Source organism: Ornithorhynchus anatinus, chromosome 6 (assembly GCF_004115215.2).
Source record: "Ornithorhynchus anatinus isolate Pmale09 chromosome 6, mOrnAna1.pri.v4, whole genome shotgun sequence".
Classification (NCBI taxonomy): domain Eukaryota; kingdom Metazoa; phylum Chordata; class Mammalia; order Monotremata; family Ornithorhynchidae; genus Ornithorhynchus; species Ornithorhynchus anatinus.
The window spans coordinates 15,628,230-15,772,408 of NC_041733.1; the positions used below are offsets into that span (position 1 = coordinate 15,628,230).

The 144,179-nt window shown below is 48.5% G+C and overlaps 1 protein-coding gene, 1 long non-coding RNA gene and 1 other non-coding gene across 3 annotated transcripts; 1 reads left to right on the forward strand and 2 right to left on the reverse strand.

Annotated features, from left to right (window-relative positions):
- Positions 1 to 5,179: 5,179 nt before the first annotated feature.
- On the forward strand, positions 5,180 to 5,317 carry LOC114813096. Its single transcript, XR_003760707.1, has one exon. It is a non-coding gene; the product is annotated as a small nucleolar RNA SNORA7 (small nucleolar RNA).
- Positions 5,318 to 15,860: 10,543 nt separating this feature from the next.
- On the reverse strand, positions 15,861 to 80,882 carry KLF8 (Kruppel like factor 8). Its single transcript, XM_029067671.2, has 5 exons — positions 80,267 to 80,882; positions 37,390 to 37,960; positions 32,138 to 32,240; positions 30,896 to 31,032; positions 15,861 to 17,212 (listed from the first exon to the last, which is right to left on the reverse strand). Exons 1-5 carry the CDS (start codon positions 80,333 to 80,335, stop codon positions 17,031 to 17,033), a joined length of 1,062 nt encoding a protein of 353 aa, XP_028923504.1. The 5' UTR covers positions 80,336 to 80,882; the 3' UTR covers positions 15,861 to 17,030.
- A 21,420-nt stretch (positions 80,883 to 102,302) lies between these two features.
- LOC114812891 lies at positions 102,303 to 103,696 on the reverse strand. Its single transcript, XR_003760513.2, has 2 exons — positions 103,609 to 103,696; positions 102,303 to 102,394 (listed from the first exon to the last, which is right to left on the reverse strand). It is a non-coding gene; the product is annotated as an uncharacterized LOC114812891 (long non-coding RNA).
- Between the last annotated feature and the right edge of the window lie 40,483 nt (positions 103,697 to 144,179).

The following is a 144,179-nucleotide window of genomic DNA, read 5'->3' on the forward strand; positions in this document are numbered from 1 at the left end:
AGTTACAGAGCCGGGTTTAGAACCCAGATCCTTCTGACTCCCAGGCCCACTTTAGGGATACCTGGTCAACTTGGCAAAGGCTGCAGTGATCTGGCCCTCAGAGGCCCTTCTGGTCATGACCCCAAGTGCATCCTTGCCTGCAACAGATTTTGAGAGGAACTTTTCCAGTGGGGCAGAATCCGGTCCGAGACTTCACCCTTGTGTGCTTGCCAAAATGTAATTTACCTCTCATTATGATGACAGCATCATGTTTATGAAACAATGAAACATGATATATTGCCCTCCACTCATGGCCAGCACCTGCTAAAAATAACCCTGCTCCAAACTGAAAGCGGATCTTAATTCCACCTGCTTGACATTGGGGGCTGGAAGGCGGTGACCCCCATTAGTGGGAAAGGCTACCTGGGCCTGGGAAACGACATAAATTTTGTGCCCTCGACTCGGTAGGACTTAGGGGCTCCATCTGTAATCTCCTTCTAGTCTATGGCACCAGTAAGGAAGCTATTGAGACAGAGATGATTCTCAGTCCCCACATTATTACTATATTTATTAGGTGCTTACTATAGGACAAGCACTATTCTAAGGGTAGGGGTAGATACAAGATTACCAGGATGGACTGAGTTCTCCTCCTAGTCTATAGCACCAGTAAAGAAGCTATTCTGAGGCTGTTTTCTATGCCTCAGTTAGCTCATCTGTAAAATGGAGATTGAGAGCCTCATGTGGGACAGGGACCGTGTCTAACCCGATTTGCTTGAATCCACCCCAGCCCTTAGTACAGTGCCTGACCCATAGTAAGCACTTAACAAATACCACTAGCATTACTGTTATTAAAATAGAGAACTCTCAATCTGACATTATTATTATTATTGTTCTATCTCCTGCCTCTTCAAAGCCTTATTCAAGGCACCTCTCTTCCAAAAGGCCTTCCGTAAGTTTTCTTTTCCTCTTCTCCCACTCTCTTCGGCATTGCCCTGACTCGCTCCCTTTATTCATTCCCCCTCCCAGCCCCACACCACTTATGTTCTTATCTGAATGCATTTATATTGATGCCTGACTCCCCTCTAGACTCAAAGTTCATTGTGGGCAGGGAATAAACCTGTCTATTGTTACGTTGTACTCTCCCAAGTAGTAATTAACAATAATAATGATGGTATTTGTTAAGTGCTTACTATGTTGCTTGAGAAGAACAAGGAATCCAAGTACAGTCAAGTGAGAGGGCTGAGTTTTTGAGAGAGCCAAGTTCCAAATTTTCCTTCTGGCTTTCTCTAATTTGGTTGGCACTCTCCGATAGGGCTAGGATAATCACACTAAAGCTTTTCCCAGCCATGGTTACTTCTGACAAGGCATAATGTGAGGGTCCTAATGAGCTGCAATCATATTTATTCAACTAGATTTATTGAGTGCTTAGGCTGTGCAGAGCACTGTACTAAGCATTTGGGAGAGTACAATATAGCAAGATAACAGAGTTGGTAGACACGTTACCTGCCCACATTACATAGCAGGTAAAATCAGGGCAGCCCGACTACCACACGCTGTCTTCTCACGATCCAAAAGTGACAAACGGCCCGCACGGGTTTCCCCGGATCATAATGAGAAATCTTTTCTTGTAAGGGCAGGACGGCGAGAGAAGATAAGGTGAGTCTTGACTCTAACTCTTTTCCCGCTAGTCTTTCTCACAGGTTCACCTGCTGCGTTTTGGAACGGCCAAAAACAGGTCACCTGAACTCAAGAGGATTGAGTCAGTAGTGGGAACAGAGGAGAGATTGCTTCAGTCCCCCTCCCTCTCCAGAAGGGAACGTATCCACTGACTCTGTTATATTCTACTCTCCCAAGAGCTTAGTACAGTGCTCTGCACACAGTAAGTGTTTAATAAATATGATTGATCGATTGAAGTGGTGGAGTCAAGATTAGAACCCAGGTCCTCTGATCCTTTTCTGCTTCTCTCTGACTCGCTCCCTTTGTTCATCCCCCCCCACCCACCCTTAATCCCACAGCACTTACGTATATATCTGTCATTTATTTATTTAGATTAATGTCTGTCTCCCCCTCTAGACTGTAAGCTCACTGTGGGCAGGGAATGTGTCTTTATATTGTCATATTGTACTTTCCCAACTACCTAGTTCAGTGTCCTGCACACAGTAAGCACTCAATAAATACAACTGAGTGACCGAATGGCTCCCAGGTCTGAGCTCTTTCCACTAGGCCATGCTGCTTGTTTGCTTCTTGAAGGCTGGGATCATGCTTACTGACTCTATTGTACTCTCCAAGTACTTGAGACAGTGCTCTGGACAAAGTAGGTGCTCAATAAATGCTAGTGATTTATCCATCTCCCTTCCTGTCAGATGAATCCAGGTCTGTCATTTATTTATTTAGATTAATGTCTGTCTCCCCCTCTAAACTGTAAGCTCATTGTGGGCAGGGAATGTATCTGTCATATTTTTTATATTGTACTCTCCCAAGCGCTTAGTACAATGATCTGCATACAGTAAGCGCTCAATAAATTCAATCGACTGACTCATGGGAAGGATAATATTGCAGCAGGATTATCACTGAAGCATTTCTTGTCTTAGATCATAAATTTTCCTTGTCTTCCAAAGTGTGTGTATTCTTAGTCAGTCAACAAGTATTTAATAAGTTTCCACAGGGTTCTTATGCCCGAGTTAAAGAATAGACTCAAACATACCATCAACATAAATATGTTCAAATGCAGTAATTATAAAAATGAGGTGAATATCTGAAGGAACGGATTAGAATGGATTTACCCATTCTTGCCTTTTCCATATACCTAGTCAGTAGCGTAATAATAGCAGTATAATTTAACACTCTCTATATGCCAAGCACTGAGGTAAATGCAAGTTAATTTAGAAGCAGTGTGGATAGTGGATAGAGCACGGGCCTGGGAGTCAGAAGGACCTGGGTTCAAATTCTGGCTCTGCCACTCGTCTGTGACCTTGGGCAAGGCACTTCACTTCTCTGCACCTCAGTTACCTCAGAATGCAATGAAGACTGTGAGCCCCGTGTGGGACAGACTGTGTCCAACCTGATTAATTTGTATCTGCCCCAGTGCCTAGCACATAGTAAATGCTTAACAAATGCAGTAAAAAACTAACAAAATAAATAATAGTTTGATCAGTCACGGTTCCTTCCTCATACCTTCTAGGTCTCCCAGTGAGACATAACCTCTCATCTATCCAGCTGCTTTCTTGAGTTTTAATAAATAATAATAATGATGATGTTATTTGTTAAGTGCTCACTATGTGCCAAACGCTGTTCTAAGATCTGGGAAAGATACAAGGTAATCAAGTTGTCCCACGTGGGGCTTAGACAGTCTTAAGGTCCATTTTACAGATGAGGTAACTGAGGCACAGAGGAAGTGAAGTGACTTGCCCAAGCTCACACATCAGACAAGTGGCAGATCTGGGATTAGAACCCATGACCTCTGACTCCCAGGTTCGTGCTCTTGCCGCTATGCCATGCTGCCTCTTCAGTCTCTTTTGTTTTGTTTCTACCTACCAATCTTCAAGTCACTAGTCAGTAAACTCCTCCACTAAACTGTAAACTCCTTGAAGGCAAGGATCATGTCTCCAACTCTACTGCATTATACTCTCCCGGATGCTTAGTACAGGCCTTCCCTGATTAAGCCCTCTTTTCCCCAATTCCTTAATAATAATAATAATGTTGGTATTTGTTAAGCGCTTACTATGTGCAGAGCACTGTTCTAAGCGCTGGGGGAGATACAGGGTAATCAGGTGGTCCCACGTGAGGCTCACAGTTAATCCCCATTTTACAGATGAGGTAATTGAGGCACAGAGGAGTGAGATGACTTGCCCTAAGCCACACAGAAGACAAGTGAAGGAGCCAGGATCAGAACTCAGGAACTTCTGACTCCCAGGCCATGCTGCTTCTCTCTCCTAGTTGTCTCTTTGTCTCTCTCTTTGATTGTCTCTCTATGTGATTGTCCCTCAATCCAGCTCTCTCTCCCTCCCTCCTCAACTCTGACAGGACAAGGTTGCCAGATGGCAAACATTCTTCCAGCCTAGTTGGAGGGAGTCTACATCATCCATCCTGCTCCCCCGCCTTTCTATCCTCCCTCAGCTATGGGCTTTGAAAGGGGTCAGGAAATAGATGTGGCTAGAGGGGTGGGGACGGAAGGATAGGGTGCGATGGGCAGAAGATGTGCACTAGAAGGGAGGTGGTGTGGCCAAGTGGAAAGAACAGACATCTGAGCTTTAGGAGAAACAGGTTCTAAACCCAGCTCTGCCACTGGCCTGCTGTGTGATCTTGGGCAAATCATTTTGCTTCTCTGCGCTTCCGTTTCCTCCTATGTAAAATGGGGACAAAGATAGATTGGGAGCCTCTAAATTCATAATTCCATTGGATTATACTCTCCCAAGTCCTTATAAAAGTGCTCCGCACATAGTAAGTGCCCAATAAATGCCATTCATTGATTGATAGGGTAGGAATTGTGTCCAATCTGATATCCTTGGGTCAACCCCTGCCTCTAGCATGTAGCAAGCTCTTCAAAATGCCATTATTATAGAAGCGATAATTCCACCAGGACAGAATCACCCAGGCAAGACTCTGGTGGAACTATTTTAAGAATTCCATGACCATTTTTCCCTTTGTCTCCTCCGAAGTTATCTCCTTTCACCTCCTCCCTTCCAATTTTTCCAAATTATTTCCAAGAGGAGGAGAGCATCAGCCTGACTTCAGCTGGCCCTGCCACAGCTCTCTGACATCATGATTTTCCAAAGACCTTGAGGAGTTCTCTCTGGCTCCCAAACTGTTTATCAGTTGCCAAGACAACGGCAGATACACACACTAACACTCACACACACATACACAGTCACACACCCAGACCCACCCAGGAGTTTCGCCTGTTCAAGAAGAGAAAAGAAAACAAGGCAAAGATAAAGACAAGGAGGTTTCAAAATAGAGAGGAGTAGGTGGAATGGTATAGCGCATCATGCCAACCTGGAAGAGGGGAAAGAGGAAGGACACAGAGTTGAAAAGGAGGGATGGGATTATCTGCCTTCAGAGCAGGTCACCAAACACTGCTCAAAGCCAGAGGCCCTTTCGATATCCTCAGAATGAGCTTTCTCAATACTTGAGCCTGAATAGATGGAAAGCAGAAATATTTTCATTCACTTGCATTTATTGAGCACTTACGGCGTGCAGTCCCCTCTCAGGGTCGCACCTGGAGAGTTTCCAGGACTCTACCAGGCTCGACTACGGGAGGGAGAGTCAAACAGAGGTCTACCCATTCCATTCCTAGCTAGGGCAGTGGCTAGCAAGTGGAAGGCCATCTGCTACAGGTGTAAACTATCCTGTGCTGGGCAGCAGAGGCACGGGAGGGAGTCGAGGGTGGAGACTCAAGTTGACTGAGTGGAAGGAGACAATGGTAAACCACTTCCAGATTTTTACCAAAATAATTCTATGGATCCACTCCAAAACGATTGCAGATAGAGGAGAGGCATTCTGAGAGAGATGTGTCCATGGCGTCGCTATGGGCCAGAGATGACTTGACGACATGAAACAAGACAAGACTGCGTGCAGAGCACTGTACTAAGCACTTGAGAGAAGAAAATACAGCAGTGAACAGACCCATTCTCTACCCACAGTGATTCTTCTGGCAAGGAAGAAGATGCCCCAGAGGTGCCCCCAATTTATTCCAATCTGCTGATGGTCACATCTGACCCAAAGCCACTTCTTGGCTACGGGGCATCTCCCACCCCCTGCCATCCAGCCTCCTTTGCCAGAAGAAGGAAATGTGATCAGTAGGCAGGAATGAGGCCATGTGGTCTAGTGGCTAGAGTACGGGCCTGGGAGTCAGAAGGAGCTGCATTCTAATCCCGGCTCCGCTACTCGTCTGCTGTGTGGCCTCGGGCAAGTCACTTTGCTCTTCTGTGCCTCAGTTCCCTCATTTGTAAAATGGAGATTAAGACCGTGAGCCCCACGTGGGACACAAACTATGTCCAATACGATTACTTTGTATCTACCCCAGTGCTTAGAACGGAGCCTAGCACATAGTAAGTGCTTTAAAAATACCAGAAAAAAGTCAAACCTCTATCTGTGCTTTTCCCATCAAGTCGAGTTTGGAGGAACAGTTTTTGTTGAGGAAAGCAGGCTTGGAAATGACTCTTAAATACCTAGGGAAATGACCAGGGAAGCAGTGTGGTTAGAGCATGGGCCTGAGAGTCAGGACCTGGCTTCTAGTCCTGGGACCTTGTGTTTGCTGTGTGACCTTGCTGCTGCTGGAGAAGCAGCGTGGCTCAGTGGAAAGAGCCCGGGCTTTGGAGTCAGAGGTCATGGGTTCGAATCCCAGCTCTGCCACTTGTCAGCTGTGTGACTCTGGGCAAGTCACTTAACTTCTCTGTGCCTCAGTTACCTCATCTGTAAAACGGGGATTAAGACTGTGAGCCCCACGTGGGACAACCTGATTCCCCTGTGTCTACCCCAGCGCTTAGAACAGTGCTCTGCACATAGTAAGCGCTTAACAAATACCAAAAAAAAAAAAAAAAACCTTGGGCAAGTCACTTTCACTTCTCTGTGCTTCACTTACCTCATTCGTAAAATGGGAAGCACAACCGTGTGCCCCATGGGGGACAGGAACTGCCCAACCCAATTAGCTTGTACCTTTCCCTGCACTTAGAACAGTGCTTGACACATAGTAAGCACTTAAATATCATTATTATTATTACGAGGGAACACTATTCTCCTCTCTTCTCACCCCACACTGTGGCATTTACTGGAGTCAGATCATCCCTTCCTCGTGGCCCCCGTAAAACTGGTGAAGAGAATCCAGGACTTTCTGTCCATCAGCCAAGGCAAAGGCTTTTATCGGCCTAGTTCAGTCAGAGCCTCCTCACTGAAAGAACACACTCATAATCTGCAAAGTTGAACCTCGGTCCTCAGGTTCGAGGATAGAGGTTTAGAACGAGCGGGGATCGAGTGGTGTTGGCAAGGGGGTACAATGATGGCAGGAGCTGAGCGTGCCCAGGGTCCAACGTTAACTCCTTCCCAGGCACTCCTGCCATCTGCCGCGGGGAGCTGCTCCCCAGCCTTTTACAGGGACTGCTGACTTTTATGACTCTGTTTTGCCTGACTGCCCTTTATTTTTGTATTTAATTACCACCATTCAAGTGATTGAGTGCCTAGTGGTAGCAGGCCACTTGTCTGGCAATCCCAATTACCAGCACTAATAAGTGGGAAACCTGGCCGTGCCTTGGAATGAAAGCTGGGGCTCACAAATTGGGAAGAGGCCTGGATTCCAGAATCCCCCACCTCCAAGCTCATCCAGCAATTGTCAGGCTACGCTCAGAGGGGACCCCGGAATGGGGAAAGAGACAAAATGAAAGTCTTCGTTAGGAAGCGAGAAGCAGTGTGGCCTAGTGGATAGAGGACGGGTCCGGGAATCATGCCGAACCAGGCATCGTGGGAATTATAGCAAAATAGCAAGGCACAGCCCTGCCCTTAAGGCGTTTGTAATTGAATTAAATTACTTAACAAATGGTGACGAATGAACTGAGATCGGATTGCAGGTTATATGGACAGGACTTTCCATTCCTGCATCCTCAGCTTTCAAAGAACAGCAACACCACCACCAGTACTACTACTAATAATAATAGCAGTGATGATGATGATGTATTTACTATGTGCCAAGCACTGGGGTAGATAAAAGACAATCAGGTCAGACACGGACCCTGTCTCACTTGGGGCTCCTAGTCCAAAGGGAAGGGAGAACAGTATTTCATTCCCATTTTTACAGGTGAGATAAATGAGACAAGGAGAATATAGGTGACTTGACTAAGGTCACACAGGAGACAAGGCACAGAGGCAGGATTTGAATCCAGGTCTCCCACACCTGTGCTCTTCCCAGTAGGCCACGCTGCTTCTGAAGTAGCAAAGGTCTGATAACACAAGTCCACCCAAGAACATGGATCTATTCAAGAAGATGTGTCTTCCCAAGAGTTATCAGCTGGAAATTATTATTATTGCTGATGATAATAATATTAATAACTGTGGCATTTGTTAAGTGCTCTCTATCTACTGGGGTAGATACAAGATCATCAGGTCCCACACTGGGGCTCACAGTTCAATGGGGGAGGGAGACCAGGCATTGAATCCCCATTTTGCAGATGAGGGAACTGAGGCCTAGAGAAGTTAAGGGACTTGCCCAAGGTCACCCAGCAGACAAGTAGTGAAACCAGGCTTAGAACCCAGGTCCCTTGACTCCCAGGCCCACCCTCTTTCCGCTAGGCCACGCCGTTTCTCTAGCCTGATTCTAAAGACTTTCCCGGTCACCACAATTCTGTCATACAAGAAAAGGGATTGTGTTGGAGTATGTTTGACACTGACTTATGGGCTGCTCCCACTGTCATTATTATTATTATTATCATTACTGTCTTTGTTAAGTGCTTCTTTGTGTCCAGCACTGTTCTAAGAACTGGGATAGATACAAGCTAATCAGGTTGGAAACAGTCCTGACCCACATGGGGCTCACTCAGTCTAAACAGGAGGAGAACAGGCAATGAATCCCCATTTTACCATTGAGGAGACAGGCACAGAGAAGTTAAGTGACTCACCCAAGGCCACACAGCCGGCAAGTGGTGGAGCTGGAGTTAGAACCCAGTTCCTCGACTCCCAAGCCAGTGCTCTTTCCACTAGGCCATCGCTTAGAATAGTACCTGGCACATAGTAAGCGCTTAAATACGATTTAAAAAAAAAAAAAAAAACGCTTTGGCTATGTCTGGGTTGGGTTCAGATAAGAATGGGTTGAGGAAAGAGGTCAGATGTTGCCAATGCTACCCGACTCCTTAACCCTCTGTGGAGAGGTGGTTTTATTAATCACATTTTTGGCACGATAGGGTTGAGAATCATTAGGCTGAAACGGTACTCACTGGGCATCTTTCTGGGAAATGGTGTCCTTGTTTACAGCTCCTCCTTGCCCTCATTGTCAGCTGTGGATTGAGAGTGCTGGCAGTCTTGTCCAACTCCTTTTCTTTCTTCCCTTCCCTCCAATAACCCCTAAAAGCCACCCAGGGACTCCGTGTAAAGCCGCCCAGGGAGCGAAGAATGATAATAATATTAATAATAATGATGATGGTCCAAGAGGCCTTCCCAGACTAAGCCCCCCCTTTTCCTCAACTCTCCCTCCCCGTCGCCCCAACTCACTCCCTTTGCTCTACCCCCTCCCCCGCAGCACTTATGTATATATCTGTAATTCTATATATTTATATTGATCCCTGTTTACTTGAGAAGCGGCATGGCTCAGTGGAAAGAGCCCGGACTTGGGAGTCAGAGGTCCTGGGTTCTAATTCCAGCTCCACTACTTGCCTGCTGTGTGATCTTGGGCAAGCCACTTAACTTCTCTGTGCCTCACTTACCTCATCTGTAAAATGGGGATTAGGACTGTGAGCCCCATGTGGACAACCTGAACACCTTGTATCTACCCCAGTGCTTAGAAGAGTGCTCGGCACATAGTAAGCGCTTAAATACCAACATTATTATTTCATTATTTGTTAAGCATTTACTACGTGTCAAGCACTGTTCTAAACTTTGGGGCAGATACAAGGTAATCAGGTTGGACACAGTCCCTGTCCCACATGGGGCTCACACTTTTAATTCCCATTTTACAGATAGGGGAACTGGGGCACAGAGAAGTTAAATGACTTGCCCAGTATCACCCAGAAGACAAGTGGAGAAGGTGGGATTAGAAGCCAGGTCCTAACTCCCAGAACCATGCTCTATCCACTAGGCCTTGCTGCTTCTCTAGAGAAACAGCGTGCCTGACTGGAAAGAGCCCAGGCTTGGAAGTCAGAGGTCATAGGTCATAGGAGCACAATTCAGGAAGTTGAACCTTCTATGTTAAATTCACAGGCCATGCAGGTGCTGTACCTGAGCTCAAATAACCCAGGAGAGTGTTAGAACAGTGCTTTGCACACAGTAAGATTAGACTGTAAGCCCGTCAATGGGCAGGGATTGTCTCTATCTGTTGCCAAACTGTACATTCCAAGCACTTAGTACAGTGCTCTGCCCATAGTAAGTGCTCAATAAATACTATTGAATTGAATGAATGAAATGCCATCCTCATTATTATTAAGGAAGATGGTGCATATTATTCATTACCCTATTTATTTTGTTAATGATGTGTATGTCTCTATGATTCTATTTATCTCAATGATGTTGTTTTGTTTCGTTTCACTCTGCTGTCTGTCTCCCCCGCCTAGACTGTGAGCCTAACAGGCAGGGAATGTCTCTATCTGTTGCCAAATTGTACACTCCAAGCGCTTAGTACAGTGCTCTGCACATAGTAAGCACTCAATAAATACTATTGAATGAATGAATGAATTTTGGGAAGAAGACTTCATCCCGCCAACTACGGAAGATCAAACCCCTCCCTGGTCAGAGGAGAAATAGTGTGGTCTAGAAGAGTCGCAGGTCCTGGAGTCAGGGAATGTGTCCATATATTGACGTACTGTATTCTTCCAAGCACTTAATAAAGTGTTTGGCACAAAGTAAGTGCAAAATAAATACGATGGAATACGAATGGGTTCTGGGTTCTAAACCCCATTCTGGTATTCACCTGCTGAGTGTTTGGGAAGCAGCATGGCACAGTGGATAGAGCAGGAGTCTGGGAGTCAAAAGGTCATGGATTCTAATCCCAACTCTGCCACTTGTCTGCTGTGTGACCTTGGACAGGTCACTTCACTTCTCGGGGCCTCAGTAGCCTCATCTGTAAGGTGGGAATTAGGAATGTGAGGCCCTGTCCCTTATGGGCCTGATATCCAACCTGTCCAACTGTCCAACCTACCCAACTGTGTCCAACCTGATTTGCTTATTTCTACCCCGACACTAAAGTACAGTGCCTGGCACACAGTAAGCGCCTAACAAATACTGTAATTATTACTATTATTATTATTTCTTAAGCACGTCACTTCCCTTCTCTGTGCCTGTCTCTCTGTAAAACTTTGGAACTTTATATTGTCTTTCATATTGTCTGTCTCTCCCTAGTCAGACATTCAATGGTTAAACTTTGGAACTCTAATGTCTTTCATATTGTCTGTCTCTCTCTAGTCATACATTCAATGGTATTTATTGAGCACTTACTGTGGGCAAAGCACTGTCCTAAGCACTTGAGAGAGTACAACAGAGTTGGCAGATGCATTCCTTGCTCACAGTGAGCTTAGTTAGGCACATCTACCAACTGTTACATTGTACTCTCCCAACCGCTTAGCATAGTGCTTTACACACAGTAAGCCTCAATAAACACCACTGATAGATGCATAAAATGGGGTTGAAATACCTGTTCCCCCTCCCATGCGGGACAGGGACTGTGTCCAACTTGATTATTTTATAGCTACCCCAGCGCTTAATTCCTTGCTCGGCCCAGAGAGAGCACTTAACAAATACCACCATTACGGTATAGGATATGAGACACCTTTGGTTTTGCGGGAAAGGTAGAGAAATGGAATCCATGGGTTCCGAAGTTTAAAATAACGTTTTATTATTAAAAAAAAAAACAGTACAACAATCAAACTGAATAAGATCGCTTAGTACACAGGCTCACCACAAAGCCCCAACACAACTAGAGGACTCTTATCCAGGCTCTTGTGGAGCAATGCCCAACCTCCACTGGCCATGAGGAGCAGAGCGACTGAGAAGCGTCTGTAAGGATCAGGTTTTGTGGGAGAAATTGCTCACAGCCCTAAACCCATTAGACATTTTGCTTTTCAAATCCGTCCCTCTGGGGTGAGAAAGTGTGAAAGAGAAAGGGAGAGAGAGAGAAAGGGAGAGAGACAGACAGAGAAAGAAAGAGGAGCCCGCATATAAACCTCTCCTGTGTTTATAGACTTGCAGCGTGGGAGTTAATACGAACACATCACTAAAATAATGAACCAAGTAAATAGGGATTAGAAAAGGACTAAAGCCATAAAGCTATATATCATTTCACTGTTTTTCCTTTAAAAAAGAAGCCCGCAACTAACTGCAGGTCTCATTCCCTAACAAAAAGAAAATAGAATTCAGTCCTCTGGTACTGCCCACCCTCTTCCCTCCCCCACCCACCAACCCCCAACTCACAGTTTCCAACAATGTCAACGCCTCACGTGTGTCATTAACTTTGTTCTTCGATACAATAATACAAATCATAACTGCATCGCACGCCGCACGGAAACAAACAGAATGAAGTCCAACACACTCACTTGTATTGGCCCCGGAGACTATCTACTGGTAGGGTTGGGGGGGGGGGGCTGTGGAAAAGACATCTCTGACTTGGACAAAAAGAAACTGTAATGGAACCGGAATCGTCTGAGAACTGAAGCAAGGTTTGGCCCCTCTTTCGCCCTTCCGCTCTACTCGCCGAACGGGTGCTGCGCCCTCCTCGCCGGTGTGAACCAGAGCAGAAACAGAAAACGGGGAGAAAAATTCCATCCGGGAGGGCCTTGTGCTTTGAGCCCGAGAACGTCTCACGTGGTCGGGAATGAGGAGAGAGGACGAGGAGGTTCCTCGAGGAAAAGATTTGCCTGCCTGTTTCCGCCACATCTCAGCTGGGAAAATGAGTTTAGATCCTACAGCCAATAGAAGGGAGAAGATAGGGGATTTAGAAGAACGGTACTGTTTCCGGGAATCGCGACGAAACCGTTCTTCCCTGATGGACCGAGACCCGGCTGGAGGCTCTTCCCAATTCTTAGGGAAAAATCGAACCACAACGCCCATATGGAGACAATGGACTTTCATCCAAAGACCTACAATCACTGTCATAGACATTCATGAACGACCACGCCTCACAACAGCCCTGGTACTGATTTCCACTTTATGGATGAGCCACTTGAGGCAGAGAGAGCTGAACTGACGCTGCTCAGGTCACCCAGTCCCGAGAATAAGGGACGGGGGTTGGGGGAGATATCCAGAGCTTTCCCACCTCCCCCATAGTATCGCAAAGTGGAAGGGAAGGACGAGGCAAGAGGAACATATCCCATTCGCTAGAGGAGATACTTCTTGCCCCATTCTAAGATTCATTCATTCATTCATTCAATCACTCAATTGAATTTCCTTCCTAACACGCTTATTAGCACTCCACTTCTATTGGGGGACAGGAATACACGTTGAGAAACCCTGACCGTCTTCTTCCCCTTCACCAAGTTGGTTCTCAGGTAGTCCATAAGATAGCCTGTCTCGCTCCAATTTCTTTCCCCCAGTATGCAGAGATGGAAGGTGGTGATGGCTGAAAAACCCATTTCTGACTTGGTCATGAAGACATGGGTCGAAGGAGACCTGGCCATGTTTGGGGTTGGAAAGTACAGGAAAAAGATTTCTATTTGCGCCAAAATATCTGAGTCCCCACCACTCCCGATACCTAGCCCTCAAGTTTCCACTCTCCTATTTCAACCCTGGGATGTATTGCTCTCTTCAGAAGATATGTCTCCTCTCCAGATGCATCCCGTTTCCCGACCCCGGGAGTAGACGAGGAGAGTCATTACACTGAGGAAATGCTGAGCGGGGACATCTCATCTGCTAGAAAAGTCAAGACGGAATGGGGTACAGGCCACACAACAGTGCGCGAGGAAAAGTGGAATGGAGCCCAAGCTGAGTGGGTCCTAATGAGCCATCCTGGGCTAATCAATAGCCAACCATTGCCAACCAATCCAGAGAGACTTGCTACAAGCAGCATGTCACAAAATGAGGGAAGGAGGCAAGAGGCAGCACTAGCTAGGAAAAAAAAAAGGCAACAGGGAGAGAAGAAAACGGAATGGTATCCGGCCTGAATGAACCTAATTTCAGCAGCTAAATAAGCTTGAGCCTGGCCCTTACTCCTACTTGGATGAGAAATTCCCTAGGAATTGTGGGTTTGTCATTCTGCCTGGAGGCAGGGGGCTGGATTGGGTGAACTTTCAAGATCCTTCCAGATCTCTAACACTAGGACTAACAAGCCCTCCTGAAACGATAACCTCGGTGACAGAGAATAATTAAATCCCTCAATTCAGGCTATAAAAAGCTCTCCCAAAATAACATGGGGAATAGAATGGCGTGTCCAATCAATCTCATTGAAAAAAACCAATAGCTCAAATTCAGGCTGCTGGGGAAACAGGGGCAGAGAGGAAAGTTAAAGAGGAGGTGAAATGTGGGACAGCAGGTCTTCTGAATCACGGCAATCATGAGAAACAGTGTGGCCTAATGGAAAGAGCACAAGCCTGCCAGTCAAAGGACCTGGGTTCTAATCCCAGCTCCGTCAGTTGCCTGCTGAACGAACTTGGACCAGTCACGTAACACTTTTGGGTCTCCGTTTCCTCATCTGTAAAACGGGGCTCAATACCTGTTCTCCTTTCTTCTTAGACTTTGAGCCCCATGTGGGACAGAGACTGTTTCCGATCTGCATATGCTGTATCTACCCCAGCACCTAGCATAGTGCTTGCAAGTGGTAAGTGCTTAACAAATACCACAATTATTATCATAATCATTGTGGCAACAAGACTAAAAACAGGCTCAACAGCCTCTGATTTAAAAAGCATCTAAGTGAACAAAATTTTCACCTGTGTTAAAAACCAATTAAATGTCTTTTATTTTTTTTCTGGGGAAAAGCCTTAAAAGGTGCTAGTGCCATTTATCAGGAGATTTTTTTTTTGCCACACACACACACACACAAACACACACACGCTTTGCTTCAGTCAGATTCTCACACGAGGCCTTGGTCAGCCAGAGTCAGAGATGGTGCCCTCTAACAGAAAGCAGGTCTCTTTACCTAGTCTCCTGCAGATAAGGAGCCCCTCTTCATTCAATAGTTTAAATTGATTTTTGAATGGAGCTTTCAGAAAGCTTTTTTTTTTCTTTCTTTAACATGCCGTGTGGGGTTAGGGAAGCTACAGATGCCCAAATTAGCCAGACCAAAAGGCATCCCAAGTGGCCCGGACTCCCAGCTCCTGGGAGGGAAGGGAGGAGAGGCTCAGATGTTCAGGGCTTCTCACAGCAGGTTTCAGTGCGCCAGGCACAAAGTCTTCAACCTTCAGAAATCTTCCACCCCTTTCCAGAGAGACCTCACACTAACTACCCCAAATTCCACCACTCTACTGTCAAAGTCTTGTGTTATTTCAGATAACGAGGGAGGGGGGCGGGAGGGAAGAGGCGCAACTAGGGAAATGGGGGTGAAATGGAGGAAAGAGGGAGTTTAACGGGCTGACGTGACCATTCTTTCCAGGCCAGAAAATCCCATGAAAATCCCAACACACTATTCTGAGCCAGTTCCTCTGAGGCTCCCTTATCTCAGTCTCAGGCCAGGCACTATGTCTCCTGGGAACGTTCCCAGCTCAGGGTCCAAACTCAGGGCCTCTCAGCTCACCTTTCCTAGGCTCGGGCTGGGTGGCCATCATTTGGACGACGCCACTTCTACACCCTCACCCTTCTCACGTACTTCTCATGGTCTCGGGTGTTTCTCTGGATGAGGCGAACCAATTCAGTCCAGCCCAGGTGGTCTCCCCGTGTCCCCCGCATGCGTGCAGCTTCCAAATCCAGCCCCTCACACTTGCCCACAAGCACCAAAAGTGATAGAAACACTACATTCAAGCCCTAGAGCCAGAGAGGAAAACACAACTTTTTTTTTCCAACTGTTGACAGTGGTTGGGAGAAAATTTGTCTTCAAGATATCATCTCCAAACCTAGAGCTCCCTTCCCCCAGGCCACAGAAGCTGGGATCACCCCCTCCCCACCAAAACCCAGCGAGATCGTTCCCTCCCCACCCCCCAAAAATCCAACCCCAGTCCTCTGGAGGATAGGCAGGCCGCCCAGGGGCCTCCTGAAGGTCAACTCAACTGGAAGGAAAAGGTGAGAGCCAGAGGGAGGAAAAAATGCATTTGAATAGTCCAGGCTGCCACAGTTGAATTAGAAAATATTTTACTGTCATATTCCTTTGTGCTCTAAAAAAGGTGGCACATTTCTCCCCCCTCTCCTCAAAACCCCAATGTCCCCGTTGTGTCCTCCACAAGATTTCTCCTTCCTGTCTCCGGGGCCGTCGGCCCAGGGGCACCGTCCACAACGTTGCCCACCTACGTCGGGGAGCACAGCCTCCGGACGTCCTCCACGTCTCCCAGGGAGTGCTCGATGGCCTGTTCCCGCCTCGGGCTGCAGTCGCTAACAATCCATTCTCCCAGGCTTGTCAGTTCAAAGGAAACCTGCGGTCCAGCCGGGGTTAGGCCCGAGGGCTAGTCTCACTGGAACCCGGCTCGGAGCGTGGATGGGCTGGAGACGAGGAGGAGGTGCAGGTTACACTGGGGCGCCTCTGCTTTTCCTGGGACCCAGTTCCTTTCAGCCAACAGAAATCATCGACCCTCTTGTGGGCTTCCGCCAAGAGTTTCCGGCGCTGGAGGGGGTGCTGTCCTTGACCAAGTTTCCACTTACTGCTCCTGCTCTGGCTGACCCAAAGCAGGAAATCTCTGGGTGGGCAGTGGATTTCCAGGTATGTGTGTGTGTGTGTGTGTGTCTGTGTGTGTTTGTGGGGAGGGGGGATGATGGTAGGCTTTCTCTCCTGAAGCATAAATGATCCAGGGGAGCAGAGTGAGCGCTAGGCGGGGATTCTGGGGCCGTGTTACCTGCCGAGTTACCACCCAGTTCCAAGCACGGATCCAAGGAGGTTGGGGGAAAGGGCTGGGGCGAAAGGAAGAAGGGGAAGAACAGGAAGCGAAAAAGAAAGAAAGAAAAGAAGAGAGAAAAAAATGGAATATCTTCACAGTCTTTAGTTCTATTCCTCCATTTGTGTGTTAAAATGTCTTCTCTCTCAGAGCACAGAGGCAGCCACAGGTGCCACACTGAAATTCAACTCATCCGGGGGGGATGAATCAAAATGGTGGGGGTGGGGTGGGCAGGACGGCGGGAAAGGTTGGGATTCAAATGAGTCCGGTGGGAAACCACCCCATCTCGCCTTCTCTCTCTCTCTCACTCTCTCTCTCTCTGCTCAGTCCCCTCCACCAGCAGCACTGAGGAAGGAGAGGAGTCGGGAAGGGCGGCGATGAAGACGGAGGGTGGGGGAGAGGCGGCCCCGATCACATCATGATGTGTCTCCGGCGATGCAGGGCTAGGTGGTCAGAGCGTGAGAAGCTGCGGTCACAGTCCGAGCAGCGGAAGGGCTTGATGCCCGTGTGCTTGCGGAAATGCCGGGTGAGTTCGTCCGAACGGGCAAATTTCCAGGTGCAGCCTTCCCAGGTGCATTTGTATGGCTTCTCTCCTGCAAGAAGACACAATCGGAGAAGGGTCAATATGGGCGGGGACACACACACACACACAACACATTGGGGGACAACACGACCCCCTGCTTTTAGTTTTCTCTCGCCATTAGCTTCAACTGGTGAGACCTCTCAGGGACTTGACCGAAGGGAAACTGAGGGCCAGCTGAATAATAATAATAATTAGTAATAAGAATTGTGGTACTTGTTGCGCGCTTCCTAGGTTCCAAGCTCTGTTCTAAGCACTGGGGGAGATACAAGGTAACCAGGTTGTCCCATGTGGGGCTCACAGTCTCAATCCCCATTTTACAGATAATAATAATATGGTATTTGTTAAGTGCTTACTATGTGCCAAGCATTGTTCTAAGTGCTGGGGTAATAATAATAATACTAATAATAATGAGGTATTTGTTAAGCGTTTACTATGTGCCAAGCACTGTTCTAAGTACTGGAATAGATACAAGGCTATCAGTTTGTCCCACGTAGGGCTCACAGTCTTAATTCCCATTTTACAGATGAGGTAACTGAGGCACAGTGAAGTGACTTGCCCAAATCACACAGCTGACAAATGACAGAGCTGGGATTAGAACCCATGACCTCTGACTCCCAAGCCCGTGCTCTTTCTACTAAGCCACGCTGCTTCTCTCAGTTGAGGTAACTGAGGCACAAAAGTTAAGTGACTCCTGTGACTTCTTTCAACTTTCTGCCATAAAACGGGGGAACTCTGGAACTTTTCTCTGGCCGTGCCTTTCCAGTGATCTCATGGGACACTGTCAGCAAAAATTTTCTATTTGGCATCTGAACTTGGAGGTGTGATTAAGACACCAGGGCTGTGAACCGCTTGGATGCTGCAGGGAAGGGCGTGGGCAGAGACGACTTGCTATAATAGGCCTGTGAGTGGTTAGGAGTGCTAACCACCTACAGATAAGGGGGATCCGTCCTCCTCACCATCTCCTCACTGTCCCCCGTTCACGCCTATCCCGCTGTCTATCTCTGGCCCACATCCTCTCGCTGTCCTGGAATGCCCTCCCTCCTCACCTCCGCCAAAACTCTCTTCCCCTCTTCAAAGCCCTACTGAGAGCTCACCTCCTCCAGGAGGCCTTCCCAACTGAGTCCCCCCTTTTCCCTCTGCTCCCTCCCCCTTCCCCTCAGCTAAGCCCCCTTTCCCTCTGCTCTTCCCCCCTCTCTTCCCCTCCCCTCAGCACTGTGCTCATCTGTATATATTTTCATTACCCTATTTATTTTGTTAATAAGGTGTCCATCCCCTTGATTTTATTTATTGTGATTACGTTGTCTTATTTTTGTCCGTCTGTCTCCCCCGATAAGATTGTAAGCTCGTCATGGGGCAGGGATTGTCTCTATCTGTTGCCAAATTGTACATTCCAAGCACTTAGTACAGTGCTCTGCACACAGTAAGCGCTCGATAAATACTACTGAACGAATGAATGGGGGCAAACGCACCCTCAAAAAAGGAACCCTGAAAACCCCTAAGGTGCTAGAGTCAAATCCTGTCTGATTTCCCATCGGTGTTTTTTTAATGGTTGTTGGCAGAGAATGCGTCTGTTTATTGTTACACTGTACTCTCCCAAGTGTTTAGTACAGTGCTTTGCACACAGTAAGTGCTCCATAATTACGACTTAATGAATGAATTATGGTATTTGTTAAGCACTTAGTACGTGTCCCACATTGTACTAAGCTTTGGGGTAGATAGAAGCTAATCAGGTTGGCCCCAGTTCATGTCCCACATGGGGCTCACCATCTTAATCCCCATTTTACAGATGAGGTAACTGAGGCAGAGAGGAGTGAAGTCACTTGCCCAAGGTCACACAGCAGACCTGTGGTGGAGCCAGGATTAGAACCCATGACTGTCTGACTCCTAGACCCGTGCTCTATCCACTGTGCTGTGCTGCTTCTCTCCCGAGTATTTACTAAGGTGTTTGATATAAAATAAGTGCAATAGATGTATTGATTGAGCAATTTAATTCATCTGGTCCAAACCCACTGCAATATTACAAAAGAATACAAACCAGATGCTTTTTTAAAAATTAATCGTATATCATAATTATTATTATTACTATGGAATTTGTTACACCCTTACTATGTGCCAAGCACTGTTCTAAGCCGTGGGGTAGATACAAGGTAATTGGGCTGTCCCACATGGGGCTCCCAGTCTTAATCTCCATTTTACAGGTGAGGTAACTGAGGCACAGAGAAGTTATGTGACTTGTCCAAAGTCACACAGCAGACAAGTGGCAGAGCCAGGATTAGAACCCAAAACCTCTGACTCCTAAGCCTGTGCTCTTTCCACTAAGGCACACTGCTTCTCATATGTAAGAGCTTACTATGGACCAGGTGCTGTACTAAGCGCTGGGGTAGATATAAAATCAGGTTGGACACAGTCCATATTCCACATGGGGCTCACAGTCGTAATCCCCATTTTACAGATGAGGAAAAAGATATGAGCCCCATATGGGACAGGGACTGTGTTTAACCTGTTTATCTGGTATCTATCCTAGACCTTTCCCACAGTGTTTGGCACACAGTAAGACCTTAATATCATTATTATTACTATTATCACTGCTTCTCTGACTCCAGTGAATTGGGGAAGCAGCGTGGCTTAGTGGAAGGAGCACGGGCTTGAGTCAGAGGTCATGGATTCTAATCCCGGCTCCGCCACTTGTCCGCTGTGTGACTTTGGGCAAGTCATTTCACTTCTCTGTGCCTCAGTTACCTCACCTGTAAAAGGGGGATTAAGACTGTGAGCCCCACATGGACAACCTGATAACCTTATATCTACCCCAGCGCTTGGAACAGTGCTTGGCACATAGTAAGCACTTAACAAATGCCATCATTATTATTATTATTATTATTTGAGAAGTTTCCTTGAGCCAACTTGGATCATTATCATAAACAGCGTGGCTCAGTGGAAAGAGCCCGGGCTTGGGAGTTCAAGGTCATGGGTTCGAATCCAGACTCTGCCACTTGTCAGCTGAGTGACTGTAGGCAAGTCACTTCACTTCGTTGTGCCTCAGTTACCTCATCTGTAAAATGAGGATTAAGACTGTGAGCCTCACGTGGGACAACCTGATGACCCTGTATCTACCCCAGTGCTTAGAATAGTGCTCTGCACATTGTAAGAACTTAACAAATACCAACATTATTATCAACAGGGCGATTAATCTGACAGAACCCCCTGGAGGTCGTGGGGCGGAGGGGGAAAGGGTAGAGTAGGGTTGTGTGTTGGGGAGCAGAGAGGGGAATCACCTAGCCTAGAGCCAGGGAGTTCTGAACAGCAGGAAACAGAAGGCTCTTAGATGAGAATAATCCCATCCCCTTCACCTTGTACTCCCTCTTTTCCAATTCCCTCCTTCCTGGACTTAAAGATCTGCCACGCTGCCTGTGTGAAAGCCAGGGTGAAACGCCTGCTGAATTATTTTCTTGCTACTAATTAGAGGGTCACAGAAGGAGTTTGAAAAGTGCTGATTTAGGACAATGCTTTAGATCAGCAGAGGCAAAGATTCCAAGTCTGAATGAAAACAGGCCAAGGGAAGTATGAATTTAAATAAAGCTTGGAAGCTTCTAGCTTCATCATCCTCAATGGCATTTGAGTGTGTACAGTGTGCAGAGCACTCCGCTAAGCGCTCGTTTCCATTGACGGTACCAGGGATGCTGCTTCCTATAGAAAGAGCTGACTACACTATGGCTGCTTCAAACAGACGTACGGCAAAGATGACTTGTGAGAACTCCACAAACACCTGAGACTTTAAATCGGGAGTCTGGGAAAGGGGGAAAAGTGGGACAAACTGGCTTCTCAGAAATGTCTTCGGTTAAAAGAAATAAAGGTAAAAACGTCAGTATTTTAAAAGGGGGTGTGGGGGTGGGGAGTCCTGGATATAAAGAGTCCTTGGAATGTACGAGTTAGCCCTGAATTCGCCTGAGAGTGATTTAATTTTCAGAGACAGCTCCACCTTCTTTTCTAGGCCTTGCTTAGAATATCTCCCAGCCCCACAACGGGAAGTTCCTCTATGGTCCTATCTGATCCAGTCAGTCCCGGTGGAACTCAGCTCCTGGAATTTTTTTCTTAATCTCAATCGTTTGGGATTTTTCTGAGGTAACAGCGTCACCCGGTGGTCACTAAATTTCATCCCTAGATTGAATCCACTCCAAGAACTATTCCCAGCTCAGAGATAACCACAGCAGGCCTAACCCTATCTCTCTTTTAAAGTCCTTTAATAATAATAATAATAATAATAATAATGGTATTTTTTAGCGCTTACTATGGGCCAGGCACTTGAAAGAGCCCGGGCTTTGGAGTCAGAGGTCATGGATTCGAATTCTGGCTCTGCCACTTGTCAGCTGTGTGACTGTAGGCAAGTCATTTAACTTCTCTGTGCCTCAGTTACCTCATCTGTAAAATGGGGATTAACCGTGAGCCTCACATGGGACAACCTGATTACCCTGTATCTACCCCAGCCCTAGAACAATGCTCTGCACATAGTAAGCGCTTAACAAATACCAACATTATTATTACTAAGCTCTGACGTGGATACGAGCAAATCGAGTTGGACCCCAATCCATGTCCCACGTGGTGCTCACTGTCTCAATCCCCATTTTACAGATGGAGTAGCACAACAGACAACTGGCAGAGCTGAGTTTAGAACCCATGACCTTCTGACTCCCAGGCCCGTGCCCTACCCGCTACGCCATACTGCTTCCCATACTCCAATTACCATTAATTGTACATCGCCTTGATTCTATTTAGTTGCCATTGTTTTTACGAGATGTTCTTCCCCTCGACGCTGTTTAGTGCCATTGTTCTTGTCTGTCCGTCTCCCCCGATTAGACTGTAAGCCCGTCAAACGGCAGGGACTGTCTCTATCTGTTGCCGACTTGTTCATCCCAAGCGCTTAGTACAGTGCTCTGCACATAGTAAGCGCTCAATAAATACTATTGAATGAATGAATGAATGAATTTACAGGAATACATCTGTTGTTAAATTGTACTCTCCCAAGTGCTTGGTACAGTGCTTTGCACATGGTGAGCACTCAAATACAATTGAATGAATTAATGGGGAAATAAGGATTCCATTTACGGGGGGGGGGGGGGGGGCGGGGAGGGAAAGGCATTAGGACCTTTCCTCATTCATTCAATTCATTCATTCAATCGTATTCGTTGAGCCCTTACTGTGTGCAGAGCACTGTATTGAGCACTTGGGAAGTACAATTCAGCCCCACCCCGGCTTCTGCTCCACTCTACCCTAGATAAGTTCGCTGTGGTCAGGGAATGTGTCTGTTATATTGTTTTAGTGTACACTCCCAAGCGCTCTGCACACAGTAAGCGCTCAGTAAGTACGAATAATTGGTAGTCCTACTAAAATACCAGGCCCAGTTCTGGTCACCATAATTGAAACTCTTAACTCGGGAAATCCAGGGGGAATCTGATGGGACTGCAACTCCCCCAAGCCCGACTTGCTCCTTTTGCTCTTTCCCCCTTCCCCACCCCCAAGCACTTACATCCATATCTGCCATTTTATTTACTTGTACTGCTGCCTGTCTCTCCCACTCTAGACAGTGAGCTTGCTGTGGGCAGGCAATATCACTGTTTATTGTTGCATTGTACTTTCCCAAGCGCTTTAGTACAGTGCTCTGCACACAGTAAGCGCTCAATAAATACGACTGAATGAATAAATGAATGAATGGTGCCACCAAGTGGAGAAATTCAAGAGCAGCATTAGTGGCTTGGAAAATAGGAAGAAAGAAAGGTGAAAGAAAAACGGGGGTTTTCCGATTGGAAAAGAAAATAGGTTTGAAGAATTCTTTTTTTTTTTTTTAAATACAGGACAGGTGCAACTGTGTTTATTTTCCCCTCGACCATAGAGGACAGATGAGGATTTAGACAAAAAATAGAGCAGGAAGGATTTGGGTCGGACATAAGGAAAAGCTGTAGAGATTCTGTCCTTAGAAGAATGGAAAGTACAAACAACCATCTTCCCTCAATGTCTTCATCTCCCCTTCAAGCTGTCTCTTTTGTAGGGCCTACTACCCTTTCAGCACTTAATATTCACCCCACTCTCAGTCCCACAACGCTTAACACACATTACCCTAATTTATTTTATGGTTTGCCTCCTACTGTGGAACTTAAACTCCTTGTGGGCAGGGAACACTCTCTCTGGCCAATCCTGTTCATATTGTACGCTCCCAAGCACTTAGTACAGTGTTCTGCATATTTAAGGGCTCAATAAATACCATTGATTGATTTCCTGAAATGGTTATCCTCCACCCAACTGAGAAGGGTGTTGGAGTTTGGCAGGGGATGGCCTTGCCTGGGGCAACGAAGACCTAGAGGGTGAGTCCCTGCAGGCAGTGTGTGGGATTGTGATTCTAATGGCTATTTTTATTTTTATTTTTATAGAAGTGTTGTTTGTGGGTTGAATTTAACTCTTATTCTTTCCCTGCCCAACTGTTTCTGCTCTCTAGACTGTGAGCTCACTCTGGGCAGGAATGTGTCTGTTATATTGTACTCTCCCAAGAGCTTGGTACAGTGCTTTGCACACCATAAGCGCTCAATAAATACAACTGAATGAATTAATTCATTCAATAGTATTTATTGAGCGCTTACTATGTGCAGAGCACTGTACTAAGCACTTGGAATGTACAATTCGGCAACAGATAGAGACAATCCCTGCCCAGTGAAGGGCTTACAGTCTAATCGGGGGAGACAGCCAAAAACAATAGTAATAAATACAATCAAGGGGATGTACACCTAATTAACAAAATAAATAGGGTAATAAAAATATATACAAAAGAGCACAGTGCGGAGGGGAAGGGAGAGGGAGAGGAGCAGAGGAAAAGGGAGCTTAGCTGAGGGGAGGTGAAGGGGGGCAGAGAGGCAGCAGAGGGAAAAGGGGAAGCTCAGTCTGGGAAGGCCTCTTGGAGGAGGGGAGCTCTCAGTAGGGCTTTGAAGAGGGGAAGAGAGTTAGTTGGGCGGAGGTGAGGAGGGAGGACAAGGGCCAGGGGTCGACGGTGGGATAGGCGAGAACAGGGGACAGTGAGGAGGTGAGCGGCAGAGGAGCGGAGCCTATGGGGTGGGCAGTGGAAAGAGAAGGGAGAAGATGTAGGAGGGGGCAAGGTGATGGAAAGCCTCGAAGCCTAGAGTGAGAAGTTTTTGTTTCATGCTGATGTTGATGGGCAACCACTGAAGGTTTTTAAGAAGGGGAGTGACACGCCCAGAGCTTTTCTGCAGAAAGGTGATCCGGGCAGTGGAATGAACAATAGACTGGAGCAGGGAGAGACAGGAGGAAGGGAGATCAGAGAGAAGGCTGACACAATAATTTAGCCGGGATATTACGAGAGCCTGTAACAGTAAGATAGCCGTTTGGGTGGAGAGGAAAGGGCGGATCTTGGCGATATTATAAAGGTGAGATCGGCAGGTTTGGATGATAGATTGGATGTGTGGGGTGAATGAGAGAGCCGAGTCAAGGAGGACACCAAGGTTGTGGGCTTGAGAGTTGGGAAGGATGGTCGTACCATCCACAGTGACAGGGAAGTCAGGAAGAGGACAGGGCTTGGGAGGGAAGATAAGAAGCTCAGTTTTGGATATATTGAGTTTTAGGTGGCGGGCAGACATCCAGGTGGAGACGGTCCGGGAGGCAGGAGGAGATATGAGCCTGAAGGGAGGGGGAGAGGATGGGGTGGAGATGTAGATTTGTGTGTCATCTGCATAGAGATGATAGTTGAAGCTGTAATTGAATGAATTGTGAGCCCCATGTCAGAGTGTGTGTTTGACCTAGGGTCTACCCTATTGCTTAGCTAAATGCTTGGCTCATAATAAGCACTTGAGTAGTTCAACTCATTGACAACAGCTCTGCATTTCTCCATAGCATTTAGTACTTTACATATCGTAATCACCTCATAAAGATCATATCTCTAGCTTCTAATTGTCCCTAGGCAGGAAGCTGGACCAAGTGACCTTGCAACTCCAATAATAATAATAGTGGTATTTGTTAAGTGTTTATTATGTGGCAGGCACTCTACTAAGCGCTGAGGTGGATACAAGCAAATCTGGGTTGGACACAGTCCCTGCCCAAGTGGGGCTCACAGTCTCAACCCCCATTTTACAGATGAAGTAACTGAGGCCCAGAGAAGTGAACTGACTTGCCCAAGGTCACAGAACAGACAAGTGGCAGAGCTGGGATTAAAAGCCTCGACCTTTTGATTCCCAGGCCCGGACTCTATCCACTGCGCGATTCCATGATGACCCATTTACTGTAAAATACAAATACATCAGAGAGTGCTTCTGTTCAACTCAGTACTATACAGAGGATGTTATTGTATTGGGCAGCATTGTGGCCTAGGGGAAAGTCTGGGAGTTGGAGGACCTGGGTTCTAATGCTGACTCCACCACTGGCCTGCTGTGTAACCTTGGGCAAGACTTTTACCTTCTCTCTGCCTCAGTTTCCTCAACTCTAAAGAGGGGATTCAATAATTATGCTCTCTCCTACTTAAACTGTGAATCCCATGTGGGACAGGGACAGTGTCCAACCCAATTCATTTGTACCTACCCTAGTGCTTAGAACAGACCTTTTATTCATTCATTCATTCAACCGCATTTATTGAGTGCTTACTGGGTGCAGAGCACTGTATTAAGCGCTTGGAAAGTTCAATTCATCAACAAATAAAGACAATCCCTGCCCTCAATGGGCTCACAGTCTAGAAGCGGGGAGGTAGGCATCAAAACAAGTAAACAGGCATCAATAGCATCAATATAAATAAATAGAATTATAGATATATACACATTAATATAAATAAATCAAATTATAAATATGTACGCATATACACAAGTGCTGGGTGGGGGTCGGGTAGAGCAAAGGGAGCGAGTTGGGTCAATTGGGAGGGGAGCCCGACAAGCAATAAACTTGTTGTGGGGAGAACACATGCCTACCAACTCTGTACTCTCCAAAGTGCGTGGTACAGGGCTCCGCACACTGTAAGCATTCAATAAATACCATCGATGAAAGTAACCCCTTAACAAATACCACGAAAAACCGGACACAGGCTTAAGTTTCCAGCACCAAAAAGGCAAAGTTATCAAGGTTCTCTGGTCATTCCAACTGGCTAATGGTGGGAGGGGGGAACAACTAGGCAAGAGTTTGAAGGGAATGGGGGGTGGAGGGAAAGCGGGGAGAGGAGGAGGGAGGAGAAGCAATGGGGGGGCTTTTCGCAGAGGACTCTAGGAGCACTCTGATACCCGGTAAACTCCTCCTAAAAAGGTCATTGGTGCCACCAATTGGACATCTTGAAGATCTCCCTCATTATATCCCCTGCCCCTGTCATCTCCCCCTCCCTTCAGGCTCCCATCTCCTCCTGCCTCCAGGATGTCTCCACCTGGATGTCGGCCCGCCACCTAAAACTCAACATGAGCAAGACTGAGCTCCTCATCTTCCCTCCCAAGCCCGGTCCTCTCCCAGACTTCCCTATCACCGTGGATGGCACGACCATCCTTCCCGTCTCTTGGGCCCACGATCTCGGTGTCATCTTTGACTCGTACCTCTCGTTCCCCTCACACATCCTATCCGTTACCGAGACCTGCCGGTTTCACCTTTACAATATCGCCAAGATCCGCCCTTTCCTCTCCACCCAAACGGCTACCTTACTATTACGGGCTCTCGTTATATCCCGGCTAGACTACTGTGTCAGCCTTCTCTCTGACCTCCCTTCCTCCTCTCTCGCCCCGCTCCGGTCTATTCTTCACTCCGCTGCCCGGCTCATCTTCCCGCAGAAACGATCTGGGCATGTCACTCCCCTTCTTAAACAACTCCAGTGGTTGCCTATCGACCTACGCTCCAAACAAAAACTCCTCACTCTAGGCTTCGAGGCTCTCCATCACCTTGCCCCTTCCTACCTCTCCTCCCTTCTCTCTTTCTACCGCCCACCCCGCACGCTCCGCTCCTCCGCCGCCCACCTCCTCACCGTCCCTCGGTCTCGCCTATCCCGCCGTCGACCCCTGGGTCACGTCCTCCCGCGGTCCCGGAACGCCCTCCCTCCTCACCTCCGCCAAACTGATTCTCTTTCCCTCTTCAAAACCTTACTTAAAAATCACCTCCTCCAAGAGGCCTTCCCAGACTGAGCTCCTCTTCCCCCTCTACTCCCTCTGCCATCCCCCCTTTACCTCTCCGCAGCTAAAGCCTCATTTTCCCCTTTTCCCTCTGCTCCTCCACCTCTCCCTTCCCATCCCCACAGCACTGTACCCGTCCGCTCTACTGTATATATTTTCGTTACCCTATTTATTTTGTTAATGAATTGTACATCGCCTTGATTCTATTTAGTTGCCATTGTTTTTACGAGATGTTCTTCCCCTCGACGCTGTTTAGTGCCATTGTTCTTGTCTGTCCGTCTCCCCCGATTAGACTGTAAGCCCGTCAAACGGCAGGGACTGTCTCTATCTGTTGCCGACCTGTTCATCCCAAGCGCTTAGTACAGTGCTCTGCACATAGTAAGCGCTCAATAAATACTATTGAATGAATGAATGAATACCTTACTGCCACGGGCTCTTGTTATATCCCGGCTACACTACCGTGTCAGCCTTCTCTCTGATCTCCCTTCCTCCTCTCTCACCCAGCTCCAGTCTATTCTTCACTCCGCTGCCCGGCTCATCTTCCTGCAGAAACGATCTGGGCATGTCACTCCCCTTCTTAAACACCTCCAGTGGTTGCCTATCAACTTCCGCTCCAAACAAAAACTCCTCACTATAGGCTTCGAGACTCTCCATCACCTTGCCCCTTCCTACCTCTCTTCCCTTCTCTTTCCACCGCCCACCCCGCACGCTCTGCTCCTCTGCCGCTCACACCTCCTCACTGTCCCTCGGTCTCGCCTATCCCGCCGTCGACCCCCAGGCCACGTCCTCCCGCGGTCCTGGAACGCCCTCCCTCCTCACCTCGGACAATCTAATTCTCTTCCCCTCTTCAAATCCCTACTTAAAACCCACATCCTCCAAGAGGCCTTCCCAGACTGAGCTCCCCCGTTTTTTCCCTCTGCTCCCCCTTCACTTCTCTGCAGCCAAACCCTCTTCTCCCCCCTTCCCTCTCCTCCTCCCCCTCTCCCATCCCACCCCCTCAGCACCGTACTCGTCCGCTTAACTGTATATATCTTTACCACCCTATTTATTTTGTTTAATGAGATGTACATCACCCTGATTCTATTTAGTCATTGTTTCATGAGATGTTCTTCCCCTTGACTCTATTTATTGCCACTGTTCTTGTCTGCCCGTCTCCCCAGATTAAACCGTAAGCCCGTCAAATGGCAGGGACTGTCTCTGTCTGTTGCTGACTTGTTCATTCCAAGCGCTTAGTACAGTGCTCTGCACATAGTAAGCGCTCAATAAATACTATTGAATGAATGAATGAATCCCGACTGGATTACCATGTCAGCCTCCTCTCTGATCACCCTTTCCCCTGTCTCTCCCCACTCCAGTCTATTCCTCATTCCGCTGCCCGGATCATCTTCCTACAGAAACACTCTGGGCCTGTCACTCCCCTCCTCAAAAACCTCCAGTGGTTGCCTATCGACTTCCGCATGAAACAAAAACTCCTTACTATTGGCTTGAAAGCTCTTCATCACCTTGCCCCCTCCTGCCTCACCTCCCTTCTCTCTTTCTACTGTCCACCCCGCATGCTCCGCTCCTCTGCCACTCACCTCCTCACAGTCCCCCGTTCACACTTATCCCGCCGTCGACCCCCGGGCCACATCCTCCCGCTGTCCTGGAATGCCCTCCCTCCTCACCTCCGCCAAACTAACTCTCTTTCCCTCTTCAAAGCCCTACTGAGAGCTCACCTCCTCCAGGAGGCCTTCCCAGACTGAGCCCCCCACTTTCACTCTGCTCCTCTCCTCCCCCTCAATATGTGCTCTCCCCCCCTCCCCTCAGCACTGTACTCATTTGTATTATTTATTACCCTATTTATTTTGTTAATGAGGTGTATATCTCCTTGATTCTATTTATCTTGACGATGTCTTGTTTTGCTTTGTTCGGTTTTGCTCTATCTCCCCCGTTTAGACTGTGAGCCCGTCATTGGACAGGGATGGTCTCTATCTGTTGCCGAACTGTACATTCCAAGCGCTTAGTACAGTGCTCTGCATATAGTAAGCGCTCAATAAATACTACTGAATGTATCTCCTGGCTCTGTGACTTGTCTGCTCTGAAACCTTGGGCAAATCTATTATTAATAATAATGGTATTTGTTAAGTGCTCACAACATGCCAAGCACTGTTGTAAGCGCTGGGGTAGACGTAAGGTAATCAGGTTGTCCCACGTGGGGCTCACAGTCTTAATCCCCATTTAAAAAATGAGGTAACTGAAGCCCAGAGAAGTGAAGTGATTTGCCCAAGGTCACCCAGCAGACCAGTGGCAGAGCCAGGATTAGAACCCACGTCCCTCTGACTCCCAGGCCCGTGCTCTTGCCACAAGGCCATGCTGCTTCTCAATTAAATCCTCTGGGCCTGAGTTACCTCATCTGAGGTAAAATGGGGATTATGACTCCGAGCCCCATGTAGGACAGGGACTGTATCCAACCCACTTTGCTTGTATCCACCCCAGCATTTAGTACAGTGTCTGGCACAGAGTAAGCGCTTAACAAATACCACAATTATTATTGTTATTGAGAGCTTAATTTCAAATCGACCCTATTTATTGAGCGCATACTATGTGCAGAGCACTGTACTAAACGCTAGGGAGAGAACAATACAACAGAATTAGCCAACAAGTTCCCTGCCCATAACAAGCTTACAGTCTAGAGGGGGAGACAGACTTTAATATGAATAATTTATATGAACAGGAGTAAATAATAACAGCAACTGTGGTACGTTAAGTGTTTACCCTGAGCCAAGCACTGTAATAATAATAATAATAATGTTGGTATTTGTTAAGCGCTTACTATGTGCAGAGCACTGTTCTAAGCGCTGGGGTAGATACAGGGTCATCAGGTTGTCCCACACGAGGCTCACAGTCTTAATCCCCATTTTACAGATAAGGGAACTGAGGCACAGAGAAGTTAAGTGACTTGCCCACAGTCACACAGCTGGCAAGTGGCGGATCCGGGATTCGAACCCATGACCTATGACTCCCAAGCCCAGGCTCTTTCCACTGAGCCTGGGGTGGATACAAGTAAATAGGGTTGAACACAGTCCCTGTCTCACGTGGGGTTCAGTCTCAATCCCCATTTTACGGATAAGGTAACGGAAGCATAGAAGTGAAGTGACCTTGGGGTCACACGGCAGGCAGGTGGCGTTGCCGGGATTAGAACCCGTGACCTTCTGACTCTCAGGTTCGTGCTCTATCCACCACGGTAGCAGGTTTCATTTGATCCCTGAAGGAGAGTGTTACCCATCTGTCCCAAAGACACGTTTTAGGAAGGTTTCAAACTGATTTACTCTACACCTGGACTGTACAAGCCCCCCGAGGCCCAGAGAAGTTATATGACATAGGCGAGGTCACACAGGGTAAATCCACGGCAGAGCCGGGATTAGAACCCAAGTCCTCTGTCGGGCCCATGCTCTTTCCACTAGGTCACGCTGCTCCCCCACCCACGGAGAGCACTGGCTTTCCAGCGAGGGAACCCCAAAAATGCCGTGGCGGCTGAGGGGACCAGACTCCCCTCCCCGAAGCGCTGGCTCTGTCTCCTGGAGACCCTTTACCTGTGTGTATCCTTCTGTGTGCTTTCAGATGGGAGCTCTTCGTGTACACCTTGTTGCAGCCTGCGAAGTCGCACTGGTGAATCCGCCTCTTCTTCAGGTCAGGGGACTCCACCCGCTGCATTCGGGCCACGACGGACCTGTGTGGGAGGGGAGGGAGAGGGATGGCGGCAGGGGTGGGAGTGGGGAGGGAGATACCGACATCAGCGAGGAAGAGCCAAGATCCTCCTCCTCAACTCCCACTCCAGGCCCGTGCAATGACAACCGTCCCTTTCTGGGTCCGTTATTTTATTCTTCTTTAGAAGGACCCTTGGGTGGCTCCATTAATTGTTTCCAGCAGCTACGGTAGCCACCAGCCTGATGCCGCCCGGGGGGGGGGGGGGGAGAGGGTGGCACCACTCTGATATGGGGGGGGTGGGTGTATGTGCGAGAGAGACAGAGAGAGAAATAGACAGTGTGTGTAAACTCCTTGTGGGCAGGAAATATGTCTACCAACTGTTCTACCATTCCCTCTCATGTTCTTGGCAATAATTATAATAATATTGGTACCTGTTAAGTGCTTACTATGTGCCAGGCACTGCACTAAGCGCTGGGATGGATACAAGTTAATACGGTTGAACACAGACCCTATCCCACGTGGGGCTCACAGTCTCAATCTCTATTTTACAGAAGAGGTACCTGGGGCAGAGAGGAGCAAGGTGACTTGCCCAGGTCACCTAGCAGACAAGTGGCAGAGGCACGATTAGAACCCATGACTTCTGACTCCCAAGCCTATGCTCCATCCACTATGCCATGCTGCTTCCTGTACAATGCTCAGCACACCGGAAGTACTCGATAATTATCACTGATTGAATGTAAACTCATTGTGGGCAGGGAATGTGTCTGTTTACTGTTATTTTGTACTCTTCCAAGTGCTTAGTACAGTGATCTGCACACAGGCAGTGCTAAATAAGTACGATTGAATGAATGAATGAATAGGGATGGGGGAAATGGGAGAGCTGAGAGAAGCTGATGGGCAGGAATCTTCCACGAGGCAGTTTACCGTCAACATTACCGATCCCATGCCCCAATCCTTAGACATATCCCCTCTTCCCCGGCTCCGGCACCTCCAACCCTTCCCCCCCGGCCCAATTTCCCCTCCCCTCAGGGCGAACCAAGGCCCATGAGTGACAGCGGGGAGGGGACTCAAACAACGACAACCACCACCACCACCAACCACCACCGGCTGCGTCCTCCGCTACTCACTCTCTCTGCAGCTCCTGGAAGGATGCCGACGTACTTTCCGCTACACTGTCCTCGCTGTCACTGTGGATCTCCATTGGAGACATGGAGTTGGGGTCGATTTTTACTGCAGCAGGAGCAGTGGGGACGGGAAGAGAGATGAGATACAGTTAATTAACTGTGGCATTTGTTTAGCGCCTATGTGCCAGGCACCTAAGCGCTGGGGCGGATACAATCAAATCAGGTCGGACATGATCCCTATCCCATGTGGGGCTCACAATTTCAATCCCCCTTTTCCAGATGAGGTAACTGAGGCCCAGAGAAGTGACTTGCCCAAGGTCACACAGCAGGCACGTGGCAGAACGGAGATTAGAACCCATGACCTTCTGACTCCCAAACCCATGCTCTATCCACACCACCATGCTGCTTCTCATCAACCAAGCCTCCCCACTCTCCCCCAAAGTACAGCCCCGTTCCCCCAAGCCCGGCCCCTGCCAGGGTGGGCAACGGCCAAGTAGCCACGGTAGCCCTGCAGGGCCACAATCCGGGCCACGTTGGGTCCGGTTGACAAACGGCCTTCCGCCCGCCACCGCTGCCATGAGCCCAATCCCGGGAGACAGCGGAGATTTGGGCGAAAGGGTCTGGAAGTCCTCCGCTCACAGGACAGATGGGAGAAAGGCCGGAAGCCCAAGTGAGCGTGTGAGTCAGGGGCTAGTCAGGAGCACTCCCGTTGGCCCTGGGAGTGATTCCATCCACTCTGGGGTGGTCTCTGGTTCCTTTTCTGAGCCCCTAGGAGCGGCTCGGAAGGGGAAGACCGATTATAATAGTCACTGTGATGTTTGTTTAGCGCTTGTTTATGTGCTGAGCACAGGGGCAGAAACAATACAATCAGATTGGACATCTTCCTTGTCCCACACTCATTCATTCATTCAGTCATATTTACTGAGCCCTTACTGTGCGCAGAGCACTGTATTAAGAGCTAGGGAGCTGTGAGCCCGTTGTTGGTCAGGGATTGTCTCTATTGCCGAATTGTACATTCCAAGCGTTTAGTACAGTGCGCTGCACATAGTAAGCGCTCAATAAATACTACTGAATAAATGAAAGTAAGCGCTCAAATACTGTTGAATGAATGAAAGTAAGTGCTTAACAAATACGATTGAATGAATGAGCATTCGACATAAAGAGACATTTCCTGCTTATAATGCGCTTACAGTCTAGATGGGGGGAGGCCAGGCATTTAAATCTCCCTTTCACAGGTGAGGTAACCGAGGCCCGGAAAAGTTAAGTGACTTGCCCACGGGCACGCGGCAAGCACACGGCAGAGCCGCGATTAGAACCCTGATCCCCAGACTTGTGCTCTTTCCGCTTAATGCATGAATGAATGAATGGATCAGTGTTCCAGAGCAGAAAAGGGGGATTCATTCATTTGCTCAATAGTATTTACTGAGCACTTACTATGTGCACAGCACTATACTAAGTGCTTGGAATGTACAATTCGGCAACAGATAGAGACAATCCCTGCCCAATAATGGGCTCACAGTCTAAACGGGGGATGTATTCAACTCTCTGTCACTCGGGAGGGGAAGCGGCGGCACGGAAAAAGGTTTAAAAGGGTTAAAACTGAAATGCAGGGGGTGGGGGGAGAGTGAACAGAGGAAAAAGTCTGACCTCTAAAACCTCCCTTTCACCAGGCTCCCCTCCCGCCCTTCCTCCTCTTCCTCCTTGAGACCCCACCCACCCCCACCCCACTCAGCATCAGCCTGCTGCCCCACGTCCCCCTCTGGCTCCATGCAACTGGGGGATTGCTCCCTTGCAACCCCTCTGACTCCACAGAATGGGGGGTTGAGCCTCCTCCCGCCCCCCAAACCCCCACTGCCCCTTGGCTACTTCCCTTCCCCCATCCCTCATGTGCATAATCAGACAGGAATGGCCAGCCACCACACCCATCTGTGGGACAACAGGCCCCGAGCAGCCCAGCCCAGGCGGTTACCATGGGGGGAAACCACAGGAATGTCCCTCCCTCCTCCTCCCACCCCCCCCACAGAGAACAGGCCGACCTCCCCCCAAGACTGCTGCTGCCGCTCACACACAGCTGGCTGCACCCCAACTTCCAGAGGGGGCCGGGAGGCCGGGGGGTGGGGTGGTGAAGGGAGTATGTGAGCGTACCCGGAACAGCTGGGCCCTGACCTCTGCGTGACCAGATGGCTGAACCGAATCCAGAGCCCGGAGCTCCCGCTAGCAGACATCCGTGGAGCAGTGTTCGGGGGGTCCGGGGGCGGGGGGCTAAAGAGGGGCGGGAGTCGAGGTGATGGCGGGTGGACGGGAGCCCCAGGGTTCAACCATGTGGCCCGGGCCAACTATGGAAGGTCAACGGGGCCTCTGGGGGACAGAGGAAGAGGGAAGGTGGGGAGGGGGGCCTCGTCATGATAAGGCAAAGAAAAATTGGTGATCCCACCCCCAAAGTGCACACACTCAAAAGGAAAGGGGGTGGAGAGAAGGGCGTTTAGAATCCTGAAATATACCACAAGAAATTCCAAAAGGCTTTGAAGGCAGCAAATGGGAACCACATGGACTCCAAGAGCCCTGCCCAACTCTGCCCTGCCCAACCCAGCCCAGCCCAACCCAGCCCCCTCACCTCATGGGAAATGGGGGAGGGGACGGGGGGGGGGACAAACCCAGCCTTTTCAGCCCTGGAAATTCCTCTCTCCTCCTAAACCCAGGGGAGTGATCCAGCCGTTAGTACGCAGGGGGAGGGGGATGCTGTCTGAGTTTGGGGGTTCCACGTCCTACGATCTGCACGTTGGCCGGGGAGAAGGTGTGGGAGGGGGTCAGGGCCCTCAGAAGATTGATGACTGTGTACCCCTCTAAGCCACAAAATGCAAGCACAGCATAAACACACAGCCAGAGCAGAGAGCTTCGCAATGAACTACCTTTTTTTAAAAAAAAAAAAAAATTGGCATTTACTAGGGGCCAGACACAGTGCTAAGCGCTGGGGTAGATATAAGATCAATGAGTTGGACATACACCCTGCCTACACAAAACTCGTCTTAAATCTCCATTTTATAGACGAAGTAAGTGAGGCACAGAAGTTAAGTGACTTGGGCGCTCAAAAAATACGACTGGATTGTTTGATTGCCCAAGATCAGCAGACAAGTGATGAAGCTGGGATTAGAACCTAGGTCTTTCTGACTCCCAGGCCCTTGTGCTATCCACTAGGCCACATTGCTTCTTTACTTAGCCTGTGAGCCCCATGTGACTGACCTGATGATCTGGTATCTACTCCAGCGCTTAGCACAATAATGGGCACATTGTAATTGCTTAAATACCCTAATAATTATTATTATCCTTCCCTACTGTCCTCCCCCCCCCCCCAGATCAGCAAGCTGCCACGGCATATCTTCACCTTCCTTCCTCTCTACCCGGGGATCTCCAAGCCCTCTAAAAGCAAAGATCCTTCCCTGGGACACGGGGCATTCCGAGGTCATTTAGCGAGCAGGGAAAGAGTTGGGAGTCAAAATTCGGGCATTGCCAGTTGAGCACAGTTCAGGGCAGAGGAGCAGTCTCAGTCTTCAAAGAATTGCAGTGCAGAGACCAGGTTCTCACCGTGACTCCACTGACAGCAAAAAAGGGGAGACCACCACCACCACAATAGTAACAACGGTGGCCTGCGTTAACTGCTATGTGCCAATCACTGGGGCAAACACGTCGAGTTCAGCCACTGTCCCTGTCCCACCAGTGGCTCTCAGTTTGAGGGGGAGAATATTCACTCCCCTTTAACAGATGAGGAAAGTGAGGCATACATCCGTGTCTCGGTGAACGGGTGACACCTCATTTCCCAGGCCTACCGTTAAAGTTCCTTCTTTGGGTTTGGAGGCTCCCCTATTTTACCCCCCCCCAAAAGAAAATAATAATCTATAATCTGGGAATTCTTAACTCTTCTCTGAACTCCAGTTCCTCCCAGAAAAAGACCAGAAACCAGAGTAAGACTGATGTTAGGTGAGCCGGCCTCTAGGTGGCTCTGCCGTGTAGGAGACCTCCTGCCTCAATTCCCACAGCCGGACATTTGGCTGCCAACAGAGGGCCAGCTTTGGGGCCTTGCCATTTGCATTTAGTTTAGTTGGTCGGTCTCCCTCTCCTTCCCCCATCAACCTACCTTCCCCCCACCCCCCTTTCTTCCACCTCTCTCCCCCAACCCCCATCTCTCTCCTCCCAGCCCGTCCTTCTCTCTTCCTTCCCCCCACAATACCTCTCCCCCACTCCCCATCTCTCTCTCCACTCCCAACACGCCTCCCTCTCTTTCTCCCATCTCTCCCCACCCCCATCTCTCCGGATCTCTCTCCTCCCAGCCCTCATCCCTCTTCCCCCCACTCTCTCTTCTCCCCTCTCTCTCCCCCCAAACCCACCTCTCCCCAACCCCATCTCTCCCCATCTCTCTCCTCCCTAACCCGCTCCCTCTCTTCCCCCCTCTCCCCGCAAACCTACCTCTCCCCCAACCCCATCTCTCTCTCTCCAACCCCTCCTTCCCCCAACACTTTCTCCCATCTCTCACCCCCTCCACCCACCTCCCCGACCCCCATCTATCCCTCCTCTCAACCCCTCCATCCCTCTTCCCCCACCTCTCTTCTCCCATCTCTCTCCCCACATAACCTACCTCTCCCCTACCTCCATCTTCCCCAACCCACCCAACCCTCATCTCTCTCTCTCTCCTCCCAACCTCCCATTTCCTCCCACATCTCTCTCTTCTCCCATCTTTCTCTTCCTCTCTCTCTATCTCTCTGCTGGACAAAAGAGTACATTGAAAGGACACTGTTCCGGTCCACAAGTTAAATCGGGGCATTAATGAGATTTGCCACCAGGGGCCGGGAGACGATCCTGGCACAGTGCTGTCCGGCAGGCTCTTGGCTTCTGGCAGGGGAGGGGGGTTGACCTGCAATGGTTCCGGCCCCAGTCACCGCCCTTCCGGTCAAATAGCTGAGACTGGTTTCCGATGAGCTCGGACCAGCCGGGCCCGGGTACGGACAAGAGGAAAGAGAAGAACGGGGCTGGGCGGGACTCCCTCGGCCACCTCCGCCCACATCCTCCCTTCCTGGATTGGTTCACGATGGGACACGTGACCTCAGGTTCACTGGAGATGACTGCTGTGCTCGCTCACGCGCGCGCACACACTCTCACACACACAGGGCAAGAAATGCTTAACAAGGAGGAGGAGGCGGAGGAGGCAATGTGGTGGCAGGGGAGGGGAAGAGAGCAGGGGAGGAAAAGGAGTAGCTCCTTACCAGAGCCGGCGTTCTTGCCGTCTCCCCCGATGAGCGGGACCGTGATGGCGGCGGTGACCCCGTCCGAGGGCATGGTGGTGTACACCACGGGTAACGACTGGACCACCACCGGAATGGTCTGCAGGTTGCCCATCTTGCTGGGCAGGTTGACCGAGGGGATGGTGTGGATGACGTGCAGGATCTGCTGGCCGCCGCTGCCCTGCGTGGAGGCCAGGATGGAGCCCGGGGAGAGCACGGCGGGGATGGCCGACGTCGAGCCCAGCCCGGAGGGCGAGACGGAAACCACGGGGGACGGGATGGGGGGCGTCACCAGCATGGGGGAGGAGCGGATGGAGGCGGGCAGCAGGGCGGACGACTGCAGGGACAATTTGGGCTTGTGCAGGGAGAGGTCCACGGGTTCCGCCTGGGGCAGGTTACAGTCGCTGGCCAGGAGCTCTTCGGGGGGTTCGGTCTTGATGTCGCTGAGGAGCACCGGCGTCTCCATGGAGCCTTCGTCCAGGAGCGACGCGGACGTCATCTTCAGCTTCCCCGCCGGCCCCGACGGCCCTTTAGTCTGGACCGGACCAGAGGCCTGAAAGAGAAGGCAGAGGGAGGGTCAGGATCGGGTCTGCCGATCCACATCCCCGACCTCCGGAAGGGCAGGGAGATTGGCAGACCCCAGGGTCCGAGTCGGGTCGAGGATTCCCGTACCCGCACCTTCGCCCGGAGACGATGCAGAACGATGCAGAACTGTGCGGCTGGAGGCCGAGTGGGAATTGGGGGGTTCTGTGACTATTTCCCCTATAACGGTGTGGATGGCATCCCTGTGATGTAGGATAATAATAATAATTGTGGTATTTATTAAGCGTTTACTATGTGCCGGGCACTATACTAATCACTGCCGTGGATACAAGGAAATTGGGTTAGACACAGTCCCTGTCCCATGTGGGGCTCACAGTCTTTATCTCCATTTTATAGATGAGGGAACTGAAGCACAGAGAAGTGAAGCGACTTGCCCAAAGTCACATAGCAGACAAGTGGCAGAGTCAGGATTAGAACCCGTGACATTCTGACTCCCGGGCCCGGGCTCTGTCCGCTGGGCCATGCTGTGAAACAATGTTTCAAAGGAAATGGTGGAGGGGTCTCAGCAAGAGCAGAGACCACCCTACCGGCCCACTACCTGCAGAGACCCCACCCGGACAACCTGAAACCCAGGGAGCATAGATGGTTCTCAGCCCAGGATAGATCAAGCCAGGAAGACTACACGCAGGGGGCAACCCAGGAAGAAAAGCAATTGGGGCTGGGGGCTGGGGTGGGGCAGATTGCCCAGGGGAGAAAGAACATGGAGTATTATGCTGACCCTGGAGGAGCTGAGAAAGGCTGGAACAAGGAGGACAATCTATTCTGGGTAGTGGCGATTTCTGGGTCAGAGACAAGCACGCAGCGTTTGGTACAGTGCTCTGCACAGAGTAAGCGCTCGATAGATACTATTCATTGACTGAGACTATAGCTTCAAAGTCATTAAAAGGAAATAGATCAGCTTTCTACACCGAGTGCCGTCACCCAGGGCCCCTCTGGCTGGCAAAATGGGAACAAGGCAAGGAATCTAGAAGGGGAGGAAGGAGATGGAAAGGGGGAGGGAAGAAAGCAGCGTGGCTCAGAGGAAAGAGCACGGGCTTTGGAGTCACGGCTCATGAGTTCGAAACCCAGCTCTGCCACTTGTCGGCTGTGTGACTGTGGGCAAGTCACTTTACTTCTCTGCGCCTCAGTTCCCTCATCTGTAAAATGGGGATTAAGACTGTGAGCCCCACGTGGGACAACCTGATTCCCCTATGTCCACCCCAGCGCTTAGAACAGTGCTCGGCACATAGTAAGCGCTTAACAAATACCAACTATTATTATTATTATTATTATTAAGAAATTAAGAAAAGGAGGGAATGGGGGGAGGGGGAGGGAGAGTGGATAGGAAAAAAGGGAGAGGAAAGGAGGGAGAAAAGTCTTCCCCTATAATAATAATAATATTTGTTACACATTTACTAGGTGCCAGGCACTGTACTAAGTGCTGGGGTGGGTACAGCACATTGGGTTGGACACAGTCCCTTGTCCCATGTGGGGCTCGCAATCTCAATCCCCATTTTACAGATGAGGCAACCGAGGCCCAGAGAAGAGAAGTGCCTAAGGTCACAAACTCCTGTGGGCAGGGTACGTGCCTGCTAACTCTGTTGGCACTCAGTACAGTACTCTGCACCCAGTAAGCGCTCAATAAATACCATCGATGATGAGGAGAGGGAAGAGGGGGAGGCAGAGAGAATGGGAGGGAGGGAGGGAGCAGGAGGCGGGGAAGGGCTTTCGAGTAATTTCCCAGCCACTGGGAGCGACTCCACCCCCAACATGGCAGGCGGGTCAGATCCCAGCTTGCACAGCTTGCGTGCAATCCTAGATCCCTTGCTGACAGCCAGGGCCACTGTGCCCCCAAGGGGGACATTCACCTCTACCCCAGACCCACGGCCAGAGGCCAGCGGGGAGGAGCCCAGTCACGCCGATGCCGCCCTGGGGAGACTTTTGGGGGGCTGGGGGCTTTCCGCTCACAGTAATGGCAGGGACGGTCGGAGGGAGGGAGGATGGGAACCGGCCTCCGGGCCTTTCGGCGCTTTCTCTCTCCGACCAAGCACCATAATTAGTAATTGCCGGAGGTGCCCCGGGCGTTGGCGCCAAGAGGAGTCAGAGCCTTAGCTGGTGCCAGCTGCTGATTTAAGGGTGCTTTGTGGTCGATGGCTAGGGGCCCCCACCTGGGTTGCTCTTCCTGCTCAACAGAAGGGGAGGGAAATGAGCATCTTAGTTCAAGAGAGGAACTGGGCATTCGGGCCCAAAACACACCACTGCAGGGATGCATTTTGAGGCCTTCAAAGGCTTACTGAAGGCCCATCTCCTCCAAGAAGCCCTCCCTGACTAAGCCCTCATTTCCTCTTCTCCCACTCCCTTCAGTGCTGCCCTGACTTGCTCCCTTTACTCACGCCGCTCAGCCCCACGGCACTTTAATAATAATAATAATGCTGGTATTTGTTAAGCACTTACTATGTGCCGAGCGCTGTTCTAAGCGCTGTAGATACAGGATAATCAGGTTGTCCCTTGTGGGGCTCACGGTCTTAATCCCCATTTTACAGATGAGGTAACTGAGGTACCGAGAAGTTAAGTGACTTGCCCGAAGTTACACAGCTGACAGGTTGGGGAGCTGGGATTAGAACCAATGAACTCTGACTCCTAAACCCGTGCTCTTTCCACCGAGCCACACAGCTTCTCGTGCTTCCCATTTATGTCCCTATCCATAATTTATTTCTATGAATGTCTGTCTCCCCCTTAAACTGTGAGCTCATTGTGGGTGGAGAGTGTGTGTCTACCAGCTCAAATAAATACAATAAATACAATTGACTGATTGATTGACTGAGGCAGCGTGAGATTGTGAGAAGCATCATGGAAAGAGCACAGGGTTGAGGGTCAGAAGACCTAAGTGCTTATCCCGGCTCTGTCGCTCACCTGCTGGGTGACGTGGAGCAAGTCACTTAATTTCTCTGTGCCTCCGTTTCCTCACCTGTAAAATGGGGGGGGTCAATATCTGTAAGCGCTCCATACATACCACTGATTGATAGGAGTCAAATCTAGTAGGAGGTTGTAAATATGTTAAGATTCCCCCCAGTTGCAAAGTCCTAACGGGACCTGGTTTCTTAGCCAAATACTATTCAAGAGGTGTGGTACATACATACACATTCATTAGTATTTGAGTACTTACTATGTGCAGAGCACTGTACTAAGCGCTTGGAATGTACAATTCGGCAAGAGATAGAGGTGTATGTGTGTGTTCATCACACCCCTTGAATATTATAATATTTGGTAAGTGCTTACTATATGTCAATCATATTTATTGAACTCTGTGGGCAGAGCACTATAGTAAACACTTGGGAGCATACAATATACACAGTTGGTAACACACTGCCTGTACACAACGAGTTGACGGTCTACAACCTGCTAACGCTGTTCTAAGAACCGAGTTAAAAACAAGTGAATCAGGTTGGACGGAGTCCCTGTCCCACAGGGGCCTCACAACCTAAAAAGGAGGAAGAACAAGTACTGAATCCCCATTTTACAGTGGGGAAGCTGAGGCCCAGAGGAGTTAAGTGAGTTGCCCAAGGTCACACCACAGACAAGCGGTGGAGCCGGGATTAGAGGCCAGGCCCTCGGGCTCCCAGGCCTGGGCTCTGCCCCGCTCAGAGGTATCCCAGTGGCACTGCTTCCTGGAGGGGCTGGGGGTCCTGGGGACTCATCCCAACCCCTTTCTTCCCATCCCTTTCTTCCCCCAAAACCTAATGATGCCTGCCCAGCCCCCGGATGCTTCCCCGAAAGAGACGGGAAAGAGGTGGGGGACGTTTACATCTAAACCAGACTTTTCTCACAAGGAACACCTGGCCTGGGCAGACACGCTCAGAGAGCAAAATTAGCTTCCAGGATAACATGTTCATTAGTTAGTCGGGCAATCATACTTATTGAGCACTTACTATGTGCAGAGCACTGTACTAAGAGCTAGGGAAAGTACGATGAAGCAATGTAACGGACACATTCCCTGCCCACAACGAGCTAACCGTCTAGAAGACTGTTGAACTCTTTCTTGCCAATTCTCAACAGGCCTGCAACTCTCCGATGGATAAAAAGCAGGCCTTAGTGGAAAGAGGCCGGGCTTGGGAGTCAGATGTTGTGGATTCTAATTCTGCCTCCGTCAATTGTCTGCTGTGTGACCTTGGGCAAGCCACTTCACTTCCCTATGCCTCAGTTACCTCATCTGTAAAAATGGGGATTAAGACCGTGAGCCCCTCGGGGACAATCTGATTACCTTGTAACTATCCCAACACTTAGAACAGTGCTTGGCACACAGTAAGCACTTAACAAATACTATAATTATTATTATTATAAGAAGCAACGTATCTAGAGGAAGGAGCACAGGGTCTGGGAGTCACAGGACCTAGGTTCTCATCTTGCCTCTGCCACCTGCCAGCTATGCGACCTTGGGCAAGTTACTAAACCTCTCGGGCCCTCAGTGTCCTCATCTGTGAAATGGGGATTCAATACCTGTTCTCCCTGCCTTGACAGTGAGCTCCATGTGGGACAGTGTGACAGTGACAGACAGTGAGACAGTGGGACAGACAGATGGTGTCTGACGATCATCTTAAATCTACACTAATGCTTAGTACAGTGCTTGGCACATAGTAGGTGCTTAACAAATTACCATTACTATTATTATCACTGTTATTATTGCAGGAGGGTAGCAGAAGACGTGAAATTCAGCCTAATATAGTGGCTAGGATGTAGACGGCACAATGGAAGGATAAGTAAAACTGGAGGGAAGGGAGGGATCCACTGATTTTTAAATTCACAGTAACAAACATTTCCAGAATTCTTCAGCTTCTGGAAATTCAGCAAATAACTCTGGAGGGAATCAATAATTAATCAACAGTATTTATTGAGCGCTTACTATGTGAAGTAAGTGTTTGGGAAAGTATAACAGAGTTGGGAGATGCAATCCGATCAATAGATGGTATTCACTGAGCTCGCACTGTGTGCACGGCAATGTGCTAAGTATTTGAGAGTAGCATAAAACAGTTGGGTAGACTGGTTCCCTGCCCACAGGGAGCTTACAGTCTTCGTGGGGGGAGCCTGCAGTCTACCGATTATTTCTTTAGAGCATTAGCCAAGACACTGTAAACAGACATGTCCACACAAGTACAACTTCATGACACCTTTTGCAAGCGTGCTCAAATTCCCAGGGACCACAGGGGTTTTTCAGAAAAAGGAAGGGAACAAGGTGTTGGGAAAGGAGGGGGAAGGGGAGGGACTGTGAGGAAGAAGAAAACAAGGAAGAATCTCTCTCTCAGTATCCAAGTCTCACAGAGACAATCCCACAGGGAAGCAACATGGCCTAGTGGAAAGAGCACAGGCCTGGGAGTCAGAGCACCTGAGTTCTTATCGGGGCTCTGCCAATTCCTTGCTTGGTGACCTTGGACAAGTCACTTAACTTCTCTGTCCCTCCGTTTCCTCAACTATAGAACAAGATTCAATACCTGTTCTCCCTCCTATTATGAGTCCCACATGGGACATGGGCTGTGTCTGATCTGACTGACTGGTATCTGCCCCAGGGTTTAGAACAGTGCTTGACACTTAACAAATATGTTACAGTAATAATGATAAAAAGACTGTACGCTCATTATCTGCTAATTTGGTTGTACTGTGCTCTCCCAAGCTCTTAGTACAGTGTTTTGCCCATAGTGAGCACTCAATGCCACTGACTGAATCTCCTACACAAAAAGTGTGCTGATCACCAAAACCCAGTCACTGTGAACCCTTAAGACGCAAATGTACTCTGAAAACACAGTTCAATCGTATTTATTGAGTGCTTACTATGTGCAGAGCACTGTACTAAGCGCTTGGAATGTACAATTCAGCAACAGATAGAGACAATCCCTGCACAACAACGGGCTCACAGTCTATTGCACTCCCCCAAGCGCTTAGTACCGTGCTCCGGATTGAGCGCTCAATTTTTTTTTTATGGTACCTGTTAAGTACTTACTATGTGCCAAGCACTGTTCTAAGTACTGGGGCAGACACAAGTCCATCAGGTTGGACACAGTCCCTGTCCCACATGGGGCACAGTCTTATTCCCACTTTACAGATGAAGCAGCTGAAGCCCAGAGAAGTGAAGTGACTTGCCGAAGGTCACACAGAAGATAGGTGGCAAAGCTGGGATTAGAACCCAGGTCCTTCTGACCTCCAGGCCCAGTCTCTATCCACTAGGCCATGCTGCTTCCAAACAATCCATCACCTCCATGCATTTTGACGGCTACATCTTTGCTCTCAGAGACGGCGAGCGGCCTGGGCAAATCTGATTCAGATGGCGGAACCGGAGTTAAAACCCAGGTCCTTTGGACTCCCAGCCCCAGGCTCTTTCCACTGGGCCCCGCTGCTTCTCATCCGCAAGGGTGTCCACTATGGTTGGAAGACTGGAGCTTGGTGAGACCTCTAAATTCGGCCTGGAGCAAGGAGTCAGAATGGGCTGTGTTATCATCAAGATCCTGAACAATAATAATAATAATTATGACAGTATTTGTTAAGCACTTACTATGTGCCAAGCACTGTTCTAAGCACTGGGGTGGATACAATGTAATCAAGTTGTCCCACATGGGGCTTACAGTTCTTAATCCCCATTGTCCAGATGAGGTAACTAGGCTCAAAGAAGTTAAGTAGTTTGCTGAAGGTCACAGGAGCAGACAAGTGGCGGAGTCGGGATTAGAACCCACGTCCTCTGATTCCCAAGCCCATGCTCTTGCCACTAGGCCATGCTGCTTCTCTATGTTAGTGGAAGATCCAGTGCTTAGAACAGTGCTTGGCACATAGTAAGCGCTTAACAAATACTATTATTGCTACCAGAGAAGCAACAGTTCTGCTCTGGACTGGAAGCTCGCTGTGGGCAGGGCATGTGTCTGTTTTACTGTTACACTGGACTCTCTGAAGCACATAGTACAGTGCTCCGTACATAGTAAGCGCTCAATAAATATGACTGAATTAACGAGTAAGTGCTCAATAAATACAATTGACTGACTGCACTGGTTTTGGTGGTAAAAGCAGCCAATAACATGTTTTTTATTGGCATTTTAGCACTTGCTCTGTACCAAGATCTGGGAAAGACACAAGATAATCCAACAGGTTGGACACAGACCCCCATCCCACACAGGGCTCACAGTGAAACAACTCAATAAATTAGTTAGAGGAGCATATGGCATAGTGGCTAGAGCCCAGGCCTGGGAGTCAGAGGGTCATGGGTTCTAATCCCAGCTCCGCCATCTGTCCGCTTTGTGGCCCTGGGCAAGCCACTTTACTTCTCTGGGCCTCAGTTACCTCATCTGGAAAAAGGGGATGAAAATTGTGAGCCCTATGCAGGACAGGGATTGTGTCCAACCTGATTTGTTTGTATGCACCCCGGCGCTTAGTACAGTGCCTGGCACATGGTAAGCACTTGATGATAATAATAATGATGGTATTTGTTATTAAATCCCAAGGTGCTTACGTACTCTCAATCAATAAACACACTGACTGAATGACAGACTGTAAGCGCCTTGGAGGCAGGGAATATGTCTGCCAACTCTTTTATACTGTTTTCTCCTAAGCGCTTAGAACAGTGCTCTGTTAGATTGTCCCCTCACATGTGTTCAGTACAATGCTCTGCACATAGTAAGGGCTCAATAAATACCACTGATTGATTCAAGAGGATGATTGAATGAAGGAAGAGGTAGAACAGCAACTGACTCAAACTGATGAGTCAGTCAGTCAACTGTATTTACTGAACGCTTTCTGGTGGGTGGAGGAAGAGAAAAAAGGGGCCAGATGAGTGTCACGGCCCTGTGCCGCACAGACAGCATGGAGAAGGAACTGGATCTGAGACGCCCTCCAGACTGTCAGCTCACTGCCGGCAGGGAACGTGCCTCCCAACTCTGTTCTACTGGACTCTCCCAATCGCTTAGTACAGTGCTCTGCACACAGTAAGGGCTTCCCCCTGCCCAACCTCACAAGACTTATGTACAGATAAGTGAGAAGCAGCATGGCTCAGTGGAAAGAGCAAGGGCTTGGGAGTCGGAAGACATGGGTTCTAATCCCAGCTCCGCCCCTTGTCTGCTGTGTGGCCTTGGGCAAGCCACTTCACTTCTCTGGGCCTCAATTACCTCATCTGGAAAATGGGGATTGCTGTGAACGCCACATGGGACAACTGATTACCTTGTATCTACCACAGTGCTTAGAAGAGGGCTCAGCACATAGTAAGCGCTTAACAAATACCATCATTATTATTATTATTATATCTGTTATTTGTATTGATGTCTGTCTCTCACCACTCCTGGAATGTAAACTCATTGTGGGCAGGGAATGTGTTAGTTTATTGTTGTATTGTACTCTTCCAGCAATCCTCCCTCTTTTTTTCCTTTCTTTAAACTATGATTTTTTTTAAACAGTATTTGTGAAGCACTTACGGTGTACCAAACATTGTTCTAAGCACTGGGGTAGGTACAAGTTATTTAGGTCGGGTACAGTCCCTGTCCTGTCTGGGACTCACAGTTTAAGTGGGAGGGAGAACAGATATTGAATCCCCATTTTTACAGTTGAGAAAACTGAGGCAAAGAGAGGTTAATTGATTTGCCCAAGGTCCAAGCAGTTGGCAAAGCCGGGACTACAGCCAACTCCTGAGAGCCTCGACTATCTTTTGTGATTTGTGAACGCACGCATTTATTCAGTTGCATTTATTGAGCACTTACTGTGGGTAGAGCACTGAACTAAGCGCTTGGGAGCATACAATATAACAATCAGCAGACACGTACCTCTTGGGTGGTCAGAATTCCTTGCATTACCTCTTCCAGGGATAGAAGGTCTTCGGAACCTTTTCACAAGGAACTCTGCTGGGAAGCAGCACGGCCTAGTGAACAGAGCACCAGTCTGGGAGTCAGCGGCCCTGGGTTCTAATCCTGGCTCTACCGCTTGTCTGCTGTGTGACCTTGGGCAAGTCACTTCTCATCACTGGGCCTCAGGTTCCTCATATACAAAATGGGCATTCAATACCTGTTCTACCTCCTACTTATATTGTAAGCCCCTTATGGAGCCTTGATCAAACAACTGCATTTACTGAGCACTTATTGTGTGCAGGGCTAAACTGCACTAAACATCTGGGAGAGGGCAAACAACAATATAACAGATACATTCCCTGCCCACGACAAAGCTTAAAATGTAGAGGGAAAGACAGGCATTAATATAAATAAATTATGAGCATGTATGGGTATTGGGGCGGGGTGGTGAAGAAAAGGAGCAAGTCAGGGGGATGAAGAAGGGAGATGGAGAAGGGGAGAGGAGGGTTTAGTCAGGGAAGGCCTCTAGGAGGAGGGGTGCCGTCAATAAGGCTTTGAAGGGGGGGGGAGAGTGATCATCTGTCAGATACAAGATGGGAGGGCGTTCCAGGCCAGAAGAAGGAAGTGGGCATGAGGTCGGCGGCGAGATAGATGAGATCGAGGTACACTGAGTAGACTGGCATTAGAGGAGCAAAGCACGCAGGCTGGGTTGTAGTAAGCGCGTAGCGGGGTGAAGTTGGAACGGGCAAGGTGATTAAGTGCTTTAAAATCACCTGATTATCTTTTATCTACCCCAGTGCTTAGTACAGTGTTTGGCACATACCAAGCATTTAACATACACCACTATTATCATCATCATTAGTATTGTTAACCCCTTCTAACAACTCATGCCTTTCCTAGGAACCCAGCACAAGCCTGTTTCAAAAAAAAAAAAAAAAAAAAGACCACCTCAGTCCAGTTCCTTCTCTTCCACACCCCTTAACTGGGGGAAAGTAGGACAAAAATTAAAAAATGGAACTGTGAGCGCTAAGGAGTTGAAGGTCGCAAGTACAACCAGGCCTTCAGCAAGTGTCTAGTCAAACCTTCCACAGGAAATTAAATAAGATTTAAAAAAAACAAAACGGCGTAATTAGTAGAGTCAACACACACACACACACTCTCTCTCTCTCTCTCTCTCTCTCTCTCTCTCTCTCTCTCTCAAGTATCTTAACATTAGGGCTCAGGTCCTCTTGGCAACTTAAGTTCGAGAGAAAGAAGACAAAACTTTTTGGTGGATTTCTGGGGAGCTACTTTCTACTTCAACTACCATAACCAAATCACCAGGAATCTCAAATCCAAACCAGCTGTCGGAGATCCTTTTCTTGGGGAAAAAGATTACCACTGCAAATGCTCAAAATCTTTCCACTACTACACCGTGGAGCTCAGTGTAGCCTGCAAGACTCTCACAGATGTTCCCGAAATGTTAAAGGCCCTCCCTCCTCAAATCTGACAGATGGATTACTCTTCCCCCGCTTCAAAGCCTTCTTGAAGGCCCATCTCTTCCAAGAGGCCTTCCCAGACTAAGCCCTCCTTTTCCTCTTCTCCCACTCTCTTCTGCGTCACCCTGACTCGCTCCCTTTGTTCTTCCCCCCTCCCAGCCCCACAGCACTTTGTGTTCAGATCTGTCATTTTTTATTTGTATTGATGTCTGTCTCCCATCCTCTAGACTGCAAGCTCTTTGTGTGCAGGGAATGTGTCTATTTATTGTTGTATTGTACTCTCCCAAGCGCTTAGTACAGTGCTCTGCACATGGTAAGCGTGAAGTTTCGGCATCTTCCAACATCTAGCTGCAGGAGTGAGAAGATCAATCAATGTATCATTGATACATCTCCCAAACATATCTCCCAAACGTATCAATCAATGATATTTAGTGAGCGCTTACTGTGTGCAGAGCACCGTACTAAGCGATTGGGAGAGTGCAATATAACAGAGTCGACAGGCTCGTTCCCTGCCCGCAACAAATAGAACAAACGTGTCGGGGATATTCTGAAACTTTAAAAAAGTTTGGTTTTAGTGCTACAGGATTTAAAGTTCCTCTGTCACTAGTTCACATCAATCAATGGTGGTTATTGAGCACTTACTGTGTACAGAGTACTTGGTTAAGCTACAAGCTTAGGGTACTGTCCGCATGATATGAAGTGTAAAGTGCAGCGTGGGGAAGAGAAAACAAGTTAAACTTTGTTCTTGATATATTTGGCTTGGCACAACATTCAAATAGGAGGGGGCGAGTCATGAGAAGATACTGTACTGAACTCTTCCAATCAAGCAATTGAATTATTGAGCCATTTCTTTGTGCAGAGCACTGTACTAAGTGCTTGAGAGAGCACAATAATCTAACAGACACATTCCCTGCCCCAAATTAGCTTCCGTATCATACCTCGATATGGGCAGGGAACGTGTTGGCTAATTCCTTTGCATTCTCCCAAGCATTGAGTACAGTGCTCTGCGCACAGTAAGTGCAATAAATACCAGTGATTGACAGTGACAGATTGTGAGCCCCGTGTGGGACAGGGACTGTGTGTGTCCAACCTGATTATCTTGGATCTACTCCAGCATTTAGAACAACGCTCGATACATAGTAAGCGCTAGAAATACTAATAGTAATGTTATTACAAAATTTCTTACCCAGTTACAAGAGAACACATTTTAACAAGTATAATCATTTTGAGGCAAAGTTCTCCCTTCCAATATCAACTGTGTTTATTGAGAACTTCCTATGAGCCCTGTATTAAGCGCTTGAGAGAGTATCCCTGGGCTCAACACAATGCTTGGCACACAGTAAGCACTCCACAAATGTCACAGGTTTTCATTAGTTTCTTCAGCAGGTCACTCATCCTCTGTGCTCTCAGAATTGCTGTTTCTGGTCATCTAGATGTCTGTGGGGATGGGTTGGCACCATGCCCTTTGGCTCTGAGAAGTAGCTTTCGGGCTAGCCTTTGGCAAAGCAGGCCATCTGGGCACAGGTGTAGGCCACCCTGAGGTTTGGACTTCCTTAGTCTTTGGAGAAGAAAGAGAGCAGGAGTGCACCTGGCAGAGGCCCAGGGCCAAGTAGCAGCAGGATGTAGAGAAGCAGCGTGGCTCAGTGGAAAGAGCACGGGCTTTGGAGTCAGGGCTCATGAGTTTGAATCCCAGCTCTGCCACTTGTCGGCTGTGTGACTGTGGGCAAGTCACTTAACTTCTCTGGGCCTCAGTTCCCTCCTCTGTAAAATGGGGATGAAGACTGTGAGCCCCACGTGGGACAACCTGATTCCCCTGTGTCTACCCCAGCGCTTAGAACAGTGCTCGGCACATAGTAAGCGCTTAACAAATACCAACATTATTAAGTAGAAGCAGCGTGGCCTAACGGCTAGAGCACGGGCCTGGGAGTCGGAAGGACCTGGGTTCTAATCCCTGCTCTGCCACTTGTCTGCTGTGTGACCTCGGGGAAATCACTTCACTTCTCTGTGCCTCAGTTACCTCATCTGTAAAATGAGGATTAAGACTGTACCAAGTTGAACAGCAGCCAAGTGGCGGAGCCGGGATTAGAATTCAGGTTTAGACTGTGAGCCCCTTGTTGGGTAGGGATTGTCTCTATCTGTTGCCTAACTGTACTTTCCAAGCACAAAATACAGTGCTCTGAGCACAGTAAGCACTCAGTAAATACAACTGAATGAACTCCCCAACCCGTGCTGCTTTTCATTAGGCCACGTTGCAGCTTCACAACACAATACTTAGCACAATATTTGCAGCCCGTACCTGCTCACAACCACCCACCCGTACCTGCTCCAAATCTGCAAAAGAAAAAGTCTTCTTGCCCAGCAAGACCCATAACTTTGCCACCAATACCTGCTGGTCTGGCCGGGGCAAGTGACAATTACTGTGTGTCGACGGGGCGGGGGTGTGAGGGGTCTTTGGGATGATGGCCTACAGGTGCAAGACCAGTTTGGGGGCTGCATAAAGCACCTGGGGAGGGGTTGGGGAGCGGGAAGGCTTCCGGTTTCCAGAGCAGGGAAGCCGCCTAGAACCCACAGAAAACAGGCCTTGTCCATCCGGTCACCCACCCCTCAGCAGAAGGGGGCAGCCGGGCCAGAGCAGGGGACAGGAGACATTAGAATATGACCTGATGCAAAAGAGCCTCCTCTGTCAAATGGGGATCAAGACTGTGAACCCCATGTGGGACAGGGACTGTGTTCAACCTGATTACCTTGTAACCACCCCAGTGCTTACTACAGTGCCTGGTATGTAGTAAGCACTTAAATGCCATTATTAGTAGTAGGAGTAGTATTATGAAGAGGGAGAAGTGATGGGACAGGGCTGGGCTGGGCAGCCTCAGGGAGGGCAACACACTTTGATCCTCCAGGAGCACGTGTCCATCTGCCAACCTTCACCAGACCAACCCAAACCTACACATTGGTACCTATAATCCAATCCCAACCTCTAGAAGCAGCACGGCCTAGTGGATAGAGCATGAGCCTGGGAGTCACAAGGACCCGAGTTCTAATCCCAGCACCATCACTTGTCTGCTGGGTGATCTTGGGTGAGTCACTTCACTTCTCTGGGCCTCAGTTCCCTCATCTGTCAAATGGGGATTAAGACTCTGAGCCCACCTTGGGACATGGACTGTGTCCAACCTGATTTGCTTATATCCACTCCAGCACTTACTACAGTGCCTTGCATATAGTAAGCGCTTAAAAAATACCACAATTATTATTATTATTATTATTAACTCTACCTCAGAACCTAGAGAGGGTCAACTGTGGGCAGGGCCTTGCCCAGAGAAGAGTCCAATTCCCTTCAGGGCACCAGACCCTACAGATACGCCAAGGGGAAAGAGGAGAAGGAGCAAACAGGAGGTATTCCCTAGGCTGGCAAACAATCTAACAAACTCACCATCAAAATTAACACGAGTCTTTCCCATAAGGAGCTTCTCAAGCTTACTCTGTCACCTCACTCTTTAAATCTCTCCATTAGCTGGGGTTTCTGACCTCACTCTCCCCTTCTCCCAATTTAGGTCAGTTGAGAGAAGGGAGAGTGGTAGAAAGGAGAGAAAGAGACGGATGGCAGACTCTACATATTTGAGAAACATCATGGCTTTTTGGATAGAGCATGGGAGTCAGAAGGACCCGGGTTCTAATCACAGCTCCGCCATGTGTATGCCGTATGACCTTGGGCAAATCATTTCACTTCTCTGGGCCTCAGCGAGCTCATTTGTAAAACAGGAATTAAGAGAGTGAGCTCCATGTGGATCAGGGACTATGTCCGACCTGATTAACTTGTACCTACCCTAGTGTTTAGAACAGTGCTTGGCACACTGCAATTATGATTATTATTACATTTACATGATGAGGTGTGGCTCACTGCACATGTAGAGACTGGCCAGCGTCTGCTTCCTCCCATTGTCATGTAGTACACTGATGATCCAGGAAAGGGCGGTTATTTTCTCTGATGGGGAAGTTTCTTGCCCCATAGGGCTTCAAGCTCATCAGTTTGTTTTCTGCCTCTAGGGACTAAAGATGACCGTCAAAGTTCCCCAGTGAGCCGAGTTTGAATGAGGCGGGAAATTTCCAGGATGTTCTTTTAAGTCCCTTCCCTATTCAGGGTGAGCAATTCACTCCTAACTTGCCCCCACACACACAGGCTTCTACAGATGTTTTCTGGCAGAATTAGGGTCTAATTCTGTGGTATTGTACTCTCCCAAGCGCTTAGTACATTTCCCTGCACAGAGTAAGCACTCAATAAATACCACTGATTAACTGATTTCAGCACAAAGTGTCTGTTAGATTGGCAAGTCACTTCACTTCTCTGTGCCTCAGTTACCTCATCTAAAAAATGGGAATTAAGGCTGTGAACCCCACGTGGGACAGGAACTGTGTCCAATCCAATTATCTCATATCTACCCAATACAGTGCCTGGCGCATAGTAAACGCTTATCCAATACCACAATTATTAGTATTACTACCCTCCCAGAAGCTTACTACAGTGCTCAGCACACAGTAAAACCTCAATAAATACGACTGACTAGTGTGAAAACTTACCTCTCCATGCTGACTGGGGTCTCCACTCAAAAGCCCTCCCAAAACACATCTTCCCAAAAGGGGGTGCAGAGAAGAATCTCCCCCCAACCCCACCTTCCCCACCCCCCATAACTGAATTCAACCTGGACTTCTTGTGTTTGGGGAAACAGGTACAAGGATGAAGGAAGCCAGAGACGACCAAGAGACAACGATAATGGCCTCCACCTCATATTTCCTGTCCATCAGCTCTGGTTCAGGATTTTAAAATGGGGTTGGGAGAGGAGAAAGACAAGGAGAGAACAAAAAAACTCCCCACAGCACAGTGGGTGGAAAAGGCCTAGAGGGTTGCCATGGTAACGAGATAAAGCCCAGGCTCCTCCCATCCTCCCAGTTTGAGAGAGAACTGTCTTTGCACACCAGCCCCTTCAAGCAGAGAGGCTGGGAGGCACTCATTATCATAAGCCTGGGTCCATATTCTCTCTCTCTCTTTTTCCTCTCTCCCCTCATCTCCCTCTCTCTCTTCCTCTCTCCCCCCATCTCCCTCTCTCTCTTCCTCTCCTTTGCACCCTCCTCCTCAAGCCCTGATTTCAGTTATTCTTCTGACCCCACCTACCTACATTAAGTGTGTGTAGGCTGTTAATCTGTGTGTGGGGCGGGGGTGGGGAGAAAGAATGAGAGAGAAAGAGAGAAATAGGGGGCAGTACCTCATTTAAACACCCAGAGGACCAAGAATTTCAAACCTTATCTCCCCTCTAACATATGTCCCAAATCCAGCTCCATTTCACTCAGAGATTCACACTTTTCTCTTTTTCCCCCCATTCTCACACATTTTCTCTCTCTTTTTCCCCCATTCTTCTCTCCCTCCTCCCAGCCCCCAGCCCTGAGGCAAGCCCGCCTTCCTTCTGGGGATACTCAAGTTCACCCTGAAGTCCACAAATACCAGAAAAAAATTTTTTTTTAAATGACCGTAGTTTCTAAGCCTTTTTTTTTTAATATCAAGTTCAATTTTATCCCAGAAAAAGATAGAGGAGGGATGGGCCAGGTCAAGCCAGACTTTGGCCCTGGCCTCTGACGAAAGTACCAGCTGCTCCTACTTTCCTGAGCTCCACCCTGGGTCCCTACTCACTGTCTCTGGTCTGCCTCTGCTCTCCCGACCACCAAAATCAATGTTATTTACTGAGCACTTGGTGTACACAGAGCACTGTACTAAGCGCTTGGGAGAGGACAATACAAAAGAGTTGGTCGACAAATGCCCTGCCCAAGAGGAGCTTCCGATCTAGCCTCTACCGATGTGAAGGGGCCTGGGACCAGGAAGCAGGAGCCCCAAAGGTCAGAGAGCCCCACAACCAATGCCAGAAACATCTCAGAATCTTAAATAATGACCATGGCCGTATTTATTAATCACTGGGCCAAACACTGAGCTAAGCTCTGGGGTAGACACAAGCTCATCATATCAGACACAGCCGCCGTCCAACACAGGGTCCCACAGTCTAAGAGGGAAGCAGAACATGCCCTTTATCCCCATTTTGCAGAGTGAACTGAGGCACAGAGAGGCTAAATGCCCCACCCAAGGTAACACAGCAGGCAAACAGAACACAGACCAGAACCCAGATCCCCATGCCCTTTCTACTGGATAACGCTGCCTCTTGAAAACCACCAGAAGCCGGAGACTGCTGTTCCTAGATACTCTAGTAAACTGCAAACTCCACAAGGGCAGGGATGGATCTTCTTATCTAGCTTGTTGTGGGCCAGGAACGTGTCTACCAATTCTCTTATACTGAACTCTTCCAAGCGCTTAGTAAAGTGCTCTGCACACGGTAAGCGCTCAATACATATGACATAGGTTATATCTCTGCGGCACAAATGACATTCAATATTATCAACTGTTCCACTGTGGAGGCCCTACACCCTCTTGCCCTTTGGTGCTATTTTGGGTTGTTAATGAGAAAGGGAGAGACACAGAGAGAGAGACAGAGACACAGAGAGAGAGACAGATTTTATCGTGATAATATTTTCTTGTTTTTGTTTCGTTCTGTTTTGCTCTGCCATCTGTCTCCCCCGATTAGACTGTGAGCCCGTCATTGGGCAGGGATGGTCTCTATCTGTTGCCGACCTGTACATTCCAAATGCTTAGTACAGTGCTCTGCACAAAGTAAGAGCTCAATAAATACTACTGAATGAATGAATTTAGGCAGACTGCCTTGCTCTCAATCCCACTGTGTCCAACCCAGCACTTAGTACAGTGTCTGGCACATAGTAAGCAATTAACAAATACCACAATTATTATTATTATTATTCTCAGGGGGTAAAGTGATTCCACAGCAAGCCAATCTAGACCAGTCCTCGGTGAAAGGGTGGTCAATTCCTCTTCTTTGTCAAGCATGGCTGGAAGTGAGTAGCTTTAGAAATCTCACCGGAAAGGGAAAACCTCTCTGCTGAAATTTGACCCGAGTTTTAAAAAAACACAAAAACCAAACCTCATCTCATATGGCTAAGCCAAGAGTATTCATCCACACAACCATTTCAAATAGCTTCTAAGAGCTAGAGCTGGGAAGGAGGGTTTTTTTTTAAGGTTATATTGGAAAAGCAAAGCTGAATGATACTCAGATTTAATAATACGGGCAGCATGCTTGTCAGCATATCTAAAACCTCTCTGAGAGCACACAGCTTGCAAAGCAAAATACCTACCACTATCAATTATTGTCCCCCCCAAACCCAGAGATAGAGAAGAGATAAAGATCCAAAAGAGTAGGTAGGATTAGGATGAGTGCTGATAATCACAACCAACTCTACACTTATCATTTATTTATTGGGCTCCTTTGCACAGAGCTAGCCTCATTCTTATTGCATGAAACATTTAAGTTTTGTTAAATTAGGAGGGACTTTCCTTGGAGCAAGATGGCCTGGTGAAGAGAAGCAGCGTGGAGCAGTGGAGAGAGCACAGGCGTGGGAGTCAGAAGGTCTTGGGTTCATTCATTTAATCGTATTTATTGAGCACTTACTGTATGCAGAGCACTGTACTAAGTGCTTGGAAAGTACAATTTGGCTACAAATAGAGACGATCCCTACCCAACAACAGGGCTCACTATCTAATCTCGGCTCTGACCTTTGTCTGCTGTGTGCCCTTGGGCAAGTCATTTCTCTTCTCTGGCCCTCAGTTCCCTCATCTGTAAAATGGGGATTAAGACTGTGAGCCTCATACGGGACAAGGACTGTGTCCAACCTAATTAACGTGTATCTACCCAAGGGCTTAGTAACACCATTAAAAAAAAAAGGAGGCCTAGGTTCTACTCTACACTTCACCACTTGCCTGCTGTGTGTCACCTTAGGGCAAGCTCTTTGCCTCTGTTTCCTCAACTATAAAATGAGGATTAAATACCTCTTCTCCCTTCTACTGAGACAGCAACTGTGTCCTCCAAGATTATCTGGTATCTCCTCCAGCACTTAGTACAGTGCTTGACACCCAATATACCAATACTATGACCATTATAATCACTATTACTACCCAACAACGGGGATCTGCAGTGGGAATTTAATCAATGGTATTTATTGCAATGAAAGTGCAATCCAACAGAACCAGTGAATACATTGCCTGCCCATTAGGTGTTTACAGTCTGGAGTCTAGGGAAGAGAAACAGCTGGGCTTAGTAGATAGAGTATGGGAGTTAGAAGGATCTGGGTTCTAATCCTAGCTACATCACCTGTCTGCTGTATGGCCCTGGGAAAGTTGCTTCATTTCCCTGGGCCTCAGTTACCTGGTCTGTAAAATAGGGATTAAGAATGTGAGCCCTTTCTTTATGGGACAGGGACTGTGACCGACCTGATTAACTTGTATCTCCCCCAGCACTTAGAACAGTGCTTGGCACACAGTAAGAGCTTAACCAGTACCATAAATATTATTAGAAGGGAAAAGAAAGAGGTCTTCAAAAAAAAAAAAAAAAAGAGCCTTGGTAGCTGGTACCAAGACCTCTTGCTCCCAGGATGCTGAAGTAGACAGGCCTGTATCAGTGCTCCTGCACTGAACTTTCAATTAATCAATCGATGGTATTTAGAGTGCTTACTGTGTGCAGAACACGGTACTGTGCGCCTGGAAGAGTACAATATAACAGAAATGACAGACCCTTTCCCTGCCCACAATAATAATAATGATGATGGCATTTGAGAAGTTAAGTGACTTTCCCGAAGTCACACAGCTGACAAGTGGCGGAGGTGGGATTAGAACCCATGACCTCTGACTCCCAAGCCCGTGTTCTTTCCACTGAGCCACGCTGCTTCTCTAAGGAGCTTACACTTTAGAGCGACAAACTGGGTCTAGAGATGAGTCTGTCCATAACTGAAGGTCAAACGGAGGTCTCCCTTAGTACAGAGGCCAGCACGACTCCCCAGCTGATCCTCACAGACTGTGACCAGCCTCAGAGAGGCTCCTCTCCCACTTTCATCAGCCCATCAGTCGAATTCATTGAGTGTTAACTGTATGCAAAGCACTGTACTTAAGGAATCTTCACTTCTCTGAGCCTCAACTACCTCATCTGTGATAAGGGGATTGAGACAGTGAGCCCCATAAAGGACAGGGATTGTGTCCAACCCAATCTTTCTGCACCCACTCCAGCTCTTTGTACAATGCCTGTCACATAGTAAGCACTTAACCAATACCATAATTAATATTATTTAATTATTAATATTATTTATATATGGGAGTCAGAGGTCATAGGTTCTAATCCTAGCTCTGCCACTTGTCAGCTGTGTGACTTAGGGCAAGTCACTTAACTTCTCTGTACCTCAGTTACATCATCTCTAAAATGGGGATGAAGACTGCGAGCCCAACGTGGGACAATCTGATTACCTTGTAGCCCCCGCCCCCCAGTGCACAGGACAGTGCTTGGCACACAGTAAGCGCTTAACAAATGCCATTATTATTATTACGTATTAAGTGTTTACTATGTGTTTTGTGCTCCATCACAACCTCAAAAAGCCAGGGGTTTTTTTTGCAGGAGAGCTCAAAAATTACAAAAAGCCACAACTTCAATCAGTCGGGTAGAGATGAGGCCGCGATCCTCTTTCCCTCATGGCACCTGGGATCAAATCTGGATCGTGACTCGGTTTCCTAGGGCTTCTAGGGTTCAGAGCCATCCCCCACCACCTCCTCCCTGGCTCTGGACAATCCCGAATAAGTAGGTGGAGCCCGGGATTGAAGGTGTCCAGTCCCCTGAGCCAGATGCCAGTGACCACTGCAGTCTGGACCACTGGTGCAGTAAACAGAGTTTCGTCAGCCTGGAACGAATTCAGCCCATCTCTCCTGCCAAGCTCTGCTGAGCCCGGCCCATGTCTGTCACTCCCTCTTTGAGGAGCCGCCTACACACAGATACTCCAAGCCTGCTTTCCTGCCCGCTCCTCCCTCTCCCGGGGGAAGGGGAGCCATGGGCTATTTGCAGATGAAGGCGTTCCAAATCCCGCTGGGGTTTGGATTTCTCATCCAGGTGCAAGTGGGAGGGTGCTACGCTATTAGGGAGGCACCCATTTTCTCTCTTCCATCTCTGAGCTTGCTCTGAGAATCCTTGGGAGTTGGGGAGCTTCCTTCCTGCATTGCCTCCTTCCAGATAGATGAAACCAATTTGGTTTCATTATTATTAATAACAATAATGATTATGGCATTTGTTAGGCGCTTACTAAGTGCCAGGCACTGTACTATGCGCATAGGGGTGGATAAGCAGCGTGGCTTAGTGGAAAGAGCCTGGGCTTGGGAGTAGGAGGTCGAGGGTTCTAATCTCTGCTCTGCCACTTAGCTGTGTGACTTTGGGCATGTCACTTCACTTCTCTGTGCCTCAGTAGCGGCATCTATAAAATCTGTTTATTGCCATTGTTCTTGTCTGCCTGTCTCCCCCGATTAGAATGTAAGCCCGTCAAAGGGCAGGGACTGTCTCTATCTGTTGCCGATTTGTACATTCCAAGTGCTTAGTACAGTGCTCTGCACATAGTAAGCGCTCAATAAATACTATTGAATGAATGAATGAATAAAATGAGGATTAAGACTGAGAGCCCCATGTGGGACAACCTGATCACCTTCTATCTACCCCAGCACTTAAAACAATGCTTGGCACATAGTAAGCGCTTAACAAATACCATTATTATTATTATTACAAACAAATCGAGTTGGACACAGTCCTTGTTCCGTATAGGGCTCAATCCTCGTTTTCCAGATGGAGTAACTGAGGCAAGAGGAGTGAAGTTCATTCATTCAATCATTATTGAATTCATTATTGAGCGCTGACTGTGTGCAGAGCACTGTACTAAGCATTTAGGAAGTACAATTCAGCCACAGAGACAATCCCTGCCCACAGCGGGCTCACAATCTACAAGGGGAGAGACAGGCATCAAAACAAGTAAACAGGCATCAGTAGCATCATTCTAAATAAATTGAATTATAGATATTCTATCATATATAGAAGCGACTTACCCAAGGCCACACAGCAGACAAGTGGTGGAGCCGGGTTTAGAACCCATGACCATCGGACTTCCAGGGCCGCGCTCTATATCCATTACTCCATGCTGCTTCTCTCATTTCCTTTTTTTCCCTCATTTTCCCTTTCTCAGAGGACTGGACTCCACCCCAAGCCTCTCCCTGCGCTCTGGTGTAATCAGTCATCTCCACCCTCCTGAATTTATGGCCTCTTTCAACCGGGTTCTTCTCTCTCCCAGGGCCACAGAAGGAAGGGCACACGGGGCCCTCCTGTGATCATTCTCTCCAGCCCAGATTTCCTTTGATCCACAGGCCAATCTCCTCACTCAGGTCCAATGTACAGCACAACACAGCTCCTATCTCCCTTCCGACTCCAGGCTCACCCAGCTTCTGCTTTAGCCTTTCTCTCTTCCCGCCCCAGAAGTCTGTGAAGGGACTCAAAATTGCAGAGATGCTTCACCCACCCCTTGACCTTTCTTCTCAAAACCAAACCCTAAACTTGACGAATAAATTCAGACCCACATGGGACTGTCTGACCTGCTTGTATCATTGCCTGGCCCAGCACTTAACACATAATAAGCGCCTAACAAATAGCACAATCTATCAATGGGCTTACTGTGTGCAGAGCACTGAACTAAATTCATTCATTCATTCAATCGTATTTATTGAGCGCTCACTGTGTGCAGAGCACTGTACTAAGCGCTTGGAAAGTACAATTCGGTAACATAGACAATCCCTGCCCAACATCAGGCTCACAGTCTAGAAGTGGGGGTGACAGACAACAAAACAAGTAGACAGGCATCAATAGCATCAATATAAATCAACGGGGATAATAGATATATAAATAGAATTATGGGAAACGTCACTTAGTGTAAAGAGTATGAGCTTGGAAGTCGGAGGTCGTGGGTTCTAATCCTCTCTCTGCTACTTGTCAGCTCTGTGACTTTGGGCAAGTCACTACACTGGGCCTCAGTTACCTCATCTGGAAAATGGGGATTAAGACTGTGAGCCTCACGTGGGACAACCCGATTACCTTGTATCTACAACAGCGCTTAGAAGAGTGCTTGGCACAAAGTGCCTAACAAATACCACCAATATTATTATCATTACAAAACAGAATTAGTGGACACATTCCCCGCCCACCAGTGAGCTTCCTGTCTTGAGGGGTGTTGGTAGTAACGTAATTATTATCATCACCACAGACCACAGCAGAGGCGCCTTCACAACTCTCTTCACTCCCTATTTTGGAAGCAGCTTAATACCGACTCAAAGACTCTCAGCTTAGAAGATCTCCAAAGGATTCTCATTCATTCAATCGTATTTAAAATTGAGCGCTTACTGCGTGCCAAGCACTGTACTAAGCAAATAACTAGGCCATAATTCTACAACACTTCATTACAGTGCCATAAGGCCTCCTTACTCCAAATCATTATCCTGCCCATTACTCAAAACCATCAACAGAAACAGCGTTGCCTAAGGGAAAGAGCCCGGGGCCCAGGAGATGGAGGGCCTGGGTTCTAATCGTGGCTCCACCACTTGTCTGCTGTGTGACCTTGGGCATATCATTTCCCTGTTCCCCAAAAACCTCGCTTGCCAAAAGGGGATTAAGACTGTGAACCCTATGTGGGTTCAATACACAATATCGCCATGATCCGCCCTTTCCTCTCCACCCAAACGGCTACCTTACTGCTATTGGCTCTCGTTATATCCCGACTAGACTACTGTGTGAGCCTTCTCTCTGATCTCCCTTCCTCCTCTCTCGCCCCGCTCTGGTCTATTCTTCACTCCACTGCCTGGCTCATCTTCCTGCAGAAATGATCTGGGCATGTCACTCCCCTTCTTAATAACTCCAGTGGTTGCCTATCGACCTTCGCTCCAAACGAAAACTCCTCACTCTAGGCTTCGAGGCTCTACGTCACCTTGCCCCTTCCTACCTCTCCTCCCTTCTCTCTTTCCACCGCCCACCCCGCACGCTCCGCTCCTCCGCCGCCCACCTCCTCACCGTCCCTCGGTCTCGCCTATCCCGCCGTCGACCCCCAGGCCGCGTCCTCCCGCGGTCCCGGAACGCCCTCCCTCCTCACCTGCGCCAAACTGATTCTGTTCCCCTCTTCAAAACCCTACTTAAAACACCTCCTCCAAGAGGCCTTCCCAGACTGAGCTCCCCTTCTCCCTCTACTCCCTCTACCACCACCCCTTCACCTCTCCGCAGCTTAACCCTCTTTTCCCCCATCTCCCTCTGCTCCTCCCCCTCTCCCTTCCCATCCCCTCAGCACTGTACTGGTCTGCTCAACTGTATATATTTATTACCCTATTTATTTTGTTAATGAAATGTACATCGCCTTGATTCTATTTAGTTGCCATTGTTTTTATGAGATGTTCTTCTCCTCGACTCTATTTATCGCCATCGTTCTCGTCTGTCCGTCTCCCCCGATCAGACCGTAAGCCCGTCAAACGGCAGGGACTGTCTCTGTTACCAATTTGTACTTTCCAAGCGCTTAGTACAGTGCTCTGCACAAAGTAAGCGCTCAATAAATACTATTGAATGAATGTGGGGCGGGGACAGTGTCCAACCTGATTATCTTGTACCTACCCCAGCTCTTACTACAGTGCCTGGCACAGAAGAAGCATTTAATACCATTTAAAAATAAAATTAAATTTAAAAAATAGAGATCATGGGGTTGAGACCCCCCTAAGAAACAGGCTGCAGGAAGAGATCACTTAGCAGAATCTGAAATTTGCAACTGTTAATGGAGACAAGAAGGCAGACACACTCCAGATTAACCCTTAGAGTTCGATAAACAGCAAAGCAGCAACTTTAAAGCCAAGGAAGTTCCCTGGTTTGGAGAAGTAGCTTGGCCTAATGGACAGAGCCCGGGCCTGGGAGTCACAAAACCTGGGGCCCAATCCCAGCAGCTCTGCCACTTGCCTGCTGTGGGACCTAGGGCAAGTCGCTTTACCTCTCTGTGCCTCAATTACCTCATCTGTAAAACGGGGGTTAAGACTGTGAGCCCCATGTGGGATATGGTCTGTGTCCAATCTGATTATCTTCTGTCTATCCTAGAGGTTAGTTTATTTCCCCGATTGCAATGGGGGAGAAAAAAAAATTGCCATTTGAAAGCTTGAGGGCTCCTGTGGACATAAAGTCTAGGGTTAAATGTTTTATTTGGAGGGGAATTCATTTTCCAAGAGGATCTGGGGTGAAGCAAGGTATAACTAAGAGAAGCAGTGTGGCTCAGTGGAAAGAGCCTGGGCTTGGGAGCCAGAGGTCATGGGTTCGAATCCCTGCTCTGCCACTTCTCAGCTGTGTGACTGTGGGCAAGTCACTTAACTCCTCTGTGCCTCAGTTACCTCATCTGTAAAATGGAGATTAAAACTGTGAGCCTCATGTGGGACAACCTGATTAACCTGTATCTACCCCCGCGCTTAGAACAGTGCTCTGCACATAGTAAGCACGTAACAAATGCCAACATTATTATTAACTCAAAAATGCTTTATGCTGCATACCTCTCTGTGCTTAAAATCTGGAGTGACCCAAAAAGACAGGTGAACTCTTCCTAGCTGAACAACTCTTCAAGTCTGCAAACTTGATTGGGTCATATCATCTGGATTCTAATCAAATCAAGCATCATCTAGATTCTAATCAAATCAAGCAATGGCATTTACCGAGCAATTACTACATGCAGAGCACTGTACTAACACTAACAGTGTACTACAACTCAGGTCTTCTGACTCCTAGGCCCACACTCTTTCCACTAGGCCACACTGCTCCCCTACTCGGATGGTTCGAAGGCATCGTGGTGTAGTAGAAAGAGCCTGGGGCCTGGGAGTCAGAAGGTCATGGGTTCTAATTTCAGCTACGCCATTTGTCTGCCATGTGACTTGGGACAAGTCACTTCACTTCTTTGTGCCTCAGTTACTTCACCTGTAAAATGGGAATTGAGACTGTGAGCCCCACGTGGGACAGGGACTGTGCACAATCCAATTTGCTTGTGTCCACCCTAGTGTTTAGGACAGCGCCTGGCACAGAGCAAGCACTTAAATACCATCATTATTACTATTATCACCTTTGAAAAAGGCTCTCTCCTTCTTCCAGCAAGACCTGGCCACAGAAGCACTCTCCAGAAAAGGCCCAAAGACCTGTCAACGGAGGCACTCTTCAGAAAATCCAGTCTAGAATGGTCCTAAAGAAGTTGTGCTGGTACATCTGGCCAAACATGCAGCTCACTGAAGCCTTCGGGTGACACCAGTGTTGTAGATACAGACACACACATACACAACCCCAGAATCAAAAGCCTCTCCCATCCCCACCTATCCCAATTGAAACCAAAATGGGTGTGTGTGGGTGTGGGTGTTCGGGGGTGGGGAGGAGACTCTCCCATTCCTAACACCCTGATGTCAAAGTTCATGAGAACAAACAAATACCCAGTACTCAGAAGGGGCTCCAAAACAGGAAATGCCTGAAGGAAGTGCTCTCAGCTTTCAGGGAGCAGGGATGAAAGTAAATGCTTCAAGACGGGGCCAACAGGGGAAGCGGAAAAAGACCTGCTCTGAGTTCAAAAGAAGAGGATACATTTTGCCATTCAAAAGTCCCTGAAGGTAAATAAAGTCTGATGGATGAGAAAGATGGATAAGATGGGGCGGGTGGGGGGATATCCATTCGGTCTTAAACCTATGGCAAAATAATCACCATCTCAAAGCCACCCCAAATGGCTATAATCAACATGAAGTAACGCATTTTTTTTTTTAAATCTGAAGTCTACAGTCATACATCATGGGTCAAACTCCCCAAATTGTTCACGGTAGCAATACCACAGCTTTCTGAGCTATTATAATTATTGGTGATTCATTTCTTTCTCATGCTTTGGTGTTATTCTGTCCCACCTTCTGCGATGGAAGGAGCTCCTTGTTACACCACGGGCAGAGAACACACTCTCTTCCAGACCAAGAATGTTGCATTTTCTGGACCTTCCAGAGTTCAGTAGACTGTAAGCTCCTTGTGGGCAGGGAACCTATCTACCAACTCTGTCGTGTTTTGTAATAATAATAATAATAATAATAATAATAATAATGGTGGTATTTGTTAAGCACTATGTGCCCAGCACATAGTTAACTGTAACAGTTAACTGTTTTAAGCACTGGGGGAGGTACAAGGTAATCAGGTTGCCCCACGTGGGGCTCACACTATTAATCTCCATTTGACAGATGAGGTAACTGAGGCACAGAGAAGTTAAGTGACTTGCCCAAAGACACACAGCAGACAAGTGGCAGATCCGGGATTAGAACCCACAACAGATTCCCAAGCCCGTGCTCTTTCCACTGAGCCACGCTGCTTAGTAAAGTGCTCTGCACACAGTAAATGCTCAATATATGATTGATTCAATGTGCTATGCTTCTCTCCCCTAATGAGGCTGGAGAAGCAGCGTGGCTCAGTGGAAAGAGCACGGGCTTTGGAGTCAGGGCTCATGAGTTCGAATCCCAGCTCTGCCACTTGTCGGCTGTGTGACTGTGGGCAAGTCACTTAACTTCTCTGGGCCTCAGTTCCCTCCTCTGTAAAATGGGGATGAAGACTGTGAGCCCCACGTGGGACAACCTGATTCCCCTGTGTCTACCCCAGCGCTTAGAACAGTGCTCGGCACATAGTAAGCGCTTAACAAATACCAACATCATTATTATTATTATTAAGGCCAAGCCGATTTTCTTCAAGAAACCAGCGTTCAAAAAACATTCATTCAATCATATTCATTAAGCGTTTACCGTGTGCAGAACACTATACTAAGTGCTTGGGAGACTGCAATGTCACTCTATTGACGTAGAGCTCTTAGCACCTCTCTCTGGCTTCCAAGAATAACACAAACCAACCAGTAATTCCTGAGAATAGTGGACAACGGTTTGGGTTTTTTTCAAATGGTATTTGCTAAGTACTTTCCATTTGCCAGGACCCATACTAAGCCCTGCGATAGACAGAAGATAATCAGGTGGGGCAGAGTTTAGTACAATGTTCTGCACACAGTAGGCGCTCAATAACTACCATTGATTGATCTGTCAAATCTCGCCTTGCAGTTCACCTGGCTATAATGAACCATCAAGTGTCAGAAATCAAGCTTTTAATAGAATCCTCCAAATGGTCTCTACTCTGCCAATAATTGACTTCTGAGTTTTCTGGGATCTATACTCAGTCTATGAGGGGAATTTCAGGACCTAGAGTAAGAAAAGTGTTGCATAATTGAAGGGAGAGAGTTGACACCAGCATGGTTTCCCACCAGACTCACACAAATGATGAGAAGCAGCGTGGCCTCGTGGACAGAGCACAGGCCTGGAAGGTCAGAAGGACCTTGGTCCTCAACCTGGCTCTGCCACCTGTCTGCTGTGTGACCCTGGGTAAGTCACTTCACTTCTCTCCTCCTCATCTCAAAAATGGTAAATGACCTCATCTCAAAAATGGAGATGAAGACCGTGAGCCCCACGTAGGTCACGGATTTTGTCCAACCTGATTAGCCCATATCTACCCCAGCGCTTAGTCCAGTTACTAATACATACACACACACACACATAAAAAAAGAATAAGTCTTGACAGAGGGGAGACCAGGGCCCTTCACCAGGGTAACGCTACCCACTCTGGAGGGGAAACACAACCCCACGCAACTGCAAATAATGAGGCAGAATGTGAAGCCAAGCGAAACTACAGAGGGAATTTACGCAGCCTGACCGACTAGAGTTTATTTTAGCTGTCGGCTGGGCCACTGAACACTCCCCAACGCCTGCTAAGAACGCCCCGAGAGACCACCGCCGGTGACCGGCGGAAGACCCATCCCCCTTGCCCCCTGAACCACCTCCGAACTGCCTGTGGCCAAGGCACCGTTTTGGACCAGCTCCTTTGAGGAGTTGCCAGCAGGGTAAGGCTCCCAGTGCTGCCCTTTCACGATACTATTTCACGACAGCAACCAAGCCACACTGCTTCCCAGCGCAACAGCGTCACTTCAACACTATGGAATGGCATCCCGGCGCCCAGGAATATTTGGGCACCCCAATGGTCACTGCTCATCATGAGGCTGAAACCTCCTAAACACTGGGTCCAGGACCTTTCATTTCACTTCTCTGTGCCTCAGTTGCCTCATCTGTCAAATGAGCCCCACGTGGGACAACCTGACTACCTTGTAATGACCCCAGAGTTTAGAACCATGCTTGGCATATAGTAAGCACTTAAATATTATTATTACTGCAGGCAACCACAAATAAACATTGATCCACTTCTCTGTGCCTCAGTTTCCTCATCTATAAAATGGGGATTGAGACTGCGTGCCCTATGTGAGACAGGGATTGTATCCAACCCGATTATCTTTTATCTATCCCAGAGCTTAGAACAGTGCCTGGCACATAGTAAGTGATTAACAAATACCACAATTATTATTATTACAACAAGGCAAGACAGAGAGGTTTTCAATCAAGTCTCTGTTAATTGTTTTTTGTTTTGTTTTTTATGGAATCTGTTAAGCGTTCACTATGGGCTCAGGACTGTACTAAGCACTGGGGTACAATGGTCAGGTTGGACACAGTCCCTGTCCCCCATGGGGACCACGGTCTCATTTTATAGATGAGGTAACCAGCATAGAGACATTAAATGACTTTCCCAAGGTCACACAACAGACAAGTGGTAGATCTGGGACTAGAACCCAGGTCCAACTGATTCCCAAGACTGTGCTCTATCAACTAGGCCACACCTCTTCTCTGCTTGTTTCTTTCAAACAATCGGAGTATCCATGATGCCCTTTCTTTCCGGGAAAAAAAAATCTGCTTCTGGAGCTGGAAGGCTCAGAGTAACACAGGATCCAAGAATGGAGTTAGGATGGCTTTCCTCGACGCTCCGGGGATGTTGAGGGATAGATTCCAGATGTTCCTGGACAATCCCTTATCCCCAAAAGCTGGAGGTGATTCACAGAGAGCTCCTAAAGTATCACCCTACTTCAGGAATGGAGAAAGATCCAGGTTTTGCACGAATCCAGGCCTGCATTCACACTGCCCTTTCCAAACTAGAGGCCGGACCTGTCAAACAGCAGGGAGACAAAGGACGGAAGCCACAGTCAAGCATGTGGGGCTGTGATGGCCACTGTGGCGGCCACTGCGGAGGAGCATGAGAAGTGGAGGTTGGAGAGAACCAAACTAGGGCAGAGTGAGGGAGGAGGGGCAGCAGGGGGGTGGGCTGTGAGGAAGCCAATCATTAATAACAACAGTAGTATCTGTTAAGCTCTTACTATGGGCCCGGCACTGTATTAAGCACTGGGGTAAATACAAGCTGATCAGGTGGACGTCGCCCCTGTCCCACATGAGGCTCACAGTCTTAATCCCCATTTGACAGATGAGGTAACTGAGGCACAGAGAAGCAAGGTGACTTGCCCAAGGTCACCCACCAGACAAGTGGTGGATCCGGGATTAGAACCCAGGTCCTTGTGACTACCAGGCCCGTGCTCTGTCCAGTGTCATTCATTCATTCATTCAATCGGATTATTTAAGCGCTTGCTGAGCACTGTACTAAGCGCTTGGAAAGTACAATTCAGCAGCAGAGACAATCCCTACCCAACTGGCTCAGTTCAGGTGCCAGAGATAACTACCCCAGACCAACTCTCTTCCTAGCCACTATGCTTTCGCTCTGGATGGATGTCCTTTTTTTTTTTAATGGAATTTCTTAAGCACTTACAATGCGCCAGGCACTTTACTGAGCCCTCAGGTAGATACAAGCTTATCATATTTGACACAGTCCCTGTTCCACATGGGGCTCACCGTCTATATTCCCCCATTTTACAGATGAGGTAACGGAGGCCCAGAGAAGGGAAGAGACTTACCAGCATCACCCAGCAGACCAGAAGCAGAGCCTGGAATTAGAACCCAGGTCCTTCTGACCCCCCAAAGCCCCTGCTCTACCTACTAGGCCCCGCTGGTTTGTGAGAAATTCTTGACCTAGGCGCAAACATTTCTGGTAACAACGTCGCGTGGTTACTATAGTAGACGGGGAAAGATGGGAACCGAAAGGTCGCTGCTGATTAGTTGCTAGGGCATTCAGGGGCTGGGGGGGACCACTGTCAGTCAAACCAAGAGCGGGTGGGGATGGAGGGGGAGCACACACAAAGCCTGTCTGTTCTCGCTGCTGAACCCTGGGGCTCATATTTAAAAGGATAAAGCAAGGTCACTTGGCCTGGGAGTCGGATTTCCATTCCGACGCAGAACCAGAGGGAACAGCTCCGTGCCGCTCCCAAGTGAGTTGTTTATTAGCACTGACTATGTGCTAAGCACTGTGCTAAATGCTGGGTTTGGGGGGGCGGGGCGAGGGAGGATACCAGGTAATCCCATCAGACGCAGTTCCTGTCCAGCACTGGGTTGCCACCTAATCAATGGTATTTACTGAAGCGCTTCCTATAGGCAGAGCCCTGTACTATTCATTCAATCGTATTTATTGCGCGCTTACTATGTGCAGAACACTGTACAATTGGAAATGTACAATTCAGCAACAGAGAGAGACAATTCCTGCCCAACAGCGCGCTCACAGTCTAAACGGGGGAGACAGACAACAGAACGAAACAAAATAAGCAGTCTGGCGTCAGTATCATCAAGTTCTGTACTAAGCACTTGGAAAAATAAAATACACCAGAATTGGTAAATACATTCATATCATATCCACATTTTACAGAAGATGAAATTGGGAGGGGAAAAAAATAAAAAAAAAAAGCTCTTTGTGTGTTCAGGACTCCTCCTACAATCCCAACTCCTCCGGACAGCCCTCCCCAATTAATTCACAATGCCCAGTCACGCTAACTCAACGCTACCCTTAACTTCTGCATTTTATTCCTGCCTTCAGCACTTATGTATACATGTAGTAATTATTACGGCAATTATTAAACGTGTTCCGTGTGCCAAGTAGCCTGAGAAGCAGCATAGCCTAATGGATAGAGCACAGACCTGGGATTCCGAAGGACCTGGGTTCTAATCCTAGCTCTGCCACTTTTCTGCTGTGAGACCTTGGGCAAGCCACTTCACTTCTCTGGGCACGGTTACCTCATCTGGAAAATGGGAATTAAGTCTATGAGCCCCATATGGTACAGGGACTGTGTCCAACTTAACTTGTATCTATTCCAGTGCTTAGAACAGTCTTTGACATATAGTAAGCGCCCAATGAATCCCATAAATATAAAATGCCATTAAAAAAACACTTGGAAAAGTACACAAAAAGACCAAAAAAAAGTACACAAATGTTATATTCCTTGCCCACTCAATATTTTGAGCAGGTTTTTCCTGGAATGCTGAATACTGAAACCAGGCTGGGAGTCCATACACACCCCAAAAGAAAATGAAGGAGGGAGAAAGAGACACAGTTGAGTCTCTGGAGAAATGCAAGCTAATGGAAAAGGAGATCCTATTAAAGGGGTCTGGATTTAGGGTAAACCTCCTTACAATTACTTTCCTCAAATGTATAGCAGATTAAATCTGATCTGCTCTTCTCCAATGAAGTCAAAACAAGAAGAAATTGACAAACTGTAGCAGCAATGATTAGATTTGCTCTAAGGAAGAATATTCTGACAGGAAGGATTAATGGTCACCGGACAGGCCACAGAAAGAAAAGGTTTGGGGGTTGTCTTTCTTTGAGGTAGTTAAAAATGAGAATATTCTGACAATAAAGATTGTTGGTCACTGGAACAAGCCACAGAAAGAAAAGGTTAAGGGGTTGTCTTTCTTTGAGGTAGTTGAAAAATGAGATCATCTTTCTTGGATAGTTTAAATTCTGGCCTTTTTGGGGTAGAAAGTGGCTAGACAAACTCTCCAATGTTGCTTTCCAGCTTTGAGTCCATGAGACAAAGCCAAAAAGGCCATTTGAGAGCACATGTTCAGCCTGTCGTTTCTTCGCAAAATAGAAAGGGAAGTAGAAAAATCAAACCGTGAAAGCCAACGCATCCCTTGGAAATGTGGCCTAGTGGTTAGAGCCCTCCTGGGAGTCAGGAGGACCTGAGTCCTAATCCCGGCTGCGCCACTTGTCTGCCGTGTGACCTCGGGCAACTCATTTCACTTCTCTGGGCCTCAGTTCCCTCATCTGCAAAATGGGGATGAAGACTGTGAGCCCTGTGTGGGACAGGAACTGGGTTCAATCCAGTTACCTTGTATCCACCCCAGCATTTAGTACAGTGCCTGGCCCACAGTAAGCACTTAAATACCAAACCAAAAAATAACAAATAACAAATACCCTGAAGCAGTGTGGCTTTATGGCAAGAGCCCGAGTCAGAGTTGGGAGTCGGAGGTTGTGGGTTCTAACCCCGGTTCTGCCCCTTGTCAGCTGGGTGACTTTGGGAAGTCACTTCACTTGTCTGTGCCTCAGTTACCTGAACTGTAAAATGGGGATTAAGACTGTGAGCCCCACATGGAACAACCTGATTACTTTGTATCTACCCCAGTGCTTAGAACAGTGCTTGGCATATAGTAAGCACTTAAATACCATCAAATACAGTTATTATTATTATTATTAAGCCAGGTTCAGACAAAACTAAACTTCAGAGCTATGGCCTTGTCCAACTCCCAGTGGTAGAGACCTGGACTCAATATGAATGCTAGATCTGACTCGTCTAGACTGTAAACTCATTGCAGGCAGGGAATATGTCTTATTGTTACATTGTACTCTCCCAAGTGCTTAGCACAGTGCTCTGCACCCAGTAAGTGCTCAATAACTACAAACTGACTCCTTAGGCAATTCCAGCGTCATGTAAAGCTTATATTCATTCAATTGACGGCATTTATTGAGCACAAACTGTGTGCAGAGCACTGTACTAACAACAGACACATTCCGTGCCCACAACGATAAAAATTCTAGAACAGTCTCTTGGCCCTAAAGCTACACTCACCTTGACCCAATTGAGGAGGCTAGACCTCTTTGTGGGCAGGGAATGTGTCTGCCAACTCTGGACTCTTCCAAGCGCTTAGTACAGCGCTCTGCACACGGAAAGCGCTCAACACATACCATTGATTGGTGACAGCAGGAGCCCTAAACCCCCCTTTCTGGACTGTGAGCCCGTTGGTGAATAGAGATTGTCTCTATCTGTTGCTGAATTGTACTTTCCAAGGCTTAGTACAGTGCTCTGCACACAGTAAACGCTCAATAAATATGATTGAATGAATGAATAAATACACAGCTGCCGTGTGGTGGGCTGAAACTGGGGATCGGAAAAGGGGTCCAGAAGAAATGTTCTAAACTTACAGTGAGACGATTCCCGCATCTCTCAAAGCAAGGCGTCAATAACAAATACCACAATTATTAGTAATGATAAGAATTGTAATACTTAAGTGCTTACTATGTGCTAAGCACTAGGGGAGATACCAGGCAATCAGGTTGGACACACCATGTCCCTCGCGGGGCTGACAATCTTGATTCCCGTTTTACAGATGAGGTAACTGAGGCAGAGAGAAGTTAAGTACACTTGCCCAAGGTCACACAGCAGACGGGTGGCCGAGCTGGGATTAGAACCCACGACCTCTGACCGCCGGGCCCGTGCTCTTTCAACTAGGCCACGCTCCTTCCCGAATGCAGCAGCAAGACGAGAAATCCCAAATGGGGTGGTTCTTTTCTAACAGCAACTTCCTTAGGATCAAGGAACTGAGAGCCAAAGGCAGTGCCTAGCACTGCAAACAACAAACACGGTAAAAAACAAAGGGCAGCGTGGTCAGGATTGCGGCCTTTTCAACCCCAGACGCAACATCCGTGACCTCCTCTTTCAGCTAAAGGACAACTACACACACGCACAAAGTCTGTGTACCTTGACTATATGATGTCTGTCTTGCCTGTATTCCGACTGGAAGCTCCTTGCAGGCAAGCCTTCCAGTATGTTAGACGCATCCTTCAATCAACCAGTCGTATTCACTGAGCGCTTACTTTGTGCACAGCACTCTACTAAGTGCTTGGAGAGTACAATATAGCAGAGTTGGTGGGCACGTTCCCTGCCCGCAACAGACACACTCGTGCCAAAGTTGTGGGACAAACGAACGCAAGAAAATTCAAAAGTGAAACTGATTCTAAACAGGAAATGAAACTCACCAAGGGTTCAGGGTAAAGATTTAGTATAATCCTAGGAAGGTGGTTCCATCCCCAATTATTATTCTTCCAAGTGAGTTCGCCGGAGGGGGTTATCTTTTCGGCGCTTTCCTCGGGAGAAAGGTAAAATGAGAAGCGGCATGGCCTGACGGATAGACCTGGGTGTCAGAGGCCCTGGGTTCTAATCCTAGCTCTGCTACTCGTCTGCTGTGTGACCTTAGGCAAGTCACTTCACTTCTCTGGGCCTCAGTTCCCTCATCTGTAAACGGAGAATTAAGACTGTGAACTCCACGTGGGACAAGGACTGTGTCCAACCTGACTGACTTGTACCTACCCCGGAGCTTAGTACAGTGCCTGGCACGTTGTGAACACTTAACACTTAGAGAAGCAACGTGGCTTAGTGGAAAGAGCCCGGGCTTGGGAGTCAGAGGTCATGGGTTCTAATCCCGACTCCGCCGCTTGTCAGCTGTGTGACTTTGGGCAGGTCACTTCACTTCTCTGGGCCTCAGTTACCTCATCTTTAAAATGGGGATGAAGACCGGGAGCCCCAAGTGGGACAGCCTGATTACCTTGTATCTACCCAGCACTTGGCACATAGTAAGCACTTAAATACCAAAATTATTATTATTAACAAATGCCATCATTATTATTATCATTAACAACAAATACCATAAAAAATAAGCAAAAACCCCAAAGAAAATCTACTTCGCTCCCAGCCCTACATCTGATCACAGATGCCAGCGGACCCACCCATTCTCACTTGAACATATGAGTTGCCTTCGGAAGGAGAAAGGGAATGTAGAGGACGCCCCACAAATTGGAAAGACAAAGCAGGGTTAAATCGTTCCATGATAGCCGAGGGATCATGAAGTCACCCTAAGTCAACAAGAGCCCCAAACCAGAACTGTAAACAGGATATGCCAGGACGGTGGCCCTGGTATTTATCATCATCAATGGTATTTATTGAGAGTTTGGTAGGTGCCAGGCACTGTACTAGGCGCTCGGGAGAGCCCAGTACCAGAGCCGGCTGATACGTTCCCTGCCCACAACAAGCTGACAGTCTAGAGATCCTCCTAGAGAAGCAGCGTGGCTCAGTGGAAAGAGCCCGGGCTTGGGAGTCACAGGTCATGGGTTCTAATCCCGGCTCTGCCGCTTGCCAGCTGTGTGACTTTGGTCAAGTCACTTAACTTCTCTTTGCCTCAGTTACCTCATCTGTAAAATGGGGATTAAAACTGTGAGCCCCACGTGGGACAACCTGATCACCTTGCATCCCCCAGCGCTTAGAAGAGTGCTTTGCACATAGTAAGCACTTAACAAATACCAACATTTATTTTTGATTTAGATCTCTAAGAAGGACACACCTTGTCATACGACCAGAAAGGCTGGCAGTCAGAGCACTAGAGAGGGAGTTTCGGGGTTATTCTGACCCCTTCTGAACCCCTCTGGTGAGACCTTAGCCAAGCAGACGCCTCAAAACCCTGAAGGCAGTTCTGCTCAGTGATAGCTGGCCTAGGGATTCATGCATTCTTTCATTCAATAGTATTTATTGAGCGCTTACTATATGCAGAGCACTGAACTAAGCACTTGGAAGGTACAATTCGGCAACAGACAGAGACAATCTCTGCCCAATGACGGGCTCACAGTCTAAACGGGGGAGACAGACAGCAAAGCAAAACAGAACAAAACAAAAACAAGACAACATCATCAAGACAAATAGAATCAAGGAGACATATACCTTATTAACAAAATAGGGTAATAAATATATACAAATGAGCACAGTGCTGACGGAAAGGGGAAAGAGGGGAGGGGGAGCAGAGGGAAAGGGGGGGCTCAGTCTGGGAAGGCCTCCTGGAGGACGTGAGCTTTCAGTAGGGCTTTGAAGAGGGGAAGAGTTAGCTTGGCGAGTTAGTTGGAGAGTTAGTTTTAATACTATTAAATGAATAGAGATCAGTCTCGAGTATTATTTACTAGGCGCACGGGAACTAACCACCTGGGAGAGGGTCAGCAGATGTGATCCCTGTCCTTTAGGATCTTACAATCAAGAGATGGCCACTGTGCCCTCTTCAGATGCTACAATGCCTTCCCCCGCCCCCTCCCAGATCTCTCTCTGGCTCCATCAAATAAAGGTACCACATTTAAAATCCCCAATCAGGTCGGTGTGGCCTAACTCGGGCCGGAAAGTCCGGCTCTGCCACTTTCCTCCTGCGTGACCGTGGGGAAGTCACTTAACTTCTCTGCATCTCAGTTCCCTCTGTAAAATGGGATTTAGTTTCCATCTGTAAAATAGGGATTGAGACTGAGCCCCATGTGGGACAAGGGATTGCATCCAACCTATTTGCTTGTATCCACCTCAGCGCTTACTACAGCACGTAAGCACTTAAATATAATAATGATTATGTTTTGTGCTTCAGTTTCCTCATCTGTAAAATGGGGATTAAATCTTACTCTTTCCTCCCACGAGCACCGCGTGGGACAGCAACTGCGTCCGGCTAGATCATCCTTTCTCTACCTCATCGTTTAGGACAGCGCATGGCCCACAGGTAGGGTTTAATGCCATAGTTATCATCGGTGGCCCTCCTATGTACTGGACTCCAAAGAATGCTGCTTCTTCACACCCGTGGATACAAAAACCACTGTCAGGAGTGGCATCTTCAAGCTGACGGCTACTCCACGTGCCACGTGAGTCTGTCAATCGCATCTCTTGAGCACTTACTGGGTGCAAGCACTGTACTAAGCACTTGGAAGAGTACAATATAAGAAGAGACATTTCCTGCTCACAATGAGCTTACGGTGCACGTGAATGGCGGACAGAGGCGTCGCTCCTATTTGCCCAATTGCCACCGCCCGGCCCCTAAAGTCCCTCAGCTTCTGACCAACCCAATCATTTCCCACATCCAAAGGTCGTGGAAAGAGGGTGCGTCATTTTGGCCCTTCGCTTAATGGGTGACTTCGTCTAGCGCCAAGATGGCTATATTGGAAGCCAGGAAACCCGACACCTACCTAGCTGCGGCCTACATGACCTTGGAGACGTACAGCTGCTTGGCTGCCTCAATTTCTCCAATTGGGGTTATTATTATTAAGGGTAATAGCGGTACTTTCATTCATTCAATAGCGCTTACTCTGTGCAGAGCACTGTACTAAGCGCTTCGAAAGTACAATTCGGCAACAGATAGAGAGCATCCCTGCCCAATGAGGGGCTCGCAAAGCAAAACAAAAAACAAAAACAAGACAACATTGTTTACTTAAGCGCTTCCTACGTGCCAGCCGCTGTACTAAGCGCTGGGGTGGATACAAGCAAAGGGGGTTAGACATAGTCCCTGTCCTACGTGGGGTTCACATTCTCAATCCTCATTTTACAGATGGGGTAACTGAGGTACCGGAAAAGTGAAGTGACTTGCCCAAGGCCACACGGCAGACAAGTGGCGGAGTCGGAATTAGAACCCATGACCTTCTGACTCCCAGGCCCATTTGAGGGTCTTGCAAGGAGGTTGAAGACACTGAAAGAGCCCCATCTGACCTCTCCCTTCTTTGAGGATCTTTATTAATAATAATTACGGTATTTGCTAAGTGCTATGCGCCAAGCACTGTTCTAAGCGCTGAGGTAGAACAAGGTAATCGGGTTGTCCCACGTGGGGCTCCCAGTCTTAATCCCCATTTTCAAGATGAGGCAACTGAGGCACAGAGAAGTCAAGTGACTCATCCAAAGTCACAAGCTGACAAGTGGCGGAGCCGGGATTAGAACCCACGACCTCTGACTCCCAAGTCCGGGCTCTTTCCACTCGGCCACGCTGCTTCTCATCTTCAGAAAATAACCTTCAATGAGGGCCATCGCTGGTGAAGAAATTGAGACGACCGATGGTATTTATTACACAGCTTCTGTTCAAAGCACTGTACTAAGCACTTGGTTAAGTCCAATACAACAGCTGTGGGAGACACATTCCTTGCCTACAAGGTGCTTAAAAATAATAACGCTGGCATTTGTTAAGCGCTTACTATGTGCAAAGCACTGTTCTAAGCGCTGGGGGATACAAGGTGATAAGGTTGTCCCACGTGGGGCTCAGTCTTCATCCCCATTTTCCAGATGAGGGAACTGAGGCCCAGAGAAGTGAAGTGACTCGCTCACAGTCACCCAGCTGACAAGTGGCAGAGCCGGGATTCGAACCCATGACCTCTGACTCCCAAGCTCTTTCCATTGAGCCACGCTGCTTCTATCGACGGTATGTACTGAGCACTTACTGTGGGCAGAGCACTGTACTAAGCATTTGAGAATATAATACAGCACAGTTGGTAGACGCATTCCCTGCCCACTAGGTGATTATAGTCTATCAGTGGTATTTACTGAGCGCTTACAGTGCACCAGACTGAGCGCAGGGGGATGTTCCCCCAACCCCCACCAAAGGAAAAGGGGCAGAAAATGGACCCAAACACTGTTCTAAGCACTGGGGTAGGTCCAAGTCAATCAGGTTGGACCCAATCCCTGTCCCACCGGGGCTCACACTCTCACCCCATTTCCATTTTCCAGATATATATATATAGGTATTTGTTAAGCGCTATGTGCCGAGCACTGTTCTAAGCGCTAGGGTAGTCACAGGGGAATCAGGTTGTCCCACGTGGGGCTCACAGTCTTCATCCCCATTTTCCAGATGAGGGAACTGAGGCACAGAGAAGTCAAGTGACTCATCCAAAGTCACACAGCTGACAAGTGGCCGAGCCGGGAGTCGAACTCATGACCTCTGACTCCGAAGCCCAGGCTCTTTTCCACTGAGCCACGCTCCTTCCCCACATGAGGTAACTGAGGTCCAGAAGTGAATTATATCTGTAATTTATTTATTAAAGTCTCCCCCCCCCCCGTTTAGACTGTAACCTCATGGTGGGCAGAGAAGGTTTACTGTTGTAGTACACTCTCCCAAACGCTTAGTACAGTGCTCTGCCCACAGTAAGCCCTCAATAAAGACAAGCAGCATGGCGTAGTGGATAGAGCCCGGGCCTGAAGTCTGCTCTGTGGCCTTGGGCAAGCCACTTCACATCTCTGGGCCTCAGTTCCCTCATCTGTCAAATGGGGTTTAAGACGGTGAGCCTCACGTGGGACAATTTGATTACCTTGTAGCAACTCCAGCGCTTAGAACAGTGCTCTGCACATAATAAGCGCTCAACAAATACCGTCATTATTGTTATTACTGGGAGCTTTTGCGACGCAACTCTAGTGGCAAGAGCACGGGCTTGGGAGTCAAAGGCCGCGAGTTCTAATCCCGACTCCTTCCCTAGCCTGCTGGGTGGCCTTGGGCAAGCCGATTCACTTCCCTGGGCCTCAGTTCCCTCATCCGTCCAACGGGGATGAAGACCGTGAGCCCCACGTGGGCCAACCTCCTTAGTCCGCGAACCCGTTGTTGGGCAGGGATGGTGTCTATCTGTTGCCCGATTGTACTTTCCAAACGCTCAGTCCAACGCTCTGCCCCCAGTCAGCGGTCAATAAATACAACCGAATGAATGAATGAGCTGTCCTCTCCAAGTGCTGAGTCCAACGCTCTGCACCCAGTCGGTGCTCAACAAATACGAATGAATGAATAAGCTGTACTTTCCAAGCGCTGAGTCCAACCCTCTGCACTCAGTAGGTGCCCAATAAATACGACTGAATGAATGAACTGTACATTCCAAGCGCTGAGTCCAGCCCACTGCACCCAGTCGGTGCTCAACAAATACGACTGAATGAATGACCTGTACTTTCCAAGTGCTGAGTCCAGCGCTCTGCACCCAATAGGAGCTCAATAAACACGACTAAATGAATTAACGAGCTGTCCTTTCCAAGTGCTGAGTCCAATGCTCTGCACCCAGTAGGTGCTCAACAAATACGAATGAATGAATGAATAAGCTGTACTTTCCAAGCGCTGAGTCCAACACTCTGCACTCAGTAGGTGCCCAATAAATACGACTGAATGAATGAACTGTACAGTCCAAGCGCTGAGTCCAATGCTCTGCACCCAACAGGAGCTCAATACATACGACTAAATGAATGTGCGAGTTGTACTTTCCAAGCACTGAGTCCAGCCCTCTGCCCCCAATAGGAGCTCAATAAATACGACTGAATGAATGAGCGAGCTGTCCTTTCCAAGCGCTGAGTCCAACGCTCTGCCCCCAGTAGGTGCTCAACAAATACGACTGAATGAATGACCTGTACTTTCCAAGCGCTGAGTCCAACGCTCTGCACCCAATAGGAGCTCAATAAATACGACTAAATGAATGTGCGAGCTGTACTTTCCAAGCGCTGAGTCCAGCGCTCTGCACCCAGTCGGTGCTCAATAAATACGACTAAATGAATGTGCGAACTGTACTTTCCAAGCGCTGAGTCCAACGCTCTGCCCCCAGTAGGTGCTCAACAAATACGACTGAATGAATGACCTGTACTTTCCAAGGGCTGAGTCCAACGCTGTGCACCCAATAGGAGCTCAATAAAGATGACTAGATGAATGTGCAAGCTGTACTTTCCAAGCGCTGAGTCCAGCCCTTTGCATCCAATAGGTGCTCAAGAAATACGACGGAATGAATGCACGAGCTGCCCTTTCCAAGCACTGAGGGCAACGCTCCGCCCCCACTAGGAGCTGATGATGATGATGATGATGTTGGTATTTGTTAAGCGCTTCCTATGTGCCGAGCACTGTTCTAAACGCTGGGGTAGACACAGGGGAATCAGGTTGTCCCACGTGGGGCTCACAGTCTTCATCCCCACTTTACAGATGAGGGAACTGAGGCCCAGAGAAGTGAAGTGACTCGCCCACAGTCACACAGCCGACAAGTGGCAGAGCTGGGATTCGAACTCATGAGCCCTGACTCCCAAAGCCCGTGCTCTTTCCACTGCGCCACGCCTAGTGAGCGTTGCACCAGCAGCTCCATCGTCTCGGATCGATGGATTGGGGGGGAGGAGGAGGAGGAGGAGGAGGAGGAGCAGGGAGGTCAGAGGTCAAAGGTCGGGCGGTCCCTGGCCGGGGGCGGTCCTGGGGGGGGCGCGGGCGCGCAGGCGCAGACGGGGCCCGGCTGGAGCGCGCCCCCTGGCGACGAGCGGCGGCGGCGGCGGCGGCGGCGGCGGCTCTTAAAGGGGCCGAGCCGTTTTTTCCCCGTCCCCGACGGCCCCGCGACGCCCCGCCTTCCTCCCTCTTCCTCCATCCTCCTCCTCCTCGGCGTCCCGCCGCCCGGGCCCCCGCCCCGAGCCGGTCCCCGCCCCGGCCGGAGCCTCCCCGCGCCGCCGCGGCCCCCGCAGGCCGCCTCCCCCGCCCCCACCGTCCGGCCCCGCTCCACCCCGCTCTTAAAGGGCCCGCGTCCCTCTCGCCCAGGGGGCCAACTTTGGGCTGGGGAGGGGTGGGGGGGGGCCTCCCCTTCCCCCCACCTGGAGCGTGCTGAGCGTCCTGCTGCTGCAGGAGGGTGGGGGGAGCGTCCCCCCACCCCACCTGGAGCGGGCTGAGCGTCCTGGTGTGCAGAGGGATGGGGGAGTCTCCCCCTCTCCCCCCACCTGGAGCGTGCTGAGCGTCCTGCTGTGCAGAGGGATGGGGGAGTCTCCCCCCTCTCCCCCCACCTGGAGCGGGCTGAGCGTCCTGCTGTGCAGAGGGGTGGGGGAGTCTCCCCCCTCTCCCCCCACCTGGAGCGTGCTGAGCGTCCTGCTGTGCAGAGGGGTGGGGGAGTCTCCCCCCTCTCCCCCCACCTGGAGCGTGCTGAGCGTCCTGCTGCTGCAGAAGGATGGGGGAGCCTCCCCCCACCCCACCTGGAGCGTGCTGAGCGTCCTGTTGCTGCAGAAGGATGGGGGAGCCTCCCCCCCCACACCTGGAGCGTGCTGAACGCCCTGCTGCTGCAGAAGGATGGGGGAGCCTCCCCCCCCCACACCTGGAGCGTGCTGAGCGCCCTGCTGGTGCAGAGGGGTGGATGGGTGACTTACCGCCCATGCATCCGGCGGGGGGCTGGTCCTGCAGTGCGCGGCGCTCATGCCCTCCGCGGGGAGAATCATGCTCCCGGGCTCGGGCCCGGGCACCGGGGGGGCACCGCCCGGAGGGCCTCCCGGAGGAGGAGCAGGAGGAGCAGGAGCAGGAGGAGGAGGAAGGGCGGGCGGCCTCACCCCCTCCGGGCCGCCCCGGGGCCGCGGGAGACAAAGAGCCGCAGCATCCGACCGGGGGGGGGCCGGATGGGCCTTCCCAAAATTAAAAAAAGACAAACCAGTTATGCAGGGGGTGGGGAAAAAAAAGCCCCCTCCGAGGCCCGGCTCCTTTCTGAGCGCCCCTTCTTCAAAAACAGGCAGGCCTGGGGCCCGGAGCCCGTCCGGGAGGCGGGGAGGGGGGAGGCCTCCACCCGCCGCCTCCTCCTCCTCCTCCTCTTCCTCCTCCTCTTCCTTCTCCTCTTCCTTCTCCTCCTCCTGCTGCCGCCGGCGCTGCTGGGGGTCGGGGAGAAAAGCGGCGTCCAAACAGTGCGCGGGAGCGCGGGGCGGCGAGGTGTGAAGAGTGTGACAGGTCCCGTCCGGCCGGAGCGCCTTAAAAGGGACCGGAGCTGCAGAGCGCGGGGAGGGCGAGGCTGGGGGAGGGGAGGGGAGGGGAAGGGAAGGGAAGGGAGGGGGCGGGGTCCTGGGTTCGGATCCGCCCGCCCCGCCCCGCCCCGCCCTGCCCAACCCGGCCCGGCCCTGCCCGGCCCAGCCCTGCTCAGCCCTGCTCGGCTTGCAGCCGCCGCCTCTTCTCCCCTCCCCCTTCGCAGTCTCCGCCTCTTCTTCCGTCTCCTCTCCTCCTCTTCTCCCCTTCTCCTTCTCCTCTTCTCCCCATCCCTTCCTCCTCCTCCTCTTCTCCCATCTCCTCTTCTCCCCGTCTCCTCCTCTTTCCATCCCCTCCTCCTCCTTCTCCCCATTCCCTCCTCCTCCTTCCCCTCTTCTCCTCCTCCTCCTGTTCTCCCCATCCCCTCCTCCTCTTCTCCCCATCCCTCCTCCTCCTCTTCACCCCATCCCTCCTCCTCCTCTTCTCCCCCCTCCTCCCCAGTCCCTCCTCCTCCTTCCCCTCTTCTCCTCCTCCTCTTGTTCTCCCCATCCCCTCCTCTTCTCCCCATCCCCTCCTCCTCCTCTTCTCCCTATCTCCTCCTCCTCCTCTTCTCCCCATCCCCTCCTCCTCGGCCTTCTCCTCCTCCCCCTCTCCCCATCCCCTCCTCTCCCCATCCCTTCCTTCTCCTCCTCCTCCTCTCCCCATCCCCTCCTCCTATACCTCTTCTCCCCATTCCCTCCACCTCCTGTACTCCCCAACTCCTTCTCTTCCTTCTCTTCTCCCCATCCCCTCCTCCTCCTTCTCTTCTCCCCATCTCCTCGTGTTCTCCCCATCCCCTCCTCCTCCTGTTCTCCCCATCCCCTCCTCCTCTTCCTCCTATGCCTATTCTCCCCATCCCCTCCTCCTCCTCTTGTTCTCCCCATCCCCTCCTCCTCCTGTTCCTCCCATCCCCTCCTCCTCTTGTTCTCCCCATCCCCTCCTCCTCTTGTTCTCCCCATCCCCTCCTCCTCCTGTTCCTCCCATCCCCTCCTCCTCTTGCTCTCCCCATCCCCTCCTCCTCTTGTTCTCCCCATCCTCCTCCTCCTCCTCCTCCTCCTCCTGTCCCCCCCACCCCACCCATCCGCAGGTACAGCTCCTAATCCATTCCACTCCCTCTCTCCTGCAAAGAAGGGACGTGAAAAAGCCTCTCTTAATGCACCATCCAGCCATCTATTTTCTTGCTTTACGAAAAACTACAGGGAGGAGAAAAAGGAGGGATGCAAGGATTTTTATTTTATTTTTTTTTTTTGAGGGAGGGGGTTGGGAGGGGGGAAGAAACCTGACAACGGTTGTGATATTTAGAGTCAGCGCGCTCTCTCCATGGCAACGGGCAGTGTGATACCGGCAAGGACAGAGAGGTCACGGTGGGTTCCCTGAAATAAGGCCCAGGCGAGGGAGGGGAGGGAGGGAGGGATGGGGAAGGGGGAGAGAAAGGGGGGATGGAAGTGGTCTTGGGCATGTGGGTGTGTGCGGGAGAAGAGAGAGGAAGAGAGGGAAATGGCCCCTAAGTAACAATAATAATGATGATGATTGTGGTATCTGGTAAGCACTTACTCCGTGCTGGCCACTGTACTAAGCACTGGGGTGGAGACAAGCAAATCGAGTTGGACACAGCCCCTGTCCCACATGGGGCTCACAGTCTCAATCCCCATTTTCCAGATGAGGTCACCGAGGCCCGGAGAAGTGAAGTGACTTGTCCAAGGTCACATGACACACCGGTGGCGGAGCCGGAATTAGAACTCATGCCTACCGTGGAAGATCTCAAATACCGGAAAACGGAGGTTCAGACGATTTAAGGTCCTGCGGCTCTTTCTCCCCAAGACCTGTCTTCACAGCCTGGCAGCAATTGACAGGACAACCGAAGCAATCAACAACAACACTAGCAGCGCGGCCTAGTGGATAGAGCAGGGACCTGGGTTCTAATTCTGGCTCTGCCACATATCTGCTGGGAGACCGTGGGCAAGTCGCTTCACTTCTGCCCACAGTAAGCGCTCAATAAATATGATTGATTCCTTGGGCCTCAGTTCCCTCATCTGGCAAATGGAGATTAAGAGAGTGAGCCCCATGTGGGACAGGGACAGTGTCCACATTGATTAGCTTGTACCTCTCTCGGCGCTCAGGACAGTGCCTGGCACATAGTAAGTGCTTAATGATACCATTCCAAAACAAAGCTAGAGTTAAGGGGTCTCCCTCTTCCTCGAGGTGGGGCAGGGGAGGAGTCTCACCTAATACAGGGCTCCGCCGCTCGTCAGCTGTGTGACTTTGGGCAAGTCTGTCTTCCCCGATTAGACTGTAAGCCCATCAACGGGCAGGGATTGTCTCTATCTGTTGCCGAATTGTACATTCCAAGCGCTTAGTACAGTGCTCTGCACATAGGAAGCGCTCAATAAATACTACTGAATGAATGAATGAATGCCGCCTCCAATAAATCCCCTCTATTTGAGCAGCGGTGGTTCCTACCGCTAATTTTAGTTCCCCCAGTTTCCCCCATACCTGGTAATGTGTGACACTGACACTTTAAGGGCATTTTTTTCTTTCTAATTCTCTAAAATCACTGGGAGGGGTGCCCATTCAAGTCCGTTCCCTCCCGTCACGCTGCTTCCCCGGGGGAGCATGGTGCAGTCGATAGAGCAGGGGACTGGGAATCAGGAGGTGGTGAGTTCTAATCCTGGCTTCGCCACTGTCTGCTGTGTGACCTTGGGCAAGTCACTTAACTTCTCTGGGCCTCAGTTTCCTCATCTGTAAAGTGGGGATTAAGACGGTGAGCCCCATCTGGGTTGGTATTTGTTAAGCGCTTACTAGGTGCCGAGCACTGTTCTAAGCGCTCGGGGAGATACAGTGTAATCAGGTTGTCCCGCGTGGGGCTCACACACTTTTAATCCCCATTTTACAGATGAGGGAACTGAGGCACAGAGAAGTGACTTGCCCACAGTCACACAGCTGACAAGTGGCAGAGCCAGGAGTCGAACTCATGACCTCTGACTCCGAAGCCCAGGCTCTTTCCACTGAGCCACGCCACCCGATTATCTTGTATCTACCCCAGCGCTTAGAAAAGTGCCTGGCACATGGTTAGCGCTTAGCAAATACCATCATTATTATCAATCAACAAGTAAAGTATTTTTTTTCCCCAATCCAGACCATACTTTCCAAAAACTGTACTGTAATGAGAATGCATTTGAAGGCAGAAAGTAGTAATAATGACTGGGGTATCTGTCAGGCGCTTACTATGTGCCAGACACTGTATTATGCACGAGGATGCGAACAAATCGGGTTGGACAGAGAGCATCAACTTAAGTGCTGAGGGTCCCGTTCAAGTTATATTAAAACCAGCCCAAGGCACCGAGCTTCATACAGGTTTAAGAGAAGTTGGAGGAGTAGGCCCGTGTACGTATTAGTAATTAATTTTATGTCTGTCTCCCTCTCTAGACTCTAAGCTCCTTGTGGGCAGGGAACCCAAATGCTCAGAATAGGCTTTGCACACAATAAGCGCTCAATAAATACCACTGATTAGATCAGCAGAGGCAGAAACTCACCCACGTTCATATTCTCATCTCCCTGACTCGGGCACACTCAGCTTCATAGTCTGTGTAAACTCCTTGAGGGCTAGGGATTGGGTCTACCCATTCTAGAGTACTGTACTCTCCCAAGTGCTCAGTACAATGCTACGCACAGAGGAAGTACTCGATAAATACCACCGATTGACTAATTCATTAAGAGCCGCGTGGCTTAGTGGAAAGAGCCCGGGCTCGGGAGTCAGAGGACGTGGGTTCTAATCCCGGCTCCGCCACTTGTCTGCTGTGTGACCTTGGGCAGGCCACTTCACTTCTCTCTGCCTCAGTTACCTCATCTGTAAAATGGAGATTAAGACTGTGAGGCCCAAGTGGGACAACCGGATTACCTTGTATCAACTCAGTGCTTAGAACGGTGGTGTTTGGCACATAGTAAGCGCTTAACACCATTATCATTAATTTTATTCTTATGGCAACAGTGATGGTGACACCTGGCTGAAGTTCCTCTTCCCCTCTGCTGCAGGTATTCCAGTCAGCTATGGACATCTGATTTGCTAAATCTGTCAGTCTCCAGGAGTTTGCGAGTATAAATGTGTGCTTGTGAATGTGCGTGGGTGGTAGTAATTTTGGTGCTTGTTAGCGCTTACTATGTGCCAAGCACCGTTCTAAGCACTGGGGTAGACACAAGGTTATCAGCTTGTCCCACGTGGGGCTCACAGGCTTAATCCCCATTTTGCAGATGAGGTCACTGAGGCACAGAGAAGTGAACTGGTTGCCCAAAGTCACAGCAGCTGACGAGTGGCGGAGCCGGGATTAGAACCCACGTCCTCTGACTCCCAAGCCTGGGCTCTTCCCGCTAGGCCATGCTGCTTCTCATGTAGATTTCAACCCCTGCCAACAAAGCCCTGTAGAAGACCTTTAACCTGAGGCCCTCCCAGCTTAGTCATTGATGGCCACTTTACAGGCTGAAAAAACAATCCATTAGTGGCATTTATTGAGCGTTTAGTATGTGCAGAGTACTGCATCAGCCTCCTCTCTGACCTTCCAACCTCCTGTCTCTCCCCACTTCAGTCCATACTTTACTCAGCTGCCCGGATCATCTTTCTACGGAAACGTTCTGGGCATGTCACCCCCCTCCTCAAAAATCTCCACTGGTTGCCTTTCAACCTTCACAGGAAACAAAAACTCCTCACTCTTGGCTTCAAAGCTGTCCATCCCCTTGCCCCCTCCTACCTCACCTCCCTTCTCTCCTTCTCCAGCCCAGCCCTCATTTTCCCGCTCTTCTGCCGCCGCTCACCTCCTCCCTGGGCCTCATTCTCACCTGTCCCGACTCCCGGCCCACGTCCTTCCTCTGGCCTGGAACGCCCTCCCTCCTCACCTCCGCCAAACTAACTCTCTTCCCCTCTTCAAAACCCTACTGAAGGCTCACCTCCTCCAGGAGGCCTTCCCAGACGGAGCCCCCCTTTTCCTCAGCTCCCTCTCCCCTCCGCATCGCCCCGACTCGCTCCCTTTGCTTTACCTGCCCTCCCCGCCCCACAGCACTTGTGTATGTATGTACAGATCTATAATTCTATTTATGTATACTGATGCCCATTTACTTGTTTTGATATGAATAAATCTATGTCTGTCTCCCCCCTTCTAATAACAATAGTGGTGGTATTTGTTCATTCAATAGCATTTGTTGAGCGCTTACTATGTGCAGAGCACTGTACTAAGCGCTTGGAATGTACAAATCGGTAACGCATACTGTGTGCCGAGCACTGTTCTCAGCACTGGGGTGGATACAAAGGTGAGCAGGTGGTCCCATGTGGGGCTCACAGTCTTAATCTCCATTTGACAGATGAGGTAACTGAGGCACAGAGAAGTGAAGTGACTTGCCCACAGTCACACAGCTGACAAGTGGCAGGGCCGGGATTAGAACCCAAGACCTCTGCCTCCCAAACCCGGATTCCTACCACTAAGCTATGCTGCTTCTCCTCTCGACTGTAAACCTGGTGTGGGTAGGGATCGTCTCTCTTTATAGCTGAACTGTACTTTCCAAGCGCTTAGTACAGTGCTCTGCACACAGTATGCCCTCAATAAATGCGATTGAATGAATGAATACTAAGTACTCAAAGAGAGTACAATTCAATGGAATTAGCGGGCACATTCCCAGCCCCAACAGAGCAACATTTATTGAGGTCCCAGGGGCTTATAGCACACTGTCCAGGAGGGAGGGCTTATAGTCTCTTGCTGAGTTGGTGCTAACTTGGCAACCCCCTAAAAAACTAAAGATTTAAGAAGATTTGTGAAGGTCCCGCTAAGGGGTGATGGGTAAAGTGACCCCTCCTCTCCTAATCAGCCTGTCTTCGTACCATCACTTGGGTCTCAGATGGCGGTGGACTGATAGTTTTCACGTAGCGTGATTCTGGTCCACTGCACTCTAATGCCCGATTCTGTGCCTAAATGAGAAACAATAATAATAATAATTATGGCATTTGTTAAGCGCTTACTATGTGCTGATCACTGTTCTAAGCGTTGCGCTCTGTGCCTCAGTTCCCTCATCTGTAAATCTGTAAAATGGGGATTAATACTGTGTCCAACCTGATTAGGGTATCTACTCCATTGCTTAGTACGGTTCCTGGCACTTAAAAAATACTATTTTAAAACCCCACAATTATTATTATAGCAGACAAGTTAATCAGTATAATTTAATTTATTCGGATTGCCTACAATATGCTGGGGCCCCGTGCGTAATTTCTGCTCATGAAAGGTAAGAAGAGGATCCCAAGGAAAGAGGGGCCCAAGGAAATTAGATGCTGTATTTTTTGAGCACCTTTCTAGTCTCGAAAAAACTCCTTCTCCTTTGTCTTAATAATAACCCAACTCTTGACTTCCTGGCATCAGAAAAATCACAGTGGAGGGATGTTTGGGAGTGATCCCCAAATCAGAAAGACTCAAAACTTAAGATCCCCAAACCAATTCTTTCAGCCTCCGGTAGGTCTGCTGCTATCTGCCACATGGGAGAGTCCTGGGAAATAGATTTTCAGAGTGGCGATCATCACGGTCCACCAATGGTTAAGGCCCATCTCTTCTAAACTCCCTCCACCGGTAACCTAGAAAAAATTTAGGACCTAGAAAATAGCTTGCTGGGGGGGCATGGGGAGGTACCCCGAGTCCTTTGTATGAAATCTGAAGAAGGGAAAAGCCAAGTTCTCTAGATTTGTAAGCAGGGGATGTGTCTACTCACCCTGTTATACGGTACCTCCCAAGCACTTAGTCATAATAATGTTGGTATTTGTTAAGCGCTTACTATGTGCCGAGCACTGTTCTAAGCGCTGGGGGAGATACAGGGTTATCAGGTGGTCCCACGTGAGGCTCACAGTCTTCATCCCCATTTTACAGATGAGGGAACTGAGGCCCAGAGAAGTTAAGTGACTTGCCCACAGTCACACAGCTGACAAGGGGCAGAGTACAGTGCTCTGCAGACAGGAAGTGTTTAATAATAATAATTGTGATATTTGTTAAACAGTAATTTATTAGTGCCAGGCACTGTACTAGAACTGGGGTGGATACAAGCAAATCGGGTTGGACACAGCCCCTCTCCCACGTGGGGCTCATCGTTTCCTTCCCCATTTTATAGATGAGGTTACTGAGGCACAGAAAAGCAAAGTGACTTGCCAAGGCCACCCAGCAGACAAGTGGCAGAGCCGGGACTAGAACCCAGGTCCTTCTGACTCCCAAGGCGGTGTTGTAGCCGCTCTCTCATTCATCCCACACATCCAATCCGTCACCAAAGCCTACCGGTCTCACCTTCACAACATCGCCAAGATCCGCCCTTTCCTCTCCATCCAAACCGCTACCACGTTAGTAGAATCACTCACCCTCTCCCGCCTGGATGACTGCATCAGCCTCCTTTCTGACCTCCCAACCTCCCGTCTCTCCCCGCTTCAGTCCATCCTTCGCTCTGCTGCGCGGATTATCTTTCTGCAGAAACGCTCTGGGCATGTCACCCCCTCCTCCTCAAAAAACTCTCCAGTGGTTGCCTATCAACCCCCTTATCAAACAAAAACTCCTCACTCTTGGCTTCAGAGCTGTCCATCCCCTTGCCCCCTCCTACCTCACCTCCCTTCTCTCCTCCTCCAGCCCAGCCCGCACGCTCCGCTCCTCTGCCGCCGCTCACCTCCTCACTGGGCCTCTTTCCCACCTGTCCCGCCATCGAGCCCCGGCCCACATCCTGCCTCTGGCCTGAAACGCCCTCCCTCTTCACATCCACACTTCCCCCCTTCAAAGCCCTGCAGAAGGCTCACCTCCTCCAAGAGGCCTTCCCAGACTAAGCCCCCCTTTCCTCAGCTCCCCCTCCCTTCCCCATCGCCCCGACTCGCTCCCTTTGCTCTACCCTCCCTCCCCGCCCCACAGCACTGGTTCATATATGTACAGATCTAGAAATCTATATTAATGCCTGATTACTTGTTTTGATGTGTATATATCTCTAATTCTATTTATCTATAATGATGCTGCCGATGCCCGTTTGCTTGTTTTGATGTCTGTTTCCCCCCTTTTAGACCGTGAGCCCTTTGTGGGCAGGGATTGTCTCTCTTTATAGCTGAACTGTACTTTCCAAGTGCTCTGCACCCAGTGAGCGCTCAATAAATTCAAGTTGAATGAATGAACTGAATGAATGAATTTTTTGACTCACTCAGGCTGTCTCTCTTTTCAGCGCTGGACTCTGGCCCATCCGAATCGGGTGGAGCTGGGGCCTATACTGAACTTCTGGAATGAACGCTTCTGCCCTGGTGGCTATTAAAGGACCACACCTCACCTAATAGGCAGGACCTTTGCTTTACACAGACACCCCTCCCCCCTCCCTCACAAATAAACAGCGTGAGGGTGGGGCTGTATGCGGATGAAGAGAGAGGGCAATCCACTGGGGCAGGGTGTGGTGAGATGGGGTGTGGATGGGTGTGCAAGGGTATTATGTAGAAACAGACAGGCGCTTAGTTCAGCTTCTCCTTTCCACCTACTAGCGTCCCTCCATTTCTCTCTTTAGCTGTATTTTTTAAAAAAAATTTAACCCCTTTGTCACTCAATCACCTTCTCCCTCGCCTCGCTACCCTCCTAACTACAACCCAGCCCACACACTTCGCTCCTCTAATATCCACCTTTCTCGCTGTACCTCCATCTCATCTACCTCGCCGCCGACCCCTCTCCCACGTCCTGCTTCTGGCCTGGAACCCCCTCCCTCCTCAAAACCGACAGACAATGACTCTCCCTTCCTTCAAAGCCTTACTAAAGGCCCGTCTCCTCCACGAGGCCTTCCCTGACTAAGCCCTCCTTTCCTCTTCTCCCCCTCCCTTCGGCGTCGCCCTGACTCGCTCCCTTTATTCATCCACCCTCCCAGCCCCACAGCACTCATGTCCATATCTGTCACATTTATTTCTATTAATGTCTGTCTCCCCTCTAGACTGTGAGCTCATGGTGGGCAGGGAATAATGACAATAATAATAATAATAATGGTATTTGTTAGGCACTCACTGTGTGCCAAGAGCTGGGGGAGATACAAGTTAGGTTGGACGCGGTCCCTGCTCCACATAACAGTGTGGCTTAGTGGAAAGAGCCCGGGTTTGGGAGTCAGAGGTCGTGGGTTCTAATGCCAGCTCCGCTACTTGTCAGCTGTATGACTTTGGGCAAGTCACTTAAATTCTCTGTGCCTCCGTTACCTCATCTGTAAAACAGGGATGAAGACTGTGAGCCCCACGTGGGACAACCTGATAACCTTGTATCTATGCCAGCGCTTAGAAGAGTGCTTGGCACATAATAAGCACTTAAATACTATTATTATTATTATTATAGGACTCACACTCTTAATCTCCATTTTACGGATGAGATAACGGAGGCCCAGGGAAGTTAAGTGACTTACCCAAGGTCACATAGTAGAAATCTGGAGGAGCCGGGATCAGAACCTATGTCCTTCTGACTCCCAGGCCCGTGCTCTAGCCACTAAACCTCGGGAATGTGTCTGTTCATTGTTGTATTGTGCTCTCCCAAGCGTTTAGTACAATGCTCTGCCCACAGTAAGGGCTCAATAAATACGACTGACTGAATGAACGAAGCTTTCGGGGTGAGGTCAAGCTGCGGGCTAGGCCAGTGGAGGACGTCAGGGAGGCCCGGCATAAGGGTTAGATTAACCCTGGCATAATGAGCAACAGTTTGGGAGGTACAGCGGCACCCCGGGTTTCAGAACTGTGTGGGACCGGTTTCCTCCCTTCCTCCGCCCCCTGAAAGCCAGCTGACAGGCTTTCTGGCCTGCAGCCCTACCCAAACTGCAGGGATCAGGCCTGGATGGGGCGGTGGGCGGGAAGGGGTGGGGAGGGGTGGAGGGAGGAGACAGGACTCCACCCTCCTGCTCCCAAGCTGAACAAACAAAACCCTCTGCAGCCCCAGCTGTGTAAAAGGCTGGAGGAGTGGGAGTTGAGGAGGTGGAGGTCGGTAGGGATGGGGGTAAAGGCCGCATTTAGACAGAACCGTCCGTATTTCTTGAAGAGCTGCTCCTTCTGGGAGAAATGAAAATGACTAGAGCCAGAATTGGTGGCTATATATATATATATATATATATATATATAATATTTCTGGTGCAGCAAACTTTCCTCTTGTCTCCCAGCTCCCCTTAGGCCCATCCCTTCTGAGGGGGCAACCTGAGACCTAGGTTGCCGCCCACCCCGGCCAAGGAAATGGTTAAGCTCAGTGTAGGCACGTGCGCATCTGCACACACAACACACACATATGCGCACATCCTGCAAAGCTCCTTGGGGAGAAGGGAGGTATACAGTCAGGGGCAGGCAGAAGAAAAGCAGATAAAGGAGGAGAGGGGACAGGGAAAAGCGTTTATGTACAGCAGACTGGAAATCTAACCGAGTGGTTCTCCGTCTGGCCAAGTCTCCCTCCCCTGGGCTCCGGGGCACCATTCCTAGCCACCTCTCCCTCTCCCTCCTCTATCCCTGACACATACACACACACCAGCTTTCCCCAACTAGCAGCTGGTTTGTTTCAAGCCCCCTAGATCGGGTCTAAGTAAGGACGCTCTGGATATGGGGAAGCAGCACGGCTTAATGGATAAAGCCCGGGACTGGGAATCAGGAGGTCATGGGTTCTAATCCCCGATCTGCCACTTGCCTGCTGTGTGGCCTGGGGCAAATCGCTTCACTTCTCTGTGCCTCGGTTACCTCATCTGGAAAACGAGAATTAAGACTGAGCCCCAGGTGGGACAGGGACTGGGTCCAACCAGATTTCCTTGTATCCACCTCAGTGCTTGGTACAGTGCCTGGCACACAGAAAGCGCTTAACGAATAACAGTCTTCATTCATTCAATTGTATTTATTGAGCGCTCACTATGTGCAGAGCGTCGTACTAAGCTCTTGGAAAGTACAATGCAGCAAGTCTACTATTATTACTCTTATTATCTGTCCAGGATCAGTCTCCCGAGATATGGCCCGTGAAAAACACAGGTCTTCCGGCCAACGACTTGGGACCTTTTGTTTCCCGTGCAAAATTCTGATGACCGGCTGTGCCTTCCAGCCCTGCAGTGCTTTGCACACAGTAAGCGCTCAATAAATACGATCGAATGAATGAATGCTCAGGGGTCCAAAATGTGGTGTCGGGTGATGGCGAAAGGGGGCAAGAGGGGGCCGGGGGGAGGTAGGGAGTCTAAATCTTCGACAGGTACGCATCCCGGTGCATGTTTCGGCAGGCCAGGTCCCTGGAGTTAGTTTGTGCCACAGGCGGTTAACTTTGGGGTGGAGGGGGTAGGGAGAGGAAGGAGAGAGGGAGGTGGGGGATGGGGCGGGCCTTTACACCACTTCAGGCTGCAGATGCCACCACACCCACGATTTGGGGGGTTGGAGGGGAGGTCAGGCTTCATAATCAGCCACCACGTTAAACCAGAAAAACGGGGAGCCGCTGCCTACAGCAGCACAAAGGGCCGCGATGCTCTTAGGCCTCGTCCGCAAAGCCTGCCCCTCTCCGGCAGCACAAGGGCCCATCACAAGGGAGAAGCCAGCCCTCCTCGAAATTCGCACTCCCCACTTTCAAAAAGACATTTTTATCACCGGGTTAATGCAGGGTGGTGTCCCGGAGGGCAGGTCCCTCTGCTCGAATGGGTGGGCTCTGTTTTATCACCCGCCCCTGCCAACCTGCTTCGGACGGGTGGATCCCCTCTTATCGCATCACAGCGTGAACTAGTGGACTTTCCAGTCCAGGCCTGGCAGTCAGAAGGTCCTGGGTTCCAGTTCCAGCTCCGCCACTGGTCTGCTGGGTGACTCTGGGAAAGCCATTTCACTTCCCTGTGCCTCAGTCACCTCATCTGGAAAATGGGGATTAAAAGGGTGAGCCCCACGTGGGACAACCTGATTACCTTGTATCTAACCCAGCGCTTAGAACAGTACTTGGCACGTAGTAAGTGCTTAACAAATACCATTGTTATTATTATTATTATTTTCTGTGCCTCAGTTCCCTCATCTGGAAAATGGAGACTGTGAGCCCCATGTGGGACAGGGGTTGTGCCCAACCTGATTAGCTTGTATCTATCCCAGCACTTAGAGCAGTGCCTGACACACAGTAAGTGCTTAACAAATACCATAATTACTATTATTCATTCAATAGTATTTATTGAGCGCTTACTATGTGCAGAGCACTGTACTAAGCGCTTGGGATGAACAAGTCGGCAACAGATAGAGACAGTCCCTGCCGTTTGACGGGCTTACAGTCTAATCGGGGGAGACGGACAGACGAGAACAATGGCAGTAAACAGCGTCAAGGGGAAGAACATCTCGTAAAAACAATGGCAACTAAATAGAATCAAGGCGATGTACAATTCATTAACAAAATAAATAGGGTAACGAAAATATATACAGTCGAGCGGACGGGTACAGTGCTGTGGGGATGGGAAGGGAGAGGTGGAGGAGCAGAGGGAAAAGGGGAAAATGAGGCTTTAGCTGCGGAGAGGTAAAGGGGGGATGGCAGAGGGAGTAGAGGGGGAAGAGGAGCTCAGTCTGGGAAGGCCTCTTGGAGGAGGTGATTTTTAAGTAAGGTTTTGAAGAGGGAAATAATAAAATATTATTATTATTATTGTTATGATAAGCTCATCTCTAGACTGTAAGCACATTGTGGGCAGGGAATGTGTGTGTTTATTGTTATACTGTACCCTCCCAAGCGATCAGCACAGTGCTTTGCACAAAGTGAGCGCTCAGTACATACGACTGAACGAATGTCTGCTGTGTGACCTTGGTCAAGTCACTTCTCTTCTCTGGACTTCAGTTACCTCATCTGTAAAATGGGGATTAAGACTGTGAGCCTCATGTGGGACAAGGGCTGTGTCCCACCTGATAAGCTTCTATCTACCTCAGTGCTTAGAATAGTGCTGGGCACAAAGTAAACACTTAACAGTGACTATAATTATTATTACGATTATTATCTTTTAGAAAAGGGAGGACAGGAGAAGGGGCCTTCAGGTTCTCCTTCGGCCTGCCTCTCCCATACCCACCCACTCCCAGGTGGACAAAAACAAACTGGTCTTTCTTTCATCATCTGCCCAGACCATAAGCCCTAGATAGGATGGGGGATGTAACCAAACTGATTAGCTTGTATCTACCCTAGCGCTTATTACAGTGTCTTAGTACAGTACAGTGTCTTAGTATAAAGAAGCAACATGACATAGTGGATACAGCATGGGTTCTAATCCCGTCTCTGCTATTTGTCCTTTGTGTGACCTCACTTTTCTGGGCCTCAGTTCCCTCATCTGTCAAATGGGGAGTGAGACTGTGAGCCCCATGTGGGACAGGGACTGCTTCCAACCCAATTTGCTTGTATCCACCCCAGCGCTTAATACAGTGCCTGGCACACAGTAAGCACTAAAACTTCTATTTATTTTGATGGTATTGATGCCTGTCTACCTGTTTTATTTTGTTGTCTGCCTCCCCCTTCTAGACTGGGAGCCCGTTGTAGGGTAGGGATCGTCTCCATCTGTTACCAAATTGTACTTTCCAAGCACTTACTACAGTGTTGTGCATGTAGGAAGTGCTCAATAAATACAAATGAATCAATGAATCAATGAAATACCATAGTTATTATCATTATTATTCTCTGGACCTCAGTTATCTCATCTGTAAAATGGGAATTGAGACTGTGAGCCCCACATGGGCTAGGCCCTGCGTCCAACCCAATTTGAATGTCCCTACCCCAGTGCTTAGCACAGTGTCTGGCACATAGTAAGCACTTAACAAATACCTCTATTATTGTTACTATTACCTGGCACATAGTAAGCATTTAATAAAAACCACTATCATCATCTCAATGTTTTGCTAAATCCTCACAGACTGCAGATTTGGAGTCACTGCCACTTGTCAGCTGTGTGACTGTGGGCAAGTCACTTAACTTCTCTGGGCCTCAGTTACCCCATCTGTAAAATAGGGATTAAGACTGTGAGCCCCATGTGGGACAACCTGATTCCCCCGTGTCTCCCCCAGCGCTTAGAACAGTGCTCTGCACATAGTAAGCACTTAACAAATACCAACATTATTATTATTATTAATGAGGTGGTGACACAATTGCAAGACCTCTACTCTCCTCCTTCCATCTGAGAAGCAGCGGGGCTCAGTGGAAAGAGCCCGGGCTTGGGAGTCAGCGGTCATGGGTTCGAATCCCGGCTCTGCCACTTGTCAGCTGTGTGACTGTGGGCAAGTCCCTTCACTTCTCTGTGCCTCAGTTACCTCATCTGTAAAATGGGGATTGACTGTGAGCCTCTTGTGGGACAACCTGATGAGCCTGTATCTACCCCAGCGCTTAGAACTAGTGTTCTGCACATAGTAAGCGCTTAACAAATACCAACATTATTATTATTATCTGTAGGAAGGAATCAAGGCACCTCCCCAAGGTTCGGAGTGTGGGCTTCACCCAGTTCGGCCTCCACCCAAAACCCCCAAAATGGGTGACCCGTACCTGGCTCAACAACCATCTTTCCATTGGCTACACTCCATCTCGCTCTCCCCCGCCAGGGCCCAGAGCCACTGAACCCAGGTTCCCAAGCACCCCAGTCCCAATCAAACAATCAACAGTATTTACTGATTGGGAAGCAGCATGGCGAAGAGGACAGAGCACGGGCCTGGGAGTCAGAAGGTCTTGAGTTCTAATCAATCAAACAATCAGTAGTATTTATTGATTGGGAAGCAGCATGGCGAAGTAGACAGAGCAAGGGCCTGGGAGTCAGAAGGTCTTGAGTTCTAATCAATCAAACAATCAGTAGTATTTATTGATTGGGAAGCAGCATGGCAAAGTGGACAGAGCACGGGTCTGGGAGTCAGAAGATCCTGGGTTCTAATTCTGGCTCCGCCACTTGTCTGCTGTATGGCCTTGAGCAAATCACTTCCCTTCTCTGGGCCTCGGTTATCTCATCTGGAAAACGGGGATTAAGACTGTGAGCTCCACGCGGGACAGGGACTGTGTCCAACCCGATTTCCTTGTATCCACCCCAGCGCTTAGTACAGTGTCTGGCACATAGTAAGCGTTTAACCAATACCTGATTGTTATTGAGCATCTGTGTGCGAAGTTCTGTATTAAGCGCTTGGGAGAGAACAAGAGTAACACAATCCCTGCCCCTCAAGGACTTTACAGCTTTGCAGGAGAGGTGGACACTAAAGAGTTTACAGACAGGAGGAACAAGGAAAAAGGGGCATGTGCGGGAGTTAATTATGTACAGCAGGGCTTTAATCTCCACCTAACCCATCTGAATGGCCAAATTCATACAAAATTGACACACGTTCACAGGGTAAATGACAGCAGAGTGCCTTTTTAAAAAGGCAGATTAGTTCTAGGCAATCACCTACTAAAGGGGGTAAGATCTCCAAGAGTGTGTCATTAGCATCTTAGGGAACCCCTGTGCTAGATGGAGTGGAGAATGCTAATAATAAGCAGCATGGTCTGGTATCAATTATTTCATCAGTGGCATTTATTGAGCGGTTACTGTGTGCAGAAGGCTGTACTAAGCACTTGGGAGAGTACAATACAACAGAGTTGGATCCTCGCCCCCAAAGAGCTTACAGTCTGGTAGAAAGAGCACTCGAGTGTGAATCAGAAAACCTGGGTTCTAATCCTGGCTCCATCATTTTTAGGGAAGAAAGGCATTTATGGCTCCTGAAACACGAACCCACTGTTTTTTAAAGATATTTCTGAATTGCTAACTATCCTACTACATCCCAGGCCCTGTACTAGTATGAGGTTGGACCCAGCCCCTGTCCCACAAGGGGCTCACAGTCTTAATCCCCATTTTATTGATGAGGGAACTGAGGCCCAGAGAAGTGAAGAGACTTTCCCTAGGTCACAGAGCAGACAAGTGATGGAACCGGGATTAGAACTCAGGTCCTCTGACTTCCCAGCCCGTGCCCCTTCCCAGCAGTGGGCCAGAAAACCTGAACCTACGGTGTCCCGACAAGGCGCAGGTGCCATCTGCACTGTCAAAGTGAGAAGTGGACACTATGGCCAGGTGTCTGTTTTGTTTTGGTTTTTGGTTTTTTTAATTGGAATTTGTAAAGCGCTCACTATGTGCCAGGCACTATACTAAGCACTGGAGTGATAGTAATAATAATAATAATGTCGGTACTTGTTAAGCTCTTACTACGTACCAAGCACTGTTTTAAGCACTGGGGTAGATACGGGGTAATCATGTTGGACACAGCCCCGTCCCACATGGGGCTTCACTGCCTCAATCCCTCAGTTACAGATGAGGTAACTGAGGCACCGAGAAGTGACCTGCTCAAGGTCACGCAGCAGACAAGTGGCAGACCCGGGATTAGAACCCATGACCTCCGACTCCCAAGCCCATGTCCTTGCCACTAGACCGTACTACTTCTCTATAGGTCGGGGACAAAGACACAGACTTCCCCGAGAAAATCCTCGTGGGCAGGGAATGTGTCTACCAACTCTGTTACATTATACTCTCCCACAGTGCTCTGCACACAATAGGTGCTCCATAAATACCACTCATCGATTGATTGATTGACCCTATTCCTGACCAAGTCGCATTAGCGGCAGCACATAATAATAATACATTCATTCAATAGTATTTATTGAGCACATACTATGTGCAGAGCACTGTACTAAGCACTTAGAATGTACAATTTGGCAACAGATAGAGACAATCCCTGCCCAATGACGGGTTTACAGTCTAATCGGGGGAGACAGACAGACAAAAACAAGACAACATAAGCACGATAAATAATGATAATGTTGGTATTTGTTAAGTGCTCACTATGTGCAGAGCACTGTTCTAAGTGCTGGGGTAGATACAGGGTAATCAGGTTGTCCCACGTGGGGCTCACAGTTAATCCCCATTTTACAGATGAGGTCACTGAGGCACAGAGAAGTGAAGTGACTTGCCCACAGTCACCCAGCTGACAAGTGGCAGAGCATGGATTCGAACCCATGACCGAATGTGGCTCAATGGAAAGAGCCCGGGCTTGGGAGTCAGAGGTCGTGGGTTCTAATCCCGGCTCCGCCACTTATCAGCTGTTTGACTTTGGGCCAGTCACTTAACTTCTCTGGGCCTCAGTGACCTCATCTGTAAAATGGGGGTGAAGACTGTGAGCCCCACGTGGGACAACTTGATCACCTTGTATCTACCCCAGCGCTTAGAACAGTGCTTGGTACATAGTAAGCGCTTAACTAATACCATAGTAATAATAATAATCGCAAGTCCTTGGGGATGAAGGGGCAGGAGGGTGGCTCAATGAGAAGCAGCGTGGCTCAGTGGAAAGAATGCGGCCTTGGGAGTCAGAGGTCACAGGTTCTAATCCCGGCTCCGCCGCTAGTCAGCTGTGTGACCTTGGGCAAGTCACTTAACTTCTCTGTGCCTCAGTTCCCTCATCTGTAAAATGGTGATTAAAACTGTGAGCCCCACGTGGGACAACCTGATCACCTTGTATCCCCCAGCGCTTAGAACAGTGCTTTGCACCTAGTAAGCGCTTAACAAATACCACAATTATTAGGAAGCAGCGTGGCTCAGTGGAAAGACCCTGGGCTTCAGACTCAGAGGTCATGGGTTCGACTCCCGGATCTGCCACTTGTCAGCTGTGTGACTGTCGGCAAGTCACTTAACTTCTCTGTGCCTCAGTTGTCTCATCTGTAAAATGGGGATTAACTGAACTGTGAGCCTCACATTGGACAACCTCATTACCCTGTATCTACCCCAGCGCTTAGAACAGTGCTCTGCACATAGTAAGCGCTTAACAAATACCAACATTATTAAATTCTGGGTATGAACAGATGCCCCGATCCCAAGCCCAAGTGTCTTCTTTTTAAGCGCCAGCATAGACGGGAAGGTGTCCATGCGTGAGCAGGGAAATCCAAAATGGCAGCACCTGCCTCAATGGCTGAAGCAGGTAGAAAATCATATTAATAATAATAATAACAATGGTAGCATTTGTTAAGCGCTTACTATGTGCAAAGTACTGTTCTAAGCGCTGAGGTAGGTGCGAGGTAATCAGGGTGTCCCAAGGAGGGCTCATAGACTTCATCCCCATTTTACAGATGAGGTGACTGAGGCGCAAAGAAGTGAAGCGACTCACCCAAAGTCATAAAACTGGCAAGCGGCGGAGCCGGGATTAGAACCCACGGCCTCTGACTCCCAAGCCCGGGCTCTTTCCACTAAGCCACGAATTAACACACACCTACTGAGTAGCTCTGGTCTGGATGACATTCCTGTAGTCGGATGTATAATAATAATGATAATAATACTGATACTACTATTAATAATTGTGGTATTTAATCATAATAATTATGGCATTTGTTAAGGGCTTATTATGTGCCAGGACTATTCTAAGCACTGGGGTGGATACAAGCAACTCAGGTTGGACACAGTCTCTATCCCACGTGGGGCTCACAGTCTCAATCCCCGTTTTAGAGATGAGGGAACTGAGGCACAGAGAAGTGAAGTGACTTGCCCACCCAAGGTCACACAGCAGACAAGTGGCGGAGCAGGGATTAGAATCTATGACCTTCTGACTCCCAGGCCCATGCTCTATCCACCACGCCATGCTGCTTCTTAAGTGCATACTATGTGCCAAGCACTGTACTAAGCACCAGAGTAGACACAAGATTATCAGGTCCCACATGGACCTCCCAGGCTAAGTAGGAGGAAGAAGAGGTACTGAATCCTGTACTAAGCGCTCAGTACAGTGTTCTGCACACAGTAAGCGCTCAATAAATACGATCGACTGTCTGAATCCCCATTTTGCAGAGGAGAGAACTGAGGCCCAGAGATGTGAAGTGACTTGGCTAAAGTCAAACAGCAGACAAGTGGCAGATCCTGAGTCCCAGGCCCATGCTCTTTCTACCCGGTGTTTCTCTGGATGCAATATCCGACCTGATTAGCTTGTATCTACCCCAACGCTTAGAAGAGTGCCCGGCACATAGAAAGCTCTCAACAAATACCATAAAAAAACCCACAAAAAATCCTCAAAAAACTCATTTGGAAGCTCCAGGATGAAGGGATTAGTCCCGAATCAGAATAAATTGTAAGAGCCACCTACGAACCATAACCTCAGCCTGAGTTTCAGCACCTGTTGCTCTGGGCCACATGTTGCCCACAGCCACTGAGCCCTTCTTGACGTCTGATTTGGACACTGCCATGTTGAGAAGCACCTTGCTAGTTTCTGTAGCACCTGGACTCCTTCTGAGCAACTTTCAGAGCCCGTGATTCACCCCTCCCATGGGACTTGCTGCAACTTGAATCAGGTTTACCTAGCTGCAATTATCTGGGGAATTGAGGCCGCGAAAGCTCAAGCGGTGTAGACTGAACCCTAGAAATCTTTTAGTAAATGGTGAGGAGGTTCCCCCGGCTACCAAAGGCGGAGATGATCCTCCCTATTCTATACCCAAGCCTGGCAGCGGGACCCCCTCAAAGACAGATGGTAGAAGAATATCGAGTGCTATTATAGTAAGATTGAAATCTGCACTTTCTCTGCCAAACCACAGTTCATTTCACATGCTCGCACCTGCCTTTCACAGGGGTTTGCCTTAGATGTGGGGACGGGGAATGCAGAAGTTCACATCACCCAGCCCACCCCCTTCCCCCCAACACACATACACATACACACCCTCCCCTCTCAGCCCCTTCCAAACCCCCACCAGCAAATTATTATTATTATTATTATGATACTTGCTAAGCACTTACTATGTCCCAGGCATTGTACTAAGCGCTGGGATAGATACGAGGAGATCAGGCTGGACACAGTCCCTGTCCCACATGGGGCTCATAGTCTCAATCCCCATTTTACAGATGAGGTAACTGAAGCACAGAGAAGAAAAGTGACTTGTCCAAGGTCACACGGCAGATAAGTGGTGGAACCGGGATTAGAATCCGTGATTAGAACACCCCGTTCACCTCCCCTCAGCTAAGCCCCCTTTTCCCCCCTTCCCTCCCCTCAGCACTGTGCTCGGCCACTCATTTGTATATATTTTTATTACCCTATTTATTTTGTACATGTACATGTACATCCCCTTGATTCTATTTATTGCTATTGTTTTAATGAGGTGTACATCCCCTTCATTCTATTTATTGCTATTGTTTTTGTCTGTCTGTCTCCCCCGATTAGACTGTAAGCCCATCAACGGGCAGGGACTGTCTCTATCTGTTGCCGAATTGTACATTCCAAGCACTTAGTACAGTGCTCAGCACATAGTAAGCACCAATAAATACTCTTGAGTGAATGACGTCTTGAATCCCAGGCCGGTGCTCTATCCACTAGATTACACTGCTTCGACTGTGGGCCAGTCAGCAGAGCACCCAGTCATTCATCGTGGAACCTCAATGCACGGACAAAATAATAATAATAATAATAATAATAATAATAATAATAATAATGATGTTGGTATTTGTTAAGCGCTTACTATGTGCAGAGCACTGTTCTAAGCGCTGGGGTAGATGTAGGGTAATCAGGTTGTCCCACGTGAGGCTCACAGTTAATCCTCATTTTACAGATGAGGTAACTGAGGCACAGAGAAGTTAAGTGACTTGCCCACAGTCACACAGCTGACAAGTGGTGGAGCCGGGATTCGAACCCATGACCTCTGACTCCCAAGCCCGGGCTCTTTCCACTGAGCCACGCTGCTTCTCTAAAAGAGCGGTGGGAACAAAGAGGAATGTGTGTGTACCTTGGGAGAGAATGTAGTTGAGAGCCCAGGGGGGTTATTTATTTCTATCACTGTCTCCCCCTCTAAACTGTAAGCTCATGATGGGCAAAGAACACAACTGCTAATTCTGTGGCGCTGAACTCTCCCAAATGCTGAGTACAGTGCTCTGCATACGGTAAGTGCTCAATAAATACCATTGCTTGATTGATTGCCACTCCAATCCATCAATCAGTCATATTTATTGAGCACTTACCGTGTGCAGAGCACTGTACTAAGCAGTTGGGAGAGTACAACAGAGTCAGTAGATTCTTTCCAAACCCCTAAGGAGCTCACAGTCCAGAGGAAAGTAAGAGGTGGTTTTTGGTAACAAATTCTGAGCCCATTTGAAGCACAAATCATACTGGTCTCTGGAGATTGGTCGACTTTAGGTCATTTCCTATTTCAAATGTCCAAGTTTCTAGATTTATTTCCATCATTATAGTTCTGGGCCACAAGCCCATCTTTGCTAATAGCAGTGGCCCATCGGCCTACATGATCCCGGGCCATTCATTCAATCATTCATTCGATCGTATTTATTGAGCGCTTACTGGGTGCAGAGCACTGTCCTAAGCTCTTGGAAAGTACAATTCTGCAATAAAGAGAGACAATCTCTGCCCACAAAGGGCTTACGATCTAGAAGGGCTTCTCAATGAAAGAGGGGCAAGCTGCTTGGCGATGGTGACGTACGGGCAGAGATCGGCTCAGACACACACACCACGTTGTGTAATTTTTAATGCTGCACCTCCTGCTTCATCTCTGTATATTTCCCCTGCTCATTCTCAGGTAGAGGTGGCTATAAAGGTTGGACTGAGGAAGAGAAACAAAAGAATTTGATAAGCCACAAGCTGGATCATAAAACCACAAATAAAACCATAAAACCCACTCCAGACTGTAAGGTTATTGTGGACAGGGAATGTGTCTGTTATACTGTTCTACCGTGCTCTCCCAAGCGCTCAGTACAGTGCTCTGCACACAGTAAGTGCTCAATGAATACAACCGACTGATTAATGAGGATCTGCTGTCACCTCGCTTGTCTCCTTCTACATTCTAGCCCTCATAGTTCTCTTCGCTCATCTTCTCATTGGGTCTCCATCTCACCTGTCTCGCCACCGACCCCGGCCCACGTCCTGCCTCTGGCCTGCAACGCCCTCCCTCCTCAAATCCGCCAGACACTGATTCTCTCCCACTTCAAAGCCTTACTGAAGGCCCATCTCCTCCAAGAGGCCTTCCCTGACTAAACCCCACTTTTCCTCATCTCCCACTCCCTTCTTGCGTCGCCCCGACTTGCTCCCTTTGCTCTCCCCCGGCAACCCCACAGCCTCACAGCACTTATCTGTAATTTTATTTATGTGTATCGACATCTTTTTATTTATACTGATGTCTGTCTCCCCCCCCTTATAGACTGTGAGCTCACTGTGGGCAGGGATTGTTATTGTTCATTGTTGTACTGTACCTTTCCCAGCGCTTAGTGCTCTGCACACAGTTAGCGTTTAATAAATACGATCGAATGAATGAACTGAATGAATGGTATTCTAGATGTACACTTTCTGCAGGTCTGCCTTCCCAGAGCCACACCTTTTTCTTACTCCCCCTGCCCAGAATGGATTGTGATCCTTAGATGAAAGATGACATAAAAGCAGCCTAAATCAGTACTGGGCCAAATGTCTCAAACTGTAGATTGGGACACTGTAAAGGGTAGCAGACAATGGGAAAGTCCTTCATTTCATGTGCCTCAGTTCCCCCATCTGTAAAATGGGGAATGAGACCGTGAGCCCCATGTGGGACAGGGACAGTGTCCAACCCAATTTGCTGGTATCCACTCCAGCACTTAGTACAGTGCCTGGCACAGAGTAAGCACTTAAATACCACAACTATTATTGCTATTATTATGAAGTTCTCAAGGGATCGTAGAAATGTGATCATCAGAACTCCGAAAAGCCGTTAGTCTCTTTGTTCTTCCTGTCATTCACGGAACTTTATCCTTGTGGAACACAGAGATTTTTTTTTATTGCAACTGTTACCTGTTCCTATGTGCGTTGTCCCCCTTGAAGTCTAAATTCCTCGAGGACAGATCCCACATTTATGAAAGAGCCCGGGCTTGGGAGTCAAAGGTCGTGGGTTCTATTCCCGGCTCTGCCCCTTGTCAGGGGTGTGACATTGAGCAAGTCACTCAATTTCTCTGTGACTCAGTGACCTCATCTGTAAAATGGAGATTAAGATTGTGAGCCCCACGTGCGACAACCTGATTACCTTGTATCTACCCCAGTGCATAGAAAAGTGCTTGGCACACAGTAAGCGCTTAACAAATACCACCATTATTATTATTATAACCCAGGTTATTTTCCCAGCACAATTCTCTGGGCCAGTTCTCTTGATGTAGATTGTAAACTCGTGGTAGGCAGGGATTGTGTCTACCAACTCCATACTCTCTCAAGCCCTTAGTACAGCGCTCTGCACACAGTAAGCGCTCAATAAATACGACTGATCGATGGATTTGATTTGATTGATGATGGAGGTGGCAGGCTCCTCCCCCCCATCATTACCTTCTCCTTCATTATCACCCTCCCTCCCCCATCCCTTTCCTGCATTTCCCTCCCGGTTAACCTCTTCTTTCCCTGACCAGACCAAACAGATGTTATCATCTTCCTCTTTCCGCCACTTTGGAAATGCTATCCTACCCAATTTGCAGGGGGCCGGAGAAGGCAGGGGGAAGCCACGGGGGAGATTGTGGTGGGGAAGCTAAACTTTAAAATCTGTGTACACCACTAATCTGAACATACACCCTCTTTTCGGAGGGTGGGAGAGGTGTCGGCTTCCCCCAGAGGAAACCCAGAGAGCAGAGTTTCCTGACTCGCCCTTACCCCTCAGGTCAACTGGGCTGACCATCCCATTTCCTATGGCTCCACCTTAAAATTTCCACACTGGCTCCTACCAATCAGCAGGATGCAGGGACCCACCCACCCCTCCCATCCCCCCCCACCCCTCCCATCCCCCCCCCACCACAAAATGTGGATGTGGGTGTGAATGGGCAGGCCTGGTTTTGTGCAGGGGAGGGGAGCCTGCCGAAAGGGACAAAAGACAAACTTTTGATTTGTGGGGTAAGGAGGCTGCAAGGGGAGACTTGGGCTAATTTCACGCTGTGCTTACTGCCTGCTTTGTGTGCCTAACTATGGGGGTATATAGGAAGGGGCCACCTTAATTAGAAACCCCTATATTATCTCTACATTCCCCCAGCCAGCAAAGGGACCTGGTTTTCCACCTGGCTTTCTAATCTTATAAAAGGCCTCCGTGAACGGGTCTTTTTTGGGGCTGTGAACTGGACCTTCAAAAACCGATTTCTTTTGTGGGCAGTTCCCTTGCTGTTCTCTGTGCAGCAAAGACCTTAGCCTGTCAAGGCGAGAGGCAACATGGACTAAGAGGAAAGGGCAAAGGCCTGGGAGTCAGGAGACCTGGGTTCTAATCCTGGCCCTGCCCCTTGCCTGGTGTGACCTCGGGCAAGTCACTTAACTGCTCTGTGGCTCAGTTTCCTCAGCTGCAAAGTGGCAGTGAATTACCTGCTCTCCCTCCCTCATAGACTGTGAGCCCCTTGTGGGGCAGGAACTGTGTCTGATTTGATTAATCTGTATCTGCCCCAGCGCTCAGCACAGTGCTTGGCACCTTGTAAATAAGCTCGTTGTGGGCAGGGAGTGGGTCTGTTAACTCTCCCAACTGCTTAGTTCAGCGCTCTGCACACAGTAAGTGCTCAATAGTGACCTTAGACAAGTCACTTCTCTGGTCCTTGGTTACCTCACTTGTAAAATGAAGATTCAGACTGTGAGCACTATGGGGGACAGGGACTGGGTCCAATCTGATTATCTTGTATCTACCCCAATGCTTAGAACAGTGCTGGGCACATAGTAAGCGCTTAACAAATACCATCTTTATTATTATTAGCATGTATTATCCCAGTACTTAGAACAGTGCTTGGCACATAGTAAGCGCTTAACATACACCATCTTTATTATTATCATTATGATATCTGCTGTGTGTGCTTGGGCAAGTCACTTCTATTCTCTAGGCCTCAGTTACCTCATGTAAAATGAGGATTGAGACTGTGGGTCCCATTGGGGACAGGGATTTAGTCCAACCTAATTAGCTTCTATCTACTTCAGCTCTTAGAACCGTTCCTCACATAGTAAGTAAATAACAAATACCACATTCACACAAAAAAACAGTGAAAGAAGAAGCAAGTGCTTAACAAATTATTATTATTATTATTATGCAATGCTGTTGCCAATTTTTAGGGTCCAGGCTCTTTCATCTAGGCAAATCCCTTCATTCAATCAATCGTATTTCCTGAGCTCTGACTGTGTGCAGAACACTGAACGAAGCTCTTGGAAGAGGACAATAAAACACCTTACCTTGCTTCATTTAAAAACTGTGAAGTGGACAACAGCTTGTTTGGGTTTTTACCAGACTTCCAGGCCACTAAAGAGAGCTTGCAGAAGGAAGTCTCCCAGAGTCAGGCGATGCCATGCCCACAGTCCTGCTCCTTGGCTTTCCCGAAGGGCAGGGCTGGCCTGGCCCAGGAAGGAGGGAAGGAGGGAAGGCGGGAGGGCGGGCCTGTTGTTGCTGCTGCTGCATGTCACGCCACTAAAACGATAAGAATCGCTGACAAAAGCAGAAGGACACTTTACCCAAAGTCTTCCCTCTGAAGTGGAGAGGCTCTTTTTCCTTCCACGACTGTTTAAGGCTTGTACGCTGAAGCCCTCCCCCGAATGCCAGTGGTCCCAAGGGAAAACCACTTGATAATAACAATAATAATAATGGTATTTGTTTTGCGCTTAACTACGTGCCAGGCACTGTACTAAGCGCTGGAGTGGATACAAGCAGATCGGGTTGGACACAGTCCCTGTTCCATATGGGGCTCACAGTCTCAATCCCCATTTTACAGATGAGGGAACTGAAGCCCAGAAAAGTGAAGTGACTTGCCCACCCAAGGTCACACAGCAGACAAGTAGCAGAGCCGGGATTAGAACCCATGACCTTCTGACTCCCAGGCCCGTGGTCTAGCCACTGTGGTTCCTCCATGTCTGCTGTGTGACCTTGGGGGGCAAGTCACTTCACTTCTCTGGGCCTAAATTCCCTCATCAGTAAAATGAAGATTAAGAGTGTGAGCCTCATGTGGGACAGTGACTGTGTCCAACTTGATTAACTTGCATCTACCCCAGTGCTTAGAAAAGTGCTTGGCACATAGTAAGCACTTAACAAATACCATAATTATAATTATTATTAGCTCCAAGGGCCCTGCTAATCCCACCAAAACTTCAAGCCTTGTAGCTTTCCACTACACAGCCTTGGCATCCTGCTCCAGTGATAATATTAACACTGATAGGAAGAATAATGGTGGTATTTGTTAAGCTCTTTATCTGAACCAGGTGCCATATTTACCTATTCTATAAGCAGGTCAGATTCGGTCTCTGTTCCACACGGGCCTCAAGTCCAGAGGGAGGGAGAACAGGTAATCGAATCCCCTTTTTACAGTTGAAGAAACTGAGGCCCGGAGAGGTTAGGTGACTTGCTCAAGGTCTCAAGGCAGGCAAGCTCTTAGTACAGAACTCATCTATTTATTGCCATTGTTCTTGTCTGTCTGTCTCCCCCGATTAGACTGTAAGCCCGTCAAAGGGCAGGGACTGTATCCGTTATCGATTTGTACCTTCCAAGCGCTGAGTACAGTGCTCTGCACATAGTAAGCGCTCAATAAATACTATTGAATGAGTGAATGAACTCATCGGAAGCGCTCGATAAATGCCACTGACTGAAGTAGCAAAGCAGGGATTAGAAGCCGGGTCTATGGACTCCTAGGCCGGGGCTCTTTCCACTGGAGCGTACTACTTCTCAGTGGAAGGAAATAGTCTGAGAAATTTGCAATCACAAAGATTATGAGAGTGAAATGTCACCAAGGATAGTTTTTGTTTGGATCCAGAAATGCAGAATCCCAAACACCACCTCCAGGGGGACCCATGAGAAGAAAAAGCTAAGCCTTGAGGTAAGAGTCCATCCTAAGCTTTAAAAATAATAATAATAATAATAATACAATAATAATAATGTTTGAAAAGTGTTATGTGCCAAGCACTGAATTAAGCAGTAGGGTAGATTCAAGATAATCGGGTCCCACACTGGGCTCACAGTCTAAGGTGGGAGGAGAACAAGTATTGAATCCCCATTTTGCAGATGAGAGGACTGAGGCAAGTGACTTGCCCAAGGTCACACTGCAAACAAGCGGCGGAGCTGGGATTAGAACCCAGGTCCTCTGACTCCCAGGCCCGGGCTCTTTCCAGAAGGTCATAGAAGGATCAATGATTCCCCAGGAGAATCTCTGTGCTGCGCAGACACGTCTTCATTATGATTTGGGGAAAATCTTTCATTTCACTCAAACTCCATGTCTACCAACTCTATTGTACTGTACTCTCCCAAGCGCTTAGGACAGTGCTGTACACACAGTGACCACTCAATAAATACCACTGATTGATTGATTTTCCTTCTACTGAGGTTGCCAATTTCAGTCATAGGAATCCTGCTGCCCATTGAGAATAGCACCTATACAATGTCACCAAATAGCAGAAGTAATAATATTTACACTATTCTAAATTGGGAGCCTCAAGTGAGACAGGGACTGTGTCCAACCTGACTGACCTGTATCCGCCCCAGCGCTTAGAACAGTGCTTAACACATAATAAGCCCTTACACATACCGTAATAATAACAAAACACTTGGGAAAACACAACGGAAGGAGTGATGGGTTCCTTTCCCACAAGGCACTTACACTCTAACAGCTACACTCTAACCAGCTGGGCATCAGAGATTTTCTCCGAGTTTAAATCTCTTTTCACATAAACTGGGAAACTGGATTAAGGTCACGTCTCCTAGTACAGTGTTCTGAACATAGTAAGCGCTCAATAAACACCACTGATTGATTCATCTCCTCCATGAGGCCTTTCCCGATTAAGCCCTCTTTTTCCCGGCTCGCTCTCCCTTCTGCCTCCTCTATGCCCTTGGATTTGTGACCACTGGGCGTTTGATATCCACCCCACCCTCAGCCCCATGGCGCTTATGTACGTAACTGTAAATTATAGATTATAAATTATTTATAGTAATGTCTGCCTCCCCCCTATTGACTGTAATCTTGTTGTGGGCAGGGATCATGTCTACCAACCCCGTTGTATTATATTTGTCAGTCAGACAATCAGACATATTTACTGAGCTCTTACTAAGCGCTTGGGAGTCGACGATACGACAATACAAAAATTTTTCCATCGTATTGAGTGCTTACTGTGTGCAGTGTATTAAATGCTTGGGAGAGTACTATATAACAATCAACGATCAACAGGCACATACCCTGCCCATAATGAGCTTACAGTCTAGAGGGGGAGACAGAAAATAACATAAATAAATTCAACTTCCCATAGAAGCAGTGTGGCCCAGTGGAAAGAGCACGGGCTCGAGTGTCAGAAGACCTGGGTACTAATCCTGGCTCTGCCATGCGTCTGCTTTGTGCCCTTGGGCAAATTCCTTCACTTCTCTGTGCCTCAGTCTCCTCCTCTGCAAAATGGAGGTTTGAGCCTACTCCCTCCTACTTAGACCGTGAGCCTTACATGGGACAGGAACTGTGTCCGAACAGATTAACTTGTATTTTCCCCAGTGTTTAGAACAGTGACTGACACACAGTAAGCTCTTAACAAGTACCACAGTCCTTGATTATTATCGAGAACTAGCCTGAGAGATGAGGTCAGGCTTATTGAGGTTATTCATCCAGAATATTTTTCGGCCTGGTCGGGGTAAAAGTACAAGTAAAGTGTTTCCATTGCTTTACACTCATTTCCTAATCTTCGCCTCTGCGACCCCCATAAACCTTATTTATACCACACATCTCTCTTGGGAATTCTGCTCCCTTCCCAGAAGTGCTTCCCTGAAGGCTGGCCTTGTGATGGAATTGGAATGGTGTGTTCATGCTCCAGCCCATTTTACCAAGCTTTTTATCACCTCCTTGAGAGACCCACTCTGCAGGAGTTTTTTAAGACAATAAATCAATTACCCACCAGTTTTTTAAGCTAATAAATCAATGACAGTGTGGCTTAGTGGAGAGAACCCAGGGCTGGGAATCAAAAGGACCTGAGTTCTAATCCCGGTATGTTTAGAAGCAGCAGGGCTTAATGAAAAGAGCACGGGCTTGGGAGTCCGAGGTCATGGGTTCTAACCCCAACTTTGCCAGTTGTCAGCTGGGTGACTTTGGACAAGTAACTTCACTTCTCTGTGCCTCAGTTACCTTCATCTGTCAAATGGGGATTAAAACGGTGAGCCCCACATGGGACAATCTGATAACCTTGTATCTAGCCCAGCGCTTAGAACAGTGCTCAGCACATAGTAAGCACTTAACAAATACCATTATTATTATTATGTATCTGCTGTGTGACATTGGGCAAGCCACTTCACTTCTCTGGGCCTCAGTTACCTCCTCTGTATAATGGGGATGAAGACTATGAACCCCACATGGGACAGGAACTGTGTCCATTCATTCATTCATTCATTCATTCATTCAATCGTATTTATTGAGCACTTACTGTGTGCAGAGCACTGTACTAAGTGCTTGGAAAGTACAATTCGGCAACAGATAGAGACAATCCCTACCCAACGACGGGCTCACGGTCTAGAAGGGGGAGTAAAATACCATTATTATTATTATCTACCCCAGCAGTTTAGAACAGTGCTTGGCACATAGTAATGACTTAACGAATACCACAGTTATTATTATTATCCCAAGAGTGAAGGCAGTATCATGGAGGTGCTCTCTGTGGCCCACAGACCCTACCCCAGTGCTGGAGACAGCTGAGAAGGTGTAATAGTAATAATAATAATTATGGTATTGTGTAATAATTGTGTGGAGCGGCTGTTCACAAATAACACAGCTGCCAGGGCAGGAGGGAGGCTGGGCCCAGGTGGGAAAACCTGAGGACACAACTCCATCTGGGGGAACTGGTTTTGAATGGTTCGGGCCAGATGCAATCTGCCCCATAGCATAATAATAATGATGCCATTTGTTAAGTGCTTACTATGTGCCAAGCACTGTTCTAAGCGCTGGAGTAGATACCATGTAATCACCCACCCAAGAACCCACGACCTCTGACTCCCAAGCCTGGGCTCTTTCCACCATGCCACACTGCTTCTCAAGCGTAGTAGACAGAGCACAGGCCTGGGAGTAAGAAGGACCTGGGTGTTAATCCCGGCTCCGTTGCTTGTCTGCTGTGTGGCCTTGGGCAAGTCACTTCACTTCCCTAGACCTCATCTGTAAAATAACCATTGAGACTGTGAGCCCACAGGGACTGTGTCCAACCTGATTTGCTTGTATCCGCCACAGCACTTAGCTAGTTGTGGGCAGAGAATGTGTCTGTTTATTCTTCTATTTTACTCTCCTGAGTGTTTAATACAGTGCTCTGCACACGGCAAGAGTTCAGTAAATATAATTGAATGAATGAATGAATTCTCCCCACCACGTGCTGACCATTCCCTGAAGGGAAGAGTCAGGAGACCGTGGCCATGTTTCTGTATGAAAGAGTCAGCCTTCCGGCTCACCATGGGAACTTCGCGGGCAGCAGGCAGGCCACACCACAGGAAAATCCAATACTCTCCCTCCTCTTCCCCCCCAAAAATTCCTAAAAAGAACCGCTCCTTCCCCTCCAACCCCCAATATACAGATTCCACCCTCCCAGGATTCCATCTAGTTTCTCTCTGCCTACGAATTCCATCTCCTAATTCACCCCATCATCGCCCTCATGCACAAAAACACCCTACCGACATCAAAATCGCAAAGGAAAGGGAAAGCCAGCCACACCTCCTGTTTCGGGACAAGTATGTTCTCTGGACATTTTTATGAGCCCTGGGAAGAAGAAGTTGGTGTCTGGGGGTGGAGCCCATCACGGGGTGACCCTACGATAGAGCCAACATTTCAAAAAAACTGAAACGCCTCTTCCCTTAAATCATCTTTTGGAAACCATTAAGTGCCCTTCAGTGCCCTTATACTTCACAAACCAAAAGCTACATTTATTATAAGCTTGTTTCAACACTATATATATATGTGTGTGTGCATATATATCTACGCACACACATATATATATATAAAAACCCAAAAGTTAAGGATTATCCTGAGGCGACTGATCCAGTTTCTGGGTTCTTATTCCCCTGGTTTCTTCTTTCTCTGCCTCCGTTTGGGACTGTTGATCACTGCTGCATCCAGGGGAGTGAGAACAGCAGAATTAACAAACTGTCGACCTTCTGGTTCCCTGACAGCTAGAGCCTCGTTTGGATCTGCCCGAATCCTTTAGGTGTTGGGCGTCAGGGATTCCTTGGGAAGCAGCATGGCGGAGTGGATAGAGCACAGGCCTGGGAGACAGAAGGTCATGGGCTCTAATCCTGAATCCGCCACACGCCAGTGGGTAAGTCACTTCACTTCAGTTGCCCCATCTGTAAAATGGGGATTGAGACCGTGAGCCCCACGAGGGACAGGAACTGTGTCCAAGCTGATTTGCTTGTATCCACCCCAGCGCTTAGTAAAGTGCCTGGCACAGAGAAAGCATTTAATAAATTCCACTATTATTATTATTGTTGGTGGGGCCAAGGGCCTTGGTAGGATTTTCATTCCGGACCTAGAGGTACAGGGACTCAGTTGCGGCATCAGGGTTCGAGTCAGGAGGACCTGGGTTCTAGTCCCGGCTCCACCACGTGTCTGCTGTGGGACCTTGGGCAAGTCACTTTCCTTCTCTGTGCCTCAGGTACCTCATTTGTAAAATGGGGATTAAGATTGTGAGCCCCCTGTGGGACAGGGACTGTATCCAACCTGATTTGCTTGTCTCCACCCCAGCGCTTAGAACAACGCTTAACACATAATAAGCACTTAACAAATATCACAATTATTATGATATTAGTTCCGGAATCGCCTGTGTCCTCAAGACCACGATGGCCCAAACTGGTCCAGGATCTCCTGAGAGACCTTGGACCAGACACATTCCAGCCAGAAGCTGGAAGGGTTGGGGCTAAAACTAATCTTTTCTCCTTTTCCTCCTCCTCCTCTTTCTCTTCTTAGAAAAGCAGCATGGAGTAGTGGATAGAACATGGGCCTGGGAGTCAGAAGGTCCTGGGTTCTAATTCTGGCTCTGCCACATATCTACTGTGGGACTTTGGGCAGTCACTTCACTTCTCTGGGCCTCAGGGACCTCTTCTGTAAAATGGGGATTGAGACTTTGAGTCCCATGTGGGACAGAGACTCTGTCCAACCTGACTTACTTGTATCCACCCCAGAGCTTAGGACAGTGCCTGGCACACAGTCAGCACTTAACAAATACCATAATAGCATGGCTTAGTGGCAAGAGCACGATCTTGGGAATCAGAAGTCGTGGGTTCCAACCCCAGCTCCGCCACGTGTCAGCTATGTGACTTGGGGCAAGCCACTTAACTTCTCTGTGCCTCAGTTATCTCGTCTGTAAAATGAGGATTAAGACTGAGAGCCCCACGTGGGACAACCTGATTACCTTATATCTACCCCAGTGCTTAGAACAGTGCTTGGCACATAGCGCTTAACAAATACCATCCTTACTATTATTATTATTCCTCCTCCTTCTCCTCCTCTTCCTCCTCCTTCTCTTCTTCCTCCTCTTGATCTTCTTCCTCTTTCTCTTCCTCCTCCTCCTCCTCCTCCTCCTACCCAGCCCAGGAGGGCAATGGAGGCTGATGGGCAGCCAGTGGCTCTTTCTAGCTCCTACATGGTTTCTTCTCCTTCCCTGCCAAGGTCAGATTTGAGGAGGCCGGGCCTCTTCGAGTCAACATGGAATGGGAAATAGCAAAGAGAAAGGCCTCTGGGCTCTGTTTCCTGCTCCTTCTATCACCAGAAGCCAGCTCAGTTCCTGGCCAGCCCCGACCCCCAGGGCTCTCAGCCTGAGGTCATCTCCAGGCCAGAGGACCGACCAGATTGTGTGAGTCCCCTGTGGGACAGGGACTGTATCCAACCTGATTTGCTTGTCTCCACCCCAGCGCTTAGAACAACGCTTAACACATAATAAGCACTTAACTTGCATCAGGTCCAGGGCTGAGCGGAGGACTGAGTTTCACCCTGAGGTGTTCCAGAGGGAATGGAAGTCCCAGGGGGCCTTCTAGAGGAAACCTCAGCTTCTAGATCAGACTTGAAACCACCCTGGACTCCTCCAGACCAGAAAGAAAAACTCAGTTTCTTGATCAGACTTGAAACCACCCTGGCCTCCCCCAGACCAGAAAGAAAAACTCAGTTTCTTGATCACACTTGAAACCACTCTGGCCTCCTCCAGACCAGAAAAAGACCCAGAGCCAAGTCAGACCAACGGCAGGTGCAGAGAAGCAGTGTGGCCTAGTGGATACAGCATGGGCCTGGGAATCAGGAGGACCTGGGTTATAGTTCCGGCTCTGCTGTGTGACCTTGGGGAAGTCACTTCGCTTCTCTGGGCCTCAGTTCCCTCATCTGTTAAATGGGGATTAAGACTGTGAGCCTCATGTGGGACAGGGACTGTGTCGAACTCAATTATTTTGTATCTATCCCAGCGCTTATAATAGTGCCTGGCACATAGGAAGCACTTACTAAATATCATTTTTAAAAAAGCTGCAGCCATCAAAAGTTTTTTTTATGTTTCTTTCACCTCTTTTTAAAGGTGTGGGCTGAATCTGGGTGTGTTTCCCCCATCTCGCCCTCAAGAGCAAGGACGAAAACTTCTCACTTCTCCCCTTACTTTGTAGCTCTCCTCAGTATTCTACACCCAGTGGGTGATCAATAAATTCTGTCCACTGATGGGTTGTGACTGTGCTAATAATAATAATAATAATAGTGATATTTGTTAAACACTTAGTAGTCAATCAATCATATATAGAGCACTGTTATTATTATTATGGTATTAGTTAAGCTCTTACTATGTGCCAAGCACTGCACTGAGCACTGGGGTGGATACAAGCAAATTAGATTGGACACAGTCCCTGTCCCATATGGGGCTCACTGTCTCAATCCCCATTTTACAGACGAGGGAACTGAGGCTCAATGAAGTGAAGTGCTCCGCCACTTATCTTCTGTGTGACTTTAGGCAAGTCACTTCACTTCTCTGTGCCTCAGTTATCTCATCTGTAAAATGGGGGTTGAAACTGCAAGCCCCACATGGGACAGAGATTGTGTCCAACTCAATTTGCTTGTACCCATCTCAGCGCTTAGTACAGTGTCTGTCACATAGTAAGTGCTTAACAAATACCATGGTATCATCATCAAGGTTAGACAGCAGACAAGTGGTGGAGCCGGAATTAGAACTCATGACCTTCTGACTTCCAGGCCTGTGTTTTATCCACCACGCTACGCTGCTTCTATTCCAAATCGTTTCCGTGTGCAGATCGCTATACTAAGTGTTTCGGAGAGTACAATAGAACACTATAATAGATATATTCCCTGTCCTCAATGATCTTACAGCCTAGAGGGGGAGACGGATATTAATAGAAGTAAATAAAATTACAGATACGTACCTCAATACCGTACTACATGCCAAGGATTATGCTAAGCACCAGGCGACACAACTCAATCCTGTCGGACACAGGCCCTGTCCCAGATGGGACTCGCAGCTTAAGGGGAAGGAAGAACAGATAAGAAAACTGAGGCCGAGAGAAGCTGAGGACTTCGGCTTGTCCAAGATCACACGACAGGAAAGTGGCAGAGCCGGAATTAGAACCCAAGTCTTCTGACTCCCTGTCCTGTGTTCTTTCCACTATGACACAGTACTTCTCAAGGCCAATGATAGTTTCCAAAGTAAACAAAATAGTAGATGTGCCTTAATAACCCAGAGCATCCTGCTTGGTTTTCCCTAAAGGTAACTGGGAAATGGGAAAAGGAAATAATTCAAGGTCGCTTCTTCACCCCCAAAGAGGCAAGAATAGAGAATTTGTTAGCATACAGAAGCGTGCAAAATCGTGCAGGAGAGGGGTTTGGATAAATTCTTCTCTCTGCCCTCACCTGAACCTGTACCCCCTTAAGACAGGGTTAAAACTGTATTAGTCCCCAGGGTGTGAGGGATCAAGGCACGACACAGGAAGGAAAGAGTTGTTCAGTTGTTTTAGTCAATGTCGGACTCACATTGACCTTTTCTTCCTCTGCACCTCTCCTCCCTCGAACCGAATAACCCAGTCTCGGAGACAGGCACAAAACCGACCTGATATCCCGGAGACTTTACCAGTCGCACCAAATTCCCACCGGCCTTCCTCACCCTCGCCAAGGTCAGAGCGATGACGCACCGGGGGCCAAGCAAACACGATCTGCCTGGACAAGTACGCTACCATTGCTAGGGATCGGATTTTCCATTTTTATTCATTAAAATTCACACTCGTGCAACCGTGGGCCCAGGTTCATTTGGGTGCCTATGATCCTAAGTCACAAGTCAACTTCACTTCTCAATGCCTCAAGGCTCCCTCGTCTTGCAAAATGGATTCGATGCCTGTCCTCCCTCCTACTTATGAGAAGCAGCGTGGCTTAGTGGCAAGAGCCCAGGTTTGGGAGTCAGAGGTCATGGGTTCTAATCCCGACTCTGCCACTTGCCAGCTGTGTGACATTGGACAAGTCACTTCACTTCTCTGCGCCTCCGTCATCTGTAAAATGGGGATTAAGACTGTGAGCCCCACAGGGGACAACCTGATTACTTTGTATCTACCCCAGTGCTTATAACAGTGCTTTGCACATAGTAAGTGCTTAACAAATACCATCATCATCATTATTATTATTATTATTAAGACTCTGAGCCACACATTGTATCTGCTTACCTTCTATCTACCCCAGTGCTTAGTACAGAGCTTGACACATAGTAAGCACTTAAATGCCATAATTCTTATTATTAGCATTTACAAAATAGCTTATGTGTGGGGGAAGGGCGGGAGGGAGGGGGTAAAATGTGACTGAAAAATGAAGCACACAGTTTTCCACTCCTCCCCCTACTTTACCACTATTTTCTTCTCCCACTCACAGCAGTTGCAAAAACCATCACTGAGGCTACAGGCTTGTCAATGAGGGGTTTATCCAGTTTCCTAGAAATGAGAGCTACTTCAGGCTTTAGAAACAAGACATCCTCAAAAGGCTTTTTGTCTCTGAGAGGTTCAGCAGAAACTCGCTTCCCTCCCTCTGCTGTAAAAACATGGAGTTGGAAAACTATAATAGATGGGAATATGCCGAAATTGCCATCTGGATCTAATCTCATCCTGGGTAGAAAGAGAGTCTCTTCCTCAGACCGGTCTAGAATTGGCCATTGTGCTATTAATAATTGCTTATTTAAATAACGAATGATCATCATCATCCTCATCATAGATTAAATCCTAGGGTTAGCTAGAAGTCAAATACCTTCTGGAGTACCAACATGAGAAGCACGGGCCTGGGAGTCAGAAGGATCTGGGTTCGAATCCCGGCTCTGCCACTCAGTCTACTGTTTGACCTTGGGCAAGTCACTTCACTCTCTGAGTCTCAGTTCCCTCATCTGTAAAGTGGGGATTAAAACTGTGAGCCCTATGTGGGACCGTGTTCAACCCAATTTGCTTGTATCCACCCCGATGCTTAGTACAAGTGCTTGGCACATAGTAAGCGCCTAACATATACCATAAAATATTTTTAAAAAATGAACCTATATGAACCGGGAGATTCTCCCACTCAGCGAGTCAGTGTATGAAACAGAGAAGCTGTGTTGCCTAGTGGAAAGACACCAGGGCTGGGAGTACAGGGCACCTGGGTTTCTATAACGGTTCTGCCACTTGCCCATTGTGTGATCTTGGAAAGTCACTATTTTTTTTTTTTAGCGGTATTTGTTAGGCACTTACTATATACCAGGCACTGAACTAAGCGCTGGGGTAGATCCGAGCTAATCACATCGGACACAGTCCATGTCTCATTCGGGGCTCACATTTGAATCCCCATTTTACAGCTGAGGCAACTGACTCACAGAGAAGTGATTTGCCCAAGGTCACACAGCACACAAGTGATGGAGCCGGTATTAGAACCCAGGCCCTCCAACTCCCAGGACCGTGCTTTTACCACTAGGCCAAGTGCTTCTCATATCTTCAGGCTTAATGTCTACGGGCTTCAGTTTTCTCATCTGTAAAATGGGACTCAAATAGCTGTTGTCTTTCCCTCTTATATTGGGAGCCTGATGTGGGACATGGGCTGTGTCCAACCCAATTATACTGTATCCCCCCAAGTGCTTAGTTCTGGGTTTAGCACGTAGTAAATGCTTAACGAATACCTTAATTGTTATTATTGTTATCACTAACACGAAGCAGTCACAGCTATACATAGATTATTTAGTATTGTAACCACCCGCATCATAGTCTGGGAAAAGGGGCCACATTTAATAAATGGTAATATTGTAAATGCATATGGATTACCAACAGTGTCCTCTGCAGAGCACAAAGATAAGCATGGATTCAATTCAATCGCATTTACTAAGCGCTAACTGTGTTCAAAGCACTGTATACTAAGCACTTGGGAGAATACAATACAATAAATGGACACATTCCGATTCATTCCATTCCGGGAAGCAGCGTGGCTCAGTGGAAAAGAGCCTGGGCTTTGGAGTCAGAGGTTATGAGTTCGACTCCCGGCTCTGCCACTCGTCAGCTGTGTGGCTGTGGGCAAGTCACTTAACTTCTCTGTGTCTCAGTCACCTCATCTGTAAAATGGGGATTAACTGTGAGCCTCATGTGGGACAACCTGATTACCCTGTATTTACCCCAGCGCTTAGAACAGTGCTCCGCGCATAGTAAGCGCTTAACAAATACCAACATTATTATTATTATTATTCCCTGCCGACAATGAGTTTATAGGATCTCACTTTGGATTCAGTAGTTTAAATGGTCATTCCCTGACCGGTGAAGCTCCGTAGTTTCAACCAATTTTTATCATGAGCCAATTTTTCCCCTCATAATTCCAGCAAAAGATTTAGCCTCCTAGTAGCAGAGTTGTACTAAATTCCCTATTAAAGAAAGCAACAGTTCCTTTATGGTCACCTCGATCTATTTCCTCCTCCACCAAATGGAATCGGAATCAATTGGTATCAAAAATAGATGAGTGATGCAAATCCAGTCAATCAATCCATCAATCCATATCAAACGGTAACTATTAAGTCATTATACTGGGATGAAAGATGTGCTAATCGCGTGGAAGGCTAAAATAGAGTTTGGTGTACAGATCCCTGGCCCTTAAAGAGCTCACGGCTCGCCTCTAGACTGTAAGCTCATTGTGGTCAGGGAATGTTTCTTTTAACTATTATATTGTACTCTTCCAAGTACTTAGTACAGTGCTCTGCACTCAGTAACCGTTCAATAAATACGATCGAATGAATCTAGCAATTCCCGGTCTCCCTCCTACTTAGAATGTGAGCCTCATATAGGCCGTGATTATTTTATAACCACCCCGGTAGTTTACAACGCTTGCATATTGTATGCATTTAACAATTAACAGAATTATTATTATTATTAGAGGAGGAGGCAGATCCTAAAATCAATTACATATTGGGGGAAGCAACAACGTATAAAGACATGTATATAAAGTGCTGTGGGAATTCCTTCTGCAGTTGGGTATTGGATCAACCAATCACTGGCATTTATTGAGCACTTAATATGTACAGAACACTGTATTAAGCACTTGGGAGAGAACCATCAAGTCTGGGAGTCCCCTTGGGAGATCTGCATGCAGAGCTATGGACTCAGGGAATAATAATAATAAGAACTGTAGTATTTGTTAAGTGCTTACTATGTGCTAAACACTGTACTATGCACTGGGAACTGAGATATGCACACCTGAATAATAATAACGCTAATTATGGTATTTGTTAAGGGCTTACTATGTGCCAGGCACTGCATTAAGCGCTGGGGTGGATATAAGCATATCAGGTTGGACATAGTTCCCGTCCCACATGGAGCTCACAGTTTCAATCCCCATTTTATAGATGAGGTAACTGAGGCACAGAGAAGTTAAGTGACTTGCCCACAGTCACACAGCAGACAAGAGATGGAGCCAGGGTTAGAACCTAGGGAGCCAGAAGACCTGGATTCCAAACCCGCCTCTGCCACTATTACCCTATATCTACCCCAGCACTTAGAACAGTGCTCTGCACATAGTAAGCGCTTAACAAATACCAACATCATCATCATCATCATCATCATCACTTACTTGCTGTGTGCCCTTGGGCAAGTCATAACTTCTCTGTGCCTCATCTGCAAAATAGGGATTCAAAGCCTGTGCTCCCTCCTACTTAGAATGTGGGATCTGATGATCTTGAATCTACCCCAGCGCTTAATCTAGAGCTTAGCACATAGTAAGTGCTTAACAAATACCGTTATTATTACTATTAGATCCTCTGACTCCCAGGCCCGCGCTCTTTCCACTAGGTCATGCTGACCTCCCAGGGAGATTTCCCTGTGAAGCAGTCAGGTCCTCAAGGGTTTTCCAGAGATCACGGAAATTACAAACAAGAGAAATCCCCTCCTTAGAAAGAGCCTAAAGAGAATCTTCACCCAAATCTGGGCCCTCGAAGCAACATATTGAACCCATCTTGTTAAAGTAACAAGACTTCCGAGAAGCCGCACGGCACAGTGGATAGAGCCCGGGCCTGGGAGTCAGAAAGTCATGAGTTCTGATCCTGCCTCTGCCGCTTGTCTGCTGTGTGACCTTGGGCAAGTCACTTGACTTCTCTGCGCCTCAGTTCCCTCATCTGTGAAATGGGGATCGGGACTGTATCCAACATGATTTGCTTTCATCCACCCCAGCACTCAGTACAGTGCCTGGCATATAGTAAGCGCTTCACCAATACCAGAATTATTATTATTATATAAGAGAATTGGTAGACATGTTCCCTGCCCACATAGAGCTTACAGTCTAGACAGGGAGGCTGACTGAATCAAATGATGATTTTTCCCCTTCCAAACTAGTAAGACATTTCTGAATTTCTACCTTAGGGCTTAAGCTACAACCTCTCTTACTCTCTTCCTTAGTCAGGACAGATTTCAGGGTTGGAAACAAAGGACTGTCCTTGAGATGAGGCAATCAGCAGAGGTGGGCTATGAGTCCTTAACTGAGCCATCAATCAGTCAGTGGTATTTATAATAATGTTGGTATTTGTTAAGCGCTTACTATGTGCCGAGCACTGTTCTAAGCGCTGGGGTAGATACAGGATAATCAGGTTGTCCCACGTGGGGTTCACAGTTTTCCAGTGCTTACTGTGCGCAGAGCACTGTACTAAGCTCTTGGGAGAGTACAGTATAATAGCGTTGGTAGATACATCCCCTGCTCACAAGGAGCTTACAGTCTAGAGAGAGAGACAAACATTAAGGGCTGAGTGAGGGGCGACTCGAGCGTTTAAAGCGTACGGATCTCAGTGCACAAGTGACACAAAAGCAAAGGTGAGGAGGGGCAAAAGAGGGCTCAATTGGGGAAGGCCTCTTGGAGGAGACGTGATTTTGTAAACTCTTTAGCCATCTCTACCTGTGAAATTTCTGTCTCATTCTTCCGTCTTGTTTCCTTCACCTCACTCACTGCCTTTGGCTTTCTGTGCATCTTCCCAACTCACTTGGCTAGTATGCTCTCAGCCCCTTTGCCCTGCAGGAAAAATTAGTTTGCATTCAACTAAATTAAATCTTCAATCTTTCCATACCTTCTATTTTTTCGTTTGCTGACCCTGGGCAGTAACAAGGGCTGTAAGAGATGTTTCTTGTTTCATTTTAGCTTGTTCTTCACAGGGTTTGGTTCATTTTAGGCTACAGCTTCTTCTTTTCAAAAAGATAAATCAAATAAGAAAAAACGGCAACGAAACAGAATTCTACCATGGTGTCCGGTGGAGTAAGACATCAGTGTCTCCTCAACAACCATTTAAATTTTTCTGCTGCTAAAAAGAATATTGATTCTCTAGCTCCTTCATCTGTCCCACTCGTTTTCATTTATCCCACACCAGAGGATGGCAGAGTGAGATTTTTTTTGCTAACATTTAGCCTGATGAGAGGTTGCCAAGTTTCACCAGGGTTGTCTGAAGAGGATCGGTGGGAGGAAGGAATTAGTTGTTTTAATCCTGGTTCTGTCATTGGTTGAGCCTGAATGGGGACAAACTAATGTGCAGTTGAAAAAAAAATCTTGATTCCAAATGATTCTTAATGGAGCAAAGAGAAGCAGCCTCCTTTTCAACCCCTCAAAATCTCCTTTACTCTCATTTTTCCTGGATCGGCCAAATGTCGCTTTGTCCTCTCTGAGTTGCATCTTTGGTCCTTCCTGCCTTCTGATCGTCTCGGCAGTCTGTGCAATTTTACAGTTGCCACCAGGAATGCTGGTAGTCTGTGCTCCATTCATTCATTCAACTGTATTTATTGAGCGCTGACTGTGTGCGGAACACTATACTAAGCACTTGGAAGAGTACGCTTCAACAATAAACAAACACATTCCCCGCCCACAACGAGTTTACAGTCCTAACCCACTGTCCACCAGCTTGCCTAGATCCTGGACTGGCTCCGAGTCTCCCCTTAGCCACAGCAGGGCAAGTGAACAGGGAGCTGGAAAAGTCCGACATGCTGTCATGCTTACATAATAATAGCAAAAATAAAAATAATAATAGAGATACTTGTTAAGCGCGGGGGTGGATAGAAACAAATTGGGTTGGACCCAGTCCCTGTCCCACATGGGGGCTCACAGGCTTAAACCTCATTTTACAGATGAAGGAACTGAAGCCCAGAGAAGTGAAGTGACTTACCCAAGGTCATCACGCAGACAAGTGGGAGAGCCGGGATTAGGACCCAGATCCTTCTGGCTCCCAGGCCCGAGCTCTACCCACTGGGCCATGCTGCTTCTCATCTAGATAATAATAATGTTGGTATTTGTTAAGCGCTTACTATGTGCAGAGCACTGTTCTAAGCACTGGGGTAGATACAAGGTCATCAGGTTGTCCCACATGAGGCTCACAGTCTTAATCCCCATTTACAGATGAGGTAACTGAGGCACAGAGTTGTTCTTGTCTGTCCGTCTCCCCCGATTAGACTGTAAGACCGTCAGAGGGCAGGGACTGTCTCTATCTGTTACCGATTTGTACATTCCAAGCGCTTAGTACAGTGCTCTGCACACAGTAAGTGCTCAATAAATACTATTGAATGAATGAATGAAGTGAATGAAGTGAATGAAGTGACTTGCCCACAGTCACCCAGCTGACAGGTGGCAGAGCCTGGATTAGATCATGAGGTCAGCTCTCGCTCTGACTTCCGCTCCACCCACCTTACCCATATTTCTGCACAACAGGCATCTAGCAAATCATAGCGGCGATCAATGATACGCTTACCAAGTACACTGTACTAAGCACTAAGCACTGTAAGGGGAGTCTTATACAGTAGAGTTGGTAGACACGATCCCGGCCTTCAAAGAGCTCAAGTATCAGCGTGGCCTAGTGTCTAGAGCCCAGACTTGGGAGTCAGAAGGTCCTGGGCTCTAATCCCGGCCCTGCCACTTGTCTGCCGTGTGATCTTGGACAAGTCACTTTGCTTCTCTGGGCCTCAGTTACCTCATCTGTAAAATGGGGATTGAGACTGAGACACCCACGTGGGACAGGGACCGTGTCCAACCCGATTTGCTTGTGTCCACCCCAGCGTTTAGTACAGTGCCTGGCACACCGTAAGTGCTTAAATACCATAATTATTATTACTGTGGGGAAGACAGATGTTAAAGTCAATTACAGCTTAAGGGAAGCAGTACGGTAAAAGGATATGTACAGGATATGCCGCGGGGGTGGGGTGAGTATCAAAGTGCTTGGAGGGTACAGACCCAAGCACATGAGGTCATGTGGAAGTGAGGGAAAATACAGTGAGTAGATGAGACGTTAGGCAGGGAAGGCTTCTTGGAGTTGATGTACTTTTAGTAGGACTTTGAAGAAGAGAAGAGAGGAAACTACATGGTCGCTTTGGTCTCTATAGATTAGACTGTGAGCCCGTCACTGGGCAGGAATTGTCTCTATCTGTTGCCGAATTGTCCATTCCAAGTGCTTAGTACAGTGCTCTGCACATAGTAAAGCGCTCAATAAATACTATTGAATGAATGAATAAGCAGAGTGGTCTAGTGGATGGAGCCCAGGTCTGGGAGCCAGAAGGCCCTGGGGCCTAACCTCGGCTCCACCACTTGTCTGCTGGGTGACCTTGGGCAAGTCACTTAACTTCTCTGTGTCGCAGTTACCTCATCTGTAAAACGGGGATACAAGGTGATTAAGTTGTCCCTCATGGGGCTCACAGTCTTCATCACCATTTTACAGATGAGGTAACTGAGGCCCCGAGAAGTGAAGTGACTTTCCCAAAGTCACACAGCTGACAAGTGGCGGAACCAGGATTAGAACCCATGACCTCTGACTCCCAAGCCTGGGCTCTTTCCACTGACCCACACTGCTTCTATGGGACATGGTCTGTGTCCAACCTGATTATCTTATGTCTACCCCAGCATTTAGTACAGAGACTGGCACGTAGTAAGTGCTTAACAAGTACCTCTGGAAAAAAATGGACATTTCCACTGGAAAAACATCCTCCAAAACACACTCACCCTGGGTAGACTCAGCCACAGCTTATTCTGTGGCCCTCAGAAAGTCACTAATCTCTCAGTGCCTCATGTGCCCAACTACAAGTCACGCAGAATGCCAACTGTGCTTAGTACAGTGCCAGGCACACAGTAAGTGCTTAACAAGTACTATTATGATTATTAATTAATAAAATTCTGAGATGCAAAGTCTGAACTCATCATAAAGTGGTAAAGTATTTTATATATGGTTATTTTGCCATCTTCCTGCCTGCTCGTTACTCTCATTTTCTATTCCCCAAACGTTCTCTCGCCCCCAACTTCCACTCAGACTAACCCATCATCCATCATATTGGAGAAGCGTTGGACTTATCCTGTGGGGTGTGGGTGGAGAAGGGGTGTTAATTGTTTGAGGTTCATGAAAGCTGAATTACTGTCTCAACCCCAGCATGAGTTGTTTTTTTTTTACTGGAATTTTAATAATGGCCACATGTCCAAGCAACCACACCTAAATTTGATGGAAATCCCTGCTTTTTTACAATTTCTATAGCCTTTCTCTCTCCCCATCTGTATCTACTTGCCTGCTGTATGAACCTGGGCAAGTCACATCACTTCTCTCTGCCTCAGTTCCCTCATCTGCAAAATGAGGATTCAATACCTGTTCTCCCTCCTGCTTAGACCGTGAGTCCCATATGGGATACGATTATCTTGTATCCACCCCAGCGCTCAGTACAGTGCTTGATATATAGTAAATGCTTTAACAAATACTACAGTCGTCATCAAGTCTGGTCTTTCCATCCCTCAGAGGATCCCAAGTGACACAGAGATCTTTCCTGAGCTAAGCGATGAGTACAAACCGATAACCCCCTGATCGATCTCCTTTCTATTTTCTAATCCAGTTTCAGACGTTTCCTGATTTATTCCATCATCTTTCTTTCATATTTTTCAACCCCAACCATCCCATTCCCCTCTCAGGATGGCATCTGGAGGGTTCCCAGTCCTCTACCAGTTTCAACTCCGGGAGGGAGAGTCAAGCAGAGGCATACACATTATATTCCCAGCTTGAGCAGTGGCTAGCAAATGGAAGGCATTCTGCTCCAAGGCAAAACTCCCCTGTGCTGGGCACGGGAGAGAGTCGAGGGTGGAAACCCAAGTTTACTGTACAGAAGTAGACAATGGTAAACCACTTCTGTATTTTTACCAAGAAAAATCTATGGATGCACTAACAGAACAATTGCAGATGGAGGTGAGGCATTCTGGGAGAGATGTGTCTGACCCCACTTCCCCTTCCAGTTATCGTCCTATCTCCCTCCTACCCTTCCTTTCAAACTCCTAGAACGAGTCATCTCCGCTCACTGCCTTGAATTCCTCGACTCCAACTCCTGGGCCCCCTCCAATCTGGCTTCCGTCCCCTCCGCTCCACCGAAACCCCCCTCTCAAAGGTCACCCATGACCTCCTTCTTGCCAAATCCAATAGCTCCTACTCTATTCTAATCCACCTCGACCTCTCAGCTGCCTTTGACGCTGTCGACCATCCCTTTCTCCACACCTTATCTCACCTCGGCTTCACAGACTCTGTCCTCTCCCGGTTCTCCTCTTATCTTTCTGGCCGTTCATTCTCAGTCTCCTTCGTAGGCTCCTCCTCCCCCTCCCATCCACTAACTGTAGGGGTTCCTCAAGGGTCAGTTCTTGGTCCCCTTCTGTTCTCCATCTGTACTCACTCCCTTGGTGAACTCATTCACTCCCACGGCTTCAACGATCATCTCTACGCAGATGACACCCAAATCTACATCTCCTCCCCTGTTCTCTGCCTCCAGGCTCGTATCTCCTCCTGCCTCCAGGACATCTCCACCTGGATGTCCGCCCGCCACCTAAAACTCAACATGCCCAAAACTGAGCTCCTTATCTTCCCTCCCAAACCCTGTCCTCTCCCTGACTTCCCTGTCACTGTGGACGGCACGACCATCCTTCCCATCTCACAGGCCCATAACCTAGGTGTCGTCCTTGACTCTGCTCTCTCATTCACCCCACACATCCAATCCGTCACCAACACCTGCCGGTCTCACCTTCACAATATCGCCAAGATCCGCCCTTTCCTCTCCATCCAAACGGCTATCGTACTGGTACAGGCTCTCATAATATCCCGGCTAGATTATTGTGTCAGCCTTCTCTCTGACCTCCCTTCCTCCTGTCTCTCCCCGCTCCAGTCTATTCTTCATTGCGCTGCCTAGATCACCTTCCTGCAGAAACGCTCTGGGCGTGTCACTCCCCTCCTCAAAAACCTCCAGTAGCTGCCTATCAATCTTCGCATGGAAACTCCTCACTCTTGGCTTCAAAGTTCTCCATCCCCTTGCCCCCTCCTACCTCACCTCCCTTCTCTCTTTCTACTGCCCACCCCGTACATTCTGCTCCTCTGCTGCTCACCTCCTCACTGTTCCCCGTTGGCACCTGTCCCGCTGTCAACTCCTGGCCCACGTCCTCCCGCTGTCCTGGAATGCTCTCCCTCCTCACCTCCGCCAAACTCTCTTCCCCTCTTCAAAGCCCTACTGAGAGCTCACCTCTTCCAGGAGGCTTTCCCAGATTGAGCCCTCCCTTTCCCTCTGCTCCTCCTCCCCTTCCCCCCTGCCCTCTGCTCTTTCCCCTTCCCCTCCCCTCAGCATTGTGCATATTTGTATATATCATTACCCTATTTATTTTGTTAATGAGGTGTATATCTTCATGATTCTATTTATCTTGATGATGCTGTTTTGTTGTTTTGTTCTGTTTTGCTTTGCTGTCTCTCTCCCCCATTTAGACTGTGAGCCCGTTATTGGGCAGGGATCGTCTCTATCTGTTACCGAATTGTACATTCCAAGCGCTTAGTAGAGTGCTCCGCACACAGTAAGTGCTCAATAAATATTATTGAATCAATGAATTAATGAGTTGCTATGGGTCGGAGACGACTCGAAAGCATAAGACAAGACAAGAATCCATGTGAAGCTTTTTCCTCTTGAGCCTACAAGGATCACGGTCCAAGCTTCTGCTACTGCTGCTGATGAAGCATGTTATCATAGGTAGCCATGCTTAGCATGGCTTAATGGAAAGAGCATAGGTCTGAGAGTCCCTTTTTATTTTTACTTTTACTGGTCTTTTTTAAGCGCTTACTATGTGCCAGGCACTGTACTGAGCGCTGGGGTAAGTACAAGCTAATCATGTTAGCCACAGTCCATATCCCAAATGGGGCTTACTATCTTAATCCTCATTTTATAGAAGAGATAACCGAGGCACAGAGAAATTAAGTGAGTTGCCCAAGGTCACAGTGCAGATAAGTATCAGAGACAGGCTGCCTCTGCCACTTGCCAGCTGTATGATCCTGAGCAAGTCACTTCCCTTCTTTGGGCCTTAGTTCCCTCATAATAATAAATATTAATAATTGTGGAATTTGTTATATGCTTAGTATATGCCAGGCACTGTCCTAAGCGCTGGGAAAGATACAAGCTAATTGCATTGGACACAGACCCTAACCCACATGGAGTTCACAGTCTTAATCTCCATTTTATAGATGAGGGAACTGAGGCCCAGAGAAGGGAAGTCACTTGCCCAAGATCACACAACAGACAAGTGGCAGAGACAGGATTAGAACCCAGCTCCTATGTCTCCTAGGCCCGTGCTCTTTCGACTAGGGCAGGCGGCTTCTCATCTCTACCGGTCTAGTCCCTGTTGGTATCTCAGAAAGCTGAGACATGAAAGGATGGACACTCACGGTGGAAGGGCAGTTTGGTCTGCATATAGAGACCTAATCAGAGACTCATCGTCAGGCTTTCTTCATCTCTTGGAATCACTACTTTCTCTGATTTTTTTTTTCCTTTTAAGCTGGGCCAGTCCACTGCAGGGGCAAAGAAGAAATGAGAGTGTTTCTTTCTGTTCTCCATCTATAGTCACTCCCTTGGTGAACTCATTCGCTCCCATGGCTTCAACTGTCATCTCTACATGGATGATACCCAAATCTACATCTCCTCCCCTGTTCTCTCTCCCTCGCTTACAAGCTAGCATCTCCTTTTGCCTTCAGGACATCTCCACCTGGATGTCCTCCCACCACCTAAAACTCAACACGTCCAAGATTGAGCTCCTTAATTTGCCTCCCAAACCCTGTCCTCTCCCTGGTTTTTCCGTCACTGTGGACGGCACTACCATCCTTCCCGTCTCACAATCCTTCAACCTTGGTGTCACCCTAGACTTGGTGTCTTCTAGACTGTGAGCCCATTGTTGGGTAGGGATTGTCTCTATCTGTTGCCGAACTGTACTTTCCAAGTGCTAAGTACAGTGCTCTGCACACAGTAAGCACTCAATAAATACGACTGAATGAATGAATGAATCCTGGACTCCGCTCTCTCATTCACTCCACACATCCAATCAGTCCCCAAAGCCTGCCGGTCTCATCTTCATAACATCACCACGATCCGCCCTTTCCTCTCCATCCAAACTGCTCCCATGTTAGTACACTCACTCATCCTCTCCCGCCTGGATGACTGCATCAGCCTCCTTTCTGATCTCCCATCCTCCTTTCCCTCCCCACTTCAGTCCATACTTCATTCCGCTGCCCAGATCATCTTTCTACAGAAACGCTCTGGGCATGTCACTTCCCTCCTCAAAAATCTCCAGTGGTTGCCTATCAACCTTTGCATGAAGCAAAAACTTCTCACTATCGGCTTCAAAGCTGTCCATCCCCTTGCCCCCTCTTACCTCCCCTCCCTTCTCTCCTCCTCCAGCCCAGCCCGCACACTCCGCTTCTCTGCCGCTGCTCACTTCACTGGGCCTCATTCTCTCCTGTCCCACCGTCGACCCCTGGCCCACGTCCTACCTCTGTCCTGGAATGCCCTCCCTCCTCAAGTCTGCCAAACTAACTCTCTTCCCCTCTTCAAAGCCCTACTGAGAGCTCACCACCTCCAGGAGGCCTTCCTAGACTGAACCCCCCCTTTCCTCTACTCCTCCCCTCCCCATTGCCAACTCCCTCCCTCTGCTCTACCCCCCCTCCCTGCCCCAAAGCACTTATGTGTATATTTACATACTTATTATTCTATTTATTTTATTAATGATGCACATATATCTATAATTCTATTTATTTATATTGATGCTATTGATGCATGATTATAATCATAATAATTGTGGTATCTGTAAGCGCTTACCAATACTTTGTAATGGTATTTGTAAAAGGCATAGTAAATGCCACATTTACTATGTGCCAAATACTGAACTAAACTCTGGGGGAGATTTATTCTTTCATTCATTCGTATTTATTGAGCACTCAGTGTGTGCAGAGCACTGTACTAAGCACTTGGAAAGTACAGTTTGGCAAGAGACAGTGACAACCCCTACCCAACAACGGGCTCTCGGTTTAGAAGGGGGAGACAGACAACAAAACAATTAGACAGGCATCAATACCATCAATACAAATAGAATTATGAATACATACACATCATTAATAAAATGAATGGAGTCATAGAAGAAAATGAGATTGGACACAATCCCTGTCCCTCGTCCCTCCCATTTTACAGAGGAGGAAATTAAGGCCTGGAGAAGTGAAATGACTTGCACAAGGTCATACAACAAGCATGTGGTAAAGCCAGGACTAGAACCCAGGCCCTCTGACTCCCAACCCCGTGGCTCTTTCCACTAGGCCCCGCTGCCACCCATGTGCAGCTCTCTAGAAGTATTTCCTGATAAGTCACTTTCCATCCCATTTTAGGACTTCCATGGTTTTCCCCACTCTCAGCTTTTCCTAGTAGTGCTGGGACTGGAAGAGAAGGTGAAAGGACCTGCCAAAACAGAGAGCCCTACGTGAGCTAGATAGGTAACCCAAGGGATTAATTATTTCAGAAGAAAACACGGGGAGAGGCTTGCCTTGCTGGGGACAGAGGTGTTTTCCAATCATGACCTCGGTCTCTCCAAACCATCTGCTCTTTTCCTTTTGTAGCTGAATTACCTCTTAGGCTGAGAAGAAAGAGCTCGGTACTTTCTTGAGGACACCCATCTTGGGTAGTTCAGAGGGATCTTCTCAAAACAAGTGGGTGCTGGTCAACAGGCACTTCTGAAACAGAGAGAAGGCCCCTGTGGTTTTATGGCTTCTCGAGGCCACATTCATTCATTCATTCATTCATTCATTCATTTATTCATTCAGTCGCATGTATTGAGCGCTTACTATGTGCAGAGCACTGTACTAAGCACTTGGAGTGATCAATTTGGCAACAGATAGAGACAATCCCTGCCCAATATCAGGCTCACAGTCTAAAGATCCTGGGCCTGGGAGTCAGAGGACTTGGGTTCTAATCCCGGCTCCACCACACGCCTGCTGGGTGACCCTGGGCAAGTCACTTCACTTCTCTGGGCCTCAGTTACTTCATCTACAAAATGGGGATTCAATACCTGTTCTCCCTGCTACTTAGACTGTGAGCTCTGTGTAGGAGACTGTGCCTGATCTAATTATCTTGTATGTTCCTCAGCATTTAGAACAATGACTGGCACATAATAATAACAATAGCAATAATAATGATGGTATTTGTTAAGTGCTTACTCATTGGAAAGAGCATGGGCTTGGGAGTCAGAGGTCATGGGTTCGATTCCTGGCTCTGCCACTTGTCAGCTGTGTGACTGTGGGCAAGTCACTTCACTTCTCTGTGCCTCAGTTACCTCATCTGTAAAATGGGTTTGACTGTGAGCCTCACATTGGACAACCTGATGACCCTGTATCTATCCCAGCGCTTAGAACAGTGCTCTGCACATAGTAAGCGCTTAACAAATACCAACATTATTATTATTATTACAAGGTCATCTGGTTGTCTCACGTGGGGTTTGCAGTCTTAATCTCCATTTTACAGATGAGGTAACTGAGGCGCAGAGAAGTTAAGTGACTTTGCTACTATTATCATCGTTACTATTATGAACCCGAGTCAAAACCTGAACTTGATCCCATTAAAATCTCCCTAAGCAGCTAATCCACACCAAGGCCCAGTGAGGCGAAAAGCCTGATTTCACAGTTGGAGCAACAGAGATCCAAAGTGGCCTTTCACCCTTCTGGGGGTCCAGGCTATTCCTGGCTGTCCCCCCGCCGCCCTCGCCCGGGTCCAGAGATCGAAGGGGGATTACGTTCCTGGGCTTTATTCTATTTTAGGCTGCGGCAAGTTCCTCATTCCCGAGATCTCCCGGCGGGACCGGAAAACATTCAAGGGAAAAGAAACCCTATTCCATCACCTCAGTAGGCTGGGCCCCCCTCCCCCTTACCCAAGGGGTTCTTAGCATTGTCATGGGAACAGCTGGGAAGGCTCTCCCGGTGACTGCCACCCTTAGCCTGGGGGAGGGAGAGGCGGAAGTGGGCTCTGACAGCTGGGAAAGAGCACAACAGCTTGGTGAGGGTGGGCCGGGAGCCAGGGTGTGCCAGAAGGAGGTGGTGAGGTGGCTTAGGGAGGGAGGGAGGGAAGGTGGGTAGGGGGTGGTCAGGCTGGGAGGGAATGTCAGCCAAGAGGGGAGACAGAGAGGTCACACTTCTCATTAAACAGGACCAGGATGAAGTTCCCCGGCCCAAAGGCCTGAGTCTCCCCCACCCCTAAAATTCATTCATTCAATCGTATTTATTATTATTAGTAGTAATAATAATAATGGCATTTGTTAAGTGCTTACTATGTGCCAAGTACTGTTCTGAGCACTGCGGTAGATGCAAGGTAATCAGGTTGTCCCGTGTGGGGTTCACAGTCTTAATCCCCATTTTACAGATGAGGGAACTGAGGCCCAGAGAAGTGAAGTGACTTGCCCAAAGTCACACAGCTGGTAATTGGCAGAGCGGGGATTAGAACCCATGACCTCTGACTCCCAAGCCCAGGCTCTTTCCACTAAGCCACGCTGCTTCTCTTTTAAGCGCTTACTGTGTGCAGAGCATGGAATTATGCACTGGGGAAAGCACAATACAACAATAAACAGTAACATTTCCCATCCACAACAAGCTCACAGTCTAGGGGGGGAGATGGACATCAGTACATCAATTCAATCATTCATTCATTCATTCAATAGTATTTATTGAGCGCTTACTATGTGCAGAGCACTGTACTAAGCACTTGGAATGAACAAGTCGGCAACAGATAGAGACAGTCCCTGCCGGCTTACGGTCTAATCGGGGGAGACAGACATACAAGAACAATGGCAATAAATAGAGTCAAGGGGAAGAACATCTCATAAAAACAATGGCAACTAAATAGAATCAGGGGCAACTAAATAGAATCATTCGCCAGACTACCACCCTCCCCACCTTCAAAGCCTTACTGAGGTCACATCTCCTCCAAGAGGACTTCCCCGATTAAGTCCTCTTTTCACCGGCTCCCTCTCCCGTCTGCATCCTCTCTGCACTTGGATAGGCTACCTTTGAGATGTGATATTTTCCCCACCCTCAGGACCACAGCACTTATGATCATAACTATAAATGATATATTAGGAATCCTTTATATTCATGTCTGTCTCCCCAGCTAGACTGTAAGCTTGTTGTGGGCAGGGGACGTGACTACCAACTCTTCTAAATACTCTACTATTCCAAATTCCAGCCAGGACAGTAAGTGTTCAATAAATACCATTAATTGATCGACTGATCGTAGTACATGAAGCTCTCCACTGTCCTTCCAGGTTAAGGCCCTGCCCACAAAAGGGGAAAATTTGCACCTCTCATGTTTTTTCACTGTTTCATGGTATTTGTTAAGTGCTTACTATGTTCAGGCATGGTACTAAGCGTTGCTTAGATACAAGCTAACCAGATTGGACACAGTCCATGTCCCAAGTGGGGCTCACAGTCTTAATCCTCATTTCACAGATGAGGGAACTGAGGCCCAGAGAAGTGAAGTGACTTCCCCAATGTCACCCAGCAGACAAGTGGAGGAGCTGGGATTAAAATGGAAGCCCTTCTGACTTTCAGGCCCAGGCTCTATCCACTAGGCCATGCTGCTTCTCCTGTAAGATCTGTCTCCTGTAAGAGGCTAATTCACCCCACCTAAGGGAGATGAACGGTCCTACCACACAGCAGGAGGGGCCTGAAGGCACCCCTAATAATACTAACAATAAAGGTGGCATTAATTATTATTATTAATAATAATAATAGTGATATTTAAGTGCTTACTGGACATCAGGCACTGTACTGGTGAGGATACATGGAAATTGGGTTGGACATAGTCCCCGTCCCACATTGGGCTCACAGTCTTAATCCCCATTTTGCAGATGAGGTAACTGAGGCACAGAAAAGTGTCAGCGCTTAGAACAGTGCTCAGCACATAGTAAGCGCTTAACAAATACCAACATTAACATTATTGAAGTGACTTGCCCAAGGTCACAGACAGACAAGTGGCAGAGATGGGATTAGAACCCAGGTCCTTCTGACTTCCAGGCCCGTGCTCTATTTGTTAAGCGCTTACTATGTACCAAGCACTGTAATAAGAGCAGGGGTAGATGCAATATAATCAGGCCAGACACAGTCCCTGTACTACACAAGGCTGTGGAAGGTAGATGTTCACCTTGTCCAGGCTTAAAGAGTCCACCCTGAGGCCAAACGCACCCCATCTGATGAAGGAGGAAAACAAAACACACACAAAAACCAGTTCAGCTCAGAATCGGCCGGTTCTTAGCCCTCGCTTCCACCACTTTCCTCTTCTGTCACCTCTCCGAAGTTCTCACTGTTCCCTCTAAAACAGACATTCTTATGTCCAGCACTTAGAACAGTGCTTGGCACATAGTAAGCGCTTAACAAATACCATCACGACTATGTCCTAATGGAAACTTCTGGGAGATAATTAGTATTCCATGAGAATAATTGTGGTATTTATTAAGCACTTACCATGTGGGGGGATAGGTACAAGATAATCAAATCAGAGTTCCTGACTCACACAGGGCTCACAGTCTAAGCTAAAGGAAGAACGGATATTTAATCTCCGCTTTACAGATGAGCACACTGAGGCACGGAAAAGTTGGAGTCATTTCCCCAGGGTCACATTCCAGCCAAGCGGCAGTACTGGGATTAGAACCCAAGTCCTCTTTTCAATTTAACCACCCTGCTTCCCTTCCATCCCGCATCTCAAAGAGTTGAGTTCTACCATGATTAAGAAATACTATTCTGCTAGAGACTCTAGATCCTTTCACCACTAGATTGTCAGCCCCTTGAGGGAAGAGATCTCGCCTACTTTTTTTAAAAATCGTATTTGTTAAGCTTTTACTATGTGCCAGGCACTGCACTAAGCACTGGGCAGATACAAGCTAATCTAGGCTAACAGCTAATGAGCTAACAGACCCTGTCCCAAATTAATAATAATAATAATGTTGGTATTTGTTAAGCGCTTACTATGTGTCGAGCACCATTCTAAGCGCTGGGGTAGACACAGGGGAATCAGGTTGTCCCACGTGGTGCTCACAGTCTTCATCCCCATTTTACAGATGAGGTAACTGAGGCACCGAGAAGTTAAGTGACTTGCCCAAAGTCACACAGCTGACAATTGGCCGAGCCGGGATTCGAACCCATGACCTCTGACTCCAAAGCCCGTGCTCTTTCCACGTGAGCCACGCTGGCTCCCGGTCTCAATCCCCATTTTACAGAGATCCAGAGAAGTGAAGTGACTTACTCAAGGTCACACAGCAGTATTAGAAGCCGGGCCCTTCTGATTCCCAGGCCCTTGCTCTATCCACTAGGCCACGCTGCTTCTCTACTTACTGCGCTGTACTTGCCCAAGTGTCTAGTACAGTGCTCTGCACACGGTTAGCACTCAATCCCACAGATTGATTGATTCCACCTCAAGCCCAACCAGGTCTCCCCACTGCAGCCGTCGGCCAAAAACTCTCTCCAAACTGAGGCCTCTCTAGAGACTCACGCACTGCATTTCCATTTCTGAATCGAATCCAGTTGAACTTCCTCTGACTTTTGATCTTCACTTATAGAGCTCTCCTTGTGACTGCAGCGAGAGGGAACGGGGTCGGGGTGGGGGGCAGAGGAGAGGGGGGCGGTGAACGTGGAAGAAATGGACCCTAAGAAGTTACAGCAACAGCCGACAAAAGAATCATTTTCTCTGGATTCAGCGGCAGCCGAGATCCAAAAGAGAGTGCGAGCTCTCTCCCTCTCCTCTCTGGTCCCCTCCCACACAAAGGCATCTCTGGAGAGGATTCTGCGCTAATTCTCCATCCCCCGCACTCTCCTAGCCAATGGGAAAAAAGGCTAGCTCCGGCTCGGAGCGCACTCGCCCGGGAACGCCATTCCCACTAGGGAGATCTCTTCCCGAGGGAAGCCATTGGGTACAGCGGGAAGTGTGGGGGCTGCAGCAGATAACTGGCTTTGGCCTCTCTGGGTCCACGTGGCTTATTCATTCATTCAATCGTATTTATCGAGCTCTTACTCTGTGCAAAGCACTGTACGAAGCGCTTGGAAAGTACAGTTCGGCAACAGATAGAGACAATCCCTACCCAACAAGGGGTTCACAGTCTAGAAGGGGGAGACAGACAACAAAACAAGTAGACGGCCATCAGAAGCATCAAAAATAAATAGAATTATAGATAGGTATATATCATTAATAACATAAAGAGAATAATAAATACGTAAATATATACACAAGTGCTGTAGGGAGGGGAAGTGGGTAGAGCAGAGGGAGGGAGTCGGGGTGATGGGGAGAGGAGGAGGAGCAGAGGAAAAGGGGGGCTCAGTCTGGGAAGGCCTCCTGGAGGAGGTGAGCTCTGAGTAGGGCTTTGAAGGCAGGGAAGAGAGCTAGTTGGGCAGATGTGAGGAGGGAGGGCATTCCGGGCCAGAGGTAGGACATGGGCCAGGGGTCGACAGCAGCCTTTTGCAGTGCTAACCTCTGGAACTGCATCGTTTCAGAGGAAGGGAAGATGTGTTCCTGTCAACAGAGGTTATCGCTCTCTGGGAGTCAGAAGGACCTGGGCTTATTCCCGGCTCTGCTATATGTCGGCTGGGTGACCTTGGGCAATTCTCTCTTTTCACATCTCTGAGCCTCAGTTACCACCGCTGTAAAATGGGAATTAAGACTGTGAGCCCCATGTATCTCCCCCAGGTGTTAGACAGTGGACATATGTACACATCTGTAATTCATTCACTTATATTAATGTCTATCTCCCCCTCTAGACTGTAAACTCGTTGTGGAAAGGGAATGTGTCTGTTTATTGTTTTAGCGTATTCTCCCAAGTGCTTAGTACAGTGCTTTACACACAGTAAGTGCTCAATAAATGCGATTGAATGAACGAACAGTGCCCGACACACAGTAAGAGCTTAACAAATACCATAAAAAGAGATCACATGATTCCTTTCAGAAGAGGAGAACTGACAATCAATTTACTGAGTGCATACTCATTCATTCATTCATTCAATAGTATTTATTGGGCACTTACTAAGTGCAGAGCACTGTACTAAGATGGACAGAGCACCGTACTAAGCAGACAGAAGAGTACACTAGGGTTAGTTGATACGATCCCCACCCACAAGGAGCTTACGATCTGATTGTGGGATCTTCCCGTCTGTGCGCCTGGCCCCAAATCCCCATTTGGATAACTACATTCCGCTTCCCTAGGAGAAACAATTTTTCTCACTTCCTGAATTCACAAGCTGTTACCCAAAATGTGACATTCTGGAGTTTGTCATGTTTCAGGAGAGAATGAAAAGATCTGTGTTAGTATAGGCAGTTTGGGGTGGGGGGAGGGTGAATTTAGCATAATTCAGGCTTCTGTTCCCTTCTTTGGAAACTTCCACCCAGTTCTCCCTCTTCCCATACCCTGAGAACTCCATCCTCTTGCCCCCTTTCCTATGACATCCCCAACTTAATCACCCCCTTACTCCGAAAGCCCTCTTTAGGCCCCCTCAAAATGGCCACCAGGCAACTGATAAACCAAACTAGCGGGGAGCAGCCTGAGGGCGGGGTTTGGACGCAAAATGGAAAAGTGGGACCCATCCTCTGCTTCGGGCGGCAAGTAAACCCGAAAGCAGATGTTCAGCCCAAGCTGGAGGAAAATCCCTCACAGATCTAATGGGTTACTCAGCTTCATCACATGATATACACATTTCAGAAAAAGTCCTGATCCTGATCCTGTGGAGAAATGCTGAGGTGAATGATTCCTCTTTGTTAGAAAAGCATGATCCTTGTGAGGTAAATGAACTTCATCAGGGACTTGCTCGTTCTTATTTATTTTTATTTTAGGGTATTTGTTTTGTGCTTACTACGTGTCAAGCACTGCTCTAAGCGCTGGGGTAGATGCGGATCAATCAGGTTGGACCTTGTTCCTGTTCCAAATGGAGTTCACAATCTGATTGCGGGGGGAGAACAGGTATTTAGTCCTCATTTTCCAGATGAGGAACCGAGGCCCAGATAAGTGAAGTTATTTGCCATGGTCACACAGCAGTCAAGTGGTGGGGCAGGAATTAGAACCCAGGTCTCCTGACTCCCAGGCTTGTGCTCTTTCCACTAGACAACCACTGGGTTGTCTTCTCTTGTAAGATGGAGAGGCTGAGGGGGTCTGGATTTCTAAGAGGAGAGGGAGGGAGAGAAGGGAGTGAGGAAAAAAAGAAACCAGAGTTGGGCTTAAAAAATCACACTACCATCAGCCATTCCCAGACTAGGCAGTGCTTGATTTGAGAAGCCAACAAGAACCTAGAGCGCTTGTGAAGGAACACCTAGGCCTGTTGCCTTGCCCATCGGCAAGAAGAGAGGATTGAAAGATAAGGAATATCAGCTATTGGTCCAGTGGAAAAAGCCCAACTCTGGAAATTGGGAGAGCTGGGCTCTAGTTCTGGTTCTGCAAGACGGGAGATGTCTGCTAGGGCCGGGCCACAGGAGTGAAGATTTCTTTCTTTCATTCATTCATTCATTCATTCATTCATTCATTCAATAGTATTGACTGAGTGCTTACTCTGTGCAGAGCACTGTGCTAAGCGCTTGGAATGTACAAATCGGCAATAGATAGAGACAGTCCCTGCCCATTGACGGGCTTACAGTCTAATCGGGGGAGACAGACAAAAACAATAGCAATAAATAGAATCAAGGGGATGGACAGCTCATTAAAACCAAAGACCACTTTCAGTATTCTGCCAGGGGAGCAGCCTGGCTAGCAAAGGCCGTGGAGGCTGTAGGCTTCCAAGCCAAAGGCCTGCTGGATAGTAGCACTCAGCGTGGCGTAGTGGAAAGAGCACAGGGTGGGAGTCAGGAGACCTGGATTCTAATCCCAGCTCCATCACTCGCCTGCTGTAGGAACTTGGGTGAATCGCTTTACTTCTCTGGGCCTCAGTTCCCTCACCTGCAAAATGGGGAGTTAATACCTCTTTTCCCTCCTACTTAAGAGTGTGAGTCCCATTTGGGAGCTGATTGCCTTGTACCTATCCCAGCTCTTAATACAGTGCTTGGCACATAGAACGCACTTCACATATATCACCATTATCATCATCACTCGGTTGTGGTCACTTTAACCATAAATGGGTCCTAAAGAACCTTGGCATTCACTTCATAATATGCTTCCCCACGCCCGCTCGCTGCACCCTGTATCCTGGAGGGAAAACAACCTGTAAAGTCGAGAGAGGGTGACTGGCGCTGAATAATAATAATAATATTTGTTATGTGTTTTCTATGTGCCTCCCACTGCACTAAACACTGGGCTAGATACCAGAACTCAGGTCAGACACAGTCCCCATCCCACATGGGAAGCAGCATGGCCTAGAGGAAAGAACACGGGTCTGGGAGTCAGAGGACCTGGGTTTTAATCCCAGCTCCACCAATTGCCTGCTGTTTGACCTCAGGCAAGTCACTTAACATCTCCATACCTCAGTTTCCTCAACTTTAAAATGGGGATTAAATACCTGTCTTCCCTCCTACTTAGACTATGGGTGCCATGTGGGACAGGGACTGTGTCCAATCGAATTAACTTGTATCTACCCCAGTGCTTAGAATAGTTCTTGACACATAGTAAGCGATTAACAAATACCATAACAACAACAGTGGGGTTTACAGTCTAGCGGGGAGGGAAAAGCAGGTATTTACAGCCCGTTTTACAGATGAGGAAACAGAGGCACAGAGAAGTGAAGTGACTTGCCCAAGGTTACCCAGCAGGCAAGAGGCAGAGCTGGCATTAGAATCCAGGTCCTCTGACTCCCAGGCACGTGCTCTATGCACTAGGCCACGCTGCTTCACTACTTGGCAGGCAAATCGACTCCTTCCTGCAGGTTCTCGGTCCTGAAATCCCAGGATGGAGACTCATCAGATGCTCTTGAGGATATAAACAGTTTTGTCACCATCACCATCAGGAGCAGTGGCAGCAGCTAGAGAGCTGGGGAAGGAGATGGGTTAGGGACAGAGGGTGAGGAACGAAGTGAATGCCACTGATTTTAAGAGAAATCTGGGACTAAAGAAAGGTTGCAAGGAAAAAGGGGCACTAAATGTTTCCTGGGAATTAAAATACTGAGCTGTGACTGAGAATATGTTTCTACCTGTGACCTTTGGGCATTTGATAATGGCCCCACCCTCAACTCCATAGCCCTTTTGCATATATCTCTAAATACATTATAAATTATTCATTTTTAGTAATATCTGTCTCCCCCTCTAGTAATAATAATAATGATGGTATTTGTTAAGCACTTACTATGTACCAAGGACTGCTGTAAATCCTGGGGTGGATACAAGGGAATTAGGTTGTCTCACATGTGGTTCACAGTCTTAATCCCCATTTTATAGATGAGGTAACTGAGGCCCAGAGAAGTTAAGTGTCTTGACCAAGGTCAGGCAGCAGACAAATGGCGGAGCCGGGATCAGAACCCACGTCCTCTGACTCCCAAGCCCGTGCTTTTTTCAACAAGTCATGCTCTAGACTGTAAGCTCACTGTGAGCAGGGAATGTGTCTACCAACTATATTGCACTGAACTCACCCAACCGCTTAATAGAGTGCTCAGCACAGAGTTAGTGTTCAATAAATACCACTGTAAAAAAACAAAAAAAACAAAAAAAACCAACCCCTTTAAAAGAAAACTGTATATCCTAAATAGCAGCCTTAAACAAGGAAAATGCAGTACTATAACTATAAGGCCATCCCATATATATACTTAACGTATATACTTAACAATGTACGTATGCATGAATGAGTGATTATAATGATAATAAAAACAGTATTTGTTAAGTTCTTACTATGTGCCAAGCACTGTATAAGATAATCAGGTTGGACACAGTTCCTGTCCTGCATGAACCTGCGCGTGAGGGTAAAAAGGTACCGAATCCCCATTTTGTAGATCAAGAAACTGAGACAGAGGAAAGCTAAGTGACTTCCTCCAGGTCACACAACAGGCAGGTACGAGAGCTGGGATTAGAACCCAGGCCCAGACTCTTTCCAGTAGGCCACGCCGCACTTAAATACCTCTATCATTATTATTTCCGCCAACTCCAGTAGCACACAGCGAGTGCTTAAACAAATACCACAGTGACTATTATTATTATTGTTATTTCTACTATGGCCAAGCAGTGTATTGGCCAGCTTCCCTCTTTATTAATTGTGGTGTTTGTTAAGCCTCTACTAAGTGCATTGTACTAAGTGCTGAGATACAAGAAAAGCAGACTTGTCCCAGTCCCTGCCCTACCTGGGGCTCACTCATTCCTTCAAAACCCAATAATACAGTGCTAAAGACTCCCTCCAAACCCTGGCAACCGGATATAAAAGAGTTTAGAAAATTGCTGTTGTACCGAAAATGAACCAAGACCAGGTCAGTGTCTACCAGGACCCTAACTTTCCAAAGTTCAGCCACGTGGCAATTCTCACAGAATCATTAAACCCTTTTTTGGAAAGGCGGCAGAAATAACGACCCACTCCTCGTTCGGGGGAAGAACAGCCATCTCGGGCCACCTCAGGACGGGCAGAGAAAATTCAAGCAAACTGCCAAAGTCCAATACTCAGGTCAGACTGTGGTCAAAATAATAAACAACCAAATAAAAAAAAACACCAACAAAACCTCCACATGAGGTTAAAAAAAAAACCTCTTTAATCTCACGGTTACACTCCTCTCTCTCATCCCTCAGTTCCTTGAGTTGTCTTTCCTCTATATTCCTTTTCTTTTCCCTTCCCTCCTTTCTCTCTTCCACCCTCCAGCCCAGTACTGAACAATTTCATTAAAGGAGAAAAACTGTTCCCCATTTTGTTTCTCGTTGTTTGAAGTGCTGTGATTCCTCGGGGCACAGCGGAATATTGCAGTCGTCTTTAAAGAGAAATCAAGAAAAGGGTCAGTCTCTGGCTTTCTTCCGGATGCCCCCCACCTCCTTTCCCTCCCCACCCGGGGCATCCATCCTGCCACGTGTTTATCCAGAGGGTGGGGGTGGGGGGGGAAGAGGCTGAAATCACTTCCCCCATCCCTGAAAGCCGGGAGTCCTGTTTGGGAGACAGGCACAGGGTGCCCGGCTGGGCAAGAGGCCGGTGCCTCCCCCAGGTCAATCAAGGCAAGGGGGGGCCTCTGGTGAGCTGGAGTCAGTTGGGCAGGGCTGGGAGCCGCCCCATCACCACCCCGCTCCTCCTCCTCCTCCTCCCCGCACTCCCTCTTGCTGGCCCCAGCAGCACAGGAAACAAGCCAAATGCCTGGCTGGCGGCCTGGGACCAGCTCCCCAATGAGACCAGCCAGTGTTCTTAAGTTAGGTGGGATGGGGGATGGGGTGGGGGCGAGAGGGGAGGGAGGTCTGGGGTTGGGGACGGTTGTTTGTTTTAGGATAGAGGGAATTTGAGCCAACTTCCCGGACCGGAGGCTCCAGATAGGTCGTGAACCTTCCAGAACTCCGCAGACGGAAGTTGGACGAAGTTGGGCGGGGGCGGGCCGGAGGGGGCCATTGTGGGCAGCCCCCGGACAACGGGACGGGACGATGGGGTGGGCGGGTGGGGATTGAGAGCAGGGAGAACACCAAGCTCAGCTGGGCGGAGAGGAGAGGGGAGAGCCAGGCCCAAGATGATAATAATAATAATAATAATGATGATGATGGTACTGGTTAAGCGCTTACTATGTGCCAAGCACTGTTCTAAACACTGGCCTGAGAGGAGAGGGGAGAGCCAGGCCCAGGATGACAATAATAATAATGATGGTACTGGTTAACCGCTTACTATGTGCCAAGCACTGTTCTAAACACTGACCTGAGAGGAGAGAGGAGAGCCAGGCCCAGGATGATAATAATAATAATGATGGTACTGGTTAAGCGCTTACTATGTGTCAACCACTGTTCTAAGTACTGGAGTAGACACAAGGTAATCAGGTTGTCCCACATGGGGCTCACGGTCTTCATCCCCATTTTACAGATGAGGTAACTGAGGCTCAGAGAACTAAAGTGACTTGCCCAAAGTCACACAGCTGACAAGCGGCAGAGCCGGAATTCGAACCCACGACCTCTGACTCCCAAGCCCGGGCTCTTTGCACTAAGCCACGCCGCTTCTAAGACGGGGGCCGGGGGTCGGCGGCCAGACAGGCGAGATGGAGGCATAGTGAGAAGGCTGGGGGTTGAAGGCTTTAGAACAGATGGTGAAGGCAATAGGCATGGGAGTCAGCGAGGGAGGAGAATCACTGCTGCTGAGCAGAAGAGACCACAAAGTGAAATTTCGAAAGGGGCCGAGGTGACTGACTGACCTAGTGACCGGGCGTAAGCTCGAGAAACGGAGCGGGGATGGGCCCGGCCCATCTCATCCGGGAAGAGAGAGCCAGCCCGGCCCGGGGCCTTGGGAAAAGGAGACGGGGGCTTGTGGGTGGCCGGGGCTCAGAGGCAAAACGGAGCTGGGGTGGGCGGATGGGCAGGCAGGCGGCCAGGCCCCAGAGAAACAGCAGGGGCGGCCCAACCACCGGATACACAAGGAAACCAAACTGGAGGGAGGCAGAGGCAGACACAGACACGCAGGGGCTGTTCTGAGGCCGGCTTCCCAACCTCCTGCCCCCCTCCCCGACCCGCCTTGGGGACCCAGAGCGGGCACGACACGGGAACGGTTCGATCTGAGGAGGGTCGATGGGGGTCACGGGCTTCTGACGGACAAGGCCACGGCTCCGGCCTCCCGCCGGCTCCCCGTCCCCCGCCTTTCCGGCACCCCTCGGTCTGACCGTCTCTCTCCTAACTTCCTAACGGAGGGCCTGGCCAAACCCGGGCCCCATCGCCCCCAGACAAACGGGTCGAAATCGAAGCGGATGTCGGGAAGCGTGTCGGGAAAAGCGTGTCTTCCGAATGGCTCGAAATTAATTGGCTAAGGCCTAGCGATCGGAGTGCTGGTTCATAACCGGCCCCACCGGCTTCCTTCGGCCTCTCCCTTGTTTCCTCCCTGCCCCTCCCGCCTCTCCCTCTGGGGTATCGGGCAGTAAAGTGACTCTGAAAACTGGCCACATCCCCTCCCCCCTTCTCTCTCTCTCCCCCCCAGTTCTCCCCCTCCTCCGGCTCTGGGCAAAGAGAGTCAAAGCTCCCCTCTGTCAAAGGGGATAGCGGCAATCCGCCATTCCTGACCGCGGGATCCGTGGGAAAGAAGCCATCTGACAGCCCCACTTCCTCCTGCCCCCTTCTTTACACAGGAGATCCCCCCACACTTCCAACCCCCTCCCCTCCTAAACTGGATCAGACTTCTCTCTATTCCCGGGCACAGCTGGGAGTTGCAGATATCTGAGCAGGCCTCATAGATTTAAGCAAGCTGGGCTGTTCTCGGCAAAACAGAAGCCACACCCAGCCTGTTCTAAATCCACACCTTCTCCAGGAATTTCCTCCCAGTTCAGCCTCTCCTCTTCCTCCTCCCCCGCCCATCCAAGGGTGGAAAAAAAAATAGGGATATAGCATGAATATAGATGGACTTCTCTAGTCTTCGTTAAAAACTCCTTATACGGGGGGTTCACCTAATACCTAACCACATGGACTGTACACCATCGCAGATGCACTCTATCTTGGAGGGTCAAGGTACAGGGAAGGGATAATACTGATGTTGGCATTTGTTAAGCGCCTACTATGTGCAAAGCACTGTTCTAAGCGCTGGGGGGATACAGGG

Bases quoted from the DNA above. Each gene is read 5' to 3' on its own strand.
- KLF8 (XM_029067671.2), bottom strand. From the start codon at position 80,335: ATGATTCTCCCCGCGGAGGGCATGAGCGCCGCGCACTGCAGGACCAGC. The intron at 37,961-80,266 runs GTAAGTCACCCA...CTTCTCTTTCAG, and splicing joins CCCCGCCGGATGCATGGGCG to GCCTCTGGTCCGGTCCAGAC. The intron at 17,213-30,895 runs GTAAAGGGTCTC...GTCTTCTTGCAG, and splicing joins ACACAGAAGGATACACACAG to GAGAGAAGCCATACAAATGC.